Raw genomic sequence first — 144179 nt, forward strand, 5'->3', positions numbered from 1 at the left:
GATTATTCCCCTTCTCAAGGTCCTTCATTTAACCACATCTGCAGGGTCCCCTTTGCTATGCAAAGTAGCATATTTGCAAATATAGGGATCACAGTGAGCAACTTTGGGAGTTGGAGCGTCATTCTGCCCACCACATGATGAACTGTATTGTTTAAAAAAGTACAAGTGTGGAGAAAATAAAGGATGTCATGAAAAATTAAAATTAGCCTTAATAATTTGTGAGGTACAAAGAGGTAGAGAGGGTTGATATAAAAAAAAAAAAAAAATCCAAGAAAGGAGATAAGTTACAACACAAACAAAAATAGGACAACGCTAGTTAATAGTGTTAGAAGCACATTAATCCTTTGCAAAGAGCAGAGGCTTACTATGGGGTTGGGTGTTTTTTTTTTCCTGTTATATATCAGACCTTCACAAAACTGAACTAAAAATTAAACACACCATTTAAAAAGCAAGATGGTATTAACATCAGCTAAGTTGCTCCTGTAGGGCCTTGCTTGACATCCAAGGGTGGAAAGTGGTGGTGGGAGCCCCAAGAATGGCCTGAATCCTTGCAGAGCCCCAGAAAATGTTTTCAGGAATTGGCAGGAACCTGGTGAGGTGAGGGCAACCTCTCCTTTGTTTAGTGGCTTCTGGATATGGAACAAAAAGGAACAGGGCATTTTCATCCACCCTGAGAGTGGGCTTGGGTCCAGGGGAGCTGAAACATCAGTCCCAGGGTCAAAGCAGAAGAACCTGACTCAAGTACAGGGACCCAAGCGAAGGGCGTACACTGAGGTTTCGCAGCCTCTTGGCATTTTAGACCAGATCATTCTTTGCTGTGCGGAACTGTGGGTTAGCAGCATCCCTGCCCTCTACCCACCTGATGCCAGCAGCATCCCTTCCCCCTGTTGTGACAAACAAAAATGTCCCCAGGCATTTCCAAATGTCCCTTGAGGAGCAAAATCGCCCAGGTTGAGAATCACCGGTATAGACTGAGAGAACAGGTGAGGGGAAGCAGTGAGCCAGCAGGTGGAGCCCAGGAGCCTGGAGAGAGTTCAGGCTGCAAAGACAAGGCACGAGGGACCCTTTTATGGGGCCTTTTGCTGGAGCTGCTGGGCTTGCTGGGAGCCAGCAGGATGGGCAGGCCGGTTTGCATATTGGTCTCTAAGTTGGCTGTGGCAGCCTCCAGGTCAGCAGAGCGCAAGCACAGTTTGTGCAGGGGTTGCACTCTGGCTATGGTCCATTTGTTATGCAAGCCTTTAAAAGGCGGTTTACCTGGGCAGGTGATATGCTTTGTTTGCAGTATAAACAGCTTGGGTCCTATATCTTGTTTCACTTCATCTAGGTTAACCGCCAGTCCTCTGAACTCCGATTGCAGAGGAAGGAGGAAGGACTGTGGAGACATGCCTCCACAAGCCCATGCGGACGAGTTTATGCAGATTCGACAAAGTGCTCCCCTGGTGGATGAATTAGAAAAGGGTGTCCCTGGGGGGTGGCCCTGGGTTGGGGGGCGAGGAGGGTCAGAAGCAGGGCTAGGAGAGCAGATGGCACTTCACCTGCAGCCCTGGGCCCATAGCCAAGGCACTGTGGGCACCTGCCGAGCCCCTGGAGGCAGCCAAGCTCTGTCTCCCACACTGCATCTTACATATCACGGGAGACAGAGGTTTACATGTGCAAACCTTGGGAGTCAGAGGTGCCACTGGAAACTTTCTCAGCAGCAAACTTTCAATTTTAATACCACACACGGTCAGAAACAAAGGCAACAGCTTCTGTAGAAATGAATAAAAGGTGGTTTAGAATATTCTGAGGGAGATAGGAGCAAAATAGACAGCTAGGAGAGCCTGTACCTAGTTGCCTCTGTGTGTCTGGCCAGAGGAGCTTATATTCATTTATAAATTGAGGACCTACGTGATGAGGGGGATACAGAGATGAACAAGAGAACTACACTTTTGCAAGTGAGGGTGGACCTCTGAGAGCGCCCCTAAATCTCAAATACCGAAGGCTCCAGCTAGGCCTCCAGTTTAGGAGATGCTGCATGCATTCCTGTGGACTTCCTTTGGTGCCCCCGGAACACCAGCAGTGTTGACCTTCTAGATGTCATCCTGCCAAGGAACAGAGAATGAGATTCTAAATCAAGAAAACTCTCATTTGGCCCGGCCAGGTTGCTCAGTTGGTTAGAGTGTTATCCTAATATGCCAAGGTTGTGGATTCGATCTCCAGTATGGGCACATATATGAAGCAACCAATGGATGCATAAATGAGCAGAACAATAAATCGATGTCTCTCTCTTTCTCTCTCTCAAACCAATTAAAATAATAATAATAACCTCTCATAAGTGTATGGTTCCCTGTGATAGATGGAGACCCTGAAACAGAGTCAGGCCAGCCCCTGACATTTGCAGACCTGGGTAAGGGTGTGAATGGAGACCTGCACATCTAATATCCAATAGTTAAATACAATTTGGGGGTAAATATCTCTTCATAGCAACAAAGCCTGGGGAAAAAGTGAAAGCTATGATTTTGATATAACTGAAAGTTGGCAAAATTTTTTTAAAATAACTGGATTTCATTATTACTGCACATTTGTGGGTGTTCTGTTAACTGGCTGACATGTTTAAATGAGCAATAAAATAAACACATATATAATTCATGGATAATTATATATTTATCCATAAAATTAATGTTCCTTATTTTCATTTCAGCAAAATCACTAATTATGTTGTTACAATATTTTCACATAAATTGTGTCCTATTGATGTTAATGCCAAACTAGATTCCCTTTCTTAAATCTTAGTTTTATTTAATTTTTATTTTGGTTTGGAGAAATATTACTCTGTAGAGGCAGCCGCAATTGAAATTGTCAATAAAATTTATAAAGTAAAACTTCAATTTTCAAGTGGACTATGAATTTTATATATCAAACATTGTAATTGGATAATATATTGCCATCACAGACACTGTTACAAATATCTTAATTTCATCCTAAATCACTATCATTTATATCATGATTTTCAAAATCTCTTAAAACAATATTTTAAAAAAATCTAGATCCACATAGTATTGTAAAGAGGTGATATCGTGTTTCATGCATATTATATGTGCACTTACATATACATGCATTTAAGAGTAAATGAAGAGTTGTGAATATTGTGCAAATTCATAATTCCAGGACCATACATTGGAACTTGAAGAGAAACCAGAATCTATTGCCTTCAGGCTGTGGGAGAAGAGGTGTTGGAGAGCTCATCATCTTTCCTCCCTCTCAGGAGCGTCTGCTGCCACAGTCTCCCTCACTCTCCAAGGAAGTGTCTGTGTCTCTTGTGAGCACTAGCACACTCTACAGACATTTGCACCTGTGGGTGTGGTTGCCTTTTGTTTGGAGAACACAGGATAAAAGACAGAGGAGTCCTTGAGGCCTGAACGATGTTAGTCACAGCAGGCAGATACTCAGGGCTGCTTGCTGCATGTGCCTGAAGGCCTTCTAAAGGAGACCCAGGACCCCCTGCCTAGTCTGCAGCCAGTTTTGCACTATTTGTCAAATAACCATGTAAAGAGTACTGTAGTTTGTAGGTGAATGGTGCCCCCCCAACAGATATGCCCATATTCTAATCCCTAGAACCTGTGGATGTGACCTTATTTGGAAAAAGGGTCTTTGCAAATGTGTTGTTAGAAATATTGAGAAAAGGTCATTCTGGGTTTTTCAGGTGGGCCCTGAATACAGTGACAAGTGTCCTTATAACAGACAAAAGGATAGAGTAAGAAGTGGAGAAGGCTATGTGAACATGGAGGCAGAGACTGGAGTTCTGCAGCCACAAGCAAAGGGATGCTGGCAGCCATCAGAAGCTGGGAGAGGCAAGAAAGAATTCTCCCCGACCGGCCGCGTGGCTCAGTGGTTGAGCATCTGCCTAGGATCCAGGCGATTGAGGTTCGATTCCCCTTCAGGGCACATGCCTGGGTTGCGGGCTCGATCAATGACTCTCTCATCATTGATGTTTCTGTCTCTCTCTCTCCCTCTCCTTTCCTCTCTCTGAAATCAATAAAGATATATTTAAAAAAAAAAAAAAAAAAAGAATTCTCCCCTAGAGCCTTCAGAGGGAGCACCGCCCTGCTGACACCTTGACTTCAGACTTCTCTGGTCCACAGAACTGTGACAGAATTTATTTCTGTTGTTTTAAGCCACCAAATTTGGGGTAATTTGTTATGGCAGCCTTAGGAAATCAGGGCTAATTACAATAATTACTAATAATATTAAGCATTTATTAAACTTGATTATGTGCCAGGCACTCTGCTAAGCCCTTTTTATAAGTAGTATCTCATTTAAACCTCACAACAGCCTCATAAGATAGGTGCTGTTCTTGTGTCTATTTAACAGATGAGCAAAGTGTGCTTCAAATAGGCAAAGTAGCTTGCCCAAGGCCATGGCTAGATAGTAAGCTGGAATTTGAACTCAGATCTGCCTGACTCAAAGATCTCTTTTAAGTGCCAGAAGGCTTCCTGCCTAGTCATTCGTCTGACTCAACAGAGACAACCCCATGCCTCGTGGATTCTAGCCGAATGTTACATGTTCTTTGTCTCCTTACTTTAAAAGAGGCCTAATCCTTTCAGCAGCCTCTCTCCCGACCCTCATCAATTTACTACCACCTCCAAGTGAGATATAAATTGCAATCCCCATTCCTCAGACCCAGTAGATCCTGGGAACACTGTTTCTGCCGAAAGGAACACTTTAAGCACACACAATCACGTGTACTTCTCTGCGTCTATTTGGCCTTTGGGTTATTCAGTTTTATTTGCAGATGTTGCCAAGATGAGTCAGAAATCTGGAGAAACTGTGTGTCCTTGGGGAAGGATAGTGGTCAGGATGGGATTTTGTTTCTTTTTTCGGATTTTGAATTTGTGTGAAGACTAACTTACTGTCTTGGGAGAAATAGAAAGAAAAGTTTGTTTTCTCAAGACTTAAAATACATTCTCTGAGCTAAGTTATCAGAACATCAGCGGGACAATGGTGATGGCCTTGTCTTTTGGGGGCTAGAAGGGTTTGTTCTATTTATTTATTTATAATTTTTCCCCAATTACAGTTGACATTCACTATTATAATAGTTTTAGGTATACAGTATAGTGGTTGTACATTTATGAAACATACGAAATGATCATCCCATAAGTCTAGTACCCACCTGGCACCATACATATTTATTACAGTATTATTGACAATATTCCCTATGTTGTATTTTACATCCTGTGACTATTTTGTAACTGCTAATTTGTACTTCTTAATCTAGAAGGGATTATTCTTATCTCCTGACAAGCCTAGAACTCTGTGTGGGGTAGGGGGGCGGGTCTGGATGTGTTGGCTACTTTTATTTTTCTACTCTTTATTTCTTTTCTTTCAGACAAAATCTACCCCATTTTACAGGTGGAAACATTGAGCCTTGGTGACTCAAAAGGATTTTGAACTCAACCAGGCACACTTCATTACGAATGCTGTGCTTGTCCTCTCAAGAAACCACTTCATTTGGTGGAAACGAGAGCTGTTACACAATGAGTTTGGAGGCTAATTTTAAAGCAAGTCATGTGTCCCTCCTGTTGCTCTGACCCAAATATGAGACAGGGATTCAAAGTTGCACGCGAAGAAAAGCAGAATCAGTCAGGAGACCCTACAGGAGCAATTCGGTTGATTCCGGGAATGCAAGGCTTGATTTTCAGCCACTGCGACGCTTCCTCGCTCAGGACTCCTTTGCTGTTCCAGTTAGGGCCCTGCCCTGAGACCTGAGTCCAGAGCCAGGCCTGGGGCTGACCTGGGGCATTGTCCTCTCTGTCCCCAGATTTCCAGAGCAGTAAAGAGATGCTAATCTAACCTCTTGCACAAAGATGGCTTTGTGCTGTGCTGACCGAGACAGCTACTAAGGTTTGAAACCGGGACCAAAAGCATCCTCTTGTTCTCTTTGGGGGCTGATGGTGAAGGTCAGGACAGCTGGCTGCTGACAATCCCTAAGGCAGCCCAGGGCTGGGAAGAGTGGGTGCAGGCAGAAGGCACTGGCCTGACAAAATGGAAGTTTGCTCTGATTTCACTTCTCTGATCCACTTTTTCCTGTCCACGGTTCCTGCACACAGTCATTGGGCCCTGGGACCTCCTCTCTCTCATTTTTCTAAACAAAACCTGCTCCCAGGAAAGAATCTGATCAACTCCTTCATGTCAAGCAGAATGGACACACTTCTCTTCCTAGGAGCCTTTTCATTTTGAAGGCTTAAAGGAAAAATAAGGGGTCTCTGTGCATGTTCAGATGCCCGTGAAGTTAGGTAAGATGGGTGGACCTGCTCTGGGGGCACGGATCCAGGGGGTGGGCAGGAAAGTTAGGGGGAAAGCGAGCTGGGCATTTCAGAAAGAGAGGCAGAGTCATAGAAAGGGGTTCAGTGGGGGACTAAAGAGACAATGGGAGCCAAGGAGGCAATGAGCTAAAAACCCTGACCTGAAAACTCATGTTGGAAGTTATCTGTCTTTTCCCTCAAGTAAAAGATTCAAGAAAAGAAAGTATGTATGTAAAACACACATTTATACTTCCATCCATCCAGCCAGCCAGCCAGCCAGCAGGCCAACCATCCACCCAAATGAAATTGTATTTATCATGTTCTAGGTATCAGAAAGACAGCCAGGAACAAGATATATGACATTTCTCTATGCATGGAACCGTGAGACTTTCTACTTAACTAGTGGGTGAGGCTAACAGCAAACATATAATTTTATGTGCTTGTTAGTTTTCTGAAAAAACAGGGTAAGGAGATAGGAGAGTAGTGATGAACCCGAAAGGCAGTTGGGGTGGGGAGAGCGTCTGGATGAGCAATTAGGAAAGGCTTCCTAGGCAGGGTGAACAGATTTAGCAAATAAAAATACAGGACCCAGTTAAAATTTGAGTTTCAGATAAATGATGAATATGTTTTCAGTATAAGTATGTCCCATGCAATATTTGGGACATACATGTACTAAAAGTTGTCATTTATCTGCAGTTTAACTGGGTGTTCTGCATCTTATCTTATAACGCCCGTGCCCCCAACCCCAGGAATGAGATTCAGGGGTGTTCAGGAGAGAACACAGGAAGTGCAAAGCTTTCCAGGCAGAGATGAGCTCAGGCTGTTCAGGAAGAAGCCCAGTGTGGCTGGAATAGAGGGAGCCTGGCTGGAATAGAGCGAGCGGGTGATGGCAGTGGCCAGATCATGTGAGACCCCAGGTGAGTGTGAAAAGTTTGAGTTTTACTCTGATCTGTGAAATTTTAAGGCACTGCAATTACTCATTTTCATGACTATTCCAGTTTAGTATTGGCTCCCCCAAAGCAGGTACCATTAACATTGCTTTAAGATCAGACATTGCCCGGCCAGGCGTGGCTCAGTGGTTGAGTGTCGACCTAGAATCCAGGCGATTGGGCTTCAATTCCCGGTCAGGGCACATGCCCAGGTTGTGGGCTCGATCCCCAGCAGGGGGCGTGCAGGAGGCAGCCGATCAATGACCCTCTCATCATTGATGTTTCTATCTCTCTCTCCCTCTCCTATCCTCTCTCTGAAATCAATAAAGATATATTAAAAAAAAAAAAAAGACCAGACCATAAGATGGGAGAGTAGGTGCCCCTTCCCTGGAGAAAAGTGAGCTGCGTTTTCCCTAAATTCACTTGACCTGCCCCATCTCTTTCCACCCTATTCACTATTATCTTTAGTTTTCCTAGCACTGGATAGAGCCTTTTCATTGTACCAACAGAAATGAGTTTAAAATGCTACTGGGAGAAGAGACTTAGGGGCTCAAATTCTTACTAGTGTGTAAATGACTACTAGGAAGTATTTTCAAAGTGAGGAAGAAGAGAGCATGTAGGTCAAGGAATGATGGGGCAACAAAAACGGGAAATTTGGGGTGCTGATGTCAAGTGCTGGCAACTTGAGCAGTTTGCCTAGCTGTGACCCTAAAGCTGAATGTTAGCTAGATAGAAAACCAATTCTCTACACTTTCTGTATTGAGATGGCCAAGAATCTCTCATGGAAGAGAGATTCAGAACCAGGCTGGTTGCAAATGGATACTACCAGATGGCAGAGCAGTCAAAATATTTAGCTGTAAAGCCCACAATGTGTTTGGGAAAAGGCTGAACTTGCATTCCTGCCACAGACCTTAATGGGCTCCTGTCTGTATGTTTCCTGGCTCCTCTGTGATTCACAGAGTGACTCACAGCTTGACTTCAGGAGTTTGCCACTTTGCAATGGCTTATCTATCAGAACCACCCTGCCCTCCTGCTTTCTACTAAAAGATCCCCTATGTTGAAAAGAAAGTCTTGACTGAATTTCTGACAGAATGGCCCTACCTTATTTTCCATGCAATGTGGGGTGTTTTGGACTCAATACTAACTAATCTTGTGAGGTAAACAGAAAAGCAACTGTGCCCTCTGTTATGGAGATGAGGGAACTGACTGTGAGAGGGCCGTCTCACCCAGGTTCCAAGTGGCAGAGCATGAACTTGGATCTTTGACTTGTCAATTCATTTCAAAATTATTTAATGACTTGTGCAAGATCACACAGCTACTTGCTGCCCTCTAAAATAAAAATATGTTCTATAAAAGCATTGTTTAGAAACCAAGAACAGTAGTATCTACAAGGGGGGAAAAGTTTCCTCCCACTTTTGAATCACTAATTCTGACCCGTTCAAAAAAGTTAATGACCCCCCCTCCACCATTATACAAATAATAAATGGTTATTGCAGAAACCTTGGAAACATTAGAAAAACACAAAGGGGAAAATAAAAATCATCTGTAATTCTCCCACTCAGTTATAATTGCTGTTGACATTTTGATGTTTCCTTCCTGACTTTTTTCACACATATGTGAGCATATTTAAACAAATCGGAAAAAATATGGTATAAACTGATTGGTAACTCGCTCGTTCATCTTTTTCATCTAATGGTGTTTCCATGACCATTTTCTCACATCATTAAAATTTTTCACAGCATGTTAGATTCATAGCATCCTGTCCGTTAACCTAAAAATAAAAGGCCAAAGTGAAAGGCAACAAACATTTATTTGAGATGCAAAAAAAAGAAAAAGCTATTCAGGAAGCTCTGTTTCAAGCAGTGGCCCAAGTAATGTTCCAACGAGGAGACAAAGGCAAGGGGTGTTCATGGGAAGGGGAAGGGAACAATCACATCAGCAGAAGGAAGGCATTTCCATGGGTGCAGATAAGCTAACATAGTGACGCTAATTCTAAAGAATGTTTTAAATTTTTAGTCCAGTGGTCATCAGTCCAGTAGTCATATCTGCTTTCTTGTTATCCTTGCAAACTGTTGCTTAGGCTCAGTCCAAAGGTTATTTTGCCCTGTTTTAACATTCCAAAGTTTTGAAGCCTAAAGTGCAAGACAGTTCTTCTGGGCTGATAGCTCTGGCTCCATGATAAAGTAGTTCCTTTTATATTATTTTTTTACATATCCTATGAATGATGTCCTGAATTTACTTCACCCATTGGGACTTATAAGTTGTTACCAATTTTTAAATTATAAACACCACCATAACCGGCGTGCTCAGTGATGTTTCTACTCAGTAAGTTGTCTGGGCCTTGGTTGGAGAAAAATTATAAGTAGGGGAAGAAACAGAGAAAGTTAATAGGCATTGGTTTGGTTTTCGTCTGTTGGAGAGAGAGGTGAGGCTGCTGATTTCAAGTGTCTCCTCATAAAGGTGGCTCCCTTCCCCTGTGCTCTTAATCCTGCTCTGCTTTGGCTCCACGCTCCCCCCATGCTCCTCCCGCTCCTTCGGCTTCGGTCCTCTCTGCCGGCTTTCAGCTGCAGTCCTCCGCTTTCCCCGCCACGCCCTGGGGACCCACCTTTCAGAATGTTTTCTGTGTCTCAACTCAGTGCCTGAAAAGTTATTTCTAAGAGCAGCCCATGGAGGATCCTCTTCACAATCGCTGAAGTTGTGCCACAAAGCCCTTTCGCAAACGGCTGCACCAGTTTGCCTGTGGGCCCACCACACACCCAGCTGTCACCACCCTGGGAAGTGGTAGTAAGTTCAAAGTCATTAATGACGGTGTGACCTCCGGGTTTCTTTCATTTCTTTGCTAGACTAGGCTACTCCTCCTCCATTCCCTTCTCATTAGGCACTATCAGTCTCTTAGTTCTATTTTTTCTTTTTAATTACTTATTGATTTGAGAGAGAGAGGAAGGGAGGGAGGGACAGACATCGATTCGTTGTTCCACTCATTTATGCATCATTGGCTGCTTCTTGTATGTGCCCTGACCGGGGATAGAATGGGCAACATTGGCATATAGGGCGACACTCTAATCAACTGAGCTACCCAGCCAGGGACAGTCTCTTAGTTCTAATAACAACTAGAAAAACTGGGATAGTTATTATTCCCAGGCTATGATTCAAGGGACAAATAAGAGAGGTCATAAAATCAAATAAGGCTCAACTGAGTGCCCTAAAGGAAAAAGTCTGATTTGTTGCAGAATTCTAAGAATAGTTCCCCATGCTGTCCTTCACGTTCATGATTATTTTCGTCTTTAGCTCTAAATCTGAATGCCACAGAGCAGTAGAATTTATCCGTTGTTCAGAAGGGAACAGACAGCTTGTTAATCCTTAACATTGGTGGGTTTTCACTGCTCATCATTGATGCTCCATTCTGAAATATAGCTGGGTCCACTTTTCTGCGATGATTAAGATGTCTTAGTGATACACTCAGGGCTATTAAAATACAGTGTCCTTCTTGTGTGTGACACGGTTATAGCTTCTCTCTCCAAGGGAGGGTGCAGGGGACATCTGCACTCATCATCTCATGTTCATTCATTCACAAATTCATTTATTCAAGTATTTCCTATGTGCCAGGCAAGAGAAAAAGCCCTTGTCTTCCAGGAGGGAGACAAATAAACAAATATTTAACAATGGCAATGTTACAAAGAAAAATAAAGCCAAATAAGAGAATGGAGTGTGTGGGGAGGTGATATTTTTGATCTGGTGGTTAGGGAAGGTGGCATTTAAGTGGGGAGCTAAGCCATGGAAATAACTACCTGGGGAGGAGCAGCAGGGACAAAGGCTTCTAGGTGGGAAAGGCTCCGTGAGAGATCCAGAAGAGGTGAGGATGGCTGAATACATTGAACGAGGGAAAGGGAGGGAGATCTGAGGGGCTCAGGGCCAGCTGAGGGAGGACCTATAGGTCATGGAAAGATGTAGGATTTTATCTGCAGTGAAGTGATCATCTAGAGGTGGCCCCAAGGCAGAGGGAAGCTAGTGGCCCTAAGGGGTCCATGCTCTTTCCCAAGTACCCACTCATTATAAGCTGGAAGCACTTAGGGGTTCTGGGGAGAGTCTCTGGGTCCTGTAAAATGGTCACAACAGCTGCTAGGCCCACCCTCTTGGTGGTTTTACAATCCAGATGAGCTGTTCTGGCATCCTAGGTCTACTAGGATGAGATTTTTAGTGGAAGCTGACTTCATTCCTGCTAGAACCACCTCATATCACCACCAACTGTTATGTGGGGATCATAATTCCTTCTGAGTCCCCCTGTAGACCATGTGATCTATATGTATTTCAATCCTAGAGAATCATTCTGAGTTTTTGGTGAGGAAACTTGACAAGGCCATATTGTGCTGTAGTCAATTCGGGCTATTATAATGAAGTACCATAGACTAGGTGGCTTATGAACAATGGAAATTTACTTCTCACAATTGCGAAGGCTGAGTCTGAGAGGAGGGTGCCATTGAGGCTCAGGTCCTGGTGAAGCTCTCTCCTGGGTTGCAGGTGGCTGGCTCCTCATGGTAGCCTCACATGGCACAGAGCGGCGAGAAGCAGGCTCCTGTGGCTCTCATAAGGACACTAATCCCACTCATCGAGGGCTCCACCCTCATGACTTTCTCTAACTCGAATTACCTCCCCAAGTCCGTATTTTAGTGCCATCACACTGGGGAGCAGGGTTTCAACATATGAATTTGAAGGGGACACAAACCTTCAGTCCATATCACATGGCTGAGTGATGGTGGGATTTAAACTCACATCTAACTGGCTGGACAGCCTGTTTTTCTTACTCTGCACCACACTGTATAATCCTTCCTGAGGACTTCCACTCACTCATCAAAACATTTATTGATCGTCTGCTGTATGTTTCGTGCTGTGCCAGGCACGTGTGAGGGGTGTAGACACAAATAAGAGACAGTTCCTGCCCTCAAACATCTTAGAATCGAGTGGGCTGTCTAGAATCTCCACTACATCTCCCAGAATGGAGTGAGGTTATAATGCACAAAGTCCCGCCCCCCAACACGCACACACAAAGGCACGCACACACCCCATTTTAGACCTTCTGAAATGGAGATTTGCCTTATTTTCACTCAACAACCTTGCCAGCTGCCAGACAGGATGTGCCATCGCCATGCATGAAAAGCATTCGTTGACCCACTTGCCCTTGGTTGGCACTGGTAGTACTGTTCACGGTTGGATTTCACTTACACTTGGATCCTTAATTGTCACTTTAAAAAATCTTCAAAGAGATAACCCTATGATGACAAGTTCACATGACAAGTTATTAATATCTGCCCATCATGTGTGGGCAATGCAACCGAGGGCAGCCGGAACTGCTAAGTCCCTGAGTGCTCACACAATTGTCAGCGCCACGGGCCGGACCCACTCATGCATGGTGATGCTGTCACTCAGGTGGAAAACAGACCTATCAACAACTTCGAGATGACTTTCTAGAGAAGGCGTAGAATGACCCCTTAGCTTGAAAAGATGAACTACCAACTTAAACACATAGGTAACAAATCCGATATCCTTCCTTATACCTCAGAATAATCTGTTATAAATAGTGCCTAAGGCTATTCTCAGTGCTAGTACTCTGGTTGTTTCCTTCAGAATAGTTCCTAGAATTTATAATAATTTCATTTGTCTTTCTTCCAGAATGAGGTTATCTTTTCATTGTTGTTTCCCCTGCAACTGGCAAAGCGCCCAGAGCAGAGTATGCCCGCATCCTGTTGTCCTAGAATCAGGAGCAGGGGTTGGGGGAGGCAACACATTTCTGAGATGCTATGTACTGATCCCTGGCCCAGATGATTTGGAACCACCTTTCTTTAGCGTCTGGAGAAGCTTAGACTCAGAAGTTTACTGTGATACTGAAAAGAAAAAAAAAATAAGTGCTATGTAGCTGTCTAAATAATAGTTGTCTCAATTTATCTTTTTTTTTTTTCTTTTTAAAGAAATTTGAGTTCCCCTACCAATTATTTGGTGGAAATAATTTGTGTTGAGTAATAGAATTTGAAAGCTGATGCAAAATTGATCAATGTGCACCATCTTCTTTGATTGCTTACAAATTTGGCTTTTCTTTTAAACATATCTTTATTGATTTTACAGAGAGGAAGGGAGAGGGAGCGAGAGATAGAAACATCAATGATGAGAGAGTCATTGATCAGCTGCCTCCTGCACCCCCCACATTGAGGATCCAGCCCGCAACCTGGGCATGTGTCCTGACTGAGAATCGAACCCAGATCTCCTGGATCTTAGGTCGATGCTCAACCACAGAGCCACACCTGGCAGGGCAAATTTGTTTTTTCTTAATAAATAAGTGACTGTTACTGTAAAGTCCTGTGCGAGACACTTTATATTGCATTTCTGCATTTAAACTCAGCCATCTGAGCTAAGCATGCATACAGGGTGTCCCAAAAAATTGTATACACATTTTAAGAGCTGATAGCTATAGATTCTATCACATTTTGAAAATGAAATGCATTTTAATAAACATTGTATTCAAAGTGTGCATACGTTTCTTTGGGACACCCTGTATTTCTCTTTACAATTGAGGAAACTGAGGTTCAGAAAAGTGAGGTTAACTCGCTTTCAGTCCCATGATCAATAGCAAGCCTTTATTCTAACAAGTATGAGATATCACCTCCAAACATGCAGACCTGTTCAAGCACAGATAGGAGTGCTGCCGGTGCCCTAAGACATACACCCTATCGCACCCAGGTCTAAAATAAGGGGTGGGATTTAGGGTCTACTTGGGGCCATAACAATTCCCCTCTCTGGTGCCCCTTTAAGAAAGGCGCTGTGTTCTTAAGATTTGGATTCCTACTGCTCCCTTATAAGGATATGTGTGACTTTTGGTCTTGGTCTTGAAATACATTTTACCAGGACTCCTACAGCAGATGGCTGGAGCTCCACGTGAACAGCACAGTGAGCAGGCAGGTGGGTCAACCCCTGGTCACGGGGCCTTCCAAATGACTGTCAACCTTAGCATTTCATGCGGGAGTATAGGATGCCTGAGGTTGTTGGAACCTGGGTTGATGTTTTGCTACAAATAGGCACTTGTCTGATTGGAAACACTGTCAACGGGAAGACATACAATTTGCCTTGGTTAAAACACTGTCAAATTCATCAATTAAGGGAAATCTGCATCTATGCCCATTGTTTGAACAAAGAATGCCAGTAGCAATATGTGTTTACATAATGGCCTACACATTTCTTGTTTACAAACCAACATGGAATCCCACCCATGGACAGTCCTCAGGTGCCCCAAGTTTTCAGACTTCAAATGCCATGTCTGGTTAGGAGGGATTTTCAGAAGGGCTGAGGCCCCCTTTGAATCTGTCCATCTGACAGATGATTCCCATCAATTTATAACTAAGATGTGAGTCCCAATTCTTGGCACAGTCACTTTCCTGCTCCTCCTTAGCAAGAGGGCATCTAGGCAGGAGGTGTAGCTAAGATGAGTATGTAAGGCATAATTACTACTTCCCCTGGAATATCTAAGCAACATTCTATTCATTTTATCTATGAGCACACACCCAAATTCCACCCTCTTCCTCTTTACCTCTTATATGAAAAACGAGCAGTTTCCCCCATACATTCAATAGTTCAGTGACATGTGCTCTCACTGTCTCAGCCTTCAATCATTCCCTCATGCCCTCTCCTGTGCCTGGAATGTTGTCTCCCAGGGAACCTTCAGTCACCAACTACTGAAATCCAGACTGGCTTTGCAGGCTCAGCTAAGCCCACTGTTTCACAGACTCCTCTTCACACTTTGCTAGAAGAGTTCTCTCCCAGACTCTTACAGTTGGTTTCTATCAATCGCGTGGCACTCACCATAAACCATCCGGTGCTGAAGTCATCTGTAGGTATGTTTGATCCCAATGTAGCAAAGGCTTCTGTAGGGACTGAAGTCATTTCTCACAGATCCCCATTTGCTCGATACACCTTGCTCAGTCCTCTGCACCAAGCCCTCTCCCAGTGGAGCAGGCACATTCTTCAGAGGTCTGGTCAACTCAAGAACATAAATAGGCAATGGGGGTGCAGTAAGCACCGTTCAGGAGAGTCTGGATGATCTGAGAAAGGGACAACCACTGACAGCCATGTGACTGGTCCTCTGCCACCATTACATCATCAGTTACTGGGTCCCACTCTGCTTGTTCCTACAGCTTCCAGTCTGGAGCCCGACATGTCTTCCATGACCTTGGACCATAAGCCGGGTGCAGACATCCCACAAAAACGATGGCAAAAATCAGCCCAGGAGCTTTCTCCCTTTGGGTGAGTGCCATAAGTAGATTGCAAAAGAGAGAAGATGAGCTCCTAAAAATGTCAACGATGACAAAAATGCATTTTAAATCTGTTTAGAATGATAACTAGGGACTGGTGGTGCAATGCCATGAGGGCAGAGAACAAACAAAGGCAAGCATTGTCTTCGCCATCAGGGACACCCTTCTCCAAATGAACAGTGTAGAGAAAAATCGGGTTAGAATCTGACATCTCAGGCTGATGAGGGGATAGTAGGAGACACCTGTTTAAAATGAGTTCCGATGAAATATCCCCAGGTACTGAAACAGCCTGCGGGCGGGACTGCTGTATTGCTGTCAGAGCTCTGGAGAAACAATGAACACTAGAAGACTGGAGATCGAAAACACAGCCTTTTTCCATAAGGGAAATGAAGTAAATTCTAGAAACTGCGGGATGGTGAGTTAACTGTAAATTTCTGGCCATATCTGGAATATAGATGGTGAACATTTTGACTCCTAACGATTGCTGGCTTCTTTTCAACTCTTGATTCAACAAAGAAAGTGTCATACAGACTTCCTTCCCTTTGTGATAGGATTACCAGAGCTACCAGCCAAGGAAATAACAGTAAAACAGTAGCTGACAGTGCAGCTGATAGACCAGTGAGGTGGACTGAGCAGAATACCATCTTGAAGGTAACAGCTAACACTTCAGTAGTTTACTCTGTGCTAGACGTGATTCCAAGGGCTTTTTATATCTCTTATCTATTTAACCCTCCTAACGACCCTATGATGTGGGAGCTCACATTATCTCATTTGGCAGATGAGAACACTGAGGCCAAGTTAGAGCATGTGTCTCAAGGTCATACAGGTAGGATTCCAACCAGGCAATCGGCCCCAAATCCCAGTCTCACATTAGGCTCTCCTGCCTTTCCACATGAATGGCAAGGCTGATAAAAAGAGGGGAAACGGGAGTATCCCTTTTCCATACAGGTGAGCCAACTGGCCCTCTCACTTCCACACAGGAGGGGGAAAAGTGTGGACACACATCTCGCCCTCTCCCCACTCACTTCTCTGAGGGGAGGGGGGCGACGCTCTGGTTCCCAAGCCTGGGAGATGCCACTGAGCACACTTTCTTGGCATGGTAAGATCAGGGCAGAATTGATACTACAAGGGGAGCTTGTAGTTTAGGTGGGTAAATTCCAGGGCTGATATTCAAAATATTTTAATTACCAGCTCACCATCAGACCAGCAATCAGAAGAGAGGCAGCCATAAACCGCTTATGTGGCTGGTATCAGTGATGATAAGCTTATGTAAATAGGATATTAGCCTGGATATTTAGAGAGTCCTATTGTGATCTCAGCTCCGCCAATCCAGTCTTCTCAGTAAAGGATGGGCTATTTTGATTTCCACTAGTTTGGCTTCTATGTCCTGTTTTTTCAATTTGTTCTGGACTTAAAAAGGGGAAAGACAGGATATGATTAATCATCACCAGCAAACCTCCAATCGTCCTTTGTACTTTTCAGATAATATCCCAAATACCAAATGCAGTTTCTGATGACATTTTCAAGGTGATACTGACAAACTAAAAGGGACTCAGATGCCAGAACCAAGCCTACACTGGGAGCTGTGTGGTATAAAGTAGATGGAAGGAAGAGGGGCCCCTCATGTCATCACTCCCACTGTGGACATGGATGGACCTGAAAGGCCACAATGGGGTGGGCTGGGAGAAGCCAGGATATGGGACAGGAAATGGTCTTTGGCAAAGAAAGTGATAGAGTTTTAGTACCAAGGCGGGACCTCATTACTTTAGAGTAGGGGGTCAGCAAATGAGGTGTACTGTCTGGCTCTCTACATTAAGAAAGTGTGAACCTCTGGTCTACTTAGGAAAGTGGCTAACAGCCCGGGGTACGGGGAGAGAGGGGGAGAGAAGCAAGAAAGGAAAAAGGAGAATTCTTAGAGTTAGACTTTCGTGGAGGAACTGGGAAAAGGCAGAGAGGAAAGAATTAGTAGGACCAACACCATGCCTTACTGTGTGGAAAGCCCTCCTCGTGTGCGCTGGGCAACATGACCTCTCACACTGCATTATGGACATCCATCATGTGAGTCCCCAGAAAGTGAAGAAAGTGGATTTGTCTCATCCTTCATAATCGGCAACACAAAAACCACAGACAGCGCAAGCACAGGTAATCAAAAACGTTTTAATGATTAATGTTCAGACATTATTGAAGAGTGTGGGTATATCCAGATGAGCTAAAGCACACTTTGACAGCACACTACTGAATGTTACAGTTTCTGTATTGAAATATGTAAAGACTTTCACAAACTAGTACCTAGGAAGACGTACATTTACAAATATACACATTCTAGACTTGATAAGGTAAATGTAAACAGATGCTGTGACTCCTTCCAACAGAAAACCCACAAGACTAACTAGAGAACCAACTGGCTCCCTATAATATGAATGTGCAAAATTAAAGCATGATATTTACATAAATATCAAACCAACAATTAGTTTATACATTGTCAATGACTTTCTAAGATGTGTCACGAGTGGTTCCATGAATATTTTTCCCCGATGGAGAAGGTATTCAGAGACTAAATGCTGACACTTTAAAATGACACACACAAAAGTCTGTATCTGTTTGACCACTGCCTCCGAAAAGGTGTGAGACATGACTTTATAAGTAGTCTATTCTTTTTAAACAAGCGGTTCTGAACAAATCTTTAGATTCTAAGCAGAAAAAATATGACAAGTGCTACTAGAGTTACATTAAACAAATGATCTCTATCCAATTTCCCAGTTCTCTTATGCTGTAGCTATCTGTTTAATTTTACCTTAAATTTTTTTTAGGGAAGGTCCTTTGCCCCCCCACACTTTATTAATTTTGGTAAGCTAGGCACATTTTAAAAGGAAGTTTGTGTCAACATAGATAGCAGTACAGAAATCAATCTGCATCTGGACCCTGGCAACCACTGCTCATCTGTGGGAGTCCGTCAAATGTTATATAATCAGTCCTCGCGCTTGAAAAATCTATCTCCTCTCTCTCACAAGTGGAAGCAAAATGGGCTTTGTTTCCCGTATAAAAACACTGAGCACTTCAGAACTTAAACATGGCCTACTCATCCTACACACTTCCTAAAATCTTGAAGATAAAGAATATATATTTAAGTTTCATCGAGACTGCTTTAGAGCCCCCCACCCCTTTTTACATTATTAATAGTGGCAATCAAAATAAAAAAATAAGATCTGTTAAAAAGTTAAACTGACTGTTCCACTAGAGTTGAGCCTGCCTGATTTAAAGCCAATATTACAAAACCGAAGGTGCCGTTTCTGACTTCACATGTACAAGTCACCTGAAATCATGTGTCACACGCTAGTTCATAAATCATGGTCTTTGATTTTTCTAATCAGAGCTATTGAAAAGGAATCAAAACTCGAAACGTACCCTAATTAAAACTAATAAGCTTTGGGCCCTGCTTTTAAAATTTTAAGGCATGTGTGTTTCTCTACTGTAACATTGTACAAATTTACAATCACATGCATGATCTACAGTAAAAAAAAAAAAGTTTGGATTACAGTGTTTTCAAATTGTGAATCACAATTCAGCACCTATCATGTTATAACTAATAAGGCAACAGCAGTGTCGTATACTACAATAACACTCCCTCCGCGCTGTGGCGAGAGCCCAGAAATGTTAAAAATCTTATGCCTACTTGTCTACTCTGTATATGTTTTTTAGGGGTTTTGAAGTGATGAAAGAGGTCCTACGTGAATCACACTATTGTAGGCCGGACTAGGTACAGCAGCTGTTAACGAGCATCGGGCACAACTCATACTGTGCTTACAATCAGACGACGTGGTTTGGAGGTTTGCAACTCTTCAACCTCAATCCTTCCGTTGCTTCCTCGGCTTCACATTGTTTTCCAGGGACGAGAAGCTGTTGGTGTGTCCGTTGGCAGCGGCCAGGGACCCATTCTGGTGGTCCCTTAGGTGCTCTTTCCGTCGGGAGGCACCCTTCTTGTTGTAAGTCTGAAACACACAGGGGCAGATAGCAGCAGGTGACCTGGCACTGTGCTAGGGTGGCATCCCTAACACTAACCCAGTTTCCCTTCAGGGCCCAATGCTATCAAGAAGGAATTTTTGTAGTCGAGCAACCATGAGAACATTTCTGGGTATTTTTTTTGCCACTGGTTTCAATCACTCTTCTGTTTTTTGAGGCTTAGCCTATAGTTCACTGAGTCATGGGCTGCAATAAAAATACTATTTTAAAAATTAAACAGAAAAGTCAATTTACACTTTATTGTTGTGCCCCTTCAGTATCTGGATGGCAGAGGAGAGGGGTTACGTGACCCCACTGGTTTCTCCTAGTCTGTAGTACGTCTTTGGGAACTCATAGCCCTTGTCTTCAAGAAAAGGCTCAACAGGCCCTGGCTGGGTAGCTCTGTTGGTTAGAGCGTCATTCTGATGCATTTGATCCCCGGTTAGGGCCCACACAAGACTCAACCAATGAATGAAAAATAAGTGGAACAACAAATCGATGTTTCTCTCTAAAAAAAAAAAAAAAGTTGCTCTGGTCAGGTTGCTCAGTGGTTAGAGCGTTGGTCTGCGCACTGAAGGGTCTCGGGTTCGATTTCCGGTCAAGGGCCGGTACCTGGGTTGCAGGTTCCATCCCTGGCCCCAGGAGGGGTGCATGTGGAAGACAACAGATATGTCTCTCACGTGGATGCTTCTCTCTCTCCCTCCTCCTCCCCCTCTTCCACTCTGTAAGAATCAATGGAAAAAATATCCTCGGGGGAGGATTAACAACAACAAAGTTTTAAAAAGTTTAAAAAAAAAAAGATGTGCTCATTACTTCAGCAGCTATTTCGGCCCTCGTGTACAAAGTGCCATGGCTGTTATAAGCAGCTAACGTCAGCATTATTGCACCTTCATGGGGTCCTGTCCTTTAACTCCCTTGTCCTGATGAAATGTCCCAAAGCGCAGCATGCACTACTAGGCCAGCGGTATGTGAACTCAACTCCAAGATGCCAGCCCCGGTGCATGTGAATCAGAGCACAGGAGGGCAGAGGGAAGAGGAAACGTGGCGGGGCCGCCAGGTGGCTGCTGGACATGACCAGGCTCTACTGCCCTGGTGGCCGTGGTCTCTGTCCTTGCCTCTGACCTCCTGTGCCTGCCCTGGAACCAGACACTGCCCACGGGAGCTGGAACATACATCACCCAGGGGTGATGGGAGGCAGGGCAATCCGCAGTGGCTGCAAAGTGGTCAGGCTCCACCGGAGATAATGTGCCCTAAATGGACCCTTCTGTGAGTAAAACCCGCATTACATCATGCACTTGGAAATGAACTGAGCCTCCAAACTGGAGAAGTGGATGTGCAAGAAAACTGGGACAAAGGGCAGATTTCTATCTATAGCTGATAGATTGTGATGGAAATTTCTTCAGACATTTAATTTAACGGTGGCAGCAGGGCTGTGAGACTTCTGACTGAAAATCACTTACCACGTGTCTGCCGCAGGTCTTCAGGGAAGTGATATAGGAACCTCCTGAGCAGTTTTGCTTTTCCACATAAATCCCAAGCCTCCCTTCCCAAAAATCTAGGACTTGGGAGGCCCAGGAAAGATATAGCATCTTCTACATTAGCAGTGATCCTCCCTCCCAAAGGCAGGGACTGCCCTGTCACTGTGACTAAATTAGTGCCCAGTGCCCGGCACAAGGCAGGGCCTCTACATGTCCCCCTTAAACGAACAGGTGAGGGTCTCTGTGATAAAGCCCCAAAGCCCAACTGCCACCGACGAGGGAGACTTACCTGAATGTAGAAGTTTGTGAAGAGAGTGATCAGAGAAATCATGTATCCAATTTGGAAATATAACCAACCAAGAGGGAACGAACACGGCCAGATGACCCCGCAGGTGGTCTGCACGATTGTCAGCACAAACTGAAGCTGATGGGAGAGAGGGGACAGCTGAGCCCATGGTACAGCCCATGGACAAGCGGCCACGCCAGACTGGGCTCTCTACCCTGCACCCCCACTTGTGAATTACACTTAGAACCTTTCTGTAGGTACCACAAACACGAAGCATATGCTAAATTTATCCCAAACTATACATCTTTCTGTATGTGTCTTATATACACTCTTCTTCCCTTCCAAGCTACTTAAACCACCTTTTCTGAAATTCAAGGAACAGTTAACAATACTGTATTACATCCTTCAAAGTTGCTCAGAATAGATCTTAAAAGTTCTCATCACAAGAAAAAACCTGTAACTATGTGAGGTGATTACTGTGGTAATCATTTCCTAATACATACATATAATTGAATTGCTATGCTGTACACCTTAAACTCATACAATGTTATATGTCAATTATGCTCAACGAAGCTGGAGACAAAAAGAAAATGTTAAAAAAAACAACACAGCCAAAATACACACGGAAACTTCAGGCACATAGTAGAGAGAGAGAGGCAAGTTTTTTTTGTGTGTGTGTGTTTTTTAGGGAGGAAGAAAGGGCGTGGGGTGCATGTTTAAAGGGAACCAGTGATGTCCCTACAGAATGTCCGATCCTGCTGGACACCTTTCCTAGTCCTTAATTGTGTTCCCTTTTGGTTTGGTGAAGGCTGATAAGTAGGTTTAAATTCTTATCGGACTATAATGCAAAGTCCACAGAAAATTTTTGACGAGTAAATCTTGAAAAGCATGTAGAAGTGCCTGAAAAAATGACGCAAGGGTGTTACCTTGCTAACCGGTTATTTTGTGCCAGAACTCGCCCATGCGGCAGGCTACTTTTCTGTCGTGAAAGGTCAACAAGGTGTTTAAAATGACTTAAATTAATGTAAGTGCGGACACGAGTCATCTCGTGACCAGTCGGCAATGTTCGGACACAGAAGCATGTGTATACTGTGACCGGCCAGCAAGGTGTTAAAATAAAGTGTGGCTACCGGAGGAGCATCTTATAAGAGAAGTAATAGCAGAGGGCAGGGTTCTGCAGCTACCTTTCGGGCCTAGCTCCAGTGTTACTGTATAAAGAACTGCTTTTTCTTATTTTTCTCTTTTTTAAGGTAAGTACCCTTGGCTGAGTAATAACTAGCGGTGGCGCTTAAAATCTCGGCAAACTGGGTGTTATCTTCTGCCTCTAAGGGCCAACTTCCCCAGTCAGTTCTTTTAAACTCTGCTTCGGTGGACCAGCGGCTGTGTAGTGTAAGCCAATCTCATCGCTGCTCCTCGAGTGTAACACAAGTACTGTACAACAGCTGATGGGAAGTGATAATGAAATGTCAAACACATCAGGAGTTCAGATCGTCTCCAATTCCCCCCCCAGATTGTTATTTTTAAATATTGAAAAATTACAATCAACTTGGAGGGATCTGAATCCCCTTGGTTTCTTTGGAAAACCTGTTAAAAGGCAAGGTCAGGTATGTGTTGATGTCTCAGCCCCCCGTCAGCTAGTCTGGGCCTACTGCTTCAGTGTCCTCTTCTGCAAAAGGGTAATGATAACATGACACCAGGCTATTGGAACAATTCGTGTAGAACGGCTTACTAAGCACGAGTGCCCAACACAGTAGACTCCACAATGTCAGCGTTTATCCTTAGTAATAGTATGAATGATGAGTTGTGGAAGAACTCATGAGGGGAGAGGAATAGGGGTCTATGAGATACTGCCAGTGAGGGAATGCTTAAGAAAGGGATGGTGAGAAATGACCACCAGGTGCAAACAGTTGCTGGGGGGCCCTGGCCTGGTGAACCTGGGGAAGGGGGCTTCGTCTGGAGCACAGCAGGTGTCATTCTCACCAACAGGTACTCCATTACAAGAGAGCTGAAGGGTCACCTGGCACCTGCCTTAGCAAATATACCTGCTGCCTAAGAAGCTACAAGCACCCTGGACTCATGCCCCTCCATGGCTCCTTCTGAAACTCCTGGGAACACAGATAAACAGCTTTCACTTTGGATTTTGGATTGTAATTAGTGGACACCTAGACAGACAGACACACATATGCACACATGCTTTGTATACAAACGAAGAACAGAGGACTGAACTTCAAGTCAGAAAATTAGACTCCAGTCCTCATTCTGCAACTCAACTAGCTGTATGCCCACGGGAACAGTTTCTCCATTGGTTAAAATTAAGAAAATTTCCCTCTCTGACCATCTCATGGAGTTTTAATCGGAACACATGAGAAAGGGTGGGAAAGGCATATTGTAGGTGCTACTGAACAACAATCAAGCCAGGAAGGCAGCAGGAGCACCCCCAGGAAGAGCTCTGTGTACCCCCAGCAGCGAGTGCTGGGGAAAGAGGCTGAGGCACTCACCAGTTGGCCCTGAGTGATGTACTTCTTCCACCAGAGGTACGGACGCATGGAAGGGACCGAAGACAGACCATAGTACGAGTACATGAGGACATGGATGAAGCTGTTAAGTGTGGCACCAAAATAAGCTGCAGGGACAGAGAGGATTTGGAGAGGAGGGTGCATCAGTGTTTTATTTGGAACAGGTAAAAAAGAAAAACAATCCAAGATCCTTTTTAAATCTGAAATCAGATTATTTTGAACAGGGGCTGGCAAACACTGCAGCAGCGCTACACAGATGTGTAATCGGAATTCAGTTTCCACGTGGCCAGGCAGCCTTAAGCCTAGGGTCAGGGGCAGCTCCCAGGTGGGTATCTAACCCGGAAGCCATGAAAGCACCTGCCACCCCCCCCACATCTAAAGGCTTTGCTGCCAGAGCCTCACCCACTCCCAGAGGCAGCTGCTTTTCTCTGCAAGCCCGGGGCCTCCGGGTGCTGAGTGGAAGGCTTGGGAAGACTGCGACGGGCGCTATGTTCAAAGCCAGCTATCTCTGCACACTGGCTGCACACGGGCCGAGGCTTGGAGAGGCCTTTGAAGTCACCTCCTAATTACTCCCCAGGACTGCAGTACTGAGACCATATATTTTTACTGCTAATGCAGTTCAGGGTCCAGTTCCTTAGAGATGAAAGACCCGCCTTTTATCAGATGATTTTTAATTTCCAGTCGGATCCCCAAGTTCTTTTTTTAGACTCTCTGTCTTCCTCCTCCACAGCAGGCAACCAAACAAAGCTATCTGGCTTTCCATGTGCAGTCAGAGGTGAACAAGGCTGGGGGCAGGGAATGAGATTCGACCCCTGGCTATGACAGCAAGTGGCTGTGTGATCTTGGACAAGTCACATCCATTCTCTGGTTGTTTCTCATGGGCCAGGTTAAAATCTGTCATCCTGTAAGGTCTTTGAAACTTTAAAGCACTCTTCAAAGGTAAGGGGGTGCTGTTTCTATGAGAAAGTTAAGCCAGTTAATCCACAGCCATAAAGTATCGAGGGTGAGGAAAGAAACAACACTAGTGAGGGGCCTGCACCCCGAGTGCACCAACCCTTCTACCACCTCAGTTTTCTCTTCAGCTGAAAGGAGCTGTATATGGAAAGTCTGTTCCAGTTCTAAAATTCTGTGACTGTGAATCTTGGTGAGCTGAGTGAATTAAGGGCAGTGCTATCCCTAAGGGGGGGAAGAGAATAGACGCAAAGGTTCTCATTCAAATTTGTCAGTGATGGATGACAGGAATTTTGATTGGGACATTTGTGATAACTCCCAAGCCGAACTGGAAGGTGACAACTTACTCTCTGACAATTGTGAGAGAGTTCAGGTCATAAGCTTCCCAAAGCCACCCACATCCTGCTAAACATGCTTCATGGAATGTGAGGGCCATGATGCTAGAACACGTGCGCGTTCCCTGACGCAACGCGTAGCTGAAGCTCTGCCTCGTTATTAGCCCTGCTCTCTGGGCTTCACTCAAAGGTGTGATTCCATCTTCCCAGCCTGCCTGTCAGTCAAACACCTTCCAAATCATACAGAAACAATTAGAAATAACCTGGAACAGCTGCCCTGTGTGACAGGAAGTACTGTCCCTATTTCTTAATATGCCCCAGGCTGGGACTCTATTAATAATTTCCCTCCTCTTGCCAAAATCAGCACAGGACATTTACTAAACTAGAGAAAGGTTTTGGCCACGTACTGAGCACACAGGCCATGCAAACTATCATTAGCAGCATCCCGGACACCACGTTCAAGTGCTTGACCTAGAAATCTATGGAAACGGCTCCTTGTCTAAGAGCATTAGTTCCAATTCAGCGCTTTTCCTCACACCTGCCCCCCCCCCCGCCCCGTCCGTGAGACTTACAGTGGCCGCAGGGGACCCAGTTCATCACGAACCACCAGATGTTCAGCATGGAGGCGTGGTGGTAGACGTGCAGGACCGTGATCTGGTGGTTGTTCTTGCGCAGGATGAAGAAAAAGGTGTCCATGAACTCGATGAGTTTGGAGAAGTAGTACCACCAGAGGACACGGATAATCTAGGAGGAAGGGCGTCAGTGTTTCTCTGAAACATCTCCTCTGACATGTTTACTGACATCCTGGAATCAAGCCCGAGCACCCTGCTGGCCCCACAGCCCTTTGGCAGTTGGGAGCACTGGTCATTCTGCAGGTGGCTTTCCCCAAAGAGCATGACTGGGGGTGGGGGGAGGTTTGAAATGACAACAGAGCAGGTTCTGAAAGGGCCGCTGACACCCTTTAAGGCTCTAATAAAACAGGATTGTTTCTTCAGAAGGAGCCTGCAGAGCCATTGGGACAGAGAAGCCACCTGAAAGGCACTCCTGATTCCAGGGGCTGGCATGGGGCAGGTGGCAGGGCACGAGGCAAAGAAGAAGAGGAACTGAAACTGTCAGTGTCAGGTCCCCGCCCAGCTGAACAAGCCACACAGGTGCTCAAAGGAGATGACTGCCCTGCTGAGCTCGCTCCAGCCTTTTATGTAAGAACAAAGCACTCCAGAGTGGGAGTCAGAATCTGGGGCCACCACGCAGAGGGCACTCAAAGGAACCAATAAAGCATTTAAGATGTTACTCTATGATCCTGCTCACATAAATGTTGCACAAATACTGATAAATGCATGCATTTTCCTCCCTCAAAACTGTTGAGGACTTACTTTTGCAGAGAAGAAAACTTTAGTTTTCATCTTATACCTTTTCATGTGGTTCAAATTTCATCTTATGTGTACATACGTTTTTTAAGATTCTTTTTAAAATGTCAATAGGGATGACCTGGACAGTGAGGTTATAAGCCGTTTTGTCTTTTGTGCAATTTCTTTATTAAAAAAAAGATTTAAAATAATAAAGAGGGACAGTACCTTCATATCTGCTTCTCCTGCGCTGCGTGTGCCCTGACAGAAGAAGTTGTATTTGCCTTCCCATACTCCTGTCACTAACTGAAAAAAAGGAGAAAAACCAATTACCAACACTATCAGAACCATTAAAGCCCTAATCAATAAAAGTTCATTAGTTTCAGAATCACTGAAAATTGACCTGGCTGAGGCAAGTTTGCTCTGAGCAAAACACATAACAACAGGGGAGTGTGAATTAAGTATAAGTTGAAATGATTTGAGTCTCAATTTCACAAGGGTGGACCCAGTGACAGAATGAGTGGACCCAGGAAGCACTCCAGGATGCAGTTTTCCAAGCTGCTTTTTTATCAAGCTCACTTCCTCCAGAGCGCTCAATTCCCGAAGCCATCACAAGCGCCCTGCCAACTCCAAACCCAACCACAGGCTCCCAGCCCTGCCCCCAGTGGCCTCAGGGTAGATCACAGCGCAGGCTTTCCTCACCCACTAATTCTCAAACCTGAGTCCAACCAGAATCAGCTCAAGGGCATATTACAACAGCTCGCTGGCAGGGTTTCTGCCCCAGCAGCAGGCTGCCTGGGGCAGGGTTCTAAGAATTCCTATTTCTAACAAGCGCCCACACTTTGGGAACCACTGCTGTAGCCTCGGGATAATTTAGTCTAGCCTCATCATTGCTTCCTGTTGCTGTGTCATCCGCTGGATCCATGCATTAGACCTCTGCAGACTGAGGAAATTGAGCCCATTCCTCAGAATTCACCTACAGCAGAGCAGGCATTGTGGTGTCACAGAAAGGACCCCAGAATCAGGGTGCAAGCTCTAGGTTACGGACCTGCAGTATCAGCAGCTCACTGTGGGGGCCTCAGTTTCCTCATGTGCACACAATGAGCACCTAGAGGAGAGCCACAGTCCCACTTCACCAGTCCAGAGGGAAGGTCTGATTTGACCCCCCTCTGCATGTCCACTGTCTACTATGTTCTAGACAAACACCCTGGAGATGCTATTCTTTGTCCATGTAAACTGTTGCTCCCTGCCTCCTCCTGAAGCCTAGGGCAACCTCGAGTTTTCCTGGTGATAGTGCCTCCGGTGGCCAATTGGCAGCAGATGGGGAGACATTTGAGGTGGCCTGCCTTGTGCCCGATCTCATCCCGGTATCCAACCCAAGGACTGACCCTGTTTCTCAAAGTGCGTTTCCCAGTCCAGCTGCATTAGTCAGATGGAAACTTATAAGACACGCAAATTCTTGAGCCCACCCCAGACCCTTAGAATGAAAACTCTGGGGATGGACCACCAAGGCAGGGCCTCCAAGTCCTAGATTGCAGACCCTTTAAGAATCTAATACTATGGTTTACAAAGTGTGGTCCCAACCTAGCAGCAGCAGCATCACCCAGGAATTTGTTAGAAACACGAAATTGCAAGCCCCACCCTACACTCACTGAATCAGAAAATTCTGGATGTGAAGCCCAGCGGTGCGATAACACGTTGGTTGCTTTCCAGGTGATTTGATGCAGTTAAAGTCTGAGAACCGCTGGCTGGGAGCTGTGGTTCCCATTCCAGCTGTTTAACAGGATCACCTGGGGAGCTTTTAAAACTTGCTAAGGCCTAGCCTCCCCCCAGACCATTAAACCACAATTCTGAGGAGCTTTTACAAAGCTCTCAAGGTAACTGATGTAACTAGGAGTGGTAACCACTGGTTTCGAGCTCTTTAACTTCAAATATGATTTGCATACTAGTGCCTTGAGAAAGATGTAACTGAGAAAACAGGACTCCAGAGCCTCCCCCCATGCCCCTGCCCAAGGACTCCCTCAGGAACAAAGGATTGCAAGGGTCTAAAGACACACTGTTAAACCTTCCCCCAGTCTGACCTCAGAAATAAATCCTGGCAGTGGGTGCAGCCACTGAACACCCTGCTTAGAAGCTGAGTGTTCTATTAATTTCCTTTTTGTTGTTTCCTTCTGCTTTGCCATCTTCTATATATAAAAAAGTATTAAGAGTTATCACAGTTTTCCATGGCCGAAGATCAGCACAGAGATTTAGAGTACACCTAAGGGGAGGCGTCATCCTATGATGAAAGCACTGGAATTAGGAAGCACTGGGATTTCGTCATCCTATGATGAAAGCATTTAGGATTAGAAGTGCCAGGGCCAGAGGCAAGCCAGCTAATTCCCTTAGACCTTGGCTGTTTTACTGTAAAAAGACAAGGCTGGACTAAATCTCTCTAAAGGTTCTGTTCTAATTTTCTACAATGGCTATGTTAAGACTTCTTGATCTGATCTTCGAAAGACCAGCACCCACAAGGTAATTTATCAGAAGGCATATTATCCTTTTGGTCTTATACAACTCTCTAAAGTTATGGCCAGATAAGCATACTACATGCAGACCTATCAGAAGTTCCAGGAATCAAGATAAAGCCTGAGTCCAACGTGCAGTTGGGAGAAGTCCAGCAACTAAGGATATAAAGAAGCCACACTGAGACTGATAGGAGGGGTGGAGACGTGGAACAGGCTGGTCCCACACATACGTGTGGTGAAAAAATCAAGAGGGGTATCTCAGCTATACAGGCCCCCCTAAGGAGCGAGGGGCCCAAGCCCCACACCATGCCCCCAGCCCAGGGTTCCAGTGCCAGGAAGAGAAGTCCTCATAACTTCTGGCTATAAAAACCAGCAGGAATTGAGGCTGAGTGAGATGGAGGGCTGCTGGAGTCGCAGGCAGTTCCTCCAAGGGCCCACACAGGGACTTACTTGGACTCACTCCCTCTGAGCTCCAGCGCTGGGGCAGCAGCTTTAAAAGTACCAGAGACACACAGGGAGGAACTGAATTGTATGGCTGCAGGGTGAGGATTAGAGGGGCAATTTTCTCCCAGACAGAACTGCTGGCAGAAGCCATTGTTCCTTTGCTGAGCCCTTTCCCCGCAGAGCTGGCAGGCAGGCATCATATCTGAGTCTCCATCAACCTGGCTCCCTGGCTCACACTGTTTGCCCCACCCTGGTGATTCCGAGACCCCACAGCACCCAACTTGCAGGTCTACTCAAGCTGTTTCCAGTGGCTTTTCCATACAAATGGCCTGTCTTGGCTCATGCTTCAGACTTTCCTAAGATCTCTTTAAAAAGCAGCATCTGGACTCAGCATGCCTGTACCTCTAGCTAAGTGGCCGCAGGCCCGGCACCAGCAGCTGGCCTTGGTTTGCAGCTTGGCCTCTCCTGGGCACCTCCAAGCCCAGCACAAGTAGCAGCCATCTGCAGATGGCTCTGTAGCTCATGCTGGGTGGCTCCAGGCAGAACACAGGCAGTGGCTGACTTTGGCCTGCACCGCTAAGAGCCCCAGAGCCAGTGTTCCTGGTTGAGAACTTCAGACCACACCACAATGAAGCACCATCCAACCACCTCCACAATGACACACGTAAGGGGCAGATTCAGTGGGCAGCTGAACCCCACTGAAGTAAGTACTGCTCCATGGGATGGGCTCCTGCACAGCTGATCCTCCAGGGTGGTCCCAGCCAGTCCTTGCAGCTGATTGGCCTGGGGGTAAATCCCTCACATTGATGGGCCAACAGCAACGAAGGCTCAACTACAACCAAAGGGTGTACACAGCCCACATGGGGGGCATACCTTAAGTGCCCAGCTCGGGGGAATGGGGAGGAACTGTGCCACAGGACCTTACAGGACACCTTCTACATAAGGTAACTCTACCAAGCCCAGGAGATGTAGCAATTCTACCTAATACATAGAAACAAACACAGGAGGCTGCCAAAATGAGGAGACAAAGAAACTTGTCCCAAATGAAAGAACAGAACAAAACTCCAGATCAACAACTAAACAAAATGGAAACAATCTACTAGATGCAGAGTTGAAAACACTGGTGATCAGGATGCTCAAGGAGTCTAGGGGAAGAGTAGATGAGCTTAGTGAAAACGTCAACAAAGAGATGGGAAACATAAAAATGGGACTAGAAAACATAAAAAAGACCCAGTCAGAAATGAAGACTACATTAACTGAAGTGAAGAATACATTATAGGGAATCTACAGTGGCATAGATGAAGCAGAGGGTCAAATCAGATATGGAAGACAAGGCAGCAGAAACCACTCCATCAGAAGTGACAGGATCTTAAGAAGCTATGGAAATTCCTTGACACATGAAATAAGGGAAACTGAGCCAAATAATTAAACAAGGCCAAACGATTTGAACAATTTACAGCCAGCTAATGAGTCACAAGGTTTTATATTCCCTCATCAAGGACACCTAAGAGCAAAGGGTTTACACGTTGAGACTGTTCCCGGACAGGATGGCTTGCTCCTGATGCCCTCTTTTGTTGACATTCTTTGAAAATAAAACTAACCAGAAAATAACTTCTGACCCTTCTATACACACATTTTGATGAATCAACATATTGAAGGAGACACCTGCAAAGCTAATGAATATTCTGTTAAGACCCTCCCCTGAAATCTCCCCTAGGATTTGGCCAGCCAAAGAAAGATGAAAAGCTTCAAGACCAAGGTTCCTCATGGCTTTAATCTTCAAAGTTTCATTGTCCCTAGCTTTATTATTATTATTTTTTAAAATATATCTTCATTGATTTCAGAGAAAGGAAAGGAGAGGGAGAGAGAGAGAGATAGAAACATCAATGATGAGAGAGTCAATGATCGAGCCCGCAACCTGGGCATGTGCCCTGACCAGGAATTGAACCCCAATCGCCTGGATCCCAGGTCGATGCTCAACCGCTGAGCCATGCCCAGCCGGGCTGTCCCTAGCTTTAATAAACCTACTTTACCCATGGTGCATTCTCACTAGAGCAAACCCATGACTCGTATCTCTGTTCTCTTTCTCTAAGGGTCCCCATGAGACTTGCAACCAAGGGAGCAGCAGGCTGTGGCAGCTCGTCCCGGGCTTACTCCCTGAACCTGTCTCCAAGGCCCCCCTTTTCTCTGTCTCTCTCCTGTTGCTTCTTCTACTGTAAGCCCTTCCTTTGTTTCACTGTCCCCAGCTTTAATAAAGGTACTCTCAAAATCACCTGGATTCATGTTGTGAAATATTTCCTGAACAAAGTCAAAAACTTACACACTACTGATGGACCCAAGGCAGACCTGCTCCAGGTCTGGTCCCCATCTGGTAACAACAATAGAAAAAAAATCCCTCAGAAATGAAAATAGTTTAAGGAGCCTCTGGGACACTTTCATATGTACCAACATTCACGTCATGGGGGTGCCAGGAGAAGAGCAAGCAAGGAATTTAAAACCTATGTGAAAAGATGACGGAAAACTTTCCTAACCTGGTGAAGGAAATAGACTTAAAAATCTAGGAAGAGTGGAAAGTTCCAAACAAGACGAACCCAAAGAGGCCCACAGCAAGACACATCATAATTAAAATGCCCAAGGTTAAAGACAAAGAGAGAATCTTAAAAGCAGCAAGAGAAAAGCAATTAGTTACCTACAAGGGAGCACCCCTACGATTGTCAGCTGATTTCTCAACAGAAACCTTGCAGGCCAGAAGGGAGTGGCGAGAAATATTCAAAGTGATGAAAAACATGGAACTACAACCAAGATTGCTCTACCCAGCAAAGCTATCATTTAGAATTGAAGGTCAGATAAAGAGCTTCACAGATAAGGAAAAGCTAAAGGAATTCATCACCACCAGACCAGCACTACAGGAAATGTTGAAGGGTCATCTTTAAGAAGAAAAGAAAAAGAGAGATAAAAAATATGGATAATAAAATGGCAATAAATACGTATCTGTCAACGAATGAATCTAAAAGACAAAATAAACAAACAAGCAGAAAAGAAATAGACTCATAGGTACAGAGAACATTTTGACAGTTGCCACATAGGCGGGGGGTTGAAAGGGTGGGTAAAAAAGCTGAAGGAATTAAGAAGTACAAATTAGTAGTTACAGAAGAGTCATGGGGATGTGAAGTACAGGATAGGGAATATAGTCAATAATATTGTAATAACTATGTATGGTGCCAGGTGGGTACCAGATTTATCAGTATGATCACTTAGTAAGTTATATAGTATCTAATCACTGGGATGTACAACTGAAGCTAATATAATATTGTATGTCAACTGTAATTGAAAAAAAAAATATTTTGAAGTAAAAAAAAAAAGTGCAGTTGGGGGTGGGGGCTGATGGCCTGCGGGTCCTTGGGAGACCTGAGGTAGGAAGAAGGAAGTGCTGTCTTGTACAATGTACCTCACTGTTCTTCCTTCTACCGCACAAGGAAACTGATGAATTATCTTCTGTGGCTGGAGGGTACAGAATGGGAACTGAGGGTTCCTGATGAAATTTTTACACAATAAGGGCAACACAGCAAAGTTTTCATAAAGATAAATTTGTACAATTTAAAATATAGCTTCATTTGAAATAGCCATACTTAGCAAAATTTAAAATTTACTAACATGATTGTTCTTGTGGCTTGTTTTCAATTTTATTATCATATGAATCTAAAATTCTAGGCCATACCATCACTGTTTTCCAGCTACTGTTCTGGTTTATGGTGTCTCTTGCCGTTCCAGAATGGACGGCTGATGTGTGTGCACGCAGAGGTCCAGGTGACTGCGTTCACCAATGTGTACCCTGCGAGGGTGGGAAAGCAAGGGACCGCTCTGGGGAAGATGACGACCACTTCTTCCCCATGACCCCATAGATGCCGACCTCAAGGGTGGGCACAGGTCGAGGGGCCTGTTAACTCTAGCAGAAGGCACTCGCAGACACACGCCTCCTTTCTCTTAAAATGTCTTTCAGAAGGAATCCAGGTGGGATTGCCTTGACTCTAAGTTAACCAACCTAAAATTCCATTTACCTTTCCCCCATAAATGACAACAAAACAAAACAAATTTGTCTAAAATACCTGTCTTTGGAGGCTAGAGAACTCAAACTGAGGTCCTGGATGATGAACTTCCTGATACTGAGCATAAGGCAAGTACACAAACCAGAAGCTTCTCATCCAGGGCCACCTCACTGCACTGAGCCCCCCACGCATCTGCCTTGGAGGCTCCTGCGGGAGCTCTGCCAGGCTTCACTGCAACGCTTGACCCATCACTGTTGCCACTCAAACCACAGAACGGTGTGTCGAAAACCCTCCAGTGACTCGCCACTGACTTCAGAATTAGGGTACCCTAAACCCCAGGCACAGTATTCAGGTACCCACGTTCTTCCACAATGTTCCTCCAAGCTGATCCTCCCTCCCCTACCAAAGCAGACAGGACCCGCTTCCGCGGTCCAAGCCTGCCTCTCCTTAACCACTGCGCGTGCCCAAGGGGCAGGGCGCAGGTTTGGGCACCCGCCAGAACCAGGTTAAACCCTAGCCTCCCAACTACGTGTAGCTGGGTGACCTCGGGCACGCTATTTTAATCTTCTTAGGCCTCAGTTTCCTCAGCCCTCAAATAGGATAAAAATAATAACTCCCGCCTCTTAAGGCCGATGAAGTGAGCAATGCTTCTCTTCTCCCACCGGGAACGCAGGATAAGCACAATGAATGTAAGCAGAGACTGTTACTTTCTTCCTTTCAGCCGAATGCTCTCCGCAGCCACGTACCCCACCTCCAGCTCTTACAATCCTATCTACCCTTCCACGTTCAGTTAAAACTATTCTCTTCATGACTGCTCCCTGGAGCCCTCCAGCCTGGAGTCCCTCCCCTCCTCCAAGCTCACCCGGCCCTGACTCACTCGCCCATGTGCTCCCTCCCTTTTAAGCTCTTGTTAATGGGGCTGTCTGAAGCTTCTCGGCAAGCTCTAGGCGGTGCCCGTGGCTCCCCTCCACAGTACACCGAGGTGCGGAACAAATGCCTGCTGAGCGAGTGACAGCAGCTCAAGGTGCTGCTCTTGTCCCCCAGTTCTAGGCCTCATGTTTTATTTGCAGGGGAAAAAAAGGCTTTGTTTTTGTTTAGCAAATGGAGGAATTGAGATGCAAGAAAGTGTTCTAATGAGGCTTGAACGTGACAACATTCATCTGAATTCTGTTCAAGAGATGAAAACCAGTCCTCACAATATATACTCGTGATATGAAAAATCCCATTCTTAAATATCCTTGGCTTCAGGAGGGATAGAACAACTTAACACACGGAGACCAACACCTGAGTTAAGGTTTACTCATCTAAGAGTCTCAGAGCATCCTCCATAAATGGCCAGGATCAGGATCTCCCTTCATTCCCGTTCAGAAGAAAACCAGAGAATTCTGTGCTTTCAAACCCTGTGGTGACTCATGGCTGCAAGTAACAGACTCCAGAGGCTTTCTACTCGAAGGCCTGGCCTTACCTCCAGTCAGTCTGAGGAGGAGACAGTGCTCTGGTCAACGACACCTCAGTCACTATTTCCCTCCAGGGCTCAGGCTGCCTTGGTCAGTCCCTGGAAATTCAGGGGAGAAGGCCAGGAGGCTGGACAAAGGTGAGGCATAAAGGAAGGGCTTCTTCGAATCAGCTCAGGAGAGGGCAGGACTACTCCAGTGAAAGAGGCCACAACGAGCAGCTCCCCACTACCTGCCCGTTCCCTGAGCACCACCGACCACTCTGAGAGCATTACACCCTCCTGGCTTTTTCCAAGTAATCAAGACACAGCAGCATCACTGCAAACCATATGTGCTTTCTCTTTCCTTGGAGCAAAGCAAACTTGAATCAGTCCACAAGCATGTGAAGAGCTGTAATTAACACTGAGCAAGAAGCTTTCTTCTCTCGTGAGACAAACTCAATAAACAAAGGTGGCTTCACGCACCTTGTCATTCAAAGAAAAGTTAGGCGTGTACCACAGCTGGGTCTGGGATGACGCAGTTCACGGAGTGAGTCATATCTAATGTTGAGAGTTGGCTTTCCTCATCTGACACTACATTTACCCACCAATGAGGTTTAACCTTCTGCTCTCCATTTCTACGGTACTTTATGGAATGCTACCAAGGCAGCTCCAGGAACAAGGTCATTTGAAACACTTAAAAAATAAGCAGAAAAATGTCATCGTGGGTGGCTGTTATCAGTCATTCACCCCCACATCCCAAGGTGTCAGAGCAACAAGATAACCCTTTTGGTGAGAAGGGCTTGATGAGCCATGTGGTGATTAACTCCTACGCAGAAATGGAATGAAAGGTAATGAGACAGACTATCCACACTGGCATTCAAATGTATCAAGGGACATTTCTAAGAAACACCACCAAGTGTGTGGGGTCGGCAATTTACAACTTGGTTTCTATGTGAACCTCTGAGTGCATACTTTTTAGATCTGGTAGAAGCTCATGTTTTTCACAAGGAAACAGACGAGAAGTGATAATGGATGGCCTGAAGTCATACAGCTTCTTGGAGGCAGTGCGAGGACCAGCACCCAGCAATCCTGATTCTCAGTACAGACGCAACATGAGACAGCGGTTCCTAGCTCCCCTGACCTTCTTTGTGTCTGAATCCTTAGGGAGGCAGAGTGGGCTACTCCACACATGAAGAATTCTGTGGAAAATTCTGCATCTTTATCTTTGGCAGATGCTTGCTTTAAAATTAACCACCAGCTACTCCAAAATTAAATGTACCTGTTCCCTTTAGGGTTTAGCTGGCCAGTCTCCGCAGTGCCATTACGGAAGGGGGTCAGGTGAAAGCCCGTGGTTTTGAATTTCAAGCCTTTCATGTCCAGAGCATAAGGATGCTCATTAAGATAATTTTACACCTATGACCTCCAGAAGTGTTTTTTTCCCCTTATGACGGGGAATACCATTGGGTTACAGCTGAATGGAACACTTTTGGTTAAGTCATAAGGAGAGGCTCTGTACACTTGAGAATTCTTAAGAACAAAGCACAAAGAAACAGCTTGTCCTGAGCCCAGCCTGAAACAGGTATGCCTGGCATTTCTCCCTGAACTCTAGGCCTGGCCCTCTTATGCTGGCAGTCCTTTTCTCTCTGTTCAGGCCTCCAGGGAGGTTGCTTCTACATACCTGGCAAGAAGCATTTATTTTATATTTCACGGGAGTGCTAGTGGAGAAAAGTCTCAAGCTAAGGCTTAGCATTTTCAGGCAGTACTGTCCAATGGTTTGGAGTACAGACTTGGGTCCCGGGTACACCCCGGCACTTTCTCTCTGCAGAAAGGGGACAATAACACTGCAATGAACATTAAATGAGTTAACCCAGTACATGGCATAAGGCGGCACTATAGAAGTCCTTGCTATGATTCCAGCCAAACGTTAGCTCGAAGGCCCATGACTAGGTCTGAAGTGGTGCTGCTCCTACTTGTGTCCAGAAGCTCCATCCAGAGCATCCTTTGCATAATTTAAAAAGAGATCTCCAGCCTCCCTACTGACTCTGGCTTTGTAGCCTAAGTCTGCTTCATTTGAGGATTTGTAGAGCTACGTGCTCCTGTTACACCAGCTGCAAAGCTGTGTCACCATTGGTTTGTAGGGTCAGTTTAGAGAAGTCAGGCTGGTCTTTGAACCAACCCCAAAGCTGCCTCTCCTCCTGGAAGGCATTCCTGTCTCTTCCCATGGGAGCGGGAGTGAGGAGAAGGCTGTCTGTGAGGCATCCCTCTCTCCATTCACCCCCTCAGGGCAGGGCCAGATACAGGGGGGCAAGTGACAGTGGAGTGCTACTTCCTGAGAGGTTTCTTTCTGAGCAAGCAATTTCAGCTGTAAGGGAACTAAGGGCGAGAAGTATTTCAGACAATGGTCAGGCCTTGTAAAGTATTAATCTCACCAGATGTTTCAACTTTTCTGTACCTCTCTTAAATGGAAAAAGCAGAACAGTAAATATCTTTTTCAAAGTATTTTGGTAAACGAAATAACTTTTTTTTATAAAACTCAATAATCAATTGCAAGGTCTTTTAAGTGTTTTTCCAAATGTCATTTTCCCACAATAACATGTCTATTTTAGGAAAGCCTGAAGGGAAAGAAAAACAACTAGACAGTTTAGAATATAATGTTTCCAAAGCAACTGCTCTGTGGTTCTATCAGAGATACTCAAAAGCCAGAGCCCTGGGAGGAACTGCCTGTCAGGTGCCTGGGGAGATACTACAACAGCACTCACCCTACGATGACAGAGATTAGAAAGCACAGAAAAACACTCATCCCCCGAAATGCGCAATTGCTTTCACCTTCCCAATAATGCAGCATCAGAAATCAAAAGAAGTTTAGAAAATACTGACGTCTGGTTCTGGCAATGCAGCAAACTGAACAATAGCAGAACCAACTCCCCACAAACACAGAAATGCTACATGAATCACACCAAAAAAACACCAACATCACTGATGCCCAACTACAAGGTGAGGTTTTCCCCCCAAAAAATTATTCTGAAAAGAAGAAGTCAGCTTATATTCAAGTCCTTTAAAAATCCTTCTTTTATCTGGGAAGACACATTTACCCGAGATGACCCCAGCAATTGCCAGTTTGGGATGCTTAACAGGATGCCCGACAAGCCATTCAGTTTTTGTTTTTAAAAGGTAAAGAAATTTAACGTAGATTTAATATTATTCTCAGAGGCATGACATCCCAGATGTAACTGAAAGAAAACTTTCTAAAGAATATTTTTAAAAGCAATATAGTGAGTGGTTGAGTTTGGAGATCACTGTCATATATCGTGGACGAAAAACCCATCGTGTTTCATGTTATAGAATGAAAAAAAGAATGAGCAGTGAATTTTTAGAAATAAAAGATAAGCACTGAAACTAAAACTGAATGAAATGGATGAAACAGCAGGTTAGACAACTGAAAGTATGAGTGAATTAGAAGAATGCAAAAATAGAGCTAGAAAGCTATAAAAAATACAAAAGAGAGGATATGTGGAGTCTGCGAATGTCCCACTGGTGTCTATCAGGAGCTCGAGGAGGCAATGGAGATGGAGGGAGAAAGGCCACAGTCAAGCGGAAGACGCCGAGTACTTTCCCAAATTAATGAACCATAAATGCTCAGATTTCAGGCACACAGCCCTGAATGAGGTAAATAAAAATGGATGACTAGGCACACTCTTTTATTTTTAAATGCAGTATTAAAATACCTGGAAAGAAAAAGATGACCTACAAATGGACAAAAATGAGACTGCAGCATAATTCTCTGGAAGAAATCTTCAAAGTGCTAAGGAAAAATAACTGTTGATTTAGACTTCTACACCCTGCTAAAATACTGTTCAAGCATAAAGACAAATAAAATGACGTCAAACAGAGAAGAACTACTTCAGAAGAAGAAAACCAAACCTCAAAGGAAAGAGTGGACTTCACAGGTCAATAGTGAGAGAGAAAAATCAGTAAGCATTGACTGTGCTAATGATTGCTTAGGTCCCTAACAGTAACATGGAGGATGGGGAATCAGAGATGAAATCTTCTAAGGTTCTTGTATTATTTAGGAAAATAGAAATAACCACTTTAGACTTTATTAAGTCAAGAATGCATGTTAAAAACTTATCGGTAACTAATAGAATTAGAATGAATAACTTTTAAATCAGTAAAACAAAAAAAACAATACAAAAATTCAACAGAAAGCAAGGAGAAAAAAAGAACAAAGAAAATATGAACACAAGCAAAAAAGAAATTATTCCAAAGAATTATTATGCTAGATGAAAAGGGATTAAATTTCCCAACTAAAAGGCAAGAGACTGTCAGATTCAGTCACTAAACTCCTAAATGAGTATCTGGTAAAAATAAAACAAGACACAATCACATTTGCACAAGGAGACCTGTCCAAGGACATTGAACATAACTGTTAATTGGAAACCTTTATGTTCATCCAAAAAGAAAAAAAGAAAACAACCAGATAAAATGGTATAAGAAATTCTAACACTAAAATAACACAGAGAAGTTAAACCTAATAAATTAAATCTTTAAGATTCAACATGGATTCATCTCAAAATATAATGTTGACTGAAAAAAGTTATTTGAAAAAGTATAAACAGTATACCATTTAGGTAAATTTGAAAAAACTGTCTCAGAATAGACTATATATTGTCATGTATACATACATATGTGGTAAAAATCATAAAAACACATCCAAAGAAACATATGAACTTTAGAAGTAACATCTGAGGAGCTGTACTTTAAATGCATTTTGTAATGTTTTCTTTTACAGGGAAAAAATTCAAACCAATAAGAAAATGTGCATAGATGTCATTTATGTGATTTTATTTTCCATATTTTAAAGTAGTTCCAAAATTAAAATTTAATATGAAAATTGCAAAGAGAAAGAAAGGAGTTTTGGATCTGTGTCAATCCTGATCCATCTATCCAGCTAGCTATCAATCATTGTTTTAAAATTACATTTTAAATGTCTGAAAGTGTGTGCATAGGAAGATTTTCTCATACTACTCACAGCATACAGCTCTAACTGCAAGGAAATAAATACTCAAAAAATAATCTTGTTTGAAATCTATCATTTGTTTTTGTTAAATAAGTAAAGCCGTGGTTCTGGCATTTGCTTTTTTCTATCCTAGTGCTCAGGACACATTTATGAACCACACCAACAATGGGAAGAAACAGCCGTCCTGCAAGCCAGGGGTGTGTGTGAGAGGATGCTAGAGGGCACATCCACCCGCGCCCTTTAATGGGAAGGAATGTGTCACGTTCCTTGGGGACGGGAAAGCAAAGCTGAAAAACGACTGCTCTGTAGCCAAGTCCTTCATAGCTTCACAGGGGAACTGATCCCGGAGTGGAGTCCTCGAAGATGAGATGGAGGCTGTGAAACGGAGGAGGGCTTGGGCCAGAAAGGAGGAGGGAGTTTTTAAGGGGTAGGGACCAAAGCCTGGTGCTGGAGCGGGGAGCGGGGAGTTGAGCAGAGCTGGGCACAGCTGACAGGTAAGAAAGCTCAGGGGTCCCTCCTAACGAGAGGCCAGCCGGCAGTTCTCTCGGTTCAAAGCCACGCGGACGGTGCAGCACTGAGCCCCAGGACCAGTGCGCGGGAGCAGGCGGACAGGGCCGGGCCCTGCTGAGCTGTAACAAACCAAGCCCTCAGGTCCTCTCTGCTTCGGGGGTGAGGCCGGCGGCAGAGGCGAGGGTAGACGCCAGGCAGCAGGACGGCCGCTGCCCAAGCGGGACCCGGGTTTATATGTGAACGCAAAGGAGTCAGCGGCGGCTCAGGCAGCCCGCAGCGCAGGACAAGGAGACTCGTCCCACCTGGATGTACACCGCGTAACTCAGAGAAGCTGCAATTTCAAATCGGGCCGACGGGATGCCCAACCTGGGGTTTGGGGACAAGAGGGCAGACATGTAGATAGTTTTTTAAAAAACAGTAGGGCATTTATTCAGATGAAATATGCCCCGAATCTTCGGGTAGACAGGAACACAAGATTTTTATGTTTGCTGTGAGGGAACTTTCACAAAGCTGAGCGATGCAAACTAGGTTGTTTCCCTTCTATAACTTCAATTTTATTTCTGAATAAGATGATCACCATTGACTGTAATCTTAGACAACACCTAATTTAGCAAGTAAACGCTAAAAGGCTTGCCATAAGTCCTATACTTTCGATCTAAAACATCCCACTGTTCAAATATACTTCTAATCGGGGATCTACAACTTTTTCCTGGAAATAAAAACTAAGTTCATGAGATAACTGAAAGTAGTGCCACAACTCTCCTTTTCATTTTCTACCAAATGTATAAACTATGAACAAGTCTACGTTCTTTCTACATTTTAAACTCAGTTACTCGATTTTAAAACTGTCAATTATTTACTTTCTTCTAGTAATTTTAAAGTTTCTGTGTTCCTTTTTATCTCCCTTCTTTCAAGATTTCTCCTTCTTTGCTTTACTGACAATTTTATTTGTCTTAACCTAGAACTTGCAAAGGCAGCTATGGATTCTTGCCACAGGATTAAATAAACAAAAATATCAGTGACTAAATATTTATTTTTTTCAATTCTTTCCAGACCCAAATATGTAGATAAGCAAGAGGGTAAATAGAGACTAACGGTCATGACCATGCCAATTGTGTGACCCCAGGCAAATGGCTCTAACTCTTGGGATACTTCTCTGAAACAAGGAGCCCAGCTCGACTCCATGTTCACCTGTTCTGTTCTACAACTCCGTGGCTGCCCTCCTACATTTTAGTATTCTCTAGACTATAAATGCTAAGTTCAAAAATAAAAACCAGCTGCTAAAATGAAATTTTAAAACTTGACAAATGATACGTCATAATGCTATTCCTGATAAGTATATGTAAGTACAGAATAAAAGAAAAAAACAACAACCGAGTGTAAATATTTAAGCTGGAGTACCAGGGCTTATTTGGAACTCAGGCATATCTAATCTAGGTAGAGTTTATAATCTTAATTTAATTTAAGGAATCAATGCCCCCTTATCTATTACTTCTCTATGTACTTTAAATTGTGAGTTAAAATTGTTATTTTCCTCTTCCATATACAGTATTTCTTAAATCTCTACATTCAATGCTCAGGCACTGCTCAATGCCTTCTATTGGTCTCACAAAGCTGTGAGAAGAAAATCTATACTTATTATAATGCTTTCAGACCCCCCCAATTCATTCTTTCATACAAAGCAGCAATTAATACAGCACTTTCCTCTCTTCATCATGAAGTGATCTGTTTAAGAGAGGTTAAATTATGAAGTTATGGCTATATCTCTAGGGTTAGAGCAATATTTAAGGCATCAAGTGCTTAATTAAGCTCTATAAGACTTAATAATCTTACATATTTTTTCTCTAGACTATTGCTATGTGTAAGCATAAACTCTATACAAGATTTCTTAAGGAAATCACTCTAGCATCTATCAATTACGGGAAAGGAAATGGTTCATTCTGAAAAACCTGCCAGCTTGCTGCAGTTTTGTCCCTTGAACACAGAGATGTTCCCAGTGCTGGGCCCAGGAGTCACTCCTGTGCACTGGCCCTGCCTCCAGTCCTGCAATATCCATCTTGGAGGCTAATTAAACTGCCTTCGTTCTAGAACAGGACAGAAAGAAAGCAAAAAAGGAGTTGTAAGCATTTGACAGAGTGTCAAGCATAAAAGCAATGATAGTAGCATCTAGTGTCCTAGTCACAAAATCATTACCGTGGCTTATGAAATATACACGTGGGAGAACAAGACACAGACCTCCCCCAGCTACAATACCTCCGATGATCAAATGCAGTGTTTACAGCGGCTTACACACCCACATCTACTCACACACAGCCAGCCACACTCAGGCAGAGAGACATCACAGCCCGAGGCTGACGGCAAATTTATTCTTTCTTAAAACACTAATTTTAAGATTCATATTGAGCTCTCCTCCCCTTTATCTTCTTTACTACTCCTTGGAGAATTAAAGCCACAATAAAAGGTTGAAAATCTAAATAGGACTGCCTAAAAATGTCTGTTTTATGTATGGCTTAATTCTCTACCCCAGAGCTGTAGCAATAGTTTTGTGTTGTAAGCCTGAAAGGTGAAGTCCTTCTCCTAAAAATGTACACAAATTGTGCTTACCTCTGGAGGGCAGCCCCCTGCCCCCTCTTAGCTTTAAAGGCTATATAATTATACTTTGCAAAATAGGAAGGCCATAGTATTGATTCTGATTTGTCTTTCATTTTTGTGACCATTCAAACCTTAAATACATCTCATATCCACTCTTCTTACTTTTTAAAAAATAACCTGTCAAATCTCAAAGCTATTTACAGTTACATATCAGGATAGAGGCTGACTTACCACAAACACAACCAAACACTGGTAACACCCACTTCCTTCCTCCACACCCTGAACCAGAACCATCTATTAAATGCTTAATAATAAAATGCTCACAGATCTGTTTTTCACGTTTTGTTCATTTTCCACTCTGTATTCTGCTTGCCTAAGAGCATTTCTGAAATATCTAATTCTAAATATAATACGAAACATGAGAATCAAGAGCAAAGGCTTCTATTTTACATATTCCAGAAGGCATATGTGTGTGAACAACTCTGGCATTTTGAAAAATCAGTTTTAAAACATACTCAAAGTGCATTCAAGTATTTGCTCTCCCAGAATCCCCCACCCCTTCTTCATTTAGGAACACAATTCAGGACAGCGACATGAGCGCAGTCAAATGAGGGGAAGCCCGAGTTAACCTCGGACCTACCTCACAGAACATGTAGAGGGACAGCAACGTGAGCCCAAGGTTATACACCACTAAAATTCCTCGGCACGCGAATGGCTGCCTGTTCTTCATGTACTTTGGTCCCAGCCATACAATTAGTAAGTATATGATGGAGCAGATAAAAGTAGGTATATAATTGTCCAGAAGAAACCATCCTTTTACTCTGGTATCTGGAAAATAATAAAGTGACAATATTTAGTGATTAATAAGGTAGATACAAAAATTACCACATTTTTCAAATATTAAATTTTTTTCTCTCAAACCACAATGTTATAATAGTTTCCTAATACTAACGGTCCTGATACCAACAAAGCAACAAGGGGAAGTGTGAGTTTTCGATCTGCATCATACCAGGTGAAACTCCTTGCTACATGTTCTGAACAATAATGTATATATTACATATGCTTTTGCTAAGCAAAATAATAATTAAAAAAAATCCTTTCCAACAAATCTTTTAAAAAAAAGGAGAAAGCTAAATTTTCCATTAACTGGATTTATCACAGGCTTGTTAAATTATGCATGGGATAATGAAACCCTAGAAGCGGCAGTCTTTGAACTCTGCAGTCCTCCATCTCAGCCAAGCGCTAGCAGGCCCTCCCAGCATGTGCAGACTCAGGGAACGTGCCACTTAGCCAGCTTAATGACAGTCCCTGATTCCACAGGCAGCATCTGCTGTGAGCTCGATGGTCACCAGCACAGGGCACAGCGATTGTTTGTGAGGGAGAAGCAGCAATGATCAGTAAGTGACTATTTAAGGTATTAAGAAACCATGCGAGGAGTAGAAGCTTGAGAGCAAAGACCTACATGGATTCAAGGGAGCTACTGGGATAGGAGAGAACTCCCTTGCTCCCATCCCTTTTCCGGGCAGAAATGAGGGGGAAAAGGAAAATTCATTCTAAGTAGTTGCCGGCAGCAATGTGACAGCCTTCTCCTTGGATGGGATCAGCTCCCTGGCAGCCAGATGCCGAGGTGTTATCTGTCCACCGCAAGATTCAGCTTCCTCTTCTGGCTGACTCCCAGGGAGCCACCTCTGCAGCAGGTCCCCCTCCGCGTCCTGCTCTGGTGAGCTCCCAAAGCCTGTGGCTTCTCCAAGGCCCCCTGCTCGGGAGCTCAGAGGCACACGGAGGTTTCACCTCCTGCATCTTCTGAGACACGGCAGCGAGTGGGGACAGCTTCTGCCCCTTATCTGACCTCCTGGCTGGACTATCTTGCTATTCTCTCCAATGCTTTTTCCCTTGACTTCATAAAACAAGCCTATGTCTACTGGGAGGACCTACTGTCAGTCTGCTTTCTTGCAGACACCTTAAATTCTCCCAGCGTTTCCTGGCTTTCTCCCTTGGCTTCAGAGGGAGACGGCCTCCACCCTCTCCACTAGTTGTGCTAGGGTGGTAGAGGGTGCTACTCTCAGTTCTGCTGAACTTGTGGTTCTCAGAAGTCCTTCAGGGAAGTGGCCAGCCCCAGTGAACTCAACAAGGGGGTTCTTAACACCTTTGTTTTCAGCTGTCAATTCTGAGAAAACAAGTTGTCACTTAGCAACTAACATCAGATATTTGCATGTATTTTATGTAACATAAACACAATGCACACACAAAAATCTCCCATTTCCTTTTACTTCAAGCTCGGTTTGCACCTTGCTTTTTAAGTTTTATAACATATCTTCATCCTTCCGTTTTAGTAAGTATCCAACCTCCTTCCGCAATGTACTTCCTGGGCGGCTGGCTCCGGCCCCAGGCGGGAAATCCTCAGGGATCTAGCTACTCGTGGTCATCCTAACCCACTCTGGTGACTGGTTCAGACAAGGGCATGTGAAGCACATATGGCCACTGAGCTTTGAGAAGATGATAGCTGGTGAAGGGCTCCGGGAAGAATTTCCTTGTTCTTAAACCCAAGCAAATGAGATTTCTTCTTCCTCCTCTGGAGGTGATGCCAGGAGCTGCTGCAGCCATCCTGCCATGACAGGAGGGGGACCTATTCTGAGGACAGAGCTGTTGCTTTACTGAGGATGCAAAGCAGAAAATCACAAGAACAGGGATCCTTGCTTAACAGCATAGAGCCACGGAAATAACTCAGGAGTTACCTGATCTCGTAATACAAGCTAGTAAATTTCATTACATTTCAGCCAGTTAAAATGGCATTTTTGGGTCCCATAAAGCTGAAGTGGGCATCGTCCCAATACAAGAAAGTACTGATGGGTCCAACTTGTTCTTTTTCATTGGTTACAAATGTATGTAACCCGTCACCTACTGATGGGCATCTAGGTTCTTGCCAGTTTTGACATGCAATGCTAGAAGGAGCATCCTGATACATATCTTTGCATAACTGATTAAGTTTTAGGATACATTCTTAGAAGTCGAACAGCTGAGTCAAAGGGCATGTGTCTTTTAATTTCAATAGAAGACACAACTACCTTCCAGAGAGGTTACGCCAACTTCGACTCCTTCTCCACATCCTCACTATTATCACAAATGGCATCACACACGATTTCATCTGTGCCATTGAAATACAGAATCTCTTGTTGCTTTCTTTGGTGTTTTAAAAATCATGAGTGAAACTCAGAATCTTTTTAAAGATCTGTTTTAAAACTGCAGTGGTTCTGTAAATTCTTTCTGTGATCCTAACAAGTTCCTTGTTTACAGATAAGACATTAAGAGACATTTTAGAAGACATTAAAGGATCGCAATATGGAGCTGACTTACTTCCTCAAAAATAATAAACGATTAAGAGACCCATAAAAAGTGAGTACAAGTGTATATATTTACTTGTTGACATGACACAACCTGAAAGAACATTAAAAAGCCCTAAAAATAGTCAAAGTGAAAGAGTTTTAAACTCCTAGTGCAGCAGCCCATTTTGGAAGACAGTTTCAGCTGGAGGCTCACAAGAACTGAGGAAAACATACAGGCAGTAATGGTGAAATCTTGGCATTTTCAGGCTACAAGCTTGACAGCAAAATTTGATCTCGTTAAAAGAAGCAGAGGGTAACAGTAGCTGTGTCTCTGCTCCAGCAGCCAGGGGACACTACACCACTTCAATAACCACCAAACGGCTTCTCCAAGCCCCTTGTTACCCAGGGCAAAGCATTAGTTTTATAATAAAAATTGCTAATGTTTTCTAGGAGCTCATCATGCAATATTTACAAGTGGCTATATCGGGGAAGGGGGAGGGTAGGGAGGGAAAGTAAGCAAAACCAAAACCACCTTACCTCGGGGGCCTAGCAATGCCTTGAAATAGGTACTAAGTGATGCATCAAAATTTTCCATTTTAAAACCTATTGAGAGAAAAGGACATTGATTAAACTCTACTCAATACTTTTTACACAGTAATTTTTCATAAAAGAATAAGAACAAATTATTTTCAAATATGCTATGGACAAGGTTAAATTTCTCATGCTAAAAAAATTTTTTTAAACTCACAAAAGTAACTTATGTGTTAGTTCTAATTTGAAAATTAAAACAAAAGACACAATCCTGTGAATTCAGTTCAGAAGTGCCAGTCTAAACTTCTCTCAGATCCATAAAAACTTCCCAGGAAGCTAAAATCTCAATGGCGGGAAGAGTGGAATCGGACGGAAAGGTGGCAGACAGGAGAGGATCCCATCCGACCAGAACCAGAGCGAAGACAAGCAAGACAGGAAGAGCTGCACGGAAGCAAGGAATGCCTCGGCGAAAAGGAGGGTTCCTCTGCTTGTTAGTTTTATTATCATCTTTAATACTGCATTCATGCCCACAGTAAAAAATTCAAATATTAGAAATGAAAAGAGGTGGTAAAAAATCTCATCACTTTCCTCCAACCACAATCCTGAAGCCCCACTGCCAGAAGGAACCTCATGGGAAGATTTAATAGAAGACGCTTCCCAAGATTTTTGTTTTTGCAGCACAAAAGAGGTCACGCCAGATGGGTGTTTTTATCATTGTGGATTGTAGATGTAGATCATATATCAGTAGATGATCAAGTTAACTTAGAATTAAAAACAATGAACTGGCCCGGCCGGACGTGGCTCAGCTGTTGAGCGTTGACCTAGGATCCAGGAGATCGCAGTTCGATTCCCGGTCAGGGCACAGGCCCGGGTTGCGGGCTCGATCCCTAGTCAGGGGGTGCAGGAGGCAGCTGATCGATGAAGACTCTTATCACTGATGTCTCTCTCTCTTTCTCCCTCTTCCTTCCTTTCTCTGAAATCAATAAAGATATATTTTTTAAAAACCCAAAAAAACAAAAACAAAAAAAACCAATAAACTGGTCATAATAATCAAAATGAGAGAGAATGAATATTGTTTCATAAATCTTCAATGTTATTGTATCATATTTATAAATATGATGTACTCAGCTGTGATGTAAAATATATCCTTACTATAGGGGGTGGTCACAGTAAAAAAGAAACTTAGAAAAATACTGTTATACTGAGAAGTGTATCTAGTAAGTCCTCACTTATCGTCTTCAATATGAACTGTGGCAACATGACATATAAATGAAATCAATTTTACCACAGGCTAATTGATAGAAACAAGAGTAAAATTCTTATAGCTTCTCATCAACATTACAACAAAAGGACGTTATTCAAGGACCTGCTGTATATTACTTGCTTGTTTTCACTTAATAAAACATCCTGAGGATGGTGTCATATTAATAATTACAAATCTAATTCCATCTTCCAACATTTCATAAATCCCTACGTTTCCCCCCTATTCAAGATTTACATTTACAGGGTAGCTAGGCATCTTTTCATATACAAATTGACTAGATTTTCTATATTAACATTGGGAGTATACATTTTCAACTTTCCTGGTCATTACTCTTACAGAAATAACCACAAATACTTTACCTTCCAAGAGCAAAGGCAAACATCAGTTTTATTAACCAAGCTATTAATCATTTAATGCTACCTCTCCCTCCTTGGCTCGCCATACTGAATTGTATGTGTTCTTTGCTAATTCAGATTATCTAACAGGCTCTATTCAGCCCGGCTGTGAGATAAGAGATAACATGAAGCCATCAATGACACTGAAAGCAGTAGCTACCAGGGTTCCGGTCCTGACATCTGTCCAGCCCTGGAGGGGATTCAGGGAGGGGACTCACCATCCCAACCCATGGCTGGAAACAAAGAAGCTACCACACACCCAAGTGCCAACAATTAGGTACCACCTCTGTCCCTCACAGTTACACAATCAGCCCTACCTGGTTTGGCTCAGTGGTTAGAGTGTTGGCCCTTGGACTGAAGGATCCTGGGTTTGATTCCGGCCAAGGGCACATACCTCAGTTACAGGCTCGATCCCTGGCCCCAGTGGGGGTGCAGGTAGGAGGCAACCAATTGATGTGTCCCTCTCACATCAGTATTTCTCGTTCTCTCTCTCTCCCTTCCACTCTCTCTGAAAAGCAATGGAAAAGATGTCCTCGAGTGAGAGTTAAAAAACAACAACAGTTATATAACCAGGCCACTAGGTCACTTCGAAAATTCAAAAATTAAATGGCCCTTTAACATACTTTATTCCTAAGACCATTCTTATCCTGAGTCATGTTCCTCCCTCAGACTGGCCTCTTCAGGGGACAAAAATTCTAGAACATCTTAAGAAGAATCTGTTTAACTTCACATTTCCTTAACAGAATTCCTCTTAAAAAAGATTCCATCCTTAAACAAGAAATATTTTCTCTATTAAAGGCTGTTAGAAATCATGCCGTTAAAAAAATGATAACCTTATCTATGTTTTCATAATCTATTGAAAATTATCTGGAAAATGCAAATTTTGGAAGACAACCATTATATTTTTGTGCAATCTAAATCACTCTAACACAATTCAACTCTGTCTTTGATGGACAGTAGGCCATGTCTATGGAGGGCTCAGGGTCCCCTGCACCTCAATCAAGAGCAAATAAAGAGACTCCTCAAGGAGGAACAAGGTCATAAAGGCCACGACTACTGGAAGAATTACTAAGGGACAAGCTGTCGCCCAGGGACAGACTTACTGTCTTCCAAGATATTTCAAATTTAGACCCTGCTATTACTTGCTCGGTATACAGCTAACTAATAGGTCTAATACTTAAGTATTAGGCACGAAGGAGGTGAGAGCAGACATAACAGACTGCCTGGCAGGCGATTAGGTGGTTCAATGCTGGGCTGTTTATCAGACAATTTGGGTTTGAAACTTATTTTTTCCACTTATTAGCAATGTGACTTTGGACATGTTATTTAACCTTCTATCTGTAAAATGGGGGAAACAGTAATTGCCTCTTAAGGTTAAGAAGGTCAGATAGTGTCCACAGGGCAGTGCCTGGCATGCAGTAAGCCCTTGGTGAAGGTTTCCCACTGTGTTCACTGCATAGCGAATACTGCCAACCACTTGTGGGCACTGGACTTCTCTGCAGGTGCACTGCTGACACTCTGTCCCTGATCCCGTCCACTAAATGCCATCAGTGACCCCCAGTTGTTGTGATAACCCACAGTGTCCACTTCAAGTCCTATCACCCCCCAGGGGCACAGCAACACAGGTGGAGGAGTTGCTAACACCTCGGGAGAGAGGGACTTGCCAGTATGAGACATTACCTAAACAGGAAAGACAAGGCTAAAATGAGCATGCTAATTAAACACACAAATATCAAACACCTATTGTGCACAAGACTGCTGAACCAGAGTAAACACAAAGGAGACCTAGAACAAGCCAGACTTTCACAATGGGGAAAGAGCCAGATGCAAAGTCCAGCTGGCTGAAGATAGCTGTTAGAATGCTGCATACTAAAACAAGCTGTATACACATACTTGATACCAAGCTGTAAAAATAAGGTTTGAATAACAGTATTCTGGGACCTAACATCAGGAACGTCCCTGACAAAAGCAGTCAGGGGATCATGACAATTTTAAACTAAGAGGCCTTTTAGAGAGCTGTGACCAGTCTGGATTTCCATGTAAGGATTTAGAAAAGTTGGAAACAGGAGTAAAGAAATGGTTAAAAGTGATAGGAAACAGATCTGTGGGATGGCGTTGGGGGAGGAGGGAAGAACATGAGTGGACTTTTAAAAACATGAGGCCCTTAAGAAAGTGGTATAAATGACCTGTCATTACAAGGGCAATGCCCAGGACAAAGTTGAACTTGAGAAACTGGGCTAACACTATGGCAATAGAAAAACAGCTTGATTAAACATATGGCAGCATTTCAGTCCAAGCGGACTGAACCCAGCAGCAGGCTACCAAAGAGTGGGAAATTTAGTATTGGGAGATACTGAAGAATTCTGTTACGAGCCATCTGTCCTGAGTACTCCAAGTCGGAACCATCTTGAGTAGAGGCCCCGTGGAAGCATCCTGTCTTTCTCAGATGGGCCAGCTCCACAAAAGCACACGCGAGGTGCCTCTGTCTCAGACTGCACTTCTCAGCTGGAGGAGTCTTCTCTTGGGTTTGCAGAACTTTTCACAGTCAAACTCAGGAGAGTATAAAATAGCTAGTGAAACATTCTCTGAAAAGACGTGTGTGGAAAATCACCAGAGTTCTCAGACAGAGTTGCTCATTTTTCTGGAAATGTCTGTGGTGAAAAGGAGGGAAAGATGTGCAGCGCTGGCCCCTGGAACACAGGCCCTGATCAGGTGAGTCCTGGCCCGGGAGTCACAGGCCTGATTCTGCGCTGGACTCTGACACGTTTTCCCCGAGCGGTCCCCCTACCCCACCCACAGCTGGACATGCACTGTCACCTTCTTAGACAGGGTGTTTGTTTTTACACAGGTCACCAAGGGACATCATCACAAAGGTTTACTTCCATCCTTTACCCCACACAGTGTTGTGCTTCTGTCTAGCTGGCCAGTATCTCCCATCCTGTGCTACCGGGTGCTCCTGCCTTCACTCATACCACACACTTATGAGTGCCTCCCATGTGCCAGGCTCCCATCCTGTGCTACCGGGTGCTCATGCCTTCATTCATACCACACACTTATGAGTGCCTCCCATGTGCCAGGCAAGGAGGCACTAAGGCCCCGAGGGAACAAAAATTCCAGGCTGGGGTAGATACACACACATATAAAATGTTACGTAATGTAACTGATGGCAAGAAAAAATAAAGCAGGATGAAGGGGGTGGGATCACGAGCAGGAATAACTTTGGAGTGTGCTGTTAGAGAAGGCCACCCTGAGAAGATGACGACAAAGCAGAGACCTGAATGCACAGCGCAAGCCACCTATCAAGAAAAAGGGTGTTTCAGGAAGAGGGACAGGTGGGTGGGATGGTCCCAAGGTCAGGGCTACTTGGCATGCGCAAGGACCACAGTCCTCCACTCCCTGCAGGTGTCCAGACCTCGCTCAGAGGTGACCCACAGACACCAATCACACGGCATAACTTGCAGAGAACATGTGGACAGGCTAGGAACAGACGAGTGCCAATCCTTAACTGCTCACTGCCACCATCTCCTCACACTCCTGGCTGCAGCCCGCCTGCCAGCACCGTGCCCTTTTCCTTCGCATCTCCCTTGCTGAGCTTATCTGCTATGCCACAGGAACAGCACAGAACGTGTCAGCAAATGAATTCTTCACTGCCAAGTGGGGCCAGCCTGCCCCACTGGGTGAAAGGACCACTTGCTGAGCTGCCTGTGGGCCGAGCCATACTCTTTTGTACTTTTTTAAAGGATCAGGGGAGGCACAGGGCCCTGCAAAACCCTTGACACTTTGCCTATTGATCTGGAATCATGGGAACATCATGACCCATTTTGCACAAGACGTCAACCACACTGCCAGGGCTGTAGCCTGCCTGCCTGCTACACTTCCCATCTCCTGAGCTGCACGGGGACCAGTGACGTCACTCCTCAATAACCAGTGTCACCCTCCAGGCAGCTTGGGCGAACGGGGCCAAGTGGGAACACAGCTGCTCTGTGCAACTGTACTAGCAGGGACCAAGCCCAGGCGCTGGGCCCATGGAAGAGGAGCTTTAGTCCGAAATGAAGCAAAAGAATAAGCCATTCTTTGATCTGGCTGGTCCCCCACACGCAGACAGCAACAGGGGTGGTCACCCCTCCCAGGAACCATACCACGCTGGCACCAAGCTAAGCGTGGCGTCCCCACCTCTGTAGTCGGGAGTCTCTGACACCCACGCAACCTATGGGGCTTCCCAGCACTACAGGTTGTGACAGGGAGTAACAGGATCCAATAAAAAACTTCCAATCACCACAGTATCCAAAAGCTACTAACTCACTAGTTCAAGGGCCATACACAGAAAATGACTATGAAAACAGGATAAGGGTAGAAAACAGAGATATATAAGTAAATTGGAATAGATTTTAAAGAATTCCTCTTTTATGTACATTTTTCAAAAGCTACTTCCTACTATCAAATACGGGAGTGTTTTTGGTAACCATGCAACTGTGTTATAATTGTGCCTCTCTGTAAGTCTCTCACTAAGAAAAGACATTAATTGGGGCTGGCCATTCTCTGTGAATTACCCTGTGTATTAAAAGAGAATGTGGGCGAGAGTTCAACAGGCTGTCACCTAAAGTAAGTGTTGGTGCAGGTGCCAGGAACTTGCCCTGGACACAGAACTAAGTGTTTTAGGACTGAGGTGAGCCTCCGGCCTGAATTCAAAAGAAACATTGGAACTACCATAGCAAAGGTATAAAGACCTGGAAATACTGACGCAAGCAGAACACAAAAGGGCAAAAACCGAATCCCCCGAAGAGAGCCGTGCTCATGCGGAAAATCCATCTGTCTATTCGTTAGCTCTCTGCAGGAGCGGCATGCCCAGGTGAGTCATCTGCATGAGGTTAAGTAAGCATTAGTGTTCACTTTGATCCAATATCAAACAGAGTCTGCTGGAGGCTTGTGGGGAAAAAGGCACCACAGTAAGCTTTACAGCAAACCAGCCCCCCTTCCTTTCCATTCGGCTCCCCAAAGGGACAACGAAATGTGAGAGAATGGAGGGGGCGGTACCAATGGAAGAAGGTTGCTGGGGTTAACGAGAGATGGCGTAGTGAGTTGCCTCCATCACAGATCTCAAGATGAAGTTGAGAATTATGATGGAAGCAACTTATGAAGTTATCTGCCTCAATAAAAATGCAAATACTAATCATTTTGGCCATTTATATCTGGAGCAGGAGAAAGCGAGAAAGCTACTGGGAAATCTTAAAGAATATCAAGATTTTAAAAAAATTTATTACAGTGGAGAAAGTCAATTTCCTAAACCCACAAGTAGGCTATTTGCTGACTCCAAACAAAGCTGAGCAGTCGAGACTTTTAGGGTCAGACCTTGGTTCTTCTTGCTGCTAAGGTGACGGCAGCAGGGAGCAGTCAGCTTGCTCTGAGAGCCCCCTTTCCTGTGTTTAATAATGTGTTTATTGCAGATGTTTACCTACTGTTTAGCATAACTTCTTCATCATATCTTGTTTCATTATCTTTCGAATTGTCACAGTTTGTCTAAAGGTAAGTCAGCTGAGCTGGCCCTACAAGCGACAAGAGGTCAGCATGAAATTTCCCTCCCTTTTCTGTTCCCTCTGACCCATCCACCCTTTTTAACAGTCAGCTTGTATTAAGCAGACATGGGAACATTCTTCAGATTGGCTGCCAATAACACAAAAAATTAAATGGCACTTTAACTTGGCAGTCATGACACTGCTTGAATTTAAAAAGGTTTTTCTAGGTTGGAGAAAATCGGCTCAGGAATGAGAGGAAGAAAACAACCGTACCTTGGTCGGAAATATTAAAATATAAAACACTGTCCTAAAGACCACGAGGGAAGGAACATCTAAGAGCTGGCACACTTTCAGCTATGAAAGTAAACTGACAACAGAATCCTTTTAGAATGTCAGCATTTAAATCAGTAAAACTCTGGGTTAAATCTTGGCTGGAGAGAAGTATCTGCCACATCAACAGTGGTACCGTCATTCTGACAATCCAAAAATCTAGGCTTACCTTTTCCCTCATAGAATTCCCATACCTGCTAACCTTCATTCTAAGAGCATAACAAACTCTTGTTAATAATGACTCCCTGATAAGAGTCATTTTTTCCTGCAGAGATCATATATGTGGAGAAAGAACACAGCCTTGTTGGGGGCCTTAGATAAGTAACTGCAAAATTTGGGCACTGATACGCATTATAAAGTACTGCTACAGGTTAGCTCCAAGGTTAAAGGAGGCTGAACCTCATTCTGGCATAGTGGACATTTGAGGGAAATTTTTAAAATGTTGCAACAAAAATAAGATTAGACAGGTTAGAAGATAAGTCCCTACCTCCCACTCCTTAGTTGCCACCAGTTAATCAAAAAGTACTATTTTAGCCATTCCCGGAGAAGGGCATTTTTCTAAAGGAGTCATCCCAGTGGCTCTGATTTTAAATGAGCCATCTGTGGTCCTCCTTCCTAGTCTCCCGTCCTCACTGCCCAGCCCTTCTCCAAGGCCCAGATTAGATGTTACAAAGGCACCTCTGTCCTCTTGAGGCTTCACTCTCTGGACAACTCACTCAATTTTCGTATGACTTAGATACTTATGTTTTCAGGTATGATGGGAACCCACTTTGCACTTCCTCAGGTAAAGCCCACATCCAATTTGGTCTATGCATGCAATAATTATCTATGGGTGATACTATAAATGGGGTGATATACCTGCTATTACAAAATAACAAGCAGGGAAAAGTGTCAAGCACTGACACACGAGCCCACAATGGCAGTTCCTGAAACATGGACTAAATCCTAGTTACAAAGGGTGACTCTTCAGAGCAAAGGTCTTCCAAGCTAGTGATCTGGAACCCTAACAAGGATACTCTACTCCTGTCTATGACAAGATCAGTAAAGGCATTTTACAAGTGTGAAAGAAACAAATACCAAAAGAATAACACACACCCCCTTTAAACATTCAAAAGAATTGTTTCCCCACCCAGAGAGAGAGAGAGATGTATTTTTCTGCTTTTGGGAGGCAACCCATAAATATATGAGATCTAAGAAGCTCAGACATGGATAATTTTTTTAGCAGTGGGAAGAGGCAGAGTAATATGATCTTAGAACTATATTCTTGGGGAATTCTTACAGCTAAAGAACAGAATGTACCATCAAGTTCAAAATTCTTCCTCCAATTCTCAGCAGGGGGAAATAAGGACCCCACACCCCAATTCACTTAACCAACAAGCATTTGGAGAGGGGTTCACTGTAGAAAATTACTCCCACAGAACTTTATTACCTTAAAGATAACAACCTAATTTAATTTTCATCTGAAACAAGAACAAGAAGCAGTGAAGGCTTTGCTCGGGTTGAAGCACACTCATTTGGGAAAAAACAGTGCTAATCCACACGCAGAGTCCTCCTTGCTGGTGGATGAAGGCCAGCCTGCCGCAGATGGACTTAGAACTCTGCTCTGACAAACAGCCTGATGACAGTAACTAATTAATCCCCGCAAGGCTGAGGTGAGACAAGGTAAAAGGTCCACCAAGTGCTGGGATCAGGTCATCCCCAGGACTTGTTTTATTTCTATGCTCCCCAAACATCCTCAGATTCACTGCCCTTCACTCTACCAGTCACGTGAAAGGCAGCTGACTCGCTAAATTAACAAAGGCCTTACGAATGCCTACTATGAGCCAGGCTGCATACTGCTCATTAGGACAACGACAATGACAGGGACAGACATGACCTCTGCTCTCTTGAAACATAAAGCAGTAAAAGCAGTGTGCAGATACCTGTGAGTCATTTGCTTTTGGGTAGCACTGGTTAGGAGCACACGCTCTGGAGCCTGACAGTGGGTTCAAATCCCTGCTCCACAACTTACTACATGTGTGACAAGTTTAGGCAAGTTATTTCAGCTTTTCATGCCCTAATTTACTCATTTGTAAAATAAGTAATTAAGTATCTTCCTCCTGTGACTGAGTTAATGTATATAAAATACTTAGAATAGTGATGGCACACAATAAATATAGCAAACACATATATATTATTATCATCATTACAAAGAACTTTGGCATGGACTAACTTCACATTCAGTGTTTATGAAAGAGTTTTTTGCGAAGTATAAATCTGAGTTCACTGAAAAATCCACAGGCAGTGAAACTTGCCCACATTCACACCTTACAGCTCTGTTATTCCCCATTTTGGATGGGATCACATAATGATACTTGTTTTTAAGTTACTAGGCACATTCCTTTCGAACAGCGATTTTCAACCTTTTTCATCTCATATCACACAGAAACTAATTACTAAAATTCTGAGGCACAGCAAAAAATATATTTTTTGCCAATCTGACTATTGTTGTGTTGACTGTCGTCATTTTTAATTTTTATTTACTTATGTATTTATTTAAATACGTTTTTATTGATGTTTAGAGAGAGAGAGGAAAGAAGAGGGAAAGAGACACATCTATGCGTGAGAGAAACATCGACTGGTTGCTTTCGTACGCACTCCCACCAGGGATGGAACCCACAACCTGGGTATGTGCCCTGACCGGGAATCTAACTGGAGACCTTTTGGTGCATGGACAATGCTCAACCAACTGAGCCACACTGACCACACTAAAAAATAACTGGCTATTATTTTTTAATATGACAATCTAAGAGAAAAGAAGTGCCCCTGACTAAATAGTCAGGTATTGCATGTTTTAACATTCTTATGGCACACCAGTTGAAAATCGCTGCTCTAGATGTGAAGGGGATTCTGGTCACTGACTTCTTTGTAAGTAGAAGAGAAGATCAGTGTTCATACCATCCTTAGAATAGAGCGGAAGTCACTTCGTAACTGATACACCTTTTTTGTATTCCAAGCATCTAGCACATGGTATATGCCCAATGAGTTTTTTCCTTTACTGCAGTCAGAGAGGTGGCTGAGTTGACAAAGGTCAAGGAGCTTGGGAGGAGACAAAGTTTGAACCCAGGTCTCCTACCCTATGACCTACCATTCTTAAAATACCCCATCTATGGCTTCCCAAGACAGCATCTTCACATGGTTATTGTTAGGAGGATGGTGACAATATGTATTAGTAGTGTTTGAGTTTATATAGCTTTAACCATGAGAATAAAATCCAGAAATAACTTAATTTTAAATAACACTATCAAGGTAAAAAAGAACACACACCGGTTGTATTCACTATAATACTTGGCCACAGAGGCCTTAGAAATCTCTGTAATTAAGACCTATATGGGAAGACAGTGGAAGAAAGGGCGGCAATCGTCCTTGGCCTCATTTTTACATGCCCATTATCACTTTCACTATCTCTCAATCAGTGATAAAATTATAGGCTTATTTTTTAAGTATTATAATTATCGCTTATACTGTAATTATCTGCTCATTTGTTCACAGTCCCCATTAAGCTCTAAGCTCTCCTAGGGCAAAACCTCTGATGTCCCCATTTGTATCTCCACAGAGCCTGGATCCGTGCCTGACAGTGCCGATTACTGGTTGGAACCATGAAGGAAGGAGTGAGAGAATGCATGCCTTCCTGCCTTTTGGTGTCATATCTGTCAGCAACTCAAATCACCTAGGAGCCTCAAAAAACAGATTTCCAGAAATTCTGATCCAACAGTCTGGAGCCTGAGACGTCGGTCTCTTTGCAACGTTTCTTGGGCAATGCTGATGAGCAGCCTCCTCTGGGAACCACTGCTGTAGATAGAAATTCCGCTTTGAGACTGGAATAAAATCCTCTGCAGCTCTTGCAGTTATGTCACCCGGACATTAGCCATTTCCTGACAGTACTACACTCACAGAGTCTCTGGGGTGGTGATCAAGGACAAAAGAAGTTTCATTCCTACATATTTGGTTGTAATTCTGTTTGCGTTAACTCACCATCATTTCCTTTCAAACCATCTCTCAAGCTGAAATAAAACCCCATTAAGTTAGAGATAAGTTCCATCTGTCAAACACTGTTACACAGTACGTATCACATATAACCAGTGTACAATAAATAGTGTAAGCGCGTTCTCCATTCTGGAGTGTTGTCGGAAAGAAACCCGTGTCGGCAGGAGGGACCCTGATCCTAAACCCGGTGTCAGTGGCCGCCAAGTTTGCAACGGCTCAGTGAGGGCGGGAGCATCTCCGTCTTGTTCGCTGTAATCCCCAGCAGCCATTCTCAGGACACAGAGGAATTTAGTAACTGGCTGTTTAATCGTATTGAACTGGGATGGTGTGGGATGCCACTGAAGGGTTGCCACCGCCAGAAACTGGGGCACATACTTGGCCACAGCCAATTGTACATACTCTGTGGAAGGAGAAAAGGTGAGCAATGGGCAGAATCTAGATACTGGGTGAGATGTGGGCTCTGGTTCAGGCCCCACGATTAGTTTTAGACACTTTCTATTAGCTTCACTTCCTGCAACAGAGGACCAAGGTTTCAGGTGAATTTGGAATCTGTGGAAGGCAGCCTCTGAGATGATCCCTAATGACCCTCTCCTGAACTGAACACAGCAAAAAGGATGGTATGTCACTTCTGGGATCAGGTTATAAAATACTCGTGACTCTCATCTTGGTCAGCAGTACGTTTCACTGTTTCCCAGGTCACGGGCTCCGGGGAAAGCCAGCTGCCCTGGTGTGAGCGGTCCTACGGGGAGGCCTCTGCCAGCGGCCACTTGAGTGAGCTCGGAAGCAGATCCTTTGGCCGCAGTCAGCTTCAGATGACAGCAGCCACACTGCAAGCTCATCAAAGACCCCGAGCCAGAACCCCGGGCAAAGCCTCTCTGGGCTTCCTGACCCTCAGAGCCTATGTGAGATAATAAATGTTTACTGTTTTAAGCAGCTAAAATTTTGCAGTAGTTTGTTACTCAGCCATGGATAAAAGACTTAGAAACTACTAAGGTCAGTGGGGGTGGGGAAAGAGGTTCTTAAAAGTCAACTCTCCTTCCCCTGAATAGCTTTCCTTTTGGTTACTACACATAATCAAGGCATAGCCCTAAAAAAATAAATGCTCCCCCTTTGATTTAATTGGAACTGAAAAGGAAATAAAAAGGCCTGTTATCTAAAGTACAGAATTTGGTTATGAAAACAATACAACACTTATTACTAGCCTGAAGCTTAACAGACAAGTGAGCTAACATTTATTATCTATTATATACCTAGCTTTTCAAAGACTCCATAAGGAATTATCCTCATTTTACAGATGAGGAAACTAAAGTTCAGAGATTTTAAGGAACTTGGTCAAACAACAAGTAGAGCCATTTAGTTAACTGTAGGTTTATATGACTTGCCGTGGCCAACCGTCCTGGTTTACTGGAACTTGGGAGTTTCCCAGGATACAAAAAATCGAGAAAGAAAAAAAAAAATCAGGAAATTCCCTGAGAACACTGGTTACCCTACTATGTCCAATATTGTACTCTTTGAAAATCACCCCTTTTTTTTTTTTTTTTTTTTTACCACACAGTTGATTTTTTTTAAAGCACATTTTAAAGCTATCATTTTGGCAGTTTATAATCTGCAATGAATTTTGAAATGGCACCTATGAAAGTGAAAACTACAAGTCTTTCTAGTCTTTATCCCACAGTATCCAAGAAAAGCTTTTTTGTTTTTTCTGTGAAAGAGCAAAACAATTGCTGTTGCTATGACACAAGCTAGCATGGAAAGTTTTCAGTGTAAGAATTTCTGCAAACTCCTGTTTCAAAACAGCAATACAGTCACAAAGCACAGACAGGTGCTCCCCATGGGCCTCCCCAGCAGGCCTGTCCAGCACAGCTAGCTCACAGGGCGGGGGGCACGACAGGATGGGCTCCCGCAGAACTGCACACCGAGTCAGGGGCTCCGGTGGGAGGCGCAGACGGGGTCACCATTTTCTCTTCTACAGAAGCCCAGATGCAGCCAGCTAAAACCACCAGGATCTTCACTTTAGCAGTGTACACACCTGGGAGGTCTGGAGGGCCAACTATCAGCAAGTTGGCATAGCCCAAACAGCTCTGGCCCTTTCTCTTTTTTTCTTTTTTAAAAAATATATCTTTATTGATTTCAGAGAGAGGAAAGGAGAGGGAGAGAGAGAGATAGAAACATCAATGATGAGAGAGTCACTGATCGAGCCCGCAACCCAGGCATGTGCCCCGACCGGGAATCGAACCCCGATCGCCTGGATCCTAGGTCGACGCTTAACTGCTGAGCCACGCCCGGCTGGGCTGGCCCTTTCTCTTTTAAAAAAAATCCACATAACACCCACCAGGATGGCTATAATCATAAGGGCAGACAATAACAAATGTTGGCAAGGATGTAGAGAAACTGGAACGCTCATACATTGCTGGTGGGATTGTCAAATGGTACACATGCTGTGTAAAAGTTTGGTGGGTCCCCGAAAAGTGAAACAGAGCTGGGGGGTGGAGGAAAAAGAGGGTATAGGGGGATAAATAGTGATAGAAAAAAATAAAAATATACTTTACAAAAAAAAAAAAAGGTGAAACAGAGCTACCATCTGACCCAGCAATTCTATCCTAGGTATATATCCAAGAGAAATGAAAACGTATGTCCATGCATAAACCTGCACACAAATATTCACAGTGGCATCATTTATAAGAGCCAAAAATGGAAACCCAGATACCCGCCAACTGATGAATAAACCAAATGCAGCACATTCACACAGCGGAGCGTTCCTCGGCCATGAAAAGCACTGCGGCGCCCATCAGGCCACGATGGGAATGAACCTTGAACCGATCACGCTAAGCAAAAGAAACCAGGCACAAAACACACTCCTGTATGATTCCACTTACATGAAATGTCCTTACCAGGCTGATCCACACACACAGAAGGTACATTCGTGGGTGCCAAGGGCTAAGGGGAGGGGTGATGGGACGTAACTGCTGACGTGTATGGAATTTTTGAGGTAATGAAAATGTTCTGAAATTAGATTCACTTACAAATATTAAAAATAAACTTTTAAAATGGAAAGGTACTTTAAAAAAAGCTTTAAAATATTGCATACTCAAGCCCACTTCTAGAAATACTAAGGATATAAAAAGATGTGCATTAAGATTGACCTATAAGATTGTCATCAGTGGTACAGTGGCAGAAAAATGGCAGGGGGAGGGGGACACCTTTAAATATCTATCTAAAAGTAACCTGCTAAGATAATTATGGTACAGGCATACAATTAAATATTATGCCGTCATTAAATTAAAGTTGTTGGGCATTTATTCCAGAGAAATGAAAACTTATGTTCACATAAAAACTTGTACATGAATGTTCATAGCAGCTTTATTTGTAATAGCCCCAAACTGGAAACAACCAAGATGTTCATCAACAGGTCAGTGACTGAACAAACTGTGGTACATCCAGACCACGGAACATTGCTCAGCAATGAAAAGGAACACACTACTGGTACACTTAAAGACATGGATGAATCTCCAGAGAATTATGCTGAGTGAAAGAAGCCAATCCATTCATATAACATAACATTTTTGAAAAGATAAAATTATAGAGATGCAGAAGAGCTTAGTGTTTGCCAGGGGTTAAAGATGGAATGAAGGCAGGAGGAAAGCAGATGTGGCTTATATAGGGCACAGGGCTGACAGAACATTCTGTAGCTTATACTTTGACTGTAACAATGTCTGTGTCCTGGTTGTGATATTGAACTGCAGTTCTGCAGAATGTTACCATTGGGGAAACTGGGTAAGGGTATTTAGGGATCTCTGTATTATTTCTTGCAACTGCTTATGCATCTAGAATTACCTCAAAATGAAAAGTTGCATTAAAAAAAAAAAAACTACAGAAGAAAAACAAATCAATGAACAAGAATAAGCCTTTGACTTTTAAAAATTCAACTACCATGCCCCCCAACCCAATGATACATGGTTGTGAAGTTTTAGCATCTGTGAATACCTGTAAAGGAAGCAGGTTGAGGCTGGAAAGGAACGGTCTGAACTATGACTCCATTCATGAAACATTAACCCTTCCTCTTCCTTCACCTACATGCTGGTGTTTTCACTGTTTAAGCTTCCACAGCAGTCTAATTAGCTTCCGAGTAAACAGTTATTCAGATGAGCCAAGCCATGGAGAATACTGTTTTGATCCATCTAATGTTCTGATTCACTTCAAAGGACCATACATCTTACACAGGCAGTCTTCATAGAGTAAGAAAATCATTATATCAAATAACATCTTCCTGAATAAAATTTAATCTTTGATGATTCTGAGACATTTTGGGATCTTGAAGGGTTTCAGCGTCAGAATTATGAATGCCAAATCCTGTTTTACAGAACTGTGAATGAGCAGGCATAGATAATTGAGATAAATCTATAAATCTGTGTTTCTATGCTTTAAATCATAAGTTCCTACAATCAGTTACTCCCTTACCACTTTCCATTCTCATAAATGGAATGCAGAAAACTTTAGATAAATAGTATTGAGTTGTCAGATTTGAGTTTTTTTTACCTTTTTATTGAATTTACTGGAGTGACAATGGTTAATAAAATTATATAGGTTTCAATTGTATAATGCATCACCTGTATATTGCATTGTGTGCTCACCACGTGCGACGTTTTTCCATAATAAAACTATTAATAAGATCTTTTTGCATTATGAAAAATAAAAACTGCTTTCTTCTATCTTTTGGATAATTTTCTTGTCAACTCACTGAAAAACACACACAGTGGTTTAAGCAGCACTTTTACAATGTGGAGGAGTTCTGTCATTGAGAGACCGCAGTGTACCGGGTGAGCACTGTGCTGGAGTCACAGGTGCGCTGCAGTAGCCCTGCTGCCTGTCAACAGGAAGGAGCCACTCGACTCCCACGGTTCTCCAGACGACAGTGGACACTTTCCAGAAAAGGCTGCGATGACGACCTCTGTAACCCTCGCTGGCAATTCTCCAGAAAGATCAGATCTCTTCCCAGCAATGCTTTTCTTCTTTTCACCAAGTGCTACTTTCAACAAATGTGCCACTGTGTTTAAAACCCCCTTGACAACGATTAAAAGTGAAATACGGAGAATTAGGCCCTAAGGTGATTACATTTTAGTGGTACTGCAAGTATTTTAGCAAGTCATGTTAATGTAACTGAATATTCTGACTGACTAATAAGATTTTCCCTTCATTTCAATTCTCCCCAAGTACCAATATTCAACTCCAAGCTGTCATGAAAGCCATCTTGCTGTAACAAAATAAAGGGAAGCCAGTGATCAAATTAACATGAAGCCAATTAGGTGCCTACCTACAGCCAGAACACCAAGGGAGAGACACTAACAGGTCCCAAAACAAAAATGAAGGTAATTGTAAAGGAGAAAAAATTAGCTATTTGTGTATAAATCTTGTAAAAATTCTTTCCTGGAGAAGTCAATAAGGTGAAAATTTTAGGAAAAAGATTTAGGTTGTAAAATGGCATATATCATTGTTTAACAACATGCCTTTGCTGAGCACCAAATGTGTTTAAGGCATTATGGTAGGTGGTCATCCAGTTGGGATCCATATTTTTAGCTCATTTCGAAACACAGAAATGTAGCATAAATCCATAACAGCTCAACACACATCCCCCCTCTGAAAGGTAAGTATATTTTATTGGTGGGGAAGGAGACAGACACAAAATGACACAAACTATGCTACTTTGATTTAGAAAAACTATGCAGAAGCAAGTGGAAAAAATTCCTTGAAGAAAATAAATGTGACTATAGAAGCAGCGACATGTTTAAAGTATATTATGGGTTTTTTTCCAATGATTTTGTTTTCATCTACATGAATAATTAATGTATGCCACCAAGCTGGAGAAGGGAGGGAAGAGTGTCTTAAGTGAGCTCAGGCTGTGATAACAAAATACCACAGACTGGGTGGCTTCAACAGAAATTTATTTCTCACAGTTCTGGAGGCTGGGAAGTCCAAGATAAGGTGCCTGCAGATCCAGTTCCCGGTAAGGGCCCCTTCCTGACTTGCACACAGCCACCTTCCAGCTACATCTTCAACCTCAGGAGGTGGGGAGAGAGGGCTCTGGTCTCTTCCTCCTCCTAATCTCATCATGGGGGCCCCATTTTCATGGCCTCATCTAAACCTAAGTACTTCCTAAAGGCCTCACCTCCAAATACTGCCACACTGGGGGGTTAGGGTTTCAACATATGAATTTGAGGGGGTGCACAAACATTTGGTCCATAGCACACAGGTAGTTATAATGACTCACTATTTACAGAGTCTAGAGAAAATTGATACTTTTTAAAAACCTAGTCTCTAAGGCAATCATTTTCATTCATTCATTCAAGTTTTCAAAACACATTATCTCTACTCTGTGTTCCAGATGTTATTTTGTAAACTAGTCATGTGGCCTTTGGAAAATTCTATTTTCTATAGAAATGATGTTATATTAGTTCTTAAGCTTTTGGGGATCCCACACTAATTGTAAAAATTGATTAAAGCAAAAGAGACCTCTCTATTCCCAAATGACAAAGAGTTTGTATTAAAACTGACATTTAGAGTCCCTGAAATCCTAGGGACCCTCAGTCCCCAAATTAAGAACCCTACCTGCATGTGGTTGATAGATCTCCAGATGAGCCCTAAACTACTCAATTCATAATGAAGTAGTACCTATAGGACAATAGATTCTCACTATTTCTATGAGAAAATCGAATCTTTAGTATGCATAATTTGAGTGACACCCCTCTGGGCTCTGACAGAACACTGTAATATGATCTTTGGTATGTTGCTAACCCTGTAGAGACCTCAGTTTCCTGATCTGTAAACATGTGCATAATAATGCCTACACCTCATGGGGTTGTGGTGAAGGTTAAATGAGAGCCTATGACACACCTGGCACAATGCATAAGCATCTTGATCATGGCAGCTGTTTTTTAAATGATCATCAGCAAATATCCATCGACCATCATTTAATCCACTGTGGTGGGTGCTGGGCCACAGAAATCCACCAGACAGATCTGCCTACAGAGAAGTCAGTGTCTAGCAAGAGAGAGAGAAATGATAAATAACTACAATAGAGTGAGGTGGGGGAGTTAAAAAAAGAATAGTAGATTTTCCATAGGGACAAGTGGGTCAGGTGAGGCTTCAGAGCAGTGTTTGAGTTATGGCTTGCCAGTGGAGTGGAGGGCAGAGGAAAATGATGTTGGAGAAATAGGTAAGGGCTCCAGTGTTCGATTTAAACAGGGAAGGGGGCTGAGAGTGGGGTGTGCAGGAGACTGGAGAGAAGGTGTAAACTGGGTCAAGTCGGTCAGAGTTCTACTGCACAGCCACATGCAGGATGGAGAACATCATAAGGCCACAGGGAGGAACGGGCAGGTGAGGGACAGGAGGAGGTCCAAGCATCTGGCCTCTCACTCTGCACCCAGGACGGGGTGCTACTCGATGAGTCAGGGAGCGCAGGGCAAGCAGGCTGGAACAATGGAACAAGGAAAGTTCCGACCACCTAGAAACCCACTGTTCTGCTACTAATCTCATCAATCATGTATCAACTATACAGTTTCATATGTGCCTGGTGAGTTAGACAGGCTATATATTCTGAATTGTTGGAGTGCACATTAGTGAAAATTCACTGTATGACATGCTCACGTATAGGGGAAAATTTGTTAAATATAGGAAGTTCAAGCTTAAGCTGGGACCTAAGCCACATATTTGTTTAGGGATTTACATACTCCTGTTGTCCTAAGAAAACATTAAGCCAGCTATGCTCTACCATGAATTACACACTTTGAGAGGTTGAAGTATTTAGCAAATTGCTATTTCCCTTCACTAAATGGTCTGCTAATGACTGACTGCTCCAAGGAAGCTTTCCAAAGTCATTCTATCACATTAATATCTCTCCAAGAAAATCTAATAACCATTTAGAACCTCATCTAGCCCATTTCAAATGATTATTTAAAATTTTCAAATCCTTTTCTTTGAAGATCATAATGGTTATAATAATAACTAACACTCAGTCCTTACTATGTGCCAGTAGTTTTTCTGATATAAATTACAAAAATAATCTCCCTTAATCCTCATGCCACCTCTTCCACATGTCCCCTTTACACACAGGAGTACACCAAGGCAGAGAGCAATTAAGAACTCATCCAAGGTCACACCAATGACAGGCAGAGTGACTCCAGAGCCTGTTCTTTAAACTACTACACCTACTTGCCTCTCCATGTTAACATAAACTTTTTAAAAAGATGTCTATTACAAAAAATCTAGAATGTACAGAGAAGTTTTTATTTGTTAGTGTCATTTTAAAATAAAAACAAAAAGCAACCAAGAATGTGGCAGAATCCACATTCCCACTTCTACCATTTACAAGCAGAGTGACCTTGGACAAGTTAAGCGGTGAAAGCCTCAGCCTCTCCCTCACCTAGAATATTTCTCTCCTTGAAATGGGAATGACAGTAATTTGAATTCTGGAGCAATATTTATATAAATGCTTTAATTATTCCCCCATCATTAGTCATTTAATTTGTTTCCAAGATTTTACTATTCTTAAATAATATTGCAATGAACATCTTTGCATACAAAACATCAGCTGTATATTAAATTATTTCCTTGTGTGAGATTCCCAGAAATTGGGCAATTAGGTCAAAGGGTCTTAATATATACTGTAAAATTTCTTTCCAAAACATTTCTACCTACTAATGTTCCCCCCAGCAAGGTCTACATGAATAGTGTATACACTGCACGCTGGCCAGGACTATGTAATCCGATGAAGGAAAAAAAAATTTCCCCCACTAATTTAGTCTAATATAAAGTGCTCTATACATATATTAAATAAATCATACAGGAATCCCAATGGCTGAATAAATAAACATTGAATATATACATTGAAAATTTGTATAAATAAGGGGTTAGTATCCAAAATTTATAAAGAACTCATACAACTCAACACCAAAAAAGCAAACAATCCAATTAAAAAATGGACAAAGGGCCTGAATAGACCCTTCTCCAAAGAGGACATACAAATGACCAATAGATATATGAAAAGATGCTCAATGTCACTAAGTCATCAGAGATGCAAATGAAAACCACAATGATGTCTCACCTCACGCCTATCAGAATGGCTACTATCAATAAATCAACAAAAGTTGGTGAGGATGCGGGGAAGAGGGAACCCTCGTGTACTGTTGGTGGGAATGCAGACTGGTGCAGCTGCTATGGAAAACAGTATGGAGAGGCCTCAAAAATTAACAACGGAACTGCCTTATGACCCAACAATTTCACTTTTTGGGTACATATCCAAAGAAACCCAAAACACAAATTCGAAAAGATATATGTACCCTATGTTTATTTTAGTGTTATTTACAATAGCCAATATATGGAAGCAACCCAGGTGCCCATCAATAGGTGATTGGATAAGGAAGTTTTGGTACATCTATTCAATGGAATATTACTTGGCCATAAAAAAAGAATGGAGTCTTACCACTTGTTAGGACATGGATGGACCTAGACGGTATATGCTAAGTGAAATAAGTCAGACAAAGACAAATACCATATAATTTCACTGTACGTAGAATGTAAAGAACAAAATAAACGAACAAAGGAAACAAAAACAGACTCAAACGGGTAACAAACTGAAGGTTGTCAGAGGAGAGAGGTTTTTTAAATAAAGATATATTTAAAAAAGAAAAAGAAAAAGGTGAACGGGTTGAGAAGTATAGGTTGGTAGTTATAAAACAGTCACAGCGATGTAAAGTACAGCATAGGGAAAAAGTCAATAATATTATACTAGGTATGGTGCCAGGAGGGTACTTGAATTCTGGGGGGGAAGATAACTTTGTAAATTATGTAATTGTTTAACCACTAAGCTATACACCTGAAACATATAAAATAGTATTAAATGTCAACTGTAATTGAAGAAAAAAAGAAAATTTACATAAACCATTTGTGGCTGGTACATGGAACAGAAAAATGAGTAATAAATTCTGTGTATCTTCAGCTCTCTAAAGGATTAACATGAATATAAGCTGGTATTTGTTAACTGATCACTTATATTAAGAGTCTTTCACTCAAGCTGTTATATTAGTACAGTGTTCCCCACTTTTTAAAAGTTTGCCTTCTTCTGCCACTTCACTTTAAAGTACATCTATTTCACTTACTGGAAGAAACCTGAAGAGGAGTTAAGCTTTTACGAAAAAAGTGAAGTCAAAATAGCATTCAGGTTTGTTTTGCAGCGAAAAGAACTACACTCAGCATCTCAGCATCAAGCCGCCAGGGCTTTGATCTGTGTCTGTGAGCATCTGTGCTTCATCTCCATTCGCTCCGTGCCTCTGTTAGCAAGATGTGTTCTAAGATATCAGAGAAGCCTCGGAGAGCTTATAAATGTGTTATGTTTAGTGTAAAACTGGACATAAGCGTTTCCATGACAGTGAATGAAATAAAGACACTGTGTATGCATTGAAGTTTGGGTCTGGGAACCAACTATTTTCATATAAATCAGTAATGATTTCTTCTTTGCTTTAAGGCATCTCAGTTTACCAAAGGTTTCATAGGAATGCTCCACTTTTGGATATCAGGGGACACCTATAAATGAAACTGTCTGCTTTCCACAAAAATTCCCCATCAAACCAAAGAACTAAGTCTAGTTGTCAATTTTTAAAAACTCTGAGAGAAGCACAACATCTTACATAAACAGTAACGATCCTTGAAAACAAGTATGGATTTTAAAAAGCACTGGTGTGGCTCAGTTGCTTGAGCGCTGGCCCCTGAACCAAAAGGTCACGGGTTCGATTCCCCGTCAGGGCACATGCCCAGGTTGCAGGTTCAGCCCTTGTCGGGGTGTGTATGGGAGGCAACCGATAGATGTTTCTCTTTCACACTGATGTTCCTCTCTCTCCCTTTCCCTTCTTCTCTCTCTAAAATCAATAAAAACATATTAAAAATAATAAATAAAAAGCATAGTTCAAGCATTTGTTAAGTACCTATTTTGTCTAGGGACATGGACTGTTTTTTAAAACACTGAATCTACAAACTCAATCACAAACAAGCCCTGTAAAAGTAAATTCAACTCTATTAAAAGAGGCTCAGAAAACTGGCTTTAAAAAACAAAACAAATGTTTTATGAATTTTAGGACTTCAAGTAAGAAAACTCTTTCAGTTGTTTTTTACTGTGTACATAACATTTTGCAGAAGACAGGTCAGTTCTGCTAATCAGTAGCCAAGTCAGCCAAATTTGGTTTATGTCATAGCATTATTGTCAATAAAGCGTCATAAAACAGCTTGAATTTTCCAATCCCATGTGGAGGCACTGAGTGAGCGGTTAGAAAAATATTTGACTTGCTCACAGAGAAATTTCATATATATTTCCCAGGACACAAATGAAAACCCAAGTACCCTTGCCTGCACTTTTCAACTCAGTGACCACACCCAGAATAAATAAGTGGCATAGGACCCAGCAGCTCCAATTTAGAATCAACCAACTCCCACTTGGGTCATAAAAATTCTCATGATGACAAGTGGCCCACTGTCCGTGAATTAAGTCACACTGAAAGGAAACTGGTAGCACAATGTCAGCAGGCACTGGGATAAGCTACCCAAGGTCTAAAAGGATAAAATGGCATTAACTCTGGCCTAACTGTTCCAGCATCAAACAAATCTCGCTTCATTATAGATTGTAATGCCTCACTAATGAGTTAAGAGGGTTTCATTATGAAACTATAATATTCTTCCTTTACAGAGTCCCCAGCTTCAAGATAATATCATTAAAAATAGAAAACACAATGATACTAATCATATTAGTAACTAACACTGAATACTTGGTATGTGCTAAGCATCATATTATGTTCTTCACATACACTATTTTTTCTTCTCAGGAACCCTGTAAAGGGTTACTTTTTCCACTTTACAGAGGAAATCAAGGCTTACATACTAGAAGTTACTGCACGTGATCACTGAGCCTATATCAGGGATTCAAACCTGGCTGCCTGGCCCCACAGCCTGGGCTCTTAACTGCCTCTTGTAGTGAAGTTACACTGACTTTACCCTTGCTAGGAAAATAAAAATGTGCATCAAACTAGCAACCTACAAATACCTATAACACTTCTGGGTCCTAAGAAATCATCTCAGGGTTTTTGAGGAACAATTTATGCCCAAGGCAACCTAACACCAAGACAACGGGTGTACAACATAGTGTCAGTGAGTCAATGGTTACCACTGGTAACAGTGCCTATGTGACACACTTGACTTAGTTTTTCTTCCCCATTCAAATGAATCATTAGACAGACTTCAGTGTCCTGTAGACAGCATCAATGAGGTCATATTAATTCTCAGGTAGCAGGCCTGCTAAGAAAGTGACATAAAAGCAAATAATCGTGATAAAGTGATTCCAGTGAGGCTATGACTGAAAAAAAATCTCAGTGGGAAACTTCCTGTTTGCGTGCACTGGAGTAAACATGATACGGAATGAGAAATGCATCTACCGTGCTCAGCCCTGGTCAGTCTCTAGAGCCAAGATTCCTTTTTCAAATGGGCCTCTGGTGATGAGTTGGGATAACTACCCAGTCTAGACCAAAACAAAAAGCTGAGGAATGAGCTATAATAAAAAATAAGAATGTCTCCATCTCCAAAGAGGATCACAAAGTGGAAGTATTAGCTTGAGGAGTGACTTAAGAAAGAACTTTCAGAAATATGCAAATGCTAGAAAAGGCCCCTGGCTCATGCATAAATAAGCCCTGACCCCTGTTCAACGACCAGAAGAACAGATTACCCTGAGGCCAAGGACCTTTTCTGGACACTGATAACCCTATTCCACGTAGACTGAAAAAAGGTAGAAAAGCACTGTGTTAAAGGTCAGCGAGTCTCCTGACTTTGCCCCACCCTCCAGGCCTACTTTCTAATGTGAAAACCTACCCTATGGTTAAGTTCCTTCAGGAAGGTCAGCTCACAACTTATCCTCCAAAATGCAATTTGTTCCACACTCCGTTTGCTACTAACCATTTCCTTGTGTTTATATGTCCTATCCGAGAACAATTTATGGAAAGATACAGCAAAGTGAACCATTTGGGTATAACTCTTCAATTTAAAACACAAATTCTAGGTTAAGATACCCATTCTTATATCATAAGCCAAATTATGACATATATCCAAATACTGTTTTTTAAAAAAATTGCCGATATCTATCATTTATGGGAAATAATGAAGATTATGAGCTGTCTCTGTGGATACTTACACATGGCAACCACTTACAAGCACTCTTCTAGATGGAGTGGACCTGAGAGTCTGTAATTGTTCAATGTAACTGGAATCCCATATACATAGTGTGGACAAAAAAGGGGCTCTATGGAAGGCACCCTCACAATGTGATCTAATCACATTATTTCTAACTGGGCAGGTTATGGTGGGTAGTCACGCCCCAGGCATGACTTCTTTGGTGAAAGGTTTCTTTGCCTTAAGCAAGCACTGTCCATTGTTTTGTGCATCTAGGTTAACACACCTCTGAAATAATCACCCTCAAGAGCACATAACCTTGTTAACTGTTTGGATTCAAATAAAACTCTTATAAAATTCTTCACAGGTTTGGACGTTGCTTCCATTGACAACAGAAAGTTACCAATACCACAACAGCACCCAGTAAAAGACAGGGAGAGCCAAAGGGGTGAGGGATGTGGTGGGAGGGAGCTCTAGGGCTGGGACATCAAGAGGCTTCCCCAGAGGAGTGGGGCTTGAACTGACACTGACAAGACTAGTAGAAGAGGGGAGGCCAAGAAATGCAGGAAGGGTACCCCAAACACCTCAGAGTGGAGGTGGGCGTGGGCTGCCATGCACTGTGAAGAACTGAGATCCTGGGTGGGCCTGCGGAATGTTCCAAATTCTACCTTAATTTTATCAGGCAATCACGTGCCAATCGATTGGCATGTGATTAGCACTCCACCTTCACTAGAAAACCAAGTCAGCAATGATTTGAAGCACAATGAAACAAACAAACATTCTGTAAATATTTGCTAAATGAACTGATTCTGAGCAGTGATCAGGGAAGACTTTGTACCAGTGACATGTGGCCAGGTTACGAAGGATTTTACATGGTGGAATATTGATGTGTATTTCAAGCTGAAGGCACAGCATTAAAAAAGGCTTGAAGGCAGGAAAGGATACGGCAGGGAGAAGGGGCAGGGTACCAGAGCAATGCAATCATCTCAGTCTGTTGATGCTATCTCCCAAGCACCTTACAAATATGCTCTTCTTCCTACAATCCCCCCCAGACAGGGGCACCGTTTTCTTTCACATGGACTCCCAGGTGGCTTTCCAGCATCCACTCCTGTCCCCTCCTACTTACCTCTATACTGCACCAGAGTGATCTTTCTAAACCCACCAGAATTGATGGGGCCACTCCTGCCTGAAGTCTTTCAACTTGTGTCCCCTTACTCTTTGGATACAATCTACAACCCCTCACTTTGCCTAGAGCCCCCTTCATGCACTGGCTCGCACCTGCTTCCAGCCCAGCTTCTGCCCTCCGCTCCTGCTCACTGTCCCCAACCACACCTGCTTCCTTCCACCCTCTCCACTGCACCCTACACTCAGGCAGATCCAAGCAGGAAACACTCCCTTATCCGCCTGCCCCACTTTCCACTTACCTCATATTTATGCTGTAAACCTCTGCTAAAAGTCCACTTACTCCAGAGAAATCTTCCTTGACTCCTCCCCCAAAGCCTCAGGCTAGGTTAGGTCCCCCTGTTTACACTCTAATCACACCCCAAATACACAATACCATTTGGTTGGTATCTAAGTCCTCGAGGACTAAGGGCTGTGCCTGCCTGGTTCCCCATGCAGCACCCACTCAGCCCTTGGCACACAATGAGCACCCGTTACATATCTGAGGAATGAGTGGAGAGCAGATTGGGGACAAAATGGATAAGACCTTGAAAGCCAGTAAAGTCTGTTGACCTTTATTTGGTAGGCAGTTGGGAGAAGACTGCTCCAGGTATTGACCTTGCTGTGGACGCTGCTGGCCTCCATCACTGCTCTTGGCACCAACCAGAAAGGCTGACTCAGCTTTACCAACCTTCATCAAAGGAAGCCGAACAAAAGTCAAGGTCTGCTTTCTATCACCCTACTTCCAACTGAGCAGGAAGCCCTCAGAGCAGCAGTGCAACATCATTCACTTGGCAGGGTGAGATCACAGTCTTCCATCTCACCTGCCTCCTTGGACACCTGGCCTGTCTACCTGCAGTGGGCAGCTATGGGTGATCCTGATCTACAAACAGAAGAAATGACCCCCACTTCAGGTGGGCTCATGTTCCTGCATGCATACTCTAACTTGAGAACCCCAACTTAACCCACGTTGAACTAGGACATTCCTCGGCCTCTCAATGAACGTTCCTACCCACCCTCCCACCCACCCACTCCTCCTCCCCAAGCCCCCATGGACAGTCAATCTGCTCTTGATGATACCAGCACCTTTACTGCCCCACCCTCCCAGCTCTGGTCCCTGGGGCTGTCTCCCTGCTCAGACTGGACATCCCGGCCAACTATTCACAAATATTCATGATGAAACATCCACCTCTGCGGAGTCTTCCCTTAATCCTGTTTTCCCCTTGAATCTCATCTAGAATCATCTCAAGAGCTATGTCATAAAAAGCAGCCCATATTAAGAGCTCTACTTTTTTAGCTCCAGTATTCCCTTCTAGTTCCATTTCTGGCAATGAGCTGTCTACACATAATGCAACCGCCTGCTACCTTTCTAAAACTGACAGACCTTGTAAAAATGAATGGATGAACTTGCATGAAATTCAGGCCAAGAATGAGAGGGGCATGAGTCTTCTGGAAGCTGCCAGAAGCCCTTAGGGTTGCACTGTCCAGTAACTGAGACACGAGCCACATGTGGCTATTTAAATGTAAATTGATTAAAATTAAACTAAAGTTCATTTCCTTGATTGCACTAGCCATATTTCAAGTGCTCAATAACTACCTGTGGCCAGTGACTATTATTATATTTGACAGTACAAAATATATTCCATAGAAAAATCTCAGTATCTAGAAATGCAGCAGCTCAATGTGTAGGTGGTACCTGATTCAAACAACAACCTGAGATCATAAAGTTATCTTGAGAGAACTCCCTAGAGGGAACCAAAGGGGAGGAGGGTGCAGTATTTACTAATCCCCAAAGCAGAGCTCCATACCATCAGACATTATACAAAAAGGGCCAGAGGAACCTTTCTGTAACACATGAAATGATAAAGGGTAAATGGTTAAATAGAACAAGGCGGAAAGTGGGGCCCAATGTAGCAAGTTTTTATTAAAGCAAAAGCATTGTCCAAAATCAACATTAAAAAAAAAAAAAAGTCAAGTAGTACATACCAAACAGGCATGAACGAAAAAGGAAGCAGCTATTTTGAAAACTATTCGAAAAGAAAACAGCTAATCTGAAGGCCCAAATAGGATCATGGATAGCCAGCAAAGAGAATGGGGTAAATAAAAAAATAAAGTGAACATCTAAAATGCTGCTTATGCTACACTGAGACCTCAATCTGTTCATTACTCACTCCTTTCTGGTTTGCACTTTTATTTTAAAAACGGACCATACGGTCCTCCAATAGAACATCCATGCAAGCAACCAGTGTTGTTAGAAGACATGAGTTTACTTTTAAATACTATTCTACTTACCTAGGGTACCCTGCAGATACATTTACTTGATAAAATGGCCAAAACCAGTCTACCTGACGAAGTTCAAGTACAAAGGTGGCATTCAGGGATCCTGTGCTTAAATCAAGAAATTTACTCAGGCAGAAGGAAACAAGAGGCAATAGCTCCTGCAGAAGAAAAAAAGATGTTTTCATAGTGGTCCTTATTTTAAAATACAATAAATAGGATCTGGTTAGAACAGAGGTTCTCAAAAGTATAGCCTAGACACCCCTGAGGGTCCTTGGACCCTTTTTCAGAGGTTCCATAAGATCAACACTATTTTTGTAATACTATTAAGACATTCCTTTTTCAGTATCATCTCTCTCATCATTGTAAAGTGTCCCAGAGGTTACATGACGTGTGATCTCAAAAGACTGAATGCAGAAGTAGATAGGAGGATCCAGCTGTCTTCCATTAAGCCAGATATGTAACAGATTGGCAAAAATGTCAACGTCTGTTTCCACAATTTTATTTTGTTTTGGAAATATATTTTTCATACAAATATAGTTTATTTATGTTATATAACAGGCTAATTATTATTCTTAGATATATTGCTAATTGTTTAAAAAATTTTACTTAAAAATAATGCGAAAGTAATTTTTTAATAGAGTAACCAATCCACGTAAACAAAAGCTCTCTAAGGTTCTCAATTGTTGTCCTAAAACCAAAAAGCTTGAGAGCTGCTGCATTAAAAAAATGTATACAGAATTCTTCCCCTCTGTAAGGTTTTACTTCTACAAAGACATTATAAATTTTGCTTCCCACCTTAAAGGCAAATATCCCAAACATAGCTCAAAAGGGTATGTCTTCACACTTAACTTTAGGAGTTAAATTTAACTTGGAGGACACAGAGTTTAAAAACCGAACAAGTGAGTCCTTGAAATGTGTTCATACGTAGTTACTTTGAAAGCAAGCTGAGAATAACAAACGAAACTTACAATAAATATTTTACTCTAGAAATAATTAAGTTCCTCCCGGTTCCCCACGAACTCATCAAATCTTCTGCAGTATGTTATTATGAGAAACTCAACACCAGTGAAAGAGAATGAGCTGTTTTCACATGACTGTATGAACATAAAAACTCTGAAGGTTCTTTAACCAAAGCATGATACTAACCCCCTCTCCAAATGAGGATTCTCCTCGTGGAAACACTTAGTCACCAAAAACTAAACTTTTAAGTCATAAATAAGGAGAGACACAAGTTTCCTGTGGCTAACTTTCATTAGGCAGTACTGCAAATACTAGGATGTATTCGCTCTCGTCAAACACTGTACAAAAGCTGAAGTGCTCATTTATATACAAAGAGAGAGAGCGCTAGGTCAGAATCAAAGTAAAAAAATTCACATTCCTGACCTCGACTTGCCAAAACAAGACCCCCTTAGAAACCACACTTCGCATTTGCCATCTATCGCCTAAGTTGTCCAGTTTTCACCAGGTCTCAGTCTCTGACTCATTTTGCTAATCAGTTCAAGTTAGCACTGTGCAGGAGGTTTCTTAAAAATTCATAATGTGGCCTCCTCGGAGGAAAAGCCACCCTCCCCCGCAGGCTGCAGCCCCAGGTGCTATCTACTGCCAGCATCAGTGGCTGGGGCCTGTGGGTTCACCTCCTTCCTTCCTCTAAGTGGGGTGTCAGTTTCTGGTGTGGCCCTGACACTGCACAGGAATATAATTACCAGAAGGAAAGCAGAGTCGCAGCTGAAGGAAGAAAATGAGGTCGGCAAAAGTGACAGCTTAAGAGACAGCCAGATAAATATGAATACAAGAGGGAGGAAATTACATGGCACTCCCCTCTCCTCCAAGATGGGAATCTAAGTGACATTTCGCCTCTCCAGGCAGGACTGTCACTGCTTAGAAGCTTATTCCTTTGAAAGAGAGCGGTGTCAATGAGAGAACAAATCCTGTGTGAAGCTTAACACTTACTTACTATAAAGGTACATTACATACTCCTGTCTGTCAGGAACACGCTTGAAGCTTTTAAACCACAGCTCAGAGCACTCACCTTTCGGTCATGGACACAGCAGATATCTGCAGATTTCTCTCTAGAAAATGCTTCCTCTGTTTGCTTTCTTAGTTTGGAAAGCATTACAGAGAAATGCCTACAAGCCGAGCAGACTGTCTCTTTAGTGGAAGCAACTTGATTTCAAGAAAGAAAACAAAAAAGCCATGACTGTGTGGACGGTGCAGTTGAAATGTAATAATGGGCACTGAAGTGCAGGACTAACAATTCCTCCCTCTCCTTCTAACATGGCTTAATCGTGTTGCACTCAGTTTATGCTTTCTGGATGACTGGGGGGCTATGTCTTACAAGAATACTGATTGATGTAAATGACAACCCAGGATTTTGCACACATAAATCTTATTTTAGTCAAATCAAAGGGAAGGGAGAACAGAAAGTTTAGCCGGTCAAGTTAGAATAAATGGGATCTCTTGTTTCAATCTCATTTCCTTTTCTGGAGAAGGAAATATAAGCAACTCATTGAAATAGAAAGTGAATGTCATGTGTGATTTATGGAAGTCATTACTTTATTAGTCATACCTCACATCTCTATAGGCTTTAAAATTATTTAAATGATATTCAGTGCAATTTTCATTAAAAAATCTTTTCATGGCAGGAACTAGGTGGAGGGCAGCAAGGGGGAAAAAAAGGGGACATCTGTAATACCCTCAACAATAAAGATTAAAAATATATATTTTTTCATGCCCAGCCGGAGTAACTCAGCTGATTGAGCCTCAGTTTGGTGTCATCCTGTACAGCAAAAGGTTGCCAGTTCAATTCCCAGGCAGGGCATGTGCCCGGGTTTCGGGTTCGATCCCCAGACGGGGCACGTACAGAGGCAACTGATAGATGGTTCTCTATCTCTCTCCCTTCCTCTCTCTAAGCATGTTCTCAGGTGAGGATTAAAAAAGAAAAATAAAACTTTTTTTTCATTGTAAGCTCAAATAATGCCACCCAGTAGAAGGACAGTGATCCACGGGCGATAAAACAATAACATAGACAGGCAATATGTGGTGCACAGGAAAAAATCTCTAAAGTCAACACATTCTACACAGTTGCTCTGAAATGGTTTCTCTCCCAGTTCTCAAGAAATAGGCTAGGATTTCAATCATTACAACCAAGTTTATTATGATGAACAAAGGAATTCAGAAACCAAGAACTTTCAGGATGTAACTATGTCTAAAACAAGTCTATATATAGTTTGATGGCAAAATGGTATTTTAAAAACAGATGTAGAAATGTTATAGCAAATAGCATCCATTTCCCTTTTTCCAGCACAAGCCAAGTTTTGCTTAGGGCTCCATCCTCTGACTCACTGGGTGAGATTTGACTGTGTCAGGACTGGGAGGGGAGGAGCATATGACCCCGAGTGACTGGCTGGGTGACAAAAAGACCAACCAGGGACAGACAGGCTTCTGGAAAAAGGACCTGCAAGACAAGGTAAAATGTGCAAAGGAAGGAAAGAGGGTTACAGAATTATGTTTTGTAGTTTATTTAAATGTGTTAATTATATATTTAGTACTAATTTATTTTTATTTATTAAAATAATACTTAAGGGTATATAGAATTCGCCCCGGTAGGGTAGCTCAGTTGGTTAGACTGTTTTCCTGATACGCCAGGGTTGCGGGTTCAGTCCTAGGTCAGAGCACATACAAAAGCAATCAATGAATGTATAAATAAATGGAAACAAAAGCAACTTTTCTCTCTCTCTCTCCCCCTCCCTCTCCTTTCCTCTCTCTGTCTCTAAAAAAAAGAAAAAATCAATAAATAAAAAAATTTCTTTTAAAAAAGGGTATATAGAATTCAAATGGTAACAAAAATAAGTTAGGTGAAACATCAGAAAAAACTTCTTAATGTTAAGGACTGTGACATCTTGGATTCTTAAAAAGGGTTGCTAAGTCCCCTGACTGGAGAAACTTAAAGAAAGGCAGCTACATCATGAACAATGACACCCGATCCTGTATCCCCAACCCCAGCCTCAAAGGCCAGTTTCCATCTGATCTCTCTCCACCCACATACACATGGTCCTCCTGAACTCAAACTCAACAAGCCCAAAACTGAGTTCAGCACACTTCCCTCACAACCTTCTCTTCCTTTTGACTCTCTCATCTCTGTGACTACCCCACCACAGCCTTCCTAGGAATCCAGTCTTGAAAGCAGGCATGCTCCATCCCTCACCCTGCACTGGATACCTGGCCACCCAGGCTTCAGGTCCTGTTGATGGTGCTGCAACGTCAGTGACCCCCATTTCTACCTCCACCCAACCCTCTCTAGTCTCATCCTCATCACCTCTTTGCCGGAACTGTCTTCTAGGGACTCCTTGACCTCCAGAACTTTCTGCTGTCCAATCCAATTCATAAATGAATGTCACATTGATCTCTGAAGCACAGCTCTCATTCACTTAGCAAACAAATACTGACCACTGCATTAGTTCTCTAAGGCTGCTCTAACAAATGACCACAAACCAGTGGCTTAAGACAACACCTTTATCTTACTTTCAGATCGGAATTCCCAAACGAGTCTCACTGGTTGGGAAAATCAAGGTGTCAGCAGGCCTGTGCTCCTTTTGAGAGGCTCTGCAGGAAAATTCTCTTCCTTGCCTTTTCCAGTTTGCTAAGGCTGCCTGCATTTCTTGGTTTATGGTCCCCTTGTCCATCTTCAAAGTCAGCAACACTGGGCCAAGTCTCTTTCTGTTGCCTTTTTTCTAGTCTCTTCTACCTCCCTCTCCCACATTTAAGGACTCTTGAGATCACACCGGGCCCTCTGGATGTCTAGGATGCTCTCCCATCTGCAGCATTATCTCCCAGCTTCCTTGACACACCCTAGTACCTACTGTACTCCAACTGCAGAACTCAGGAGCACTAAACACACCTGGGCTTCTCCTCCACACCCACTTTCACATAACCTGCTCTATCTAGCAGGCCCCTCCACGCTCCTGTCCAAATTATACTTATCTTTTAAGGCCCAGCTCCAATGCCAACTACCCTCTGTATCTCTCTGCTTCCTCTGAATGCCCACAATGCCCTGTTTCCCCAAATTAGCACATTCAGCAGTAACAAAAAGAAAGACTTTGGGCAGAAAAACGGTTTCTGGTGCTGCCCTACAGCCAGCTGTGTGAGCCTGGGAACGCCACCTTACATCTCCACCTTGGTCTCATCGTCTGCCAAGTGAAAAGGCCGACCAGTTGCTAAATTCTTTCCCAGGTCTTAAGCTCTAGGAAACTGAGAGAGAGGACTTTTAGTCACTTCTTTTTATCTCCAAGCCACTACCTAGTCAAGGCCACCATTATGTCAACTGATGAATACACTCCCTTCCTAATGGACCTCCCCTGCCTCCAAGTGTTGCTCCCCACCCCCTAAAATGCATCTTTCTAGGCTACTCTCCTCCTCAAAACTAGTTAAAGGCTCTTAGGAAAATGTGCAAAGCCCCTAGAACCCACATGATCAGGCCCCTGTTTCCTCCTTCAGTTTCCCTCACTGGTTTTCTTTCAGTTCCTCACACACTCCTCCATCCCCCAGCTACCTGCCCCCTCTCCTCAGACCCTTCCTTGAACTTTTCTCTTTCCGTCGGATTCCTGCTAATTCTCCAGGCAACCTCTCCTGACCTCCCAATCTGATTTCGGTGTGCCTCCTTGGCAACTGGGCTTCTGCAGCTCTGTACTCCAACTACCCTGTGGGTGGGACTGTCTGAACAAACAACTGGTGGTTGTTGCCCAATTCTGCAGCAGGGTATTCAGTTGCCCACAACCACCCAGAATCAAGATGAGATTTTCCAGCCTTTTTTTGCAGTTTCATGTAGCCACATGTTTAAGTCCTAGCCAAGGAGACACACACAAAATTGTCTAGGGGCAGTTTCTGGGAACTTCCCCTAAGAGAAAGCATGACCTCTGTCCTTTCTACTTTCTTTCTCTCTTCCTCTTGCCTGCTGCCTGGGAGGAGGCACCATACTCTAAACCTGATGTACATTGAGCTAGAAGGAGCGTATGATTGGTCATACCAGCTCTGGACCTTCCACCCTCTATCCCCTCCCCAGCCTATTTTAGGAGCGAGAAACTTCAACCTGGTTTTGAGATCCCATTATTGGGTCCACTATTATTTTGAGATCTCCATCACTTGTAGCCAAACCAAAGTACAACAGGGCCATATCCACAGTACCAATAATTATCTGTTGACTCAAGTACATATCTCACCTCTTCTACTGGATTATAATCTCTTTGCCAATAGGTATATTGTCATGTGTCCCTGCAAGATCCATGCTCCTGAGCAGAGAGCAGCACACAGAAATCCTCCACAGTGAGTGAGTGAGTGTGAATGATCAATGAATTAGTGACCTCGTGCCCACTGACGCAGGCAGGCTCTGTCCAACCTATACGGCCTACTTCCACCTGGGCTCAGTGTAGTGGCCAACCAAAAGAAGGTTTAAAAAACATGTCGGTTTCCACCATTATTTTATCATGGAATAGTCGGGTGCCTAGACACCAGAGTTTATGCTATTCCCTGCTTGGGCACAGTGCCACCAGCGTGGTCTACAACTGGCACATTCTACCTGAATGCTCTACAAGGAAATATGCAAATAAGCAAGGCTCTTTAAAATAACAGCATGAGTCACCTCTGCTCCTGGGCATGTGGGATGTCTAGCAACTTGTATGGTCTGAAGGCTGTTGCTGCTCTATTCTGGAGGGGAGAATGGCAGCACTGGGCAAGGGAGCTGACCCTCCAGAGTCTCCTGCCCGGGGTGGACTCCCCATTCTTGAAATATTATGTATTCTCAGGTTATCAAGGTACACTCATCTTCACAGAGCCATTAGTACAGATTATTGAATGGATTACACTTGAAAGGTATGTATCTAGAGAGACACGGATACAGATAATCACTAGACATCTACTATATGCCAGATGGTATATAGGTACCAAGGATACAGAGATCAACATGCTGGACACTGAGCAAACAGAAGGAAACACAAGTCATTTTCACTTTAAGAATAAGAAAACTGAGGCACACAAAGGTTAGGTATCAGAACCAAGGTTACACAAGTATGAAGGGGGAGACTGACATCTAAGTCAGTCATAAGGATCAAAGGTCCTAGGGTGTGGGTGGCTGACCTATGAAGAACAGGACTCCTTCTGTTAAGTTCGCTTTGCTTTTGTGTTTTTGATGAAAGCAACTGATAAGGAAGCATTCAAATACAGCCTGTGTGGAACAGAGATGGGAGCAGACAAGGTACATTTAGGGAAATAAAGTCTGTGGTGGCGTATGGAGTCAAAAGAGCAGGCGGAAAAATGGTAGGAAATGAAACTGGATCAAGGATGGCCCAGAGAGGGGGTATGAGGTTTGCAGGGTGGAGCCACATGATCCTATTAACATGCCAGGAAACCAATGAGACAACAGGTTAGGGGACAGAACTCAGGGAGACAGAAGGGGGCCAGGGGGCAACTGCAGTCATCCAGGAAAGGACTGATGTGCCTCCAGGGGCAGACAATGGGAGGGGAAGGGGCGGCAGAGAAGGACGGAGAGGAGCTTGAATGGACAGTACATGGTGAATACAGGCGGAGGGAGTGGGAGAAGAACCCGAGTACTGCTCCCATCTTGATGGCTTGGGAAAATTGGTGGGTAGTGGTGCTGCTGACCACGTGACCAACAGGAAAAAGAGGTTTGCAGGGCATCCAGGTGAACCTCGCTGATGAGAAGTTATGAGTCTGGAGTTTAGAGGAAAGAAGTGGATTAGAAATAAATATCTGAGGTGATAATGGGTGGGTGGGTGGATATTTCCTACTGGGTCACCCACTGACATCGGTCTTCCAACAGTACCTTGCATACTATTCAACTAAATCTTGAATTCTGGGAAGCCCTTTAAAATATGCCAGTCCCCTCCCCACCCTTCCTCCCCCAAAATTTTAATTAAAATAAGTAAAAAATAAATTAAAAGAGAAAACCAAAAATGAAATAAAATATGCCAGTCCCATTTCTTAAAAAGATGAGAAACTCAAGCATAAAGCTCTGTGCCAGTGCTCAATGAGACGCACCTCCCTCACTGCGCAATGCACTTATCTTCCTTTGGGGTCACTAAGCCTATTCCAAACCTACTGCTCCTTGCCAAGTAAACCAAACAGAAGCTGTTCTGAAAATGAGGCAAGCACAGTATTTATAGCATTCTCTTGGGGACACAGAAGTCCTGAGATACTGTCTTTCAGGGGCTCATTGGAGAAGCTCCGAGCTGTTTCACAGGGCAACCCCCTTCTTGCTTGGAGCACACTTGTAGAGGAGGCAGTCAATGCCAAAGCATTGGTCATGGACCTCAAGATCCGCAGCATGCCTCTACCACCCTTGAAGACCTTAAGGAGGCTGAGCTCTATCTCAATCATATTCCTAACATTAAATTAGACTATAATTACAAATAGCTGGGAGACAAACACTTAAGAGGAGTTTAAGCAACATTCTCTGCTATGTGCAACTAATAATTCTTATCTGATTGCCATCTCTTAACTGATGTGATTACCTGAATATTCAAAGTAAGTTATGTTCTCTAAGCTCATTCGTACAAAATATACAAAGGCAGTGTTGTCACCTTGGTAGAAATTAAAAGAGGGTGGAGAAACATAAATGCAAACCTGTGGAATATAAATAAGGCATGTGACATAAAAACACATTTCTTTTTAAAAACTGAATTTAAACACCCATATTTTATAAACGTTGTTTGGATGTGGGAGTGAATGAGAAGAGGGAGAAAGAGTTAAATGTGTTAAAAACGAAACAAAACAAAAAACCCCCTGCTGCAATGTCGCATTTTTAAAAGCAAGCACAATCTAGGAATCATGTCTCCATCTCTTCCATAGAGGGTGTCTATAGAAGTTGTTTTATCGCTGGTCATATTCCATGTTAATATATAAGCCATTCTGTGCATTTTGTGATTCTCTTATTTCAGGAATTATGGTACTCAAGGCCAGCATAATGTTCTCAGACCTGGTGACCACACCCAGGAAGAATATAAAGACATTCTAAAAGAGTCTAATAATCCAAGAGAACTGAAGGTGGTGGAAAATGGGTCTATCTTCAAAATGAACAAGTGGTCCTTGGTGGGGCCTGTGTCAGATGGCCTAGTAGATGTTTTCAAAATATACATGACTTACACCTCCACCCAAGGGAAATCAGACAATCTGGAGGCAGAGGCTCCCTAGAGGATTTGGGTGCCTTTCCCCCCCCCCCCCCGGCCCACACCTTTTGGGTCTTACTACCTTGTAAATCAAACCTAGGTGAGGCCAGGTAAAGGAACCAATGCCAAATGTCCTTGGCCAGTCATGCTAGTACAGCCAATTGACAATTGGGCTTCAAACACTGATTTCTTATACCAATAATTATAGAGCTCGTCTGTGTTTGCACTTCTGATTACACCAAAAACAGGAGGCTTAAGTGCAAAATCTCTAAAAGAGGTGTCAGGAATAAATAAAAGGTCACCTTTTCAAGGACTGATCATAAAGATTATTATTCCCCTATTAGCTCACTTTCTCTAATGTTTACTGTCAAAAGTTTTATATTGGGCCCTGGCCAGTTTTGCTCAGTGGTTAGAGGATCAGCCTATGGACCGAAGGGTCGCCAGTTCGATTCCTGGTCAAGGGCACGTACCTTGGTTGCAGTTCAATCCCCAGGTCTTGTGAGGCCACAGTGAATATACGTAAAGAGCCTTAGAAAAGTGCCTGGTATGTGGAATTGAGGAGCTGTACTCAGTACCCACAGATCAGATCAGCCTTGTTCTCCTTATAAGTTGCAAAGTATCCCACTGCCCAGCTGTAGTATAATTTATTCTTCGGAAGGCCACTCTACTCTTTCAATCTTTTGCTATTATGAACAATGCTTCAGTGAACATCCTATACAATAGAGGGATCTTTTTACCATGATCATAAAATAAAGTCAGTCCCCACATGTAATAACTGACAGTCTGAATACCCTCCAGAGTAGGTGCAGGTATAATCACTTCCAAGTTCTACAAAGAAGTCAAAGAGGTGGAACTTACTGCCAGAGTTGACACAGAGCTGGAACCCTATCCAGATGTGCAGCTGCTGACGTGAAAGGTATTTATTTCAATTTGCTTCCTACAGCTTTGCCTAATTTTTTTAAAAAACACAGTAGATGGTCTTATCAATGCACCTCAGATCCACAGTAGAGATATTCGGAAGTTCTATAAAAAGTAAACTCAGATTTTTACAGAGGTGCATATCAGCTCACAAATTGGACAGATGGAGGTGTTAACTTGTTTAAATATTAAAGTAATTTATTTCTTCTGCCAAAGACTGAAGCAAAGTACCCTGGACACTACCCCTCGGGACAGACACCATACTGCCAAACTCCCAGGGAAGCAAATGAATAATTACTGAATTTGGTGTCATGAGAACTATTCTTTGGGGAAAGAGAAATTCATAACAATTACTTTGTAGTAGCATTTGCTGTGCCAAGACAAAGGGGAACAGGTATTCTGGGGTTCAGAATAACTCAGATAAAATAAAAACCTGAGTGGCCAATTCTCCAACATGACTTTATGAGGTCTGGTTAGTATGGGCTTATAAGAGATTCATTCTGGCAGGGCAAACTTGCCGACAATGGGGAAAGGAAAGGGCAAAGGTAGAACTTAATAGAGATGGAACCTTAACTCTCATGTGCTAACAGGAAGGTGCTAACCCAGTGTAAGGATTATCATTAGAAAGTGCAGGTATGTTTCAAGAAAATGGTTATTTTCCTAGCTAGAGGAAGCATGACAGTACCAGCATAAAAATCTGAAAACAAACTACAAGGAAGTGTGGGAATTGTGTCTTTCTGAACATGCACCAAGCATGAATATTTTAAATCCAGGCATCACACAATTCTAAAAGTGAATGCCTACAAGTCAAATAAAAATGTTCCCATGGACAAAACATGCCAGCAGGAGCCCAGTAAGAACCAAACGGTTTGATTATAACAACATTCACGGGTTGAAACTGGGGTTTGGGGCATGTCTGGGTGAGCGGGAGTTCCTATTACAGTAACTCAAAATCAGGCCAGGTTACCTTCCTAAACAATTCACTTTGCTAGGCCAAAACATCTCCCAAGCTTATGTTTAAGCACTTACAGAGAAAACTGTAATTTCCATTATTGATTCTGACATCTACCTTTCTAAGACCTAAATGAGTCCAACTTTCATTCTCTATCCTCGGTCAAACAGAAAACAACGGATTTGCTCTTGGCAAAAGAGAAAAGAAAAAACTTAGTTCTGAAAGGGACCTGGAAATCACCTTAGTTTAAATCTTGTATTTTTAAAGAAAGGGAGGCCAATGCCCAGAGCTGATTTTCTTATGGTTGAAGGCAAGTTAGAACAAGAAACCATGGTAGCTAGGTTCTATACAAGGGTGAGGTATCCTACCTTAAACAATCATGCTTTCCAATCTTCTCAAATTACTTCAGTTGTAATCAACAAAGAAATATGCGTGTGCTTTATTACAATCCTGTCTCGTAAGGCAACATTTACTATCACATAATAATATCTATTATGTGAGCTGATGGAAGGAGCCCAGAAGCCTTGGTTCTTACTCTTGGCTCCACCAGCAACTGGCTGCATGAGCTTTAGCAATATTGCGATCTGCCTTTTCTCACCAATGACACTTCATTAAAAGGTGGGACACATCCTAGTTACAGCAATATTAAAATGTGGAAAAAAGCTTGTAGTGATTTTAAGGTGCCACTGATTATAAGCTGTATCTCTACCCAGATAAGTTAAAATGTGAAAAACTGTGTCTGAAAATGGATGAAATGTGGTGGAAACATGTACTAGCAGAAGGGCAATAGCAACAACAAAAGGTAGCCCAGGGAGACTGGCTGCGAAGAGGAGGAATTGAGATTTGAGAGGAAGAAATGGGTTGTGTGGACATGTATCTGGACTGTTAGGATATTTCTACCTGATTACAAAGCTTCCTCCTCTTCCTTTATGATACCATGTTTCTTCTACCACCTAATCATAAGAGTGTCCTTCCTCTTGTTGGCCCTGGAATCCAACTGGTCTCTAAGCCACAAAGCTCTTATCCTAGCAACAAGCTGGTTCAATTAGCTCTTTCCAGTCTGTGTTCATGGCCAAGGCTCCAAGTGGGGCTTTATCACAGCCCTGGCCTCCTCTAACAGCCTCCCAGCCCATCTCCACATTCTCAGCCTCTGTCCACGCCAATCCATCTTATACACTCTGACAAGACTCATATTCCGGGAGCACAGAATTCATAATAAACGCCTAGCTCAAAAGCTTCCGCAGTATCCTGTTACCAGACACCTCAGGAGAGAGAGCAGGCAAGGACGTACAATGACCTGGCTGAAATGCTTTGTAACCTTGGGCAAGTGTCAACACTTCTCTGAGCCTCATTTGTAAAGTGGAAATGCTCATAGTAACAATCATTAGTAATTGAGATAAATCCATGTAAAAAGTGCTCAGTGCTACGTTTGACACATAATAATAGCTCAATAAAAGTTAGCCATTATTATTATCAACAACTTGCCTTTCTAACCTTTTCTTCCTCTTCTGCCATCTCTATCAGCTTCGGCCAACTGGTCTACTTGGTTTTTTGCTCAATAATTCTACATGCACTTGTTTGCTCTCCAAATTCCTTCTCTTAAAGGATGCCTGTCCTCCTATCTCTGTACCTAAAATTCCTCTGTGAAACATAAGCCTAAATTCAAATGTTAGTGAATTTTATTTAGCTTCATCCAATCATTTCTTTACTACTGACATCCTTTGAGGCCCTTCCTGCCACCACTGTGGCTCACTTCCTCATGTCCATACTGGCCCTTCCTGAAGATGTAGTAGCAGCCAGGTAGGTAAGGTGAGATTTAAATCCACTTCCTCAGTTCTGGAATGGACCCCAGGTTATCAGATTTATATTGTTCTAATTATTAATTACTTCAAGTAAACAAGGCCCAAGTCAATTACCTGTAGGCCAAGGACCTTCTCTGGAAGGTGGAAGGAAGGGAAGTTCCCACAAGAGAATATGGTAACAAGAGGGTCCAAACTGTTGCTGGCAGTCATCTTGCAAAATCAGATTCTGGATACAACATTTGAGAGCAGTTCAGAGAAACAAAGCAAAAAGTTCTGCCATTAGGACTTTTTGGGTTAGGTGCTCATGTAAGCCCATCTGAGTCAGGTTTTCTGTCTCTTGCACAAAAAGAACCCTAACCAAATCAATAGAACTAGGTAGGCATATGTCTAACATGGACAGCTCTGCCATAAAGCTTTCTCAGATGTAGTTAGACAAGTCCTCCAGAAATCTGCTTCTGATCTCCTTTTAGCCCAAAGTGCAGATTCAGTATGGGTATAAAAGGATTAAAAGTGTAAGCTAATTCAGGAAGCCCTTTGGGGTCATTCAAATTTGTATACAACCTCTCCTACCATCACACCCCCCCTCCCCACATTCAATAACTGACAAGTCAATGAATAAAAAGAATGAACAAAATATGGGCAAAAGGAAGGGAATAGGTTTTAGGCAGATTTGAATGATGACAAATTGTTAATCTTGGGTGGCTTGAAAATGGGCCTTTAAACATGGGGCTAGATTTTTAAGTTTTAGAGTAACAGAGTTACATAAATGGCACATAGCCCACTGAACAAATCCTAGCAGGGCAAGAACAGACAACAGAGCAGGTATGATACAAGGGAGAGAGGTACGTGAATTTGAAAAAATCACTTGGCACTTCTAGGCCTTAGTTCTTACTCTTTAAAAAGGAGTAGGGATAACGCTTCTCCCAGGATGACATAAGAATTATGCATGGAAAGCAACTATTTACAGGAAGTACTCATCAAGAATATCTGAAACTGAATGCATGTAAAGACTTAGTTATGGATAACTAAAGGAAAGATTATCCAATCAGGAGCAGAAGAGTTGGTCAGTGACATTGGAGGAACTCAAATTCCAAATAATTACAAACTGTCTTCAGGGAGAGGAAGAAAGTGGCGAAGTAAAAAAGAAGTAAAACCATTACTCACACCCTTTACTATCTGCTTAGGCAGCAGTTACCCTGAGGAAGGTAGCCAGGTTTACCTTGATTTGTGTAACGCAAGTGGGAAATAAGACACCCAAAGATTGAAATCCTCACCTACAGCAGCAAGAGAACAACCAATAATTATGCTGAGCGGAGGTAGTGGAAAAAAAGGTCCCCGAAAGGTCCTCGCAAACATCCAAAAATCAAGGTCTCTAACCAAAAAAAAAAAAAACTCTGTTGAGCCCAAGGAACGAGATAATTTATCTCATTTTCAAAAGTGTCTTCATAAGAATACTGAAATTAGTGTTTGTGAAAAACTAGTTTTGAATATTTTCCCAGTTATTTGTGATTCTCAGGTGTCATTGTTGGTCACAACTCCTAAACCTCACTTTCCCCTCCCCAAGAAGAAAAAAAAAAGTGAAGAAGGAAACACATGCAGGCCCCTGTTGGGCTCTTTCACTTGTATCATCTCCTGAAATCCACAGTAACAATTCTGTAACATGAAACCCCCCTTTGGAGACAGACAAGGAAACTGAGTCAAGGGGATGAGGGCAGTCATCCTCTGAAGTTATGCAGTATTTATCTTGAAAAATCTGACAATCGATTTTTTCAGCAAAGTTCTATATTCTGTAAAATTAGCCATCTGTAACCATCAACAATATTTTCGTCTTCAGTTAGAAATGGAAGAGAAGGGGAAATGCAAAAAGAGAAAACACTACAGAAAAGTTCCTGACAATGAGAAGGTATAATCTGGGGGTAGGAATCTCAAAGGGACATGAGTGACATTTCTCTTTCAAGTGAGGGGCTTTCCTGGAGAATCAAAGGCAGGGGCTAAGCTGACTAAAAGATGATCCACTTGTCCCCTACCACAGATGGAAAGTAAAAGTGTTCATCCACAGACACGGAATGCAGAATAGGCTGTGTCTGTATCTGTAGATTCTGCACCAAATGCTGTTGGCTGAGATGTTCGGGCAAAACAAGTGCAAACCAACAGGTTATCTACCAAACGGTTAGAGGAGCAGTTACAAAGCCTAACCAGCAACATCAGCTCTTCCGTACCACCCTGTACAGCACTTCCTGCCACGGATCCCGCTATTAAAGAATTAAGGCTGCTCGCTCTGCACAATCCTCGCGCCTGCACCCTTGGGTTCCCCAGCCCAGCTAACACGTCATGCACTGGATTCATCCATACCCCCACCCCAAAGTTGGCCAAATGCATTCTTTAAACTTGCAATCAAGAAGCTGGGAGATAGGCTTAACAACAATCGTGGGGGGGGGGGGAACCACCACCCTTAAAGTGCAAGAGCACGGAACGGTTGCAAGATACAATTTGAAAGAACAACTCTTGCTGCAGGCACGACTCTCTCCACCCCAAGACGGGCGGGCGGACTCAGGGAGTCCTACTAGCACCGAAACTGTAAAAGAGCACTTTTCCTTCCAATTCGCAACACACACGACCAAGGGCTTCCCACAGCCCAGAGCCACTCCCGGGCCGCGCGCCTCCCTCCCCGCCGGCCGCTCCAGCCTCTCCCGCGCCGGGACTCCTAAAGGGCCGCCCGATCCCTCTCGAGTCCCCGCCCCTCGCTTTCGCACTCGCCTCATCCCTCCCCAAATACCTTCGGCTGCAGTTATCTGTTTTTAATAAACAACGAAGTGGTCCCGGGCTAGCAGGCTTCCCCTTGGCGGGAGGGGAGGGGAGGGGGGGAGGCAGAGGCAAGACAGGAAGATCCCCGCACCGCCCGCTAAGCGCGGGGCGAAGGCAGGCACGCCCTGGGTCTCGGTGCCAACCGGACCAGCGATCCCCGATCCCTGAAGGCTCTCCGAACTCACCCAGGTTTTGTTCTCCCCAAAGAAAGCGCTCTATTTCAGAGGGTACCTCCCTGGACCTCCCACCCGCGAGTTCATCCCGACCGGGCGGGCGGATCTGAGCGCACAAACCCATCCATCCCGCCTCCGGTCTGGGCACAGAGCGTGTTCCCGCGGCGCCCCTCGGCGTGCAAAACTACCCGCCCGCAGCTTCCACACGCGGAACAGGTGAGCCAGCATCACGGCGGAAACTCCCGGGGCGCCCAGGACCAGTCACCTCGCGCCCAAACAGCTCTCCCCGCGCCCGCCGTCCGTCCGGGGGGGCCGGACTGGGGCCCCCGGAGCCGGCCGGGTCGGCGGCCGCGGGCCGCCGGGGCTCCTAAGCCAAGCGCGCCGAGCGGGGGCCGAGCGGGCAGCTGTTCCTCCGCACCGGGTGCAGGACCTAACGGCGGCTCGCAGCCCTCTCGTCCCGGCCGCGCGCTAGAGCGAGTGTCATGGCCGAGAGGCGGCCCCAGGCGAAGTTTCCCGGTGCGGACGGCTTACCTCTCAGCTCCAGGCGCGGCAGCGGCTTTGAGAAGCGGCGAGGCGGCGGCAGGAGCGCCCGCGAGCAGCCGGAGCCGAGGAGGACGTGGGAGGGAGGCGCTGGGAGCCCAGAACCGCCGCGATGGGAAGAGGAAGGCGCCGGGTATCTACAATCAGAACGTGGGCTGACCGTGACGTCACAATGGCGCGGCCAGCCAATCGGGGCCCCGAGGATGAATCAAGCGCTATGATGTCATGCGGCCCCGGAGCCAATCGCGAGACAATAGAACTTTCGTGATTGTAAATTTCAGAATCCTATGCAGTGGGGAGCCCGGGCCCGGGTCGGTCCCCTTTGGTTCACGTGTCTCTGGGCAATTTTATCCCCTTTCTTCCTAATAAGCCTGCGTGGGACGCAGAGCCTGCGCAATAGCGGCAGTGAGGTTCCCGACGCCCTGAACTCCGATTCTCCCCGCGCCAGGCGTGGCACGGTCCCGCCGTCGGCTCCGACCGCGGCCGCGCGCTCTCCTAGCGGTCCCCCCACGGCTCTGAGACGGAGCCGGGTCTCGGTGTTAGCTAAGGGCTTGAATGCCCGCGGAGACCGCCGCAGCTAAGATCTGCGGTTGAACAAGATAAAGCAACAGCAAAACCCACTCAGAACTGATGTTCGCAGCTTCTCTCTCACTTGTGGATGGATTTACTGTGATTTTTCTCAGGGATTTTGATTTTTCCTCGGAGGTCACTACCATCGCCATTCCTACTCCAAAAATTATTCCCAAGAGTTGTAAAAGGAAGAACGGTCGTGGAGTAAGTGACACATTTTCAGCTGTAGAAATTTAAGCACTTAAGACAAAATGCTTTGTGCCCGGGGCACACATAGAAGATCCTTACTGTTTTTCATTGTTGTTTGGATGATTTGAGGTTTTTATCATCCTGATACCCTACGCTTTCCCCATATTAAGCCCCAGAAATAAACTCTCTCTCTTCGTGCCCTCTTACTGTATTTCTACGACTGCATGTCCTTGGATCCAACTTAGTTAACCATTTAATGTAGCCCAATTTTTTCCCCACACTTACAATGCAATGTTTATCATGTGCCAGCTGTGTGCCAGGCACTGGGCCTTTGCAGTAGGAAAGCAGATGTACAAACTATATACAAATTAGGTAATTTAAACATACACAAATGAGATTTGTAGCAGTCAATTGCCGTGGGACTCCACAAACACTGAATGACTTCAATTTGTTAGATACTATGATAGGTGTTAGGAGTAAAAAATTTCAAGGACCCTTCCACCTGTAAAATGATAAGATCAGGGAACAACTACTGTGCAGAGTGGTAAATGCTACAATGGAAGCCAAGATACATAGATTAAGAATTTTTTATCAAGGGGCACGTGAAAAACATGCTGGAGGCAGAGGAGAGTTTGGCAAAGGTGCCTTCACTCTTCTGCCAACAGCCCAAGGCTAGAGCTGGTTCAGCTCTGTGTTACCCTGTCCAAGTTTTGTCTGGTCCAGGTTTTAAAAGTTTCAAATTTAACTTGATATTTCAAATGTCTCAAGTCTTATGTCACTCTCAATTGTTTTTATTGTGCTCATCTATCAAAATGTGTAAGCCCATATTGCCAAAATATCTATATTTCAAATTATGGACTTATGTCAGCAATTTTCAACTGGTGTGTTGCAAGAATTTTTTTTTAAACATGCAATACCTGACTATTTAGTCAGAAGCACTGACCTCATTTCCCTTAGATTGTCAAAGAAAATAATGATAACCCAACACAACAACAGCCAGGGTGTGAATGCCCTATATTGAACCATAAATATATAGGCCATATAATAGAGTTGCATCTTATTGGTCACATTGCATAATAAGATTGTCTCTGATTAGTGAAGCCTTGGTACCAGAAATCCTTATGTACAAATATAGGCACCTGAGTTTTAAAAAGTCACTGTGGAGCAAAAAGGGTAGGTAATTACTATTTTTTTGTGTGTAAATCAATTAAAATTACACCTATTTTTTTGTCAGATTGGCAAAAAATATATTTTTGATGTGTCACAGAATTTTAGTAGTTCATGTGTGCCATGAGATGAAAAAGGTTGAAAATTGATGACATATAACTGTCAAGTCATACATTAAATTTTAAAATAAAAGTAAATGTAAAATTCTAATATTTTATTCCTGTTCCCCCAAAGAATGCCTTTTCACATATCCCTTGACAGAAAACTCTTGGTTGATCTGTGGATCTTGGTTTCCATTATAGCATTTTCCACTCTACACTGTAGTTGTTTCCTGACTGTACCTCTTGCTCAGTCCTTGGGGTGCTTTTACCCCCACTTTAAAGACCACTGCTTTGCCCTGTTGGTGTGGCTCAGCGGTTGAGCCTGGACCTATGATCCAGGAGATCATAGCTTGATTTCTGGTCAGGGCACATGCCGGGTTGCTGGCTTCTGCAAGAGGCAGCCGATTAATGACTATCTCTCATCAATGTTTCTATCTCTCTCTCCCTTTCTCTCTCTGAAATCAATAAAATATATTTTTAAAAAAACACTGCTTTAGATTGTAAACTCCATTGTAGGGGAAAATGTTGAATTTTGCTCATTATTTATCTGCAGATCTTAGTGCAGTCCCTGACATATAATAAGAGCTTAGTAAATATGTTTTCAATAAGTAAACTCTTACTTCTCCTCACCATTACCATTATCACTCTGGTGCTTCTACTTTCTGCTCCAGAATTCCAACCCTCTGTCAGATAATCTATTGGCTCCTCTTAAACCCAAGTTAGTAAGGTCATGTTCTCATTCTTGCCCAACGAAAGACTTAAGATTCCCAAACATATATGTTAGGAGGAATCACCACCCCCTTCCAACTCATACCCAACAGTGTGGACTAATTACCATGACCACTAGATGAATTGCTCCATATTGCAGCACCATTACATTCATGGGTAAAGCTGCAAGAAAAGCAGTAGAATTGAAATGACTCCTCAACTTAACTCAAAATAAATCAAAAGAATGCCTAGGACTCAATGCTGGCATTTAAGAAAAGTGTTTTAGTTAGCATCAGAATCAGATTCTTGGCCTTCTGGGTTCTAGACACTGTGCTGGAGCCATCCCAGTCCTTATAACTAACCTATCAAAAGTGACCCCAGGTAGGATGCAGTAACAAAGCCCTGTAACCCTTGCCTGTTTGTTTATAGCATCCATATAGTAGTACCCTTAGAAGTAATTGTTGAAGCATCTTCATTAAGTAGTCAACTATATTCTTATTTCTCTTCTTCCTCCTGCTGGCCTTTATTTAAATTCTGGTATCGCACAGGCCAGTGTGGCTCAGCAGTTGAGCATCGACCTATGTTCCAGGAGATCATGGTAGATTCCCAGTTAGGGCACAGTCAGGGCACATGCCTGGGTTGTGGGCTCCATCCCCAGTGAGGGACGTGGGGTCCAAGAGGCAGCTGATCAATGACTCTCTCATTATTGATGTTTCTATCTCTCTCTCTCCCTCTCCCCTCCTCTCTCTGAAATCAATAAAGACATTTAATAATAATAATAATAAATATAAAAATAAAAATAAATTCTGGTATTGTTTTTCCTTCTGCTCTTAGTTTTCATCAATGGTCTCAAACCTCCTCCCACCACACACTTCGAAGTGTATTAGAAGGTTGCTTCACTATTGCTATTGAGGAATAAAGTATTTAACATCTTGGAGAATTTATTCTATTCTTCTTGCATCTGTAGGTAGATTAAGAAATATAATTGAAAGTTTCATTGGAATGCAATTCTAATTAGTGGGACTGTTTCATTTAAGGATGAAATACTATATGTGCCTAGGAAGTATTTGCATGATGGTGAAACATGCCTCTTAGGATAAGATGTATGCCTGTGCTGACTGACAGATCTCAGAGGGAAAGGGGGGACAGAAAGAGATTATAACCAAAGAACTGACGTACATAGCCCGGGGACACATAGTGTGGTGAAGGCCTGTGGTGGGTCGGGGGCTGGATGGAGGGGGAAAAGGGGGAGAAAATGGGGGACATCTGTAATACTGTTAACAATAAAAAATAAATTTAAATTTTAAAAAAGAGAAAGAAAATTTAAAAACTGAAAAATATATATATATTTTTACCTCTGGACATTTGAAAGTTGACAAAAAGATAGGCCAAATATAAGCTAGTTAATGCTAAGGATGCCATATCTATGCAATCACCGTTGATTTCTACTTATTTTTTTTTTCTTCTTTCCTGTGATCTTACCGTTTTTCTTTTCTAATTTGTATTTTTTTATCTTGTTACCATGGGTTCCCATTGGTCTCCCTTATCTTTGCTGGGGCAGATATGGAGTAAAGGCGGTTTCCTTTCCTCCTCAGATATTGGAGTCAATTCCACTCCCATTGTCACTTTGCTCCTCTTCATTGCTATTCAATAATATGTCCTGAGGTTTATCTCTATTCCTGTCCTTGAGTGTCTACTTTGGTGAATGTGAACTACTTGAAGGCACTGCGCATGGCCTGGTCCACCACGCTGTTTCCCCAATGCCTAGCAGAACCTCTGCCAAATAGCCGGTGCTCATAAATATCAGCTGAATGAATGGACAGTTCGAACTACTCCTGGAATCTCTGGTCTTTTACCCTCTTTAGTACTCTATCCAGGAGCAACTGGACTATAAAAGGAATCCTCAGTGCTCTCTATTTACATTTACCTCCTAGGTGATATTATCACCCCCTTTCATGGCTTTGGATTCCATCTATACTCTGCTGACTCCCAAATGTATTTCTCCAACCTCTCCCGAATTCCAGACTTATACACTTAATTGCCTATTAATGACTTCTCCTCTGAGATGTCCAAAAGGCATCTCAAGACAGGAATAATAAAAAGCAAACTTCTGATTTTTCTCCCCACACCTGCTCCTTTCATGGTCTTCCCAGCTCTGTAAATGACAATTCCATCCATCTAGTTTCCCAAACCAAACACCTTAGAGTTATGTTTAGCCCCCCTCTTTCTTTCATGTCCTACATCCATGCATCAGCCAAATCCTGCCTGCTCAGTCTTCAAAACATATTCAGAATCTGTTAACTTTTCACAATTTTTACCAAACCATAAGTTTAAGTCACTATTAGTTGTCCAGAATTTTGTAATAGCCCTCTGCTTGAACCTTTACTTCTGCTTTTGCCTCCTACAGTCTATTTCCAACCCAGCAGCCTGAGCGATCCTCTTAAAATCAAAGCCAGATCCTGCCACTTGTTTGCTTAAAACCATCTGCCAACCTCTCGTCTTAGCAAGAGTGCAAATCAAAACCCTTAGAGTGGCCTATAAGGTCCTTCGTGACTTAGCACCTCACCTTTTCTCTTCTAAAGCTACCCTGCCTTCCGCCCACAATGGCCTCCTTATTCCTTGAGTACACCAAGCACTAGGCTTGCTTCAGGGCCTTCACTTAATCTTCCCCAACACATACAATAATCAATCCAGAAAGCTCCAACGCTTACACCATGCTTCGCTTTGATCTTTATAATTGCCATCATCTTGGGAAGTTCTCCTAGATCATCCTCTACATTTGCAATATCTCTTTCCTTGCCTCCCACATTCTGGAACCCTTCTACCCTGCTTTATTTTATTCCTTAGCACTTAGCACTGCCTACGTCCTATAGGTTTGCTTACTTTCGGTATTTATCGCCCCTCAACATAGGCTCACTGAGGGCACAGGCTGTTCTGTTCACCACTGTCCCCTCGGCAATTGGAACACTGACTGGCACCTGGTAAGAGCTCAATAAATATTTATTCAATGGCTTAATGAACAAACACATGAATGGAAATATTGAAATGCAAGTCAGTAAGATATGCTTTTACTAGGTACCGCTTGGCTGCGAATTCAGTCTAAGAGAAAGAAAATACCAACTGCAATAATTTAAAAATTATTACCTATGGGTATTATTTTTCTGTACTCCATTAAATTCAAGATAAGTTTCTCCTGCCACTTTCCTGAAATGTTAAAATCTGAAAAATTAACATGATCCAAAGAATATATAACATTTTAAAAGTGCTAAAAGGAAGAAAGACTAGCTACAGTTATCATGAGGAAGAAATACTGTTGCCTTAAACTGGTATGAATTTGGGATATCTTACTCTTTAATAAATGTAGCGGTTATCTTGAATATTAAGCACTTTCTCTTGAAATAGAAACTGTCAGGATATTTATTTCAAGATGAATCAAATTTGGCACTAATTTTTTCTTTTTTTATTACTTCTAAATTTCTAAGGCCTTTCCCAATACAGTCTCATTTTATACTTTCAGCACCATAATGAGATGATAAGAATTAAGCGGCATGCCCAAGGTTGCAAAGCCAGTTAGGGCAGAATTAAGATCAACTTCTTCAAAGCTTAGCTACGTTGAAGATAAGATGTTAAACCAGGACAGATTCTCAATGTGTCTTCTACTTTGCCGACTATCAAAAGATAAATTTCATAATTTACTTATATCCTATAACATATTAAAGAGCTAAAGCCCAGTCAGAGTAGCTCAGTTGGTTGAGAGTCATCCTGTGCAATGAAAGGTTACCAGTTCGATTCCCAGTCAGGGCACATACAACAGGTAAACAACTGATGTTTCTCTTACATCTATGTTCTTCCTCCCCCACTCCCCTCTCTCTCTCAGCATGTCCTTGGGTGAGGGTTAAAAAAAAAAAGAACTGAAGATTTCTAGGAAGTAGACAAAAGCAGATGATAACCAAACTTCTAGCCAAAATCTATGTGCAATTGGCAGAATAGTATTGTGGTTTTTGTGGTTGAGGAGTGCGTTCTGGTTAAGCAATGTATTCTACAATTGCTCTATATGATTTTGGGGCTGATGATATAAGACAGGACATACTTCAGCTAATTCTATTATTTACAAAACAAGATCTCCAAATATTAGCTGTAGTAATTTAGTCATTCTAGGTCACGTGATGTTTTAGTTGAATGCATAATGTGTCATAAAAGGCCTTGCTTCTACATAGTCTTAATCTATATCTAATCTTTTCATTTTTCTTTCCACCTCTCCCCACCCTTTTTACTTCTCTGAATCTCACCTAGAACAGAATGTTTCTTTCCTATTCTCCCCATAACCAGAGCACTCTGTGTAGACCTTGTTTTATCACTTATAATATAAATATTGTAATTATTTGCTTATACTTCTCTGCCTCAAGTTAAGGCCAGAAAGTGTATCATTCATCTTTGTTCCTTTAGCATCCTGCTATGCGAGATACATAGTAGGCATTCAATATATATTTATTGAACTAGACTCTCAAAAGACAATTTATTTTCTTTCTGATAAAGAAAACAAATTAAGACATAGGCTGTTTCAGGATATGCAAGAAAGACTGTTGGAGCCCCAAATTCATTTCATCAGTTTACTATGTTTTGATAACATGGTAGGTAGCTTCTGAAAGTCATCTCTGGCACCTGATATTCATGCCCATGGGCTGGATCTAGTGACCTGCTCATAAAGGATACAAAGAACATGGCAAAAATGATGGAATGACACTTCCCAGGTTAGGTAGAAAAGAAGTGACTTCTCTCTCACTAGCATTCTCTGCACAGCTTCTTAGCTTACATGCTTTCTCTCTTTTTTTTTTAATCCTCACTCAGGAATATTCTTTCCCATTAATTTTTTTTTAAAGAGAGTGGAGGGAGGGGTAGGGGTGGGGAGAGAAACATCCATGTGAAAGAGCCACACTGATTGGTTGCCTCCTGCAGGAGCCCCAGCCGGGCCAGGGATTGAACCTGCAACCCAGGTATGCATCCTTGACTGGGAATCCAACCGGAAACCCTTCAGTGTGTGGGCTGACACTCTAACCACTGAGTCACACTGGCCATGGCTTGGCTAGCATACTTTGATGAAGCAAGTTGCCATGTTGGAGATGTTCATATAACAAACTATGGTGGCCTCTGGCTAGTAGTTAGCTAGTAACTGAGGTCCTCAGTATGACAGTCCACAAGGAACTGAATCCTGCCATGACCACATGAGTGAACTTGGAATTGAACTTCCCAATAAAGCCTTGAGATTACTACAAGCCCAGTCAGTATTTTGATTGCAATTTCTATGAAGTAATAGATAACTAATACAGATTGCATCAACAGTTTTATTTAAAAAAACAAAAAACAACAATACAGAATCAGAGACAGAAGTATTGAAATCGTTTATTTACTTTACTTGTCAGAAAAATCAAGGTAAGCCTAGTATTTTGATAACTATGTCAATATTCTAGCTACAAGAATTTGTCTTTCCCTGTATGGTTTTCTCATATCACAGAAAAGCATTTACACATATGGAGATAGGTTGTCAAATTTCAAAAGGAGGCAGTAGATATCAAGGCAGGCCACTCGGTAAACAAATTACGCTGCTGTTTCATTGAATGAGGGCTGACTGGGAAGGGACCCTCATTTCCAACCCATCAATAAACATTTTCTCAACTCAAGGGGTTAGTCAAGTGCCTTAAATTTTCATTTCATTTACTACTTTAAATTAAGGCATTGCAGGTTACTATTAACATGAAAACAACCACAAACATTGTATGGGAAGAATAACTCATTGTACTTTCACTAATGGGCAGACCCAATTAGTTTACTGGATAAGCCAGTTAAGTAGCTAAGCTCTGAAAGTATGAAAGTCTGGAAAGTTGGGTTGTGGTTATATAACAAAGAAAAATTCCCAAAGACTGAGGCTAAAGGGTGCCACAGTGGGTGTATAGGACAAGCATAAAAGGGGCAACATTAATACTCAGGAAACATTCCTGAATGCTCTGTTCACTTTTTTAATTACCCTGGGCACCTAACAGGGTATCTGGAAGTCAGTGGATGCTAAGTATATATTTCCTGAATATTCTTTGGAGACCTGGTCTGTGCTAGGAATTGAGATAATAAAACTACAGTATTGGTAAAAGTGATGTGCCTTAAGAAGTACCCCTCCCCCCATACTATGGGAATTCAGATGTTGTAGGATGAGAAAAGGGGATTGAAGTAGCAGGGCCTTTGCAAAGAATCTATCCTCTAAGGAAAACTGCTCATCTCCCCCTTTCTGGGTCTCAACTTAAAAGTGACCTTTTCAGCTTGGTCTCCTCATGGCTAAAAGCAGCTTCTCCTCTTTACTTCCCCTTCCTCAGCCACTAGTTTATGCTTATTTCACAGCACTTATCACACTCTATAATTGTTTTACATGTTTTTATCCCTACTTTCCCAATTATTTATACTTCAGGATTGCACAAACAAGTCTGCCTTGTTCACTGGGGTGTGCCGGGCATAAAAGTCGACGCGCAACAGACATTTGTTGAATGATCGAATGTAAAATGTGAAGTCCAAAAAGAGCATCGGTGTAGAGAAGGAAGAAAGCTGGGCGTCCAAACGTGAAGGCCAGACACGGATTCCAATCATAGCTCTCCCTCCGAGGAGCCGGGCCATCTTTGCACTCCGCGCGGCGCGCACCCCGCAGGGACCCGCGGGCGCGGGCGCGGCTGGCTCAAGCCCTCCCGCGGCTCCCACCCGGGGTGTCTTCCGCGGGCCCTCCCCGCTCCCGTCGCTTCCAGGCCCCCGCACCCGCCGGCGCCCCCTCCTCCACTCGCAGGGTGGGGGACTTTCTACCGCTCGCGCCCCAGGGCGGTGCCGCCTCCCCCGCCCCTCGGATGCTCTCCCAAGGCCCGCGCCCTGGGCGTCCCCGCCCCGCTCCCCCGCCGCGGTCACCCCATTCATCCCGCGGCCGCAGCCGCCAATCACGGCGCGCAAACCACGTCGCCTCGGGAGATGGGGCGGGGCCTCGCGGGGCGCGCGCTCCCCGCTCCCCCGCCCCGAGCTCGCCCGCCCGCAGGGTTATTCCGGGGCAATGACCGGACCTCGTCCCCGCGCTGACCCCTTCTGGGGGACCGGGGCTCGGGCTGCGGGAGGCGCTCCGCGAGGGGGAGGAGAGTTGTTTGCGCGATCCTGACGGCGGAGCCCTGGGACTGGAGGGTGGCCGAGGCCTTGGGGGAAGGTTGGAAAGTGGCCTTGACTCCTGGGGATCCCACGCCCCTTGGATCCAGGGCTCAGGACATCCAGATCCGCGCGTGGGACGTCGTCTGTCCCCAGATACGCGGCTGGAGAGGAGGCAGCAAGACGCTGCGTCTCTGTGGGCAGCTCGGCCCAGTGCGGCCGTAGGGAAGGGCCTCTGCGGAGAGGCTTAAGTCCTTACCCAGCTTTCACCGCCTTCGGGCATTAGCCCTAAATTGTAGATTTTGTTAGTGCGCGTCCAGGCTGCTGAGAGTGAGGGTAAAATAAAAGGCTGCTCCTGTTGATGTTAAAATTATATTTACTTTTTGTATCAGAAATTGTGTGATATTGAAAGTATCTTAATATATTTCATAATTTTTTTTTCCATTCCGAGATATTTTTCATAATATCTTATTCACCAGAAAGGATAAGAGGAAACCTAGTAGTAGCTTTTCTGTTGGCAGCAAAGGTTACTCCCTACTTCCTCCCACCGCACCCCCCTTCCCCCCCAAAAAAAGCCTTAAAAGCACCGAAAGCAGTTTGACCACAACTCAGGCTGTTTTTACTTCTCATTTAATTGTTTTTACTTCTCATTTAATCCTCCCAACCAATTTGCAGATACAGGCGTTATCACCCGTGTTGGATGTCGAAACAGGCTGAGATTAATCTGGCCGAGGTCACAATTGGTAAGTGACAGAGTTTGGGCCCTTTGCATCCTTGTTTCCCCCAGATCATGAAATTCCAACCCACCATAAATGGCAGGTGGAAAGGAATCCAATGCTTTTGCAGTCCTTCGCTGAGCACGGTGAATTAGCCAACCCAAGCACCTCTTGGAGATGGGTTTGAGTTTTTTGAGAACTCTGTTAAGTGTATAGTTTTCATGCCAGAACTTGGAAGGGTAGGAGGAGAGTTCCTTGAAGCTCTGAAATGCCAGGTCGCTCATGGGCTGATGTCTTTCATAACCCTAGCCTGACCTGAAACAAAACCCCTTTTCGTAATTCAGTATTACCAGCCCACAGGCTGGAGGGCTGCCCAAGGCTTGCTTGTTCAAGGACTTCAGTCTTTGTGGCAAGCAGAGTCCAGAAAAGTTGGATCAAAGGCAGAGTTAATTAGGTCACAGAATACTTTTTTGGGAAGAGAAAGTAGCAAACTAAAAGCAGACTTAACTCAATCCAGTTGAACAGATTCTTCCAGTATATCTGCTCCATGCTGTGAGCACGCAAGGATAGGTGAGAAACTTTTCCTGCCTGCTGGAAAAGATTACAGTTAGGGTGAGGTGCATTAGCGAGTCAAGTATATGAATAATAGTAAAGGAAGGCAGCACTTAAAATGACAATAAATACAAGGCAGGAATTATGGCGGATGGGATGAGCTATAACCCAGTAGTGTAAGTCTAAATGCAGAGGAAGGAAAGGAGGCCCCTTTAGACTCCAAGTTGAGTGGTCTTTAAAAAGAAATGCCAGCCCAACACCTTAAACATCCTATAATAGCTTTCCCATTGCATGTAGTAGAAAATTCCGAATCCTCAGTATGATGTAAAGACCTGCATGAGCTGGCCCTGCTGACCTGCTGACCTCCTCCTGGAGCACCATGGTCTACACTTGCCCCGCACTGCTCATCTCTTTGCTTCTGAGATGAAAGTTTTTCTCACCCCAGGCTTTTTACACATGCTGTCCCTTTTGCCTCCTTGTCATTTCACTACCATGTCTATGCCCTTGCTGTTCCCCTTTCCCCAGTTCATCTGTCCTTCCATCTCAGCTTCAAGTTGCTTCCTCTGAGAAGCTTCCCTTCTAAATAAAACCCACAATTATAACTCTGATCAGATCCTTCTATTTTTTCTCACACACTTATCTGTAAGATATTTGTGTGATCATCTTTTTGATAGCTGCCTGTCCTGTTATTGCACCCCCCCCATAGGCTTATAACAGTCTATAGTTTATATTTATTTGTGCAATTATTTGTTTTTATGTCTGCTGCCCACCTGTTTTGGAGCTCCATACAGACATGGTTTTGTTTGCCATCACATCTACTGGGAGCACAGTGCTTGGCACATTGCCAGAGCTCAATAAATATTTGTTGAAGTGATGTTCAGGATCTAGAATACATGTTGGGGAATAGTGGGAGGCAGTCTGTGTAAGGGAAGATGGTGCGTGATTGTGTGTGTGTGGGGGGGGGGGGGCAGAGAGAGACATTTCTACCCAATCGGTTAGACCTGTATGCTCAATATGGAAGCCTCTAACCACATATGGGTATTGAACACTTGAAATGTGACTGATGAGCTGAATTTTAAATTTGAGTTAATTTTAATTAATTTACATGTTCTAAAGCACATTTGGAACAATGTGGGTATGTGAATCTATCTACTTTTCCAACTATAAATTTTATGAAATCAAAATACAGATCAAGAATTTTGGTGAATATTTATCATTTGAATTGAGAAGTACTGTAAATACACTGGATTTTAAAGACTGTAAATTATCTTTTTTCCCCCTACTGATTACATGTGGAGATTACAGTATTTTGAATATGTTGGGTTAAGTAAAATATATTTTTCGAATTAGTTTCACTAATTCTAGGAATATACCCAAAGAATTGAAAGCAGGGACTCAAACAGATGCTTGCACACCAATGTCTGCAGCAGCATTATTCATATTAGCCAAAAGGTGGCAACACCCAAATACCCATCAACAGATGAATCGGTAAACAAAATGTGATAGGTAGGTATGAAATGAAATATTATTTAGCCTTAAGAAGGAATGAAATTCTGACATCCTATGACACAGATGAACCTTGAAAACATTATGCTATGTGAAATAAGCCAGTCAGAAAAGAACAAATATTGTATAATTGCAGTTACATGAAGTACCTAGTATAGGCAAATTCATAGAGGCAGAAAGTAGAATAGGGATTAGAAGGGCTGGTGGAGGGGGAAAGGAATGGGGAGCTATCGTTTAATGAGTCCAGAGTTTCTATGTGGGATGATGACAAGTTCTGGAAATGGATAGTGCTGATGTTTACACAGCATTGTGAATGTACTTAATGCCACTGAATTAATACACTAAAAAATGGTTGAAATGTGAATTTTATGTACATTTTACCACAACACATTTTTAAAGAAATTAATTTCACTTACTGCCTTGTATTTTTTAAAATGTGGCTACTAAAAAATTTAAAATTATATATGTGGCTTTCTCATATTTCTATTGGACAGCACTGGGTTGGGCAATTGGGAACCCTGGGAGAAGGTGAGGAATTTTCTGTGATGAAGATTTCACTAATGTCTTGCACCGGGAAGTCTGCTTGTAAGGAGGACAAGAGGATAGCAGATAATGATAAACCCAAGAATTTAGGATTTGGTGAAATACGTTGTGTAGAAAAAGGCATGTGAGGAACAGCCTGGGTGGGAGGGGTGAATGGACAGTAGGATTCAACCTGGGAAGGGATTTATCTGCGGCTGAGTGAGATCGTTCTAGAGATAGTGTGTTCTGTGCTGTAATGGGATAACTTGGCCGTAAGCCCAGTGTGGTGTTCTTAATTGTTGTGAGATCAAATGAGTACCACGTGTGAAAGAGCCTTCTCCTCTGAGGGGAGAGCACATGTGAGGCACGGGTAAGGTTGATCACAAGCACGGGATCGCTTCAGTGTGTTCACGGTGACACTCTCCATCAGAAGCTCTAGCCTTGGGGAGTTTTCTACCAGTGCCACACATTTTATGTTTTAGATAGAACTGTGAGAAGGCTCATCCCTTATGACTCCCGATCCAACCCACTCCTCCGAAATTGCACCGTTACCGCTTTAAGAGTGTTGCTCTTAGAGAACGATTGTCTTCACGTGTTCATGGGCGTCCTGGTATTTATGAGGTTTTCCACCACCCAGAAGCCAAGCAGGGACTGACTCAAACTCAGGATATGCGCTCTGGGCCCAAGGACCAAAGGTATGTGAGAAGGTGGTGGGACAATGTCCAGAGACAAATTCAACTTAGTCTGATGCTCAGGGAAGCCAGTGTGAGACAAGTGCTACAGAATGGTGCAGGGCTGATCTTGGGGGCTCTCAGGGATTTGAGCCCATTGGGCACCTGCCCTGGCCCCAGCACATCCTTACAACCCTCCATGCAGTTTAGGAAACAGAGCTTGTCTTTGGCCTTGTTTCAGATTAAAAATGGTCAAGACTGGAGGTAGAAAACCAGGTCCACCTTGGTCAGAATAATGCATGTGTCTCCATAATTAAAATTTTGCCTAAGTTCACTAGAGGGGAAATATATATATAGGAATACAGTTAATATTCTACAACAAATGCCGGGGCATTCTCTGCTCAAATGAAATTAGAAGCATAGTAGAACTGCTAAAAAATTTTGCACCAATTAAGCCTTTACTCTATTTATGTTTATTGCTGGTTTAGATTAGTTGTGTGGATCTTAGTTTTTTTAAAGATTCCCATAAAGCCTGAGGTTATGGCCTGGTCTAACCCTTCCAATATCAAAAGTCAGTTCCTGGACCAACTGTGTACAGCATTGTTGCAGGTTTGGGAAGGAGTGTGGGATTTTTAATACTATCTAAATTCCTACGCCCTAGTCCTGGTGTAAATAGTATCTTTGGTGGGGCTTTACCCTTAGCTCCTACTGTGATGGCCGAATCATGGCTAGGATCTTGCATTATGTTTCTAAGTATCACAAGTAAACTGAATTAGTAAACTGTTCCTTTTTGTCAGTTCTGAGAAGAAAGCTATTTCTTGGTTCCACTGTATCTAAGGCTTTCATGGGTATGTTTGCTATTGACAAAGTAGGAATTAGAGGTAGTTCTCTGAAAATAAAGAAGATTCACTTTGGCCTGAATCTCTTAAGTAACAATTGGTTTCACTTGACCTGAGAATGATTCTAGTATCCGCAACTGGCCACATCATTGGGAACCGTGAGCATTGCACAGAGTCCCAGGAAAGAAGGAGCATGGGGAACAAGTACTCATCTACTAAATGCTTTAATTGCCCCAAAATGAACTATTAAGACATGCTCCAAACAGACTTTTAAAAATTACTATTTTATAAATTAGCAAGCTCCTTGATTCAGTTCTTCTTGCCTGTAATGCCAGAGAATGCATTTCAGCAACAGGTGCTGAGGGATTAAGAGATACCTACATATTTTAATCTAGCAACACATGTCAGATAAATGTCAAAGTTCTTTCATCTTCTGGATGGTTCTTGGAAAACTGCGTGGTGTTATATGTAATGTGATTATGATGTCTGCCCACTAAATTATTGTGCAGCGAACACTTCTGGGTTCTAAATTTGTGGTACAGTTACTGTAGTTGTTTTGTTTTTTATGAGAGGCGTTAATGGTTATGGTTCTGTTTTGTATCTTGTCCCTTTGTCCACTGACAAATCTAAGCTATTTTCCTACAGTCAAGTAAGCGTTTACTCATTAACATTAATTAAAAGTATTTGTGGGAAGGGCAGAAACCAGAACTTTGGGCTTTTTCTATTTTCTGAAGTGTTTATAAAATCCCAGGTCCACATATTGCTTGGTCTGAACGGGTACAGGTTTTAAAATTATCTGAACAACATTACAGCCCTCCAAATAAAAGGGAGACAGTAATTTACTCTCAATATTTTAGATGAACAAATAAATATGTTCCTTCAAATCTGTTCTGCACCTTTGTTGTCCACGCGAATATACATCTTTTACACAGTTGTACAGCTTTGGTTCTGCTATTTTTAACTTAATAGTTAATTATGCTGTTTCTCCATGTTGCTGCATTATCTTTTTTTCTTTTTATTGAATTTATAGGGGTGACACTGGTTAACAGAATTATACAGGTTTCAGGTGCTCAGTTCTACAGTACATCATCTGTACACTGTATTGTGTGCTCACCACCCCAAGTCAAGTCTCCTTCCAGCACCATTTATCCCCCTGTACTCTCCCCTACCTTCTCCCCCCAAACAGCCACATTATCTTTTAAAAAATGTTTATTAAATGATTGTACCACAGCCATTGCCTGAGTCATTGGTGCTCAATACAAATTTCAAGGCCTTAAACCAAACGTGCTGAAGATAAAACACTGGGCTTCAAGCACTTCTGTTAAGTAAGTTCTGCTTTACCACAAGCATTGGCTCTGAGGTTGCAGGACGTTGGGTAGCCCTGGAGCCCCTCCATTTCTGGATAGAAATGTTATGACTTTCCACTGCTGTAAATAATGTTGCAATGAATATCTTTGTGAACACATTATTTCCCCTCTTTGAATAGTTTTCTTATTATTATTTTTTGGTATGTCATAATCCTAAATGCAACGAACCAAAAGTATGCCTAATTTTTATCTACTTTCGTGACTTTCTTATATTCTGTTCTCATATTAATTAATCAACGGCTATTTCCAACAATAGTAAATCTGATTTTAGCTACATTTTAAATTCTAGATGTGAGACAGCCAGTAGTTTAAATCTAGGGAAGTTAACAGATAAAATGTAAACTTCTTCAGTATTCTAGCTGGTTGACTGATTAGGTCGGGGAGGAAGGCTGTGGGGATGTGAGGTGGGCCTGGAGTCACACATGGGGAACCGATCAGTGGTGATAGTTTTGACCAAAGTTGGTGAACGTTCTTTCTACTTAAAGAGCTACTTCACATTCATTGTCTGATTAGAGTCTCTCCACCCTGTGAGTGGGTGTGATGATTCTCCTTGCATTTATGAGGAAGCCAAGGTCAAGCCTTTTAAGCAATTTGCTCAAAGCAGCTAATCACTGAGTGTGGCAGGTTTTCTGCTTCTTCTGATCTCTGCTGACTCGTCCTTTTCTGGGATCTATTTATTGGGCCACTTTTCTTCATATAACATTCAGAGAGGTTTTCTTCTCAGTCTCTAATTTTGTTTCTGTTTTAAAAGTTAGACAATTGCAGCCCCATCAGCTCAATTTTAAAAAACAGGCAACACTTAGTTATAAGGTATTTATTTCTGCACCAGGGGTTATGAAGATGAGATGGCACAGGGGCCTCTAGGAACTTCCATGTTTAAGACAAGAAGGGGCCAGGGATTGTAGAGGGTTTAGTCAACTTTCTCCCTTGATGGCTGGGAAAACCAAGCCCAATCATCCACTCATCTATCTATCTGTCTACATCTATCTATCTATCTATCTATCTATCTATCTATCTATCTATCTATCTATCTATCTATCATCTATCTATCTATCTATCTATCTATCTATCTATCTATCTATCTATCTATCATCTATCATCATCATCTACCTATGTATCATCTATCTATCATCATCTATATCATCTATCTATATAAAGATGGTTTGGGTTATCTCAACGTAATGTAGTCTGTATATATAGACTGGAGCAATGCACACTTTGGCGATTTCTTGCTACTGCTTCTGAAAACTTTGAAATGTGAGCGTCTGATTTCTTTGGGCCGATCAATTCCCAGGCTAATGAGGGCAGTTTCTTGGAGCATTGTAGTAGACCTTGTAAACACTTGGGCAAAACTCTTTTGAAGCTCATAGATTTTTCAGTACTATTTTCCTGAGTTTATTTGATAAAAACTAATATGCATTTTCTTCTAAAACTGTCAATAGTAAATTCTTCAGTAAGGAGTATGTGATAACCAGGTTGTGCCACAAACTGGTTGGTGTCTGTCTCCTTCCCCATGCGTGGGTATCTCTGGAAGTCCATGCCTGGTTGAGTCCAGTACAGTTACTTATAGTCTCTTTTAAATTTTTCCTTAAAATATTCAACCATTGCTTCAGAGGAGGCAAACCCTTCACTGAGTATCATATCAAGTATCCCATCAGGTCTTGCTCTTTCTGAGTTAGTTTCAAACTATGTGCACTCTCGTCTTCTCATTCCTTTGTGTAATTTCCCCTTTTCTTGGCATAAGAACAAGTTGCTCTGGTCTTCTAGCTGGGCAATATTTTTTCACATCTCAAGTATCAAAAGAGTTAGGAGTATGGTCCATGATTCTAGTGGCTCTCTTTCTTTGTTGTAGATAATAAACTTTGTTTTATTTTCAGAGTCCTTGTTTTATTAAGTCATTGTGAGGCTGGCTTCAGATGGCACATTGATGGTTAAATGTAGACTGAGACAGATCCGGAGGTGTGATTCTGCATTCTCTTACTAGAGATAAAGTCATTGTTTTCAGTTTGAGTGTCATCTGCCCAGCAAATAGGAACACCTGCACTCTCTTGCCTTTTGTCTCAGGACTAGGAGGGTTATTGGGACCACCGGCAGACTTCTCAGCATCTCTCAGCCAAAGCCTTTGCAGGGCATCAGGCTGGATGCTAGAGGCGGCCTCAGCTGAGGATTGTGCTCAGGTCTCCTCAGCTGGGAGTGCTGATTTTAAGTCTGCTCTTAAATATGCGACGGTTCTAGCTGTTTGTGTTGACAGTCTATTTAGTTTTCAAAAATCCTACTGTCTTTTTGTATGTTTTTTTTTTTTTTTTTGCTTATAGAAGTAGTATAGATTTATTGTAGAAAACTTGAATTGTAGAATGCTGAAGTTTGAAGAAAATAATCCAAACTACCCATTGTATCCCAACTCACTGTTAATGTTTTATTTTATTGCCTTCCTGTCTTTTTTCTTTTGTTTACAACATAATTTATACATATACATTATTTAGGAATATACATATAGATATGTGTGTGTGTATAGATATACACACACATACATACACATACACACATCTATGTGTATATATATTCTAGGAATGTATCTAGTTTCTCACTTTAATTTTGCTTAACAAATTGTGTGTGTGTGTGTTTAAAATTTATTGTGGAAAGAACTATAGGTGTCCCATTTTTTTCTCCCATTGACCCTCTCCACCTCGTTCCCACCCCGTCCCCAGGCCTTCACCCCGTTATTCATGTGTCCATGGGTTATGCATGTATGCATATAACTTCTTTGGTTAATCTCTTCCCCCTTCCCTCTTCCCTCTGAAATATGATCATCTGTTACATGTGTCAATGTCTCTGGATCTATTTAGTTTGTCAGATTCTTTTGTTCATTAGCTTCTTCTTAAAGAAGACCCTTCAACATTTCCTGTAGTGCTGGTCTGGTGGTGGTGAACTCCTTTAGCTTTTCCTTACCTGTGAAGCTCTTTATCTGACCTTCAGTTCTGAATGATAGCTTTGCTGGGTACAGTAATCTTGGTTGTAGGTTTTTGTTTCTCATCACTTTGAATATTTCATGCCACTCCCTTCTGGCCTGCAAGGTTTCTGTTGAGAAATCAGCTGACAATTATAGGGGTGCTCCCTTGTAGATTACTGACTGCTTTTCTCTTGCTGTGTTAACCACTGGAATGTGTTACCATGTTTCGCCTTCATCAGAGTGATAGTCTCCATTCTATAGACCACAGAGAGGTTAATGACTTTCCCGAGGTCATGGAGCCAGTAATGGCTGAGCCAAGACTGAAACTCAGGTCTGCTTGACTATAAACACATGTGTTAAGCTGTAAGTTTTGTGCATTACCTCTTGGTGATTAGCCCTTACATCTTGAGATATTAAAGTCTAGGCTGTTTTACTAACCTCAGGCTCATTGAAAATCTCATAGAGCAACATTAAGCCAAGACTTCAGGTATAGGGTGTAAGCCTTCTCCTGCTGTTCTTTTCCTTCTCAATTTGGGATTCTGGCACAAAAATACAAAAGTGATGTTCTTTAGTTTCAGAGAAAACTTATTTTTCTTATCATTTAAATCATTTAAAAACACTGCAGGTAAATCTCACATATGTTAAAATCCTGAATGAAATATTAGTACACAGAATAAAGGACTACATTAAAATTGCAATGAGCTCTGGCTGGGTAGCTCAGTTGATTAGAGCATTGTCCCGATATGCCAAGGTTTCGGGTTCAATTCCTGGTCAGGTCACATACAAGAATCAACCAATGACTGCATAAAATCGATGTCCCCTCCCTCCCTCCCTCCCTCCCTCCCTCCCTCCCTCCCTCCCTCCCTCCCTCCCTCCCTCCCTCCCTCCCTCTATTCCTCCCTCCCTCCCTCTATTCCTCCCTCCCTCTATTCCTCCCTCCCTCTATCCCTCCCTCCTGTCCCTCTGTACTTTCTCTAAAAACAATAAAAAAATAAAAAAATTGCAATGGGATTTGAAATATTGGTAAATCTAGCAGCGCATTTCAACAGAGCAGAAGTAATTGTAAAATGAGATTGGTATTATATAATCTGCCATACTAACAGGTTAAGGAACATATTATAATCATCCTAATAAATGTTAAAAAGGTATTTTAAAAAATCAACATCCATTTTTGATAAAAATTCTCATGGCATATTAGGTATAGATTAGTATATCCTTCACTTGACAAAAATGTGTATATTTCAAAGCAAACACCACATAACATTTGATAATGAAACACAAGAACATCAACTTTTCTATGGAATTAACTGAAAAAGACAAAGATGTGTATTACACTCTACTGTGAACACAGTTCTGAAAATTGTATCCAAAGGTATTACGTTCATGGCCTAGCCCAGTGTCTGGCACACAATAGAAACTCAATTATTTGTTGAATGAATTTATTAATGACATGAAATAAGCACCTCTATTTTGGAATGGAGGAGTCAAAATTATTATTACTTGCAGATAATGTAGTTTTATTCCAAGAGAATGAACTGAAAAATTACTAGAAGTAATAGGAACACTCAGAATAGTAGTTGCTTTCAAAATTAATACATAAAAGTATAAACCACTTAGAAGGTATAATGGAAGGAATGATCCCTTGTAGTCTAACAGAACTAACTAAAATAACAAAAATATACCTGTCCTGTATGAAGGAACCCTTACAATTCTGATGAAGATATAAAAATGTATATATTCTATTCTTAGGTAGCAATAGCCACAGCTCCAATTCTAAATTAATCTACACCATAATAGAATCCTATCAAAATGTCAATAGGATTTTCAAAACCACCAATTGATTAAAAAGTGTGATAGTACTTGAAATCATCAAGGGGTTTGGGGAAATAGTACCCACTGTGATAAAGGGTTAATTGTGTGAAGATTTGAAAGAGCAATTTGTTAATACCTATCACAATACAACATACACATATCCCTTGATCTGATATTTCCACTTTTAGAAATTTACCTTCCAGGCAATTCCCAAAGTGCACACAGTTAAATATGTATGTAACTACACATATATGCATAAGAAAGGTATGTATGTATGTTTGTACAAGGAATTTTTTGGTATCACTGATTCATTTATTGCTTAAACAATGATGGCCAACATTTATTACATTTAATGAAAAAGAGGTATTAAAGTTTGTCTCACATGCATATGAACACACACATACACACACACACACACAATTTTATCTATTCCTGAGAATTCTTCCCAAAAAACACCTTATATGGTAGTTGTTTACTTTTTGAAAAAGAAGGGCTTGTTTTTCCTCCTAATGTATATCTTAGCTCAGGTCCTCTAGAAGGCAGAACCTGAGGCCAAGATCTAGTGCTGGTACTTATTTGGATTGTGCAAGTTTAAGGACTAGAAGGTGATTGATAGAGGGAACTAGATCAGGGAGAACTGTGAGGCAATGCAGTGGTTCCTCGTGGGCTATTTCACAACCAACTGCAGAGAGACCCAGCAGGTTGGCTGGGTGGGCATGCTCAGCAGCTGGACTTACCTGGAGGAGTTTCAGGGAAGAACTGAGCTTCTGACTAGTGCCCAGAAGAGCCACAGTGGGGGGATTTTCTTCTCAGTGCTAGTCATCTCAGTTCTTATTAAGGTTTACTCCACTAGCCCTTATCAACTAAGGGCCCCCCCACACTGCTGGGCTGGCTCCTCAATGACTATCCAAAATCCCAAAAGCCATACACCAAAGCCTGGTGCTTTGAGTCTGAAAGTGGAGGCCAACCTGGTGGGTGGTTTCAACCTAGAGAAAGAAGAAAAGAAGGCAGTCGAGAGACTCAGAGCGGACACACAGGGTTTGCACCCAGCACAGACTAGAAGACACAGTCACAGGCATGTTTGTGTTGCTCCTGACGACAGCGGGCACTCTGGCCAATCTCAGAAATGACTTCATAGCTGAAGGGCTCTGAGAAACAATCTTTCAACCTAGAAATCAGTGGAGAAGCCAGATCTGTGAGGACACGTTCAGTCCAGGAGCACTGAGCCTCAGCCAAGTCCAGTCAGCAGGCAGCTACCGAGCACCACGGTCTCTTCTCAGATGCTCCGAACATCAGTAACTGCTGGCTGGAGACACCCTGAACCGCAGGCGGTTGCTGTTTGCATCCTGTTTGCAATAGCAAAACGCTAGAAACCATCTGTTTAGATAAATTATACAACACCAAACAAGAGAATCCTACCCAGGGGTTGACAAAAGAACAAGTTATCTCTTGATGTTCTGACACAGGAGTATATTTGTCTTTTATCATATATTAAAAAAGAATAATGGTATATATGTTATGATATTCCAGTTGGGGGGAGATAATACTACATATGCTTGTAACTACATTAAAAATTTGTCTAAGGGTCCCTGGCCAGTGTGGCTCAGCTGGTTGGGTGTCATCCCATGCCCTGAAGGGTCACGGTTCCATTCCTGGTCGGGGCACATGCCCAGGTTGTGGGCGAGTAAGGGAGGCAACCGATTGATGATTCTCGTATCAGTGTTTCTCTTTCTCTCTCCCTCTCCCTTCCTTTCTCTCTTAAAAAAACATTCTCTAAGGGGACAGAAATACCTGTTGAAACATATTGTTAGCATGAAAGCTCTGAGGAGAGAAACCGGGGGGGGGGGGGTCTTAACTTCTTACATTATGTACATCTACACTATTTGAATTATTTTTAATGCACTCACTGCTTTTTAAATAAAGAGAAAAGTAAAATGAAACGTACCTATAGTTAACAATACTTAATTTGTTTATAGGGTAGATCTCATGTATTCTTGCCACAATAAAATAAAAATAAAATTTTAAATTAAAAAGAATGTGAGCCATGCTTGAGGTAGAAACTATTAAAAATAGAAAAAGTGTAAGGAGCGTACTATCTCCCCAAATATGTTGCTGTTATCTACTGTGCCACAATTAATATTTTGTGCTCTTCCTTCTGGTGTACATTCTGTGCATATACGTAATTATAATTTTAATTCAGATGAGATCATACATAGGTATAGTTTGTCACTCCATGTTTTATTGAGTCAGCATTTTCCAGATTAAAAAAACAACTATAAGCCACCCTTTGTGATGACTATATAATATCCTATTTTGTGGCCATACCATTGTTTGTTTACTCATTTGTTCCTTCACTGACCTTCAGAGCACTTTGGGGGCTCTAAGCACACTGCAGTGTTTTCCTCCTAAGACAGGAGAGGGCGGCCCGGGGGACCGCCCGGCGGTGTTTTCCATTCCTGCTCGCATCCTTCGAGAGACCTCCCTGATTGCCATTTTAAAATATTGCAGCCTTTCATCGCTCTCTAGCTCCTCATTCAGCTTTACGTTGTTGTTGTTATTGTTAACAGTGGTAGTGCAGTATTTTTGGCCCCCCGACCATGCCGTAGGCCTTTTTTTATTGCCTGTCTCCCTGCCTGGACCGCAAGACACACAGGCGGCAGGGCCTCCGTGTGGTGTCGCCTGCTGTGTCCCCTGCGCCTAGGTCAGCGTCGGCGCGTGGCAGGTTGTCCGTAAACGGGCGTGCAGGAGGGGGATCTTCATTGCTCCTGGTCGTCTTTTCTATTTAAAAAAAGAGATAATTACTATTCTAAGTATAAATACTACCTAAGCAGCCCTTGTGGAATCAGTATGATGTGTTTCTTGGGTTTCTACTCTTTGCTCTTAGAATCATCAAATGTTAGACCTACGTAGGGACCCTTTAGGTGATGTAATCCATACTTTTACAGAAAAAAGAATAATTTAGGTTCACTACAATAGTGAGAGGTGAAAAAATGAAGGTGCAGAGGAATGCAAGTATTTAACTCCTCAAGAAGCTTACAATCTAGGCAGAAAGAGAAGATTAAGACGTGAGAAAATGGTAAACAGTTTGAGGTGATATATTATTTGTCGAATTGTGTGTGTCATTCCATGTCTACCTTTAAGGATTTTATAATCTCATGAAAGACTAAACAAGTGATATATTTGCAGAGTTAAATAAAGACCAAAGCAATGAGGAGTACAATAGGGAGATGAACTTTGGGGGCAGACGGGAAGGAAGCACTTGTTTGAAAAAGTCGAGGTGGTTTCCTGGAGGAAGGGATCTTTAAGCTGGTGCTGAAGGGCATGTAAAGAGCACTGGTCAGAGGTGGGGTGTAGGGATGAAGGCATTAGAGGCAGAGGGAGCTATGCAAGTAAAGGCATGGAAAAAGAAAAATGCTTGGCTGATTAAAAAAACGGCAACTCTCTGGCACCTAGAAGACACCAGGAGAGGGATACAGGTGGTAAGGGCTGGCCAGAGAGCAGGGAGGGATGGGGGTGAGGCAGAGGGGGTCTTGGGCCAGACTGTGCCTCTGTGTGGAGGGTTTGGACTTTATTAGTCAGGTAATGGGGAGACACTGAGGGTTTTTCAGTAGGGACGTGACAAGATAGGATCTGTGTTTTAGAAGATTGAGGAGGCAAAGAGGAGAATCAGAATTGTGAAACAAGAAACTTGCGATTGATGGTTACAGTGTGAGGTAATGGAGATCTGAAGGAGGGAATCCTTGGAAATGAAGTAAAGATGGTTTTAGAGACTTCAGAGGTAAATCTAGTGGAAGGACTTGGAGACTGATAAGAGTCCTGGGAGGCTTTGTAGGTGAGATTTAGAAAAACTGTGCTATAAGGCTGGGGGAATGTCTAAGTGTTCAGATTGTGGCCTTAGCCAAGCAAACTAGGGGAAGAACAAACAAACACAAACAATAACAAAAACACTAAAAATAAAAAGTAAACAAAATGAATTCCCACCTCCACCTCCACCCCAAGTAACTCAGGTCCTTTGTGTTCTAAGAGTCCCAACATAAAAGCTGCCCTTAGAAATGCCCAGGCAGGCCAGTTCAGCTTTCCTGAACTCTCCCTTCCCCTCGCCCCTGCTTTCCTTCTCAGAAGGTGCTCTGAAGAGTCTGCCTGAGTCAGGAAAGCCTTTCCTGGTTTGTACACAATCACCCTGTTGCCAAGGGCAGAGTTTTTCCTTGGAGAGGCCAGAAAGGAGGCCATCGGAGCCTGATTGTTATGGGATGCTCTGCGACCTCACCCCTCTGCTCTCACTAAACTGTCTGTTGCCCAAACAATATCCATGCATACCATCGGTTTCCATCCCTGACAAGACTGTGCTGGGCTGGATGTGACATTTTGCTCTTTTCTAAACTATGTATATACCCTTTTGTGGCTTTCTCAAAATTTCTCCTTTCCAAAAAAATTTTCTTCGTCAAATCCTATCATTACTGCAAAATCTCTGACCTACTTCTTTGTTAGTCTACTGTAGTAGCTGTGTGTACATTTACTATATGTGTGCCCTGCCTCTGTTATTTGATTGTAAGCACTTTGTAAGCTCTTCTCTGCTCAGCCCCTCTTTGGTGACTGCTAAATAGTGTCAAAGGCAGACAAAGCTGGACACTAGTTACAGTGCAAAAGGCAGATTTTAATCAGTACTGTACTATTGCAATAGGGAAAAGAGTACAGAGTGAACTGAATTCAACTTTGGTACAGAGGAGAATGGGTGTTTTAAAGAGAGTGAGGGATTGGAGAGGAGGGTAAGTGGGGGCTTCGTAAACTCAGCGAAGTGAAAACTTACAAAAAGTTGGGGGGAAAGGGGTTGGTCCGTGTGAAACCCATCTGGGTTTGCTAACTGACACTTAAAAAATTTTAAAAAATTTCAATACAATATTGTATTAGTTTCAGGTGTACACCCCTGTGATTAGACATTTCACAACTTACTAAGTGATCATCTCTATAAGTCTCATACCCATCTGGCACCATACATAGTTATTAGAATATTATTGACTATGTGCCTTATGCTGTACTATATATCCCCATGACTATTTTGATTGCCAATTTGTACTTCTTAATACCTTCCCCTTTTTCACACAACCCCCTTCCATCTGGCAACCAGCAGTCTGTTCTCTGTATCTGAGTTTATTTCTGTTTTGTTTGTTCATTTATTTTGTTTTTTAGATTCCACATATAAGTAAAATCATATGGCATTTGTGTTTCTCCATCTGAGTTACTTTGCTGAGCAAAATTGGGGCCTATAGAGAAGGGGTCTCAGAGAAGCACGTTTGGCCATCCATGTTGTCCTTAGTGGTGAAATTTCATTCTTTTTTATGGCTAAGTAATATTTCACTGTATATATGTACCACAGCTTTTTTTGGCCACTCATCTATTGATGGGCACCTGAGTTGCCCCCATATTTTGGCTATTGTAAATAGCACTGCAATGAACATAGGGGTGCAAATATCTTTTTGGATTAGTGTTTGGATTTCTTTGGATAAATACCCAGAAGTGGGATTGCTGGGTCATATGATAGTTCTGTTAATTTTTTGTCCATACTGTTTTCCATAGTGGCTGCACCATTCTGTAGTCCCATCTATAGGCAAACTGGCATTTATTAAAGTCACACTCCTACCCTCCAATAGACATTGGGACACAGGGCTAGCCCTATCTTCAGGTGTTGGCTGGAACAAACAGCAAATTCTTTCGGCAGCCTTGAGTTTTCTAAGGCAGACCTTTTAGATAGGGGCTAAGGTCATCCTAGAGACTTGGCCTTGAGCTGTTAGAAATGATAATGTTTGTTCAAGTCTTGACATGCCAAGACTGGGGCCTAGTGGTGAAGGGGGCTCAGCAAAGCCTGACTAGAGTTTAGTCAAGGAGAGAATATTGTCAGTAGGCCAAGAAAACCAAGAACAAGTGAAAAATGCCTTCTACTGCCACAGAAAATTGTGAGACAAAGAGAGAAAAATCATAGGGAAACGAGATAAAGTATAATATTATTTACATTGCCCACTGAAAAACTGCTAAATTCCAACCACCAAAAGCTAGGTATTCTGTCCATACTCTGCATGGCTAAAGTGCAAACAAAAAACTGTTTATTTCATCCTTAACTGGCCTCTTAGGATAAATAAAAATATTGTGAGTTATATTTTAGTTTAAATATTCTGCACACTATTAACTAGCTCCTAATGAAGCATAGAAATCATGATGCAGACTGACTTGCTATTTAAGACATTGCTCTCTTAGAACTAAAGGAAAGTAAACTTTCTTTCAAATATCTAGCTTTACCATTTAAAAACAATGAACAATTCAATATTAGTTCATTAGCCTTTATTATGTACATTTTGTAAATGTACAATGCCCATTTCTTTTTTATTTTTTGTTAATCTTTACTCAAGTATATTTTCCCCCCATTGCTTATTAGAGAGAGTGGAAGGGAGGGAAAGAGTGAGAAAGGGAGACAGACAGGGACAGAGAGACATCGATTGGTTGCCTCCCATGCAATTCTTGAAAGTGTAAGAATCAAAGGGCTCAAGAATGCACAATGTGGTTGTTTGTGGAAAACAAGTTGTTTTTCAATTTTATTTATTGTTTTAGGTATGGTAAAGATATTGTGTATCAGAAATAATTTTAGAGATACATATCAAAATAATCAAAGATGAGTTGATAGACTTTGGGGGATTTTTCTATAAAACAATTCAATAGTGAGAAGTTGTACTAAGTAGTGGTCAGGCTGAGAGTGCACATTCTTCAGTGATCACTGGGAAGTTGTGCTGGTATCAGCAGCGCTAATCAGCCTTCTTTCAATGGGAAACTCTCTTCCCAGGTCATTAATGGCAACAAAGGAACTCTATTCCAGGTCTTATCCGCCAGGTCTCCTGTTGCTGAGGACTTCATGGAATTCCCATGAATAATTTAGTAATTAACCGTCTCAGCAGCTGGCCATGCTACCCCAAGGGGCTTTGTCCTATCCCCTGTGATTCCTGATATGTTATCTTCCAGAAAGTTATGGTGAGCGCCTGGCCAGATGTTCTGCTCACTGCATAGCTGAATCTAAACATGGGCAAATGGAAGCAGCATGGATATCAGGCCTGTTAACACAATATTCACTAGGAAAAACTCACAATCACAGAATTGATCCCCCCTTGTCCTTCTAGGTGGAGCAGAATACCAGACTCCCTCTTTCGGTGACATGGGGCATTTAAGCTTAAAGATGGAAGTACTGGCCCCTTTCCTGCCACCAGGACTGGGTGCCGTAGCAATACAGTGTGGCATCCTCTAGTTTCCCGTCTGATCCTGCCAGATCAGTTTCCGTGTTGGGAGAATCATGAGACCTCTCATAATGTGATCAGGCTGCTGGGGTCCAAGCCTTGCAGTTACAGCTCTTTGAGGTGGCTTGCTGGTGGCAGCATTTCCCATGAGAGTTCAGGACTGAGGAAGTTGCAGCCCCAGCCCAGCCCCGGCATCATCAGGATGACCAGGATGCTGGAATCTAAGCTGATAAAATTGATTCCCTTAAACACAGGCCCACAAGGGTTTCCTGGGAGCTCCACAGGAGGCCACTCCTTTTCAGAGAGACTAGCCTGCAGGGATCGGTCCTGGGCATGTTAATCCTTTCATCTCTGTACATTTAGATTGTTTTCGGGCTTTTGCTAATGGAAGTAGGGCAGCAATTATTAGCATGTGCTCACTTTCTTTTGGAAATTTTTCATCATATCTTTGAGATTGAATCCTGGAAGTGGGATTGCTGCATCAAAAGCCATATGCAATTTTTAAAGAGATTACTTAGTCTCTCTTTTTGGGGTTGTGCTATTTCATCAGAATTTTAAGAAGTTTTCTAAGCATTTCTCATGTGCAGGCAGTATTGAGAAACACTGGTCTAGAATAGATGTCCAAGAATTTCTTATCACTTGAAATTATTTAGGCTCTTCCATTTCTTGGTAAATCTCTGATTATGTCTTCAGTTAAAAAATCCCATCAAGAAACAGGTGAAATTGACTTTAATAATATATTTTATTTTATCCAATATGTTCAAAATATTTCAACATGTAATCAATATAAAAATTAACAATTGGGACTTTTTACACTTTTTTGTACAAAGTCTTCAAAATACAGCATGTATTGTATGCCTACGACTCATTTCAGTGTGGACTAGCCACATCTCAAATACTCCATAGACTCACGGATGCCAGTTACATATCGGACAATGCCAGGCAAAGTGGCACCTTCCTACTCACAGGCCTGTTTTATTACTTTCATAGCACTTATAATCTAAAGTTTTCTTCTTTATTCATTCTTTATGTGCTTACTGTTTGTCTTCCCTTCTAGAATGTGAGCTCTACTAGAGCAGCGCTTGTATCCAGTTCATTGCCTCCTGCTTGGTCATCAGTACTAAACAGTGGATGAATGAGTGAATGCTTACTTGCTAAATAGATGAGTGAATGAATCGATGATTGAAAAAATGGCTGAAGCTGCCTGATCTCTAGAGGCATCTAAATGTTTGATCCCTGCCTTAACCAATGGCTTGACTTTTCTGAGCCTCTATAAGATGGGGGTAAATTTATCAACCCTATGGGGTTGTAAGAATTAAATAATAATGTAAATTTTAAATAAATAAATAAGTAAAATTGTTTCATAAACTATAAAGCCCTCTGTAAATGGTAGTTACTATTATGAAGTGAGTCCCCCTGGTGTATGTTGTTAGTAATTTGGGGTATAAAAGAGTGGGGTTTGGAATCCTGGAGTCCTGGCTCTGCCATTTACCAGTGTGCGCCCTGCGTATATTGCTTACCATTTCTGATCTACAGAAGCTCCAGGGAAGGGGCCTGGCAAACTGGATTTTTAACAAATGTCCCAAATGATTCTTATTACCAAACAAACTTGGGAAACACGGGATATGAAATTACTGTTCTACCAGGGTTACCTGTGATACCACTTAAGACCTGATTAAGCCCTTGCATCTAGGTTAGCGTCTTTGATTGAGTGCACAGCTTTGGAAAGATTAGTGCGCAGCCATGAGAAAGATGATAACGCCTCATCAGCTAGATCAGCAGATTCACCCCCGCGATCAATGGGATGACAGATACTGCCGCCAACTCGCCACCTTCTCTCACCCGAAGGCTGATGTCAGCTCTGGCTTCAATCACCTGGTTGTGGTGTGCTTTTCAGGCCAGAAGCTGAAATCAAGACAGATGGCCTTAGGAAGGAGCGGCAGACTCTCTCTCCCTTTGAAAGGTCAGTTGTCTGAAAGAGGGATCCCCTGTGGTGACCCCTGAGAAGGCATTTGCCACCTATTTCTAAGCCCCCAAATAGAATGTCAGGGACAGAAGTGAAAGTCTGAGTTGTTTAGGTCCTTTTGGGATGGAGTACAGAAATATCTAGACAGTCTGCAGGTGAGTTGCCAGGTGGCTATGGTACATATGCACTCTTCACTCTCTAAGATAGATTAAAAAAATATTTATTGCCTTCTACTTTCCTTTAAATATTCTTTAATATTTAGTAAGTATTTAGTATTTGAAAGCCCCCCCCCCCACTGCCCACCTAAAATATACAATCCTCAACTTCTCTTAAAATAAGGGACTTCTTTTAATCACTTCTTCTTGTTTTTTTAAAACTCTATCCAGTTGGCAAATACCCAAAAGTCAAAACATAATGTGTTGGCAAGGATACAGGAATTAGATATGCTTATATACTGCTGATAGTAGTATAAATTGGTAGAGGCCCTCAGTGGGTGGTGTGTTTAGGGTGTGTAATTCAGAAACAGACATAAACATTACAATTGTATGTACCCTAGAATCCAGTAATTCCATTTTTCTCATATGTATATTAACATATATGCAAAATATCATATGTGCATACACGCAATGGAATGTTGTTCAGCCATAAAGAAGATTGAAATTCTGATATATGGATGGACCTTGGCTCAGTGAAATAAGCCTAAGGTTGCTTATAAATAAATGGTTAAGTGAAATAACCCGGACACAAAAGAAAAAATATTACATGTTCCCACTTCTGTAAGGTACCTAGAGTAGTCAAATACATAGAAAGTAGAATAGTGTTTATAGGGCCTGGGAGTGGGGGAGGGAGGAATGAGGGTTATTGTTTAGTAGCGTTTCAGTCTGAGATGATGAAACAGTCTGCAGATGGCTGGTAGCAATGGGTGCACAGTAATGCCAATATACACAGTGCCACTGAATTGTACACTCAAAATGTAAATTTGTTGTGTATATTCTACTACAATGAAAATACATGTGCAAGGTTATTCATTACAATATTATAGTACATTATTCATAATAATATGAATTATTATTAATAACAAGATTGAAAACAACCTAAATACCCATCCACAGAGGACTGGTTACATATAACTCAGTGGTATAGTCCTACACTGAAATACTATGCAGCCATTAAAAAGTTCCTTATACATTGACAGGTGTATAGTATGTTGTCTATTTTGCTCTCCTAATTCACTGTTTACTCTTTCTGTCTTGTCTTGTTCCCTTGGAAGGCTGCCTTTTCTGGACTGAATCAACTGGGCTCCATTGCCCTCTGGTTTCCATTGGTAAGGCCATCAAGAAGCTCCTGCAGGAGTTCGTTCCTTGGCTCTCTCTTCCCTAGGTCCCATGTTGGCAGGTTCCTCTCCCTAGATCCCTCTCCCAGAGGCCACAGCTCCTGTTGGGCAGGATTCTCACAATATTGCCCCCACCTAAGCCTAGCAATAGAGGAAGCTTCCAACTGATGCTAGCTCTGGGGTGATGTTTCATTGAAGTCTGGATTCAGTGGTGACATGAAATCACTGAGAATGTGTTGTAACCTTACTGGAACATTGTACAGAGAGGAATTCAAAGGCTTAGGGAGAGAGAAACATTTTAATGGATTGTTTATGTGCAAATCACTAAGCCACTTGCTAATTAGGCACCCCAGAAGGTCAGAAGGAGGCTTACTTCCTAAGACATTAGAAAGCACATTAGAAGCCAAAGGAGCACCAGCATCTTTGAAAAGTTCAATGGAGGCCATTCTCTCTGGGCTGAGAGTGAGGGTAGGAGATGCTATAGTGGCGTTTCAATGGGAACGATGGAATCTGGAGGGTGGAGGCCAACTGGCAGCAAGAGACAAGGAGAGCACATTGCTGCACCAAGCCATGAGGCTCCTGAGTGAAGCCAGAGGTTTTGATTTATAGGGATCTGTGATGGTGGCGAATTGATCCCTGGGTCCTTAGGAATGATAAGCAGACTTCCAAGGTACTGCTTGGCCTGATGAGCAGAAAAATATTCTAGGAAAGGTGGGTAGAAATCTGACCTAGTCTCTCATTCAGTTTCCAGATCTAAGACAGCACACAGGCTTACAGCCCCTTTGTTGAGGCGGAGGTAACACTTACTGAGGAAGGGCTGTGCAGTGTGGCCACAAACCTTCCTTGGAGGAATTTGAGTCATTTACTAGGGGACTATACCACAGGAAAAGTTTATAGCCAGACCTTCCTTGAGTTACTAGATCCTGGCTCTAACGTAATACTAATTTTTGGAGACTCAAAACACTATCATGATCCTCCTGTAGAGAAGGGGCTTACAGAGGTTAGGGGGCAGATGAAGTCTTGTTTCAAGCCCATTGCAGAGTGGGTCCAGTGGGGCCCTGGACCCATCCTGTGCTCATGTCTCTTGTCCCACATAGTAGAATGGTAGGAGATAGACTCTGCATACTCATGAGCCCCGATATTGGATCCCTGACCCAAGGAGTGAGTGCTGTTAGGCAAGAAGGGGTTGAATAGGAGCTGCTGGAACTGTTCCCATCTTGACCTTTAACCCAAGATAGTAAACTGGAAGCAACACCACATCCCTGAGGGCATTACAGATGCATAACTCAGTCACAGACGTAAAAAACACAGAATAGATCATTCCCACCATATCTCCATTCAACCGACCTGTTTGGACAGAGCAAAAGCCAGAGGGTCTTGGAGATTGTAGATTCTTTCACATTTTTTCAGGGGTAGTTCCAGTCTTAGTTGAAGTTCTGGATATACAGCATCTTTACTGACGCAGTTAGCACAGAGCCTCACTGCCACTACTGGTATTCTGTTGATTTGCCATGGACATTTTGTTCACTATCAGTAAAGATAGTCAAAAGCAGCTTGCCTTCATGAAGCAGGGAGAACAGTACCTTTCCAGTTTTACCTAAGGGCTATGTCAACTCTGTTTCTGTCACAACATGGCCCAGAGGGAACTTGGTTATCTCAATATCTGACAGAGCGTCACATTGGTCTTCTGTATTCATATTAGCTGGACCTAGTGAATTGAAAAGACACTGAATGCCACAGTAAAAAACATGCATGTCAGAGGATGGGAAATAAGCCCAGCAAGGGGATTGGCCACAGTGGGATGTTTCTGTGAACTTCCCAGGGGACCAGGGCACATTTAGATAGCTCCCCTACAGTGAGAAATAAGTTGCTTCATTTTGTACCTTGCACCACGAAGAAAGGCACAGTGCTTGTTGGGCTGCTTTTGATTTTGGAGGCAGGATGCTCTGACCCACATACTGAACCAGTTTTGAGTGGTGCCCGATGAAAAGACTAGCAAGTCACGGCTGTGGAACAAGATGCCCTACCACTTGGGCCTTATAACCCAGCAGACCCTGTAGCCTTGGACATGTCTGTGCAGAGATGCTGCATTGAGCTTCTGGTAAGACCCAGGCTCCTAGGATTTCAGGGTAAGGTCTTGTTCTCTCCTCCTGACAACTGTTCCCTCTTTCAAAAGCAGCTCCTGGCTTATTACTGGCTCCTGGTATGGACAGAATGACTGTCTGATTATGGCACACTAATCAACTCTGTGTTTTAAGTCACTCATCATGAACTGGATGTTATCTGGCCCACAAAATCTTAGAATTGGACATGTGTAGCAGCATTCCAAGGTTAAATGGTAGTGGAATACCCAAGGCCAGGCTGAGGAGGGCTGGAAGGCCCAAGTATCTGCATGAGTCAGGGGCTCAGACTCCCTGACTGGGCTAATGCACTGCTACCTCTCATGCAACTCATGCTTCAGGCCGCATGGGAGTCCCTAACAGTGAACAGAGAAGGAGAGGGCACGGGCCTGGTTCACATACGAGGTCTATGTGGCGTGCTGTCACCAGCGAATGCAGATGGCCGCTGCTGTTCAGCCTCACTTAGAGAAGGCCAGAAAGTCTGGTGAAAGAAAAGTTTCCCAATGCACAGAACACCAGGTGGACATTTGGTTGTCCACTTTGCATGGAAAGAGACATGACCTGATACGTGGATTGATCCTAATTCACAAGCAGTTTCTAATGCACTAGTCTAATTGTCAGGGAAAGAACAAGGCTGGGAGATGGGGGACAAAGAAATCTGGGGAAGAGGTATGTAGATCGAATGGGAACAGAATGTAAAAATATTTTCCACCCACGTGAATGCTCAGCAAAGGTCATGCCCTGCAGAGGCATGTCTCAGTAGCCAGGAGGACAAGATGATCCTTTCTGTACATGTCAGTCAGCCTTTCTCTTCAGCCGCTCGTTTGCTTGCTTGTTGAGACAGGGTACAGCACGACCGTGGCAGCAGGGACTTCCCCTCACCTAGGTGATCTGGCTGCCACCACAGTTTGAATGCCCAACCTTTCAACGGCAGAGACCAAGGGTGAGCTAATGTGGCACCATTCCTTGGAGGGATCCGCCCGGCACCTGGTGGCAAGTTGATTATATGAGACCTGTTTTGTCATGGAGGGGCAGCATTTTGTTCCTTTTTTTTTTTTTTTTTAATACTCAACCGAGGATATGTTTATTGATTTTAAAGAGAAAAGAGGGGTGCGAGGAGACAGAGAGAGAGAGAGAAACGTTGATCAGTTCCTCTGGTACACACCCTGACCAGGGAGCAAACCTGCAACCTAGGTATGTGTCCTGCCTGGGAATGGAACCCACAGCTTTTTGGTTTATGGGACGATGGTGCAACCAACTGAGCCACCCGGCCAGGGCAGCATTTTGTTCTTAATGGGTAAATACATATTCAAGTTATAGATTTGCTTATCCCTTCTCACATTGCTTTGTCCAGCATTTGGTGACTTAGTTTTATTCTTTATCATGGTATCCCATTCAGCATTGACCCCAACCACAGGCACATTTTATGGCAAAGATGTGCGTCAGTGGGCTTATGTTCTCAATGTGTTGGTTATCCCATGTCCATCTAGCTCCAAAGAATAGTGGAAACACATCCGGAGGCTGAGGCGCTGTTCCAGAGAATGCAGTGTATGCCTGATCCCTGGGACCACTCTATGGTGGCGTCTGCCTTACAGCGATGGCCCAGGGGTCCAAGAACCAAAGGGGTGGAGTGGGAATGGCCTCACTCATTGTTTCTTACAGCTCACTTTCAGAATTTCCCTTTCTATTCCCCATAAGAAGGCCCAGGCGCCCAAGGGAGGAATGCTTTTCCAGGTAAAAGACTCAGGCAATCTTGTGAAATTGAAAATCAAGACACAAGACCTCCTCTCTGGCCTTTTTTTTTTTTTAATTTTTTTTTTAAAGATAGTTTACTGAGTGAACCAAAGACTTTATTTTTAAAAAAATAGATTAACATCAAAGTACTATATAGTATCCATGTTTGTTGCAGAAATAAATAATCACTGGGTTTTAAAACATTAAGTGAATAAGCTGAATCAGTGGTTATGACTATAATTTTCAACCAATACACAGCTTTTTATTCAAGGTCTGCGCTTGATTTCTACATAGTTTTATTCACATGCATTCCCTGCGCCTATTTTTTTATTTATCAAAATGAGGTCTTTCGAAAGTTAAGCCTGGCTTTGTTTTGATTTTAAAGAGGTAGCTAAAGAGGTGACCATACTGGTTGGGGTGGTGAATCTCAGTTCACAGTGAGGAAATGGAGCTGCTATACGGTGGCGGCCAGGTGGGCAATGTTTGAAACCAGTGGTTCACTTTAGCAATCAATCAAGGTAAGACCCCCAAAGACTGCAATACTAAAAGGATGAGATTTGACTATGAGGAGTGAGGTTGAGACTATGTCTTAATCTGTTCGGGCAGCTATAACAAAAATACCACAAACTAGGGGGCTTATAAACAACAAATAGTTATTCTCACAGTTCTGGAGGCCACGAAGTCCAAGATCATGGCACCAGCAGATTCAATGTCTGCTGGGAGCCCACCTCCTGGTTCATACACTGTCTTTCTGCTGTGTCCTCACATGGGAGAAGGGATGAGGGATCTTTCTCTGGGGCCTCTTTTATAAGGGTATGAACCCCATTCATGAGGGCTCTGTCCTCATGACCTAAGCACCCCCTAAAGGCTCTACCTCCTAATACCATCATCTTGGAGGTTAGAATTTTAATGTATGATTTTTGGGGGGGACACAAGCATTCAGTCCATTAACACCCTATCAAGTAAATAACTCCACTCAACTGAGGTGGTGGCAGACGGTCAGGAGAATGTGGAATGAATAGAAGAAAGAAGCTATTAATTCTCAAATTAGGCTTTGTAACTGGTAGAAGTGAGGAATGTAGCGGCTGTGTTTTGCTAATTGTCTCCCCCATCCCCTTCCCTGCTAATTTTTTTGGCAATCTTTGAAATGAAATATTCTTATAACATAAAATTCACCATTTAAAAGTATACAATTAAATGGTTTTTAGTATGTTCATATGCTGTGCAGCCATCACCACTATCTAATTCCAGAACATTTTTGTTATCTTAGAAAGAAACCCCATACCCATTAGCAGTCATTCCCTATGCCCTCTTTCTCCCATCCACTAGCAATCACTAATCAATTTTTTGTCTTTGTGGATTTACCTGTTCTGGAAATTTCATATAAGTGGAATCAAATATCTGGCTTTTTGTGTCTGTCTTATTTTACTTAAAATAATGTTTTCCCTGTACATCAATGTTGTAGCATGTATCAGTACTCCATTATCAGTACCAAAAAAAATAATGGAATATTATAAGGCTGAATAATATTCCATTATATGGATATACCACTTTTTAAAAAACATTAGGATTGTTTCTACTTTTTGGCTGTTATGAATAATGCTGCTATGAACATTCACGTACATGTTTATGTATGGGTTTTTTTCTTTTGGTTATGTGCTTAGGAGAGGAATGGCTAACAAACAGTAATTCTATGTTTAACTTTTTTATGAACTTCCAAACTGTATTCCACAGTGTGATACCATTTTACATTCCCACCAGCAATGCATGAGTGTTCCATTTCTCCATATACTTGTCAGCACTTGTTATTTTATTTTTTCATTCACTCATTTTATTATAGCTGTCCTAGCAGGTAGCAAGTAGAATCTCATGGTGGCTTAGATTTGCATTTCTCTAATGACTAGTGGTGGTTAGCACCTTTTTTGTGTGCTTATTGACCATATTTTTTATTTAAAACGTATCTTTATTGATTTCAGGGAGAGGGAAGAAGAGGGAGCGAGAGGCAGAAACATCAATGATGAGAGTCATTGATCGAGCCCCCTACCCGGGCATGTGCCCTGACTGGGAATCGAACCCTGATCGCCTGGGTCCTAGGTTGACGCTCAACCCAGAGCCATGCCCCGGCCGGGCTATTGACCATTTAAATATCTCCTTTGGAGAGCTATTTGAATCCTTTGCCCACTTTTTAATGAAGTTATTTGTCTTTTTCTTGTTGCATCGTTAGAGTTTGTTATGTATTCTAAATACTAGACCCTTATCAGATATCTTATTTGCAAATTTTCTCTCCCCTTCTGTGGGTTGTCTTTTCACTTTCTTGATGGTGTCATTTGGCACATAAAAGTGTTAAATTTTGATGAAGTTTAGTTTATCTATTTTCTTTGGTTGCTTTTGGTGTCATATCTAAGAAAGTGTTGCCTGCTCAAAAGTCACAGAGATTTACACCAATGTTTCCTTCTAAGTGTTTTTTAGTTTTAATTTTTACGTTTGAGTCTTTGTTTCATTTTGAGTCAAGTTTTGTATATGGTGTGAGGAAGGAGTCCAAATTTATTCTTTTCATGCGGATACCCAGTTGTCTGAGGATCATATGTTTAAAATACTGTTCTTTTCCTATTCAATGGTCTTGGTACCTTTGTTGAAAAATCAATTGAATATAAATGTATAAGTTTGTTTCTGGACTCTCAATCTATTCCATTGATCTATATATCTGTAATTATGCTAGTAACCCAATGTCTTGATTATGGTTGCTTTGTAGTAAACTTTAAAATCAGGAAATGTGAGTCTTCCAACTTTGCTCTTGTTTCTCAGCATTTTCTTTGCCTCTTTGGGGTCCTTGCATTTTTATTTAAATTTTAGCATCAACTTATATATTTCTACAAAAAAAGGGCAATTATGTATTTGATAGGCATTGTATTAAATTTGTAGATCCCCTGCTAATTTAAATGAAAAGCAATGTAGTGGCTAAAGTTGGATGATTTTAGAATATGACTAAATGACATCACCCTATGATGGCTTGGTAGCTGATGGGACTTTGTATGTTCCCTGTGTTGGGGACATATATTTCTCATCTAGACACAGCAGAAAGCAGATGCTGAGAAGTAACACGGGTGGAGAGCACTAGGTATTTTCTGTTTGTCCCTCTGGCTGCACGTTCCCCCTTCCCCATGCTGCTCTGGGCTCAAGGAGGCTGTCCTTGTGGACTGTGTAAACCAAGCTCCCTTGCTCTCTTGCTTTTGGTTGGATTCAGTCAATAGGAGGCACCAGCAGGAAACGATAGGATAAGAAGAAAGAGATTAGGATATTCCTTAGGCTCCCTCTCTGCTGAGGTGAAGGTTTTCAGTGGCTGTGTTTTTCTGTCAAAGCCACATTCCTGTTGGGTCACCCTGTCCTGCAGCCACATCTCTCTGGGTTCTGATAATCAGTCCACCCACATATCTTTTCAGGCCTAAGGGTTCAAGTGGCTTCCCACTGTGGCTCCCCCCTCCCCCCTCCCCTACTGGTTTCTTGTAACCCTGCCCAAATCTTTATAAAAGTCCTTTTACTTTCCACTTTATCACTTGTTTGTAGTATACCATCTGTTTTCCTACCTCCCTGACAGTACACAATGGAAACATCTATAAGATATATTGTTAAGTCAAAGAAGCAAAATACAGAGCAATGTAATATTGAATTATGTAATAATCCATTATTTTTGTAAAAGAAGGGGTAGAGAGAATATATCTTCAGATTTCCTTTTTTTTAAAAATGTCTTTATTGCTTTCCGAGAGAGGAAGGGAGAGGGAGATAGAAATATCAATAATGAGAGAGTTATTGATCGGCTGCCTCCTGCACGCTCCCCACTGGGCATGTGCTCTGACCAGGAATCGAACCTCGATTTCCTGGATCCTAGGTCCATGTTCAACCACTGAGCCATGCCAGCTAGGCAGATTTTCTTAAATATTATACTAAAGTTAAGAATTAGGTTTAACTTCAAGTGATAATACTCCCCTCCCCCCCAAAAAACCCCACTGGTTTAAAAATATAAAAGATTGTTCTTCTCTGTCAAAATGTCTAAGGGAAGGCAGTCCTGAACTGCAACAGGGGCTCTGCTTTATGCTACCCTCAGGGAGCCAGTTTCCTTCTAGCTCGCAGGCTCTCCATCCCTAGGCCATGGCCTTGTACTTGTTCAGAGAAGCAGCTGCTTTCCAGGCAGTGGGGTGGAGAATGAGAGGGGGCAAAGGACATACATAAGGGAGATCCTTGGAAGCTGGAACATAGCCCTTTTCTTTGTATCCCCCTGGTAATACCTAGTTATAAGGGAGCCTGGGGAAGATAGTGTTCATTCCTAGCAGCAATATGTGCAAATAAAAATTAAATACTATTTTTAAAGAGGAGAATGGATAAGTAATGAACAGTCTTTGCCACATATGTGCATTTAAAATAACTCAAGAAAACTATTGAGAAACTGGTAGCAGCGGTTACCCGGGGAGGGGGTTGGCAGGTGAGAATGGGGCAGATGAGGGATAACAGTGGCACATATCTTGTTATATATTCGATTTGTGAGTCATGTATACACATTACCTATTTATAAACCTAAATGGGTTAATTAAAAAATTCTCCCTAAAGATAAGTAAATAAAAGAAGAAGAAAAAAAGAAAGAAAGAAATGTTCCAGCCAGTCTCAACTCTGGTAAAAATAAAGGAACCATGGAGTTCGGTGAACAATGGCCCCAGCAATTAGAATCAAAAGAGGAAGTTATAACAAGACTGTATTAGTTTTCTGTGGCTGTGTAACAAATACCACAAATTTAGCAGCTCAGAAGAACAGAATTTTATTATCTCACAGTTTCTGCATGTCAAAAGCCTGGCATGTTTTAATTGGGTCCTTTCTGTTCCGGGTCTCATGAGGCTGAAATCAAGATGTTGGATGGCCGTGTCATCATTAATTAGGAGGTTTGACTAGGGAAAGACAGACTTTCCAGCTTGTTTAGATTTTTGATAGAATTCATTTCCTTGGCTGTCAACTGGGGGACACTCTCAACATCTAGAGTTGCATTCATGTCCTAGCCACATGTCCCCCTCCATCTCAGCAACATGTATTTATCAAATCTTCCTTCAGCCGGTTCCTCATGTCACCAGCCAGCGAAAGCTCTCTGCTCTTAAATGGCTCATGGGATTAGGTTAGGCATACCCAAGTAATCTTCCTCTCTTAAAGTCGGCTGTGCCCATATAAACCAATGAAATAGAATAGAGAGCTCCGAAATAAGCCCTTATATATATGACAAAATGACTTTTGTTAAGGATGCCAACACCACTCGGTGGTGAAAGGACAGGCCCTTCAACAAACAGTGGTGGGAAAAGTTATTAGCCATATGCAACATAATAAAACAACCCTTGTCTTATATACAAACATTAACTCAAAATGTATTAAACATCTAAACTTAAGACCCAAAATTATAGCCCGGCCAGGCGTGGCTCAGCGGTTGAGCATCGACCTAGGATCCAGGCGATCGGGGTTTGATTCCCGGTCAGGGCACATGCCCGGGTTGGGGCTGCAGCCGATCAATGACTCTCATCATTGATGTTTCTCTCCCTCCCTCTCTCTCTCTCTCTCTCTCTCTCTCTCTCTCTCTCTCTCTCTCTCTCTCTCTCTCTCCCCCCTTTCTCTCTCTCTAAAATCAAGAAAGATATGTTTAAAAAAAAAAAGACCCAAAATTATAGAATTTCTAGGGAAAAAACCATGGAAAACTTATGACATTGAATTTAGCAATGATTTCTTGGATATGACATCAAAAGCACATGCAACAAAAGCAAAAACTATACAGTGTGAATATACTGAACACTACTATGATGTAGACTTTAAAATGGTTAAGGTGGTAAATTCTGTTATGTTTTATACTACAATTTAAAAAAGGTCAACTGCACCATATAATGTAACCTGATCACAGGAGTAATATCTCATCGTATTTGCAGAGTGTACCCATCTAAGGGGACGTTATTACACAAAGGCAAATGTGATTTGGGGGTCATCTTACAATTAATTCTGCCTACCACAATTAATAAGCCACTCTTTCAGAGACCTTTCTTATCTGGATTTTCACTTCCCAGCGATAAGCTTTGGTGGTTCTGGAGTCTATTTTATTTAAGAGAGACAGGATTTCCTGTTGGTAAAAATTTCTTTTCCAGAGTAGAATGGCCACTCATTCATGGTGTGTCCTTTATGGTAGACTGAACTGCATGTGGCAGCTTGGGGGTTGTCTGCCTGAGATGATCATCAAAGCTTACCTGGGAACGCCTTTCTTTTAGTGAGGAGCTACCTTCAGAGTTAATGGTTTAAATACATGCAGGAACTAGGGAGAGGTGAGGACTCAAAAGCATTGTTTCTAGTAATTTTAACTCTGTTCCAGGTCTCAAGGATTAGACAATATCCATGGACAACCTGAGCTTGAGTCATATAGTGCCTAAGTCATTACTCTCAAAGCTTAAGAGCTTGAGAGGACTGCGAATGCAGTATTTTACAAAGCAAAAATGTACAAATGAAGGCATAATGGCTGGTTTGCAGAGAGAACTTAATATAATCATAGTATATAAAGCATAACTTATCTATAAAAGAGGTAGGCAACAAACCAAGCAGTTAAAAATTTATAGCATCTAGTATTTCAAAAGGCAAGGAGGGCTGGCTGGGTGGCTCATTTGGTTAGAGTGTCATCCCATACATCAGAAAGATTGTGGGTTCGGTTCCTGGTCAGGGGACATACCAACTATGTGGGTTCAATCCCCTGTTGGGGCGCATACAGGATGCAACCTATCAATGTTTCCCTCTCTCCCTTCCTCTCTCTAAACAATCAATAAAATAAAAAAAAATCCTCAGATGAGTATTAAAAGCATAAAAATAAAAGCAAAGGGAAAAACAATCTTTAGGTATATTTTTGTATATATAAACTGTAAGCAGAGAGAGAAGACCCCTCTGAAATCAGTCAGGATATGAACTTTCGTTTATGGAGCACACAAGATGCTCACAGTTTTTGCCATCTCAACATCTCTTTCCTGGTGTCCTCATTTTTAAAAGTCAAATGACTGACATTATTCTTGTGGGAAGGAAGATTAGTGTAGTCCGTTTAATGATTTTTATCATTAACCTATTAGATAACCCCGAATTTCACTCAGCTTAATGTTCCCAAAATATCCCAAGGAGTCTGAAGGGCCATTTTTCTCAGCAAATGAAAGTCCAAAGAGACTGCATCTTGGCTGTTTGCCTGCCCAGCTAGTGAATGCCAGGAGAGAATACCTGAGCTTGAAAATAGAGGTAATGCCTCTTTCCCAGACAGATGCTTTCAATTTTTCAGGGACACTCCGTGATGTGTTGCCAAGAGCATAACCCAGTTTCAAAGCTATTCTTGCCAAAGAACCCCATCAGTGTTTTCCAGCAGTCCACTGATTGGTACCTTGGGTTGTCAACAATAGCCTGTCCCATATCAGACAATGGGAGCTACTGATGTGAGCGTCTCCTGGCAGAACGGTCTGCCGACATATGAAGGAGACAGGCTGTATGGTCTGTTGACATGGACAATACAGACCAATTCTCTTCCACTCTGAACCCAGCTTGGATAATATAATTTCTCCTTTGGATGAACCCAAAGCCTCTTTGAGTGATCTCCAGACTCTGGGGCCTTTAAATGTGTTTTTTTTTCCTGCCTTGTCCAAGACTATGTATATCCTGTAAGAAACCAATAAGTCATTCAGATGAGCCTAGAAATTTTCTTAAAAACCATTCTCACCTGGCCGGGCGTGGCTCAGCAGTTGAGCATCGACCTAGGATCCAGGAGATCGGGGTTCGATTCCCGGTCAGGGCACATGCCCAGGTTGTGGGCTAGGCAACCGATCAATGACTCTCTCATTGATGTTTCTCTCTCTCCCCCTCCTTTCCTCTCTCTGAAATCAATAAAGATATGTTAAAAGAAAAAAACAAAAAAAAACATTCTCTCCTAAGTACCACTTGAACCTATTATCTGATTTCCCTGATTTCTGTCCCGTGATTTTGTATTTGCAATTTGTTCCCTCTCTGCAGGGACTTTTTGGTTGTCAGTTGATAGTCCCCTGGGGTTTGGGATTCAACTTCTCCCTGAGGGAGGCCTGGAATCCAGAGCACCCAGGCGTGGGCGGGTCTGGGAGGGAGGCCTGAGATTTGTGCGTTTTGTTTCTGGTAAATGGCTTTCTGGAGGCAGGCCGTACTTTCTGTCCCCAGGCCTATCTGTGCTGAAAGGCAATTTGCTATGGCATCCCTACACTTTTGGGACTGTCTGTACAAAGATGTTTGAAGAACAAATGACCTTGGAAGCGAGATATAAAGCTTAGAAATGCCTCTTTCTGCAGACACAATCCAGGGTAGTAAAATCCTCCTTTTCTCCCTGGAGAGGTTTGCTTGCATTCCAGAGAACAGGTGAGTTCTCTCTCTTTCTCTGGAGAGGTCACCAGCAGCTGTATGTAAATTGGTTTCTCCTAAGTTGAAGGCTCGTCTCCTGTGATACATCCCAGCATCTGCCCGGGTAACATCTGGTCCTCCCTGCGTCACAGCTGGGGCTGGGGCTTTGGGAACCATTGCAAAGTATTGCTTTGGCTGCCATTTATGTTGTGATTAATAGACAGTCTTTGCCTCTGACCCAGAAGGCGTGTGTCCTGTCAGCATATGTATATAAGCCTGTAGCAGGCTCACGTTTTAGCTTGCAAGTAGGGTAAAACTTCCAACCCTTCCCTTTCTGATCTAAGAGTTTCCATCAGCCGTCCAACGAGATTCCAGATTCTGGAATAGAAGGGTACAGTGAATGGATTCTAATTCTGGAGCAGAATAAAATGCAGGCCCCATTCTGGATTTTTGTGATACGCATGTTGGCACGTGGAAGACCTAGCTGTAATCTAACCACATTTAACCTAGAACATTCTCATGGCTCTTCATTAGAAGGTCCAAGCTGTTTGTTCCTCACTTTTCTGTAATAAGAAAGATTTTGTGAGGAATAACATCCCAGAAATAAACACAGTGGATGAGAACAGGAAGGAAGAGACTTCCATTTGAAGTCTGGAGGAAAGAAGTTCATTTTGCCATGGAAATAGGTTAAACACAGCGCTGTAGCTGTGGAGATATTGCTCAGAGGATTATCTGAAGCTCAGTTCTGTAAGCCAATTAGGGGAAAAACAGCGAAATGGAAACAAGCAACAACCTAACATAAAAATACATCCAATTACAGTACAAGAGCTATGGAAACATTTTGTTTTCCTTAGAATAAAATAATATTGAAGTCTCTGGAGAGAGTGAGCTGTTTTCTTTTCATAGAAACGTTTTGACACCATCAGGTGAGATTTGGAAGTTGAATTAGGAGTAATAAAAACAAATCTCGTCCTAGCTTTTTAAGAATTCCCTGTTCTTTTATCATTTATCTTCTTTGCAAAATTAAGTTAGAGTTCCCATTTCACCTTGAGCCCTTTTCACTTCTTGGGCCCAAAGTGAGCAGCATGGCATTAAAGAAGAATTGGTGACATTTTAAATGCAATCTACCTACTTGAATTTGTTGCTACATCCATGGAGAACAAAGGCATATTTAATAGGTTGTGGGATCAGCAACTCAGAGCAACAACAACAACAAAACAATGTTTTAAATCAGTACAATCCACTATTGTGTCAGGATATTTTTGGCGTAGTCGCTAGAAGTAAGCCTTTTGCATGCAAAACAAATAGTGCACATATTGTTTAGAGGTGACCATGACTTGAAAGACCGTGCGGGCGAACCAAGCGGTGGCTTTGTGAGTCCTACAACAGAATAGTGGTGTGAACAAGACTAGAAATGCCTCCTACACTGTGCAGCATCCCTGTGTTTGATCTGTGCTCACTAACCATTAGGTGGGACACTCAGGTGAATATCAGCACTTACCTATGAAGAGTTTACAGAATAGTTTCTGAGTTAGTTTCTTTGACTATTTTCTGTACTTGACATCAGGATGATATCATGGCCAGGAGCTTGGGCTTTGGTGTCAGTCAGACCTAGACTTGAATCTTGGCTCTGACGCATAGATTAGCTTGTGATCTCAGGTGAGTTATTTAACCTCTCTGAGCCCCTCAGTGTTCTTGTCAATAAAGGGCATGTAATAAGAATCTTATTTATAATGATTAAATGAGATAATATATGTAAAGCACTTAACATAGTTCTTGGAACATAGTAGATATGAAATGAGTGATTAATATTATTACAGTGATCAGATACATAGCATTGGACTGGGAGCAGTCTTCATATTCATCTGCCTTCGAGATACACCTCAATATGTGATCTCTTTTGTTAATCATTCTGTCATTTCATTGCATCTTACTTTATGCTTCTCTCCACCCTTAGAGACCTACTTTATGTTCAATCCTGTCCCTTTTACTTTACATTGATTTTTCTCCCTACTCTGAAGAGCAAGAACAAAGTCAACTCTTCCTTTGTTCCATCTCAAGTCCCCCTCCTCCATGAAGTCTCCTCAGATTTTTTTAGTTCCCAACTTCCCTTTTTTGAACTACTGAATGATCTCTTACATCCATAAGCTGTTTACTTTTAATTTTCATTTTTTTAAACTATATATTTATTTCAGAGAGAGGAAGGGAGAGGGGGAGAGAGAGAAACATCAATGATGAGAGTCATTGATTGGCTGCCTCCTGCACGCCCCCTACTGGAGATTGAGCCTGAAACCTGGGCATGTGCCCTGACTGGGAAACAAACTCTGAAATCCTGGATCATAGATCGATGCTCAGCTGCGGAACCACGCTGGCTGGGCCATGAGCTGTTTAATTGATGGCTCTGTATCTTCACATATGCTTGTTCAGTCTCCCCACATAGTCTATAAGCTTCTATAAGATTCCCCTCCTTTGTTGGACTGTCACAGCAGAGTGCTAAAGCTGTCAAAGGGAGTTAGTAAGTAATTAATAGGTGAGGTGATATATTGTGCCCAGCTGGGGAATAGACATCAGTGTAGGAAATTCTTTTTTCTTAGTGATTCTTCTTGGCAGGCAAAGTATTTTTGAAACTTTAGTTTGTAAATCTTTTGTAGCCAATGAAAATCTGATGACCTTTTCTGATGTTTTTTTCTCTTTCTGTTCCTCCTCCTTGTTTTTTAACAAGTTGATTTAATTTCGAATAATTGGGGTAATAATAGTGATCGGGAAAAACAAGTAGAGAAATTTAGATAACTGTTGATCAAGTCTTAACTTTAAAATTTGTAAGAATGTCTGAATAAGTGTAGCTCCTGTGCATGCCATCAGGAATATCTATGCTTTGTGCAATAGAAGTGTTCCTGAGAAATTGAGTGTAAGCTGATATCTGGAAAGGCTTATCGTATTTTGAATTCGTAGGTCTTCATATTTGTAGAAATTCTACAGTGAATCCTTCTGCCATGTGACAGGTGCATTAGCCTTATATTGTTATATAAACTATTACCCCAACATCTAGAAGCTTCAAACAACAACATTTATTACCTTGCAATTTCTGCAGGCCAGGAATCTGGCTCTTCTTCTCTAGGGCCTGTGGTTTAGGTTCTCTCACCCGCCAGCTGGGTGTGAGCCAAGCTGCAGTCATCTCCAGGCTCAACTGGAAGTGGATCCATGTCCAAGTTCATACACATGGTTGTTGGCCGCAGGCCTCCCACCGTTCCTGCTAGTGGGCCTCTCAATAGGGCAGTTTACAGCATGGACTTTGCTTCACCAGAGCGGGCAAGCAAGCAGAGCCAGAGAGAGAACCAGCAAGACGGAAGTCAAATTCTTTCTAATTTAACCTCAGAAATGACATCCCATCACTTTTTTTGTATTCTGTTCATTAGAAGCCACTCACTAGACCCAGCCCACATTCCAGGAGAGGGGATCACATAAGAATGTGAACACCAGGAAATGTGGATTATTGGAGGCCAAGACAGAGGACAGAGGTTAATGAATTGTCTTTCTTAATCTGGATTTTTGCATTTTAAGATTGTGTGCCATATCTGCAAAGTGGAGTTGCGAACTTCCTAGTTCATGTTTCAACTGTTTGTATCCCCTAAGAAAGTCCTGTGGAGACAACTTAGTCATTTAGCATTAACCTCTTCTCCCATGCTGTTGCAAAATTATAATTTAAGTCAGGAAAGAAAACCATAAAATGAAGAAAGTTGGATATTAAAAAATTTTTCTTACTATAAAAAATTTTCAAGATACAGAAAAGTAGAGGAAAGTCTAATAAATCACCTAGTACTCATACCCAGAGAAGCAGTTCTATCATTTATTAAACATCTGTGGAAATCATTGTACAAAATGTTTCCAGAACATTGTTTTTACTTCAGCTCAGTAACCTTGTAAATAAATATTACTTTACTTAAGGATAAGATAAAAATACTTGACCTGTGGAGAACATTGAGATGCAAATTGCGTAAAAAGAAATCGCCCAGGGTTATACAAGCGGTAACTGGCAGAGCTAGAATTGTTTGTTTATTCTCCATTTATTTTCCTATTCTAATAACATTCCTTTCTGTCTCTCCTTTTTTATGCTATTTTCCTACAATTACACCTTTCTACATTATGAACTCATCAACAGTTTTATAATTATTGCTTTATGTAGTTGTCTTTTAAATCATATAGAAGAAAGGTTACAAACAAAAATATGTTTATCCTGTTTTTTACATTTACCTATGTAGTTACCCTTACTTACTAGTGCTCTTTGTTTCTTTGTGAGGATTAGAGTTGCTGTCTAGTGTCCCTTCATCTCATTTGAAGAGCTTCACTTTAGGATTTCTTATACGGTAGGTCTTCTAACTCCAGGGTCAAGACCATTTTTTTTTTTTAAATATCTTTATTGATTTCAGAGAAAGGAAAGGAGAGGGAGGGAGAGAGAGAAACATCAATGATGAGAGAGTCATTGATCAAGCCCGCAACCGGGGATGTGCCCTGACCGGGAATCGAACCCCGATCGCCTGGATCCCAGGTTGACGCTTAACCGCTGAGCCACGCCCGGCCGGGCAAGACCATTTCTTCTGTCACACCTCAGGAGCAGTGAGAAGCCATAAGTCCCAGGCCCATTTTCTCATTAGGAGCTCAATGTCATCATTGTGGGTATTGATCTGGCCCAAAGTTCTCAACACTCTCACAAATCATTTTCACCTTTGTTGCCACAGATGCTACTATGAGCAAATTAGTTACACTATTTTCTTGGTCTATTTTGTACAATATCACACTATTACAGCCAGCAGGGTTCAATAAGCAGTGAGGCAAGGGGAGGGAGGCACTGAGACTCATAAATGTGATGTAAGTTCAGGTGGCCAAAAATAAGTAGAATATCTAATCAGAAATCTAGTTGTAAGAAAAGCAGTGAGCTCTAAAGTTAAGTACATAGTAAGATTAGGAATTGACTTGTCAGATCAAAGAGAAGGCAAACCAAAGCCAAGCCAAATATAAAACAAGTAATCATCTCTAAGCATCATAACTCAAAGATATCTGTGGGTTGCATAACATGTTCCAATGCACAGATATCTTTGGACTAGTTCCAGAAATAGTGACCAAAGATTAACTGCCTCTTCCTTAGTGCTTGCAGATGTAGTGGCACTGTCAGGGTTGCATCGTATTTGCCTGGTAGAAAGTTCTAGACTGGGCACAATTTAGTAAAAAGAGGGAGCCTCTAGGATTCCTCCTCTGGTTCCTATCCTTTCCACTGTGTTAGGTCAGCATTTCTTAACTTTGAATAATGTCCCCAGGGCTTCTTAGGTATGAAAGAGGCATGGACATCTTGAGGCTCCAGGTATAATTTTTCAAAAAGTGCTATATTTTAAACATTTAATTTTGTCGGTGTATCTCAGTTACAGTGTATGTGTCTTCATAAAGAGAGAACTTTAAAAAAACTCAAAGTTTCTAGTCTTTGTAAGTTTGAGACCCATGATCAACAGGCCTTCTGGTCAACTTTCTTCTTCCTGGCCATGTCCTGTGATAGTTTGGAGGGCAGGGGTCCATTTAAAACATACTGGTTTTGTAAAACTGACTCATGCTTATCACGAAAATTTGAGTGCTACAAAAAAGTTACCGAAGAAAATCAAAACAAAAGCAAACCAAACACCCACTTTCCACTAGCCAGAAGTAATCATCATAAATATTTAGCAGACATCCTCTTAGTCGTCATCTCTCTTTATGTATGTATCCACATATGTACACAATCACAATTCTATAAAAATAGGATCTTGTTATAAATGCTTTTTAAAAAGAAAAAGTACTAGATTTACCTTTACTTAAATTTAATAGGAAAAAAGCAAGTGAAATTGATAGAATTGCTCAACTTTAGATTAATAAGAATTTCTTTATATCAAGCAATTTTATTTCCTAAAAGATACCTCTGAATTTTCAAAAAATTATTTCACTTAAAACACACACATGGATAAAGAGGTGAAGGGAATTAGCTAAAGAACATATATGCTTACTCCATGGACACTGACAATAGTTTGGTGAAGGCCAAGGGAGGGGGAGGTGGGAGTGGGTGGAGGTGGGCAAAGGCGGGGCAGAAAAAGGGAAACACCTGTAATAATGTCAACATTAGAATGTTTTAATAAAATTAAACACACCAAAATGCTTCCATTTAAATAGTATCTATGGACATTCTACTCCAAAGATGAGAAACTTGACACTACTCTTATCTTACTTCAAGACCATATTTCTGTTATTTTTATATTATCAAAATTCATAAATTTGCTCTTCTCCTGCAACCATAATTCTCACAATGTTGCTTTTTCTTTAAACCATTGAATAGGTTTAATGACCCACCATTCACTGGTCATAGAACCTCCATTTCTAGGTTCTTAATTTGTATTTATCTGTTGGTTTACTGGACTTTGTTTCTTGCCTTTATGTTTAAAGTACAATGGTTATTTGTACTTTATGTTTAAAGTACAAAGGATTACCCAGAAGTATAATTTCTGGCTCATATGGTAGTTTTATTTTTAATTTTTAAAGGAACCCCCGTACTGTTTTCCATAGTGGCTACAGCAATTCATAATTCCACCAATGGCTCACAAGGGTTCTCTTTTTCCCCACATCCTTGCTAAACCTCATTGTGGTTTTAATTTGCATCTCTCTGATGATTAGTGATGTTAAGCACCTTTTCATATGTCTATTCGCCATATGTATGTCCTCTTTGGAGAAATCTCTATTCAGGTCTTCTGTTTATTCTATAATTTAGTTGTAATTTTGATGCTGTCATGGGAGGAGGTGAGCACAATGTTTACCTACTCTATCATCTTGACTGGAAGTTCCCAGAGCTTTTTGTTTTACTATCTGCTTTTTTCTTTAGACATGCCAATTTTTTAAATTAATTAATTAATTAATTAATTGATTTTTTATTGATTTCAGAGGAAGGAAGGGAGAGAGAGAAAGATAGAAACATCAGTGATGAGAGAGAGTCATTGATCGGCTGCCTCCTACACGCCCCCTACTGGGGATCGAGGTCACAACCAGGGCATGTGCCCTGACCGGGAATTAAACCAGGATTTTCTGGATCATAGGTCGATGCTCAACCTCTGAGACATGCCTGCTGGGCCATGCCAATTACTTTTATATTAGTTCTCCCTTGTCTATATTCCACATCTGTAATCACCTCTCTAATAAGTTATATATTTTCCCATTTAATACTCTGTTTCTTTAAGGCTGTTTTTCATATTCTTAATTGTTTTCAGTCATATATTTTATTTTTGATTGCTTCTACATGGCCTTTATCTATGAAAAGATTTGGTGACACCCTCCCCCGCAGGACTTGCCATTTAGCAGTTTGAATATCAGCATCATGGACTTTCAGAGTTTTTGGCCTTGTTCATTTTCTCCTTCCTTAGATCAAAGATTCCTTGCTCTACTTCTTGAATCTGTCAATCCATCTCTTACCTCTTCAAAAACAGGAGGAACTTTAGATAGTTTTAAAAAACTATTTATTTATTTATTTATTTATTTATTTATTTATTTATTTATTTATTTATTTATGAGAGAGGGGGAGGGAGAAAAATATTGATTTGCTGCTCCACTTGTTTATGCACTCATTGGTTGATTCTTGTATGTGCCCTGACTGGGGACACGAAACCCGCAGTCTTGGCTTAGTGTGACAATGCTCTGACCACTGAGATACCCAGCCAGGGCTAATAGCTGTTTTTATAATCTGCTATTGATTTCTCTTAAAAGAAAGAACAGGAGAAGTTGCAAGACAGATGAGTGGGGAAGAAAATTCCACGAAGAGGGAACAGCATGTGAAAAATACTTGGAATAGAAAGATTTTAGGGCTTCTGGGGAGATGAGGGAAGGATCATGTGGGTCAGTAAGCACAAGCATGAGAGATGCTGGTGCTAGATGAAGTGAGAGAGATCAGATCGTATAAAGCTTTTTAGGTTATGGAGTTTGGAGTATATTGAGTGGATGGGGAGAGTGGTGGTCACTGAAGGGATTTAAGTAAGAAAGAACTATGCATTATTATGCTGCTTTTTAAAAAAGATAACTATAGTTTAGGTTGGAGAATGGATTGGTAGGATGAGGGGTAGAAAACAGAAGATCAGTTAAGAAGCCCTTACACTTACTCACTGAAGATGGTGGTAGATTGGGGGAGGCATTAAACATAAAAGGCAGCCTGGCCAGGAGTGGCTCAGCGGTTGAGCATCCACCTAGGACCCAGGAGACTGTGGTTTGATTCCCAGTTGGGCACATGCCCGGGGTGCAGACTTGATCCCCAGTGGGGGGCGTGCAGGAGGCAGCCGATCAATGACTCTCTCATCACTGATGTTTCTATCTCTCTCTCTCCCTCTCCCTTCCTCTCTCTGAAATCCATAAAGACATATTTAAAAAGAAAAAAAAAAGAGGGGTGGGAAGGGAGCAGGGTGGAGGGAGCAAATGGGGAGGGGAATGGGGGACAGCTGTAATACTCTCAGCAATAAAAATAAATTAAAGAAAATATATAAACAACATGGTCATAAGACAAAAGATAGAAGGAAGAAACATTTTTTAAATGAAGAAAACAGGATGGATTAAATACATTTTTGCATCCATAACAGTTTGATATGTAATAGCTAAAGGTGGGAAGTATTTAAATATCCATCAATTGATGAGCTTAAATAAATTGTGATATCTCCATATAGTGGAGTACTCAGCAATAAAAGGAACAAACTATTAATACATACAACAACATAGGTGAATCTCAAAATAATTATGGTGTGTTAAAGAAGCCATAAAAATTTATACTGTATGATTCTATTTCTATAAAATTCTAGAAAATGCAAACTAAGCTATAGTAACATAAAGTATACCAGTGACTGCCTGGAGATGGGGAAGTGGGGAGGTGGGGAGGGGTGGGCCAGAGAGATTATGAGGGAGTGTTACAAAACTTTTGGGGCTAACCGTTAGGTTTATTATCTTGATTGTAGACAGTTTTGGGTGTATACCTATGTCAACACTTATCAAGTAATACAGTTTAATTATGTGCAGTTTAGTTCATGTCATTTATACATTAATAAAGCTGTTTTAAAAACTATTAACATATGTTTTTAAGGTAGATTAATGGCATTTGGCGAAGGGAATGAGGGCGATAAAAACATCAAAG

The 144179-nt window shown here is 42.5% G+C and overlaps 1 protein-coding gene across 1 annotated transcript; it reads right to left on the reverse strand.

The window, feature by feature from the left end:
- Positions 1-17641: 17641 nt before the first annotated feature.
- ELOVL5 (ELOVL fatty acid elongase 5) lies at positions 17642-91691 on the reverse strand. Its single transcript, XM_081141611.1, has 8 exons — positions 91344-91691; positions 46827-46892; positions 43607-43794; positions 26644-26721; positions 25642-25813; positions 23766-23890; positions 21271-21405; positions 17642-19493 (listed from the first exon to the last, which is right to left on the reverse strand). The coding sequence occupies exons 2-8, from the start codon at positions 46882-46884 to the stop codon at positions 19350-19352; spliced, it is 900 nt and encodes a 299-aa protein (XP_080997737.1). The 5' UTR covers positions 46885-46892; positions 91344-91691; the 3' UTR covers positions 17642-19349.
- Between the last annotated feature and the right edge of the window lie 52488 nt (positions 91692-144179).

This window comes from Miniopterus schreibersii (genome assembly GCF_964146895.1).
Source record: "Miniopterus schreibersii genome assembly, chromosome: 6".
Taxonomy (NCBI): Eukaryota; Metazoa; Chordata; class Mammalia; order Chiroptera; family Miniopteridae; genus Miniopterus; species Miniopterus schreibersii.

What these genes read in the sequence shown, in the direction of transcription:
- ELOVL5 (XM_081141611.1), bottom strand. Translation starts at nt 46,884, where the DNA reads ATGGAAAATTTTGATGCATCACTTAGTACCTATTTCAAGGCATTGCTA. An exon ending in ACATCACTCAGGGCCAACTG is followed by an intron (nt 21,406 to 23,765) that starts GTGAGTGCCTCA and finishes CTCTCCCATCAG; the next exon opens with CTTCAGTTTGTGCTGACAAT. An exon ending in TCACAAACTTCTACATTCAG is followed by an intron (nt 19,494 to 21,270) that starts GTAAGTCTCCCT and finishes TGTGTGTTTCAG; the next exon opens with ACTTACAACAAGAAGGGTGC.